Source organism: Pongo pygmaeus, chromosome 20 (genome assembly GCF_028885625.2).
Source record: "Pongo pygmaeus isolate AG05252 chromosome 20, NHGRI_mPonPyg2-v2.0_pri, whole genome shotgun sequence".
In the NCBI taxonomy this organism is placed as follows: Eukaryota; Metazoa; Chordata; class Mammalia; order Primates; family Hominidae; genus Pongo; species Pongo pygmaeus.
In genome coordinates, this window is record NC_072393.2 from 5,460,143 (window position 1) to 5,582,038 (window position 121,896).

The following is a 121,896-nucleotide window of genomic DNA, read 5'->3' on the forward strand; positions in this document are numbered from 1 at the left end:
ATGGGGAGAAGACAGGGGAGTGAGAGTCAGGGGCCTCGGTCAGTCTCCCAGCTGGAAACACTCCCTCCCTCTACTAGGATCAGTGAGCTATGATCGTACCACTGCACTCCAGCCTGGGTGACAGAATGAGACCCCCATCTCTAAAAAAAAAAAAAAATTTTAAATAAAAAAAAATTTAAAAGGCCAGGCATGGTAGCTCATGCCTGTAATCCCAACACTTTAGGAGGCTGAGGTGGGAGGATCACCTGAGGTCAGGAGTTTGAGACTAGCCTGGCTAACATGGTGACACTCCGTCTCTACTAAAAATACAAAATTAGCCAACTGTGGTGGCGCATGTCTGTAATCCCAGCTACTCGTGAGGCTGAGCTAGGAGAATTACTTGAATCTGGGAGGCGGAGGTTGCAGTGAGCCAAGATCATGCCACTGCACTCCAGCCTGGGCAGCAGAGCAAGACTCTGCCTCCAAAAAAAAAAAAAGCCGGGTACAGTGGCTCACACCTGAAGTCCCAGCACTTTGGGAGGCCAAGGCAGGCTGATCACCTAAGGTCAGCAGTTCGAGACCAGCCTGGCCAACATAGTGAAACCCGGTCTCTACTAAAAATACAAAAATTACCTAGGCGTGGTGGCGCGTGCCTGTAATCCCAGCTACTAGGGAGGCCGAGGCAGGAGAATCGCTTGAGCCTGGGAGGCAGAGGTTGAAGTGAGCCAAGATCACACCACTACACTCCAGCCTGGGAGACAGAGCAAGAACCTGTCTCAAAAAAGAAAAAGAAGAAGAAGAATGTTTTCCTCATTCACAGCCCCTCCACCTCCCCAGACTCGAAAGACCCCAGGAGTATCTCGCCATTATAGGATCCCACCCGAGCTGGGATATGCAGTGTTCAGATACCAAGCCCTAGAGAGGCTCCCAGGCGCGGGGGGGAGACAGAACCAGACACAAACCTCACAGCCCAAACAACCAGGCCCTGTGCAGGGGGATCTGGTGGCTGAGTACACGGGGCCCCCTACAGACAAAGAGTGTTTACACGTGGTAAATAAAGACACTCCCGGTGGGGGGAACAGCCGAGGCAAACACATGGAGGCAAAAAGCAAAAAAAAAAAAAAATCCCAAACTTCCTTTGGGAAGCCAAGACAGACAGATCACTTGAGGTCAGGAATTTAGACCAGCCTAGCCAATACGGTGAAACACTGTCTCTACTAAAAATACAAAAATTAGCCAGGCGTGGTGGCAGGCGCCTGTAATCCCAGCTACTCGGGAGGCTGAGGCAGGGGAATTGCTTGAACCCGGGAGGGAGAGGTAGCAGCGAGCCAAGATCATGCCACTGCACTCCAGCCTGGGTGGCACAGCAAGACTCTGTCTCAAAAATAAATAAATAAATAAAAGTATATAGAAACCCACTCTGGGCCAGGTGTGGTGGCTCACGCCTGTAATCCCAGCACTTTGGGAGGCTGAGGCAGGCGGATCTTGAGGTCAGGAGACTGAGACTATCCTGGCTAACATGGTGAAACCCCGTGTCTACTAAAAAATACAAAAAATTAGCCGGGCATGGTGGTGGGCGCCTGTAGTCCCAGCTACTCGGGAGGCTGAAGCAGGAGAATGACCTGAACCCGGGAGGCGGAGCTTGCAGTGAGCCGAGATCGCGCCACTGCACTCCAGCTTGGGTGACAGAGCAAGACTCCATCTCAAAAAAAAAAAAAAGAAAAGAAAAGAAAGAAACCCACTCTGGTGTCTACGGTGCATTCAGAATGACAAATCCCACAGCCAGAAAAGCTCTTGCAAAATAGGGGTGATTGATAATAGCTTGCACCCCCTGCCCAGAGCTATTATAAGGATAAAATGAGATAAGGAGAGTGTGTAAACCCCCAGCACATACTCAGTGCTTGCAGAGCAGCTTTTGCAACCATGGCACCAGACAAGCCTGTGCAGATCATTTTTTTTTAACAGTTACATATTCATTTCAATGTATATATTCCCCCAAATTTATATACAGCATCTACTCTACTCAAAAAAGATATATATCTGGGTTTTCGTGGCAGGATATAAAGGGTGCATTTTAGAAATAGATATATTTTGTCAGAAAACAATGGGGGGAGGAGTTGGTTTAGAGAAAAATGATGGTGGGAATGAAGGAAGCCTGGAGTCAGGAACCGCTCAGAGTAATAGATTTCTCAGCCTGTTCCTGGGCCCAGTAATTAATCCTGAGGGGCTAATTAAATTCCAGCTTCCTCTCTAGCCACTCAGCAACCTCCCTCCTGGCCTCCCTCTCCCCCAGGGAGGCCTGGCCCGGCCTGCCCCTGCCAGAGCCTCCCTCCTGCTGAGCTGCCAGGCCCCCAGTTCCCTGGGCTTAATCATCAGGAATTAAGGTTTAATCAGAAGGTTGCCTGAGAGGAAAGCCTCCCAGGTGTACAGCTGCACCGGGAATAGGGTGAGCTCAGTGAGGCGGGCTCAAGCAAACGTAGGGTCAGAGCCTGTCATTCACTTCACACTTAGATATTTTGTTCATCGTCTATGTTTTCATAATCATCGTGACTTCTTTTTTTTTTTTTGAGACAAAGTCTTACTCTGTCACCCAGGCTGCAGTGCAATGGCACTATCATGGCTCACTGCAGCCTCAACCTCCCTGCCTCAAGTGATCCTCCTGCCTCAGCCTCCTGAGTAGCTGGGACCACAGGTGTGCACCACTACACCTGGCTAATTTTTGTATTTTTCGTAGAGACGGGGGTCTTGCTATGTTTCCTAGGCTGGGCCTTGAACTCCTGAAACCAAGCAATCCTTCCAACTTGGCCTCCCCAAATGCTGGGATTACAGGCATGAGCCATCCTGCCCAGTCTCCTCATGACTTTTTTTTTTTTTTTTTGAGACGAGTCTTGCTCTGTTGCCCAGGCTGGAATGCAGTGGTGTGATCTCGACTCACTCAGCGTCTGCCTCCCAGGTTCAAGCAATTATTCTGGCCTCAGCCTTCTGAGTAGCTGGGATTACAGGCGCCCACCACCACACCTGGCTAATTTTTGTATTTTTAGTACAGACGGGGTTTAACCATGTTGACCAGGCTCGCCTCGAACTCCTGACCTCAAGTGATCAGTCTGCCTTAGCCTCCCAAAGTGCTGGCATTACATGCGTGAGCCACCATGCCCGGCCCCTCATGACTTTTTTCAATGTTGCATCAAACTACTGTTTAGCTTGATGACTGAGTTTAACGGCACCTCCTTAAATTTTGCACTGAGGTGGGTGCCTTGCTCTCTTTACCCTAATTCTGGTCCCAACTCCTCCACGCATGCACAAAGCCAGCAACTCCTAAGCATCCTGAGACCTGAAGCTCATTTCAGCTTCACCACTGTCTGAGAACAACCTGTTATTGGGCCCATTTTATGGATGAGAAACTGAGGCCCAGAAGGTCAAGTCATTGGCTTTGGGTTCCTTGGCTAAGGGGAGGCAGAGGCAGGATTTGAACCCAAGACGCCACTGAGATGGGGTTGCTGCCTGTCCTGAATCCAGAGACAATGCAACCCGCTTCAGAGCACCCTTTCTAAGTGTTTTTGTTTTTGTTTTTTTGTTTGTTAGTTAGTTTGTTTTGAGACCAGGCTGGAGTGCAATGGTGTGATCTTGGCTCACTGCAACGCAACCTCCGCCTCCCGGGTTCAAGCAATTCTCATGCTTCAGCCTCCCAAGTAGCTGGTACTACAGGCACACACCACCATGCCCAGCTGATTTTTGTTTTTTGTGTTTTTTTGAGACGGAGTCTCATTCTTATCACCCAGGCTGGAGTGCAGTGGTATGATCTTGGCTGACTGCAACCTCCACCTCCCGGGTTCGAGCTATTCTCCTGCCTCAGCCTCCCGAGTAGCTGGGACTACACTCTTGCACCACCACACCTGGCTAATTTTTATATTTTCAGCAGAGATGAAATTTCACCATGTTAGCCAGGCTGGTCTCGAACTCCTAGCCTTGGGTGATCCACCCGCCTCGGCCTCCCAAAGTGCTGGGATCACAGGCGTGAGCCACCGCCCCCAGCCGATAAACTCCCTTTCCCTCTAGAGAACCCCAACAAATACTTTAATATTAATCTATCAGGTATCCTTCCCCACTTTGTACCACGCTTATCTAGACTATGGGGGACACTACTAATCTATCAAGTATCCTTCCCCACTTCCTGCCACCCCCACCTGTATGTGGACTACAATAGAAAGAGAGACTTGAGGCTGAAGGAAGCCCAGCATAGGTATGAGGACTTGTTCTGGGGCTTTGACACATCCATAGGAGTTTTCTAGGTATGAGTAGGGTCTGCTGAAAGGGCTTTACTGTGTATGCAAAAGCCTAGAGAAGTGAAGGAGAGTGTGACCTGTTCAGGGACTAATAAGTTTGTCTCCTTGAAGCTGGAGAGGCCTTGAAGGCCAGAAAAGGAGCCTGAACGTCATCCTGTTCATCCTGTTCATCCTGTTCACAGTGACACGTTCACCCAGGCTCAGCTCCACTCCCCATCTTCCAGTTTCTCGGCTTCCTCCAACACCTGACCTGGCTCCCAGGTGCTAAGGTCAGAAGTGAATGCATCTGTGAATTAGTGAAGGAATGAGTGAGCAGAGGCAGCTTCTTCAAGGTTGCGTGGTGATACATCCTTCTGAACCCTGCCCCGCTGCCTCACGGTACAGGCTCCAGAGAGGACTCAGCCTGGGACCCTGCCCCCAAGGATCCCCAGGCTGGGACTGTGGGATGGAGCTGGACACAGACACCCAAGCTCTGTATTGTCAGGGGTGGTGCTGAGCGACCTTGGAGGGGAGGACATTGGAGCTGGGTGCAAAGCTTTTTTTTTTTTTTTTTTTTTGAGACAGGGTCTGGCTCTGTAACCCAGGCTGGAGTGCAGAGGTGCAATCTCAGCTCACTGCAACCTCCACCTCCTGGACCCAAGTGATCCTCTCTCCCAACCCAGGAGGCGAAGGTTTCAGTGAGCCAAGATCGCACCATTGCACTCCAACCTGGGCAACAAATATGGATGTGGCGGAATAGGCAAGCAGGTGGGTGGATGTGGCTGGCTGCGTGGAAAGAACAGGGGTAGTGGGGCCAGCCAAGGATCAATGAGGCACTGGTGAGAAGTTCTGGCTTCATCCCGAAGGCAATGGGAGCCATGGAGGGCTCTGGACAGAGGAGAGACATTGCCTGACCCAGGTGCTCACAGACACCCTCTGGGGGCTACAGCAGCAACAGATTGTGAAAGGAGGTGATTGCATTGGTCTGGGAAAGTGACGATCATGTACCTAAACCCGCGTTGTCCAACGTGGGAGTCACTGGCCACACGTAGCTATTGAGTACTTAAAATGTGACTACTGGACCAGGTGCGGTGGCTCACGCCTGTCATTCCAGCACTTTGGGAGGCCGAGGGGGGCGTGGATCACTTGAGGTCAGGAGTTCAAGACCAGCCTGACCAACATGGTGAAACTCCGTCTCTACTAAAAATACAAAAATTAGCCAGGTGTGGTGGCACATGCCTGTAATCCCAGCTACTTGGGAGGCTGAGGCAGGAGAATCACTTGAACCTGGGAGATGGAGGTTTCATTCAGTGAGCTGAGATTGCACCATTGCACTCCAGCCTGGGTGACAAGAACGAAACTCTGTCTCAGAACACACACACACACACACACACACACACACCCCAGAAAAAATAGCTCATTCACAATTTTTTCTATAGATTGCATGCTTAAATGATCATATTTTGGCTGTATTGAGTTAAATAAAACATATTACTAAAACTAATTTCACCTGTTTCTTTTTACTATTTTTTTCTTTTTTTATTTATTTTTTGAGACGGAGTTTCACTCATTGTTGTCCAAGCTGGAGTGCAATGGCGTGATCTCGGCTCACCGCAACCTCCACCTCCTGGGTTCAAGTGATTCTCCTGCCTCAGCCTCCCAAGCAGCTGGGATTACAGGCATGCACCACCACACCCAGCTAATTTTGTATTTTTAGTAGAGACCAGGCTGGTCTCAAACTCCCGACCTCAGGAGGTCCGCCCGCCTCAGCCTCCCAAATTGCTGGGATTAGAGGCGTGAGCCACCACACCCAGCCTTCTTTTTACTGTTTTTTTCTTGTGGCTACCAGGAAATCTTTAATTGCCCACGTTGATGGCATTTGCATTTCTAAGATGCTGCAGCCTTTGCACCGACCACCAGAGAGTGCTGTGCCCTTGTGGCAGGATCAAGCAATCCGGAATCTGAAGGAAAAGAAAGTAGTTCAAGCTGACAATCAGTCCTTTGTGGTTGTTGTCTTAGATCAGTTCTTACAACTGAGACACGTTTGCCATCTGGCATCTTTCAGCATCTAAGGGAGACAAATCTGCCTGGAGATAGGGAGTCTGCCGCTGATCCTCACACCATTTTATCCTGCTAGGTGGGGGACAGAATGAGGCCTGCAGTCAACTCACAGATTCTGCAGCTTTTTTTTTTTTTTTTTTTTTTTTTGAGACAGGATCTGGCTCTGTAACCCAGGCCGGAGTGCAGTGGTGCAATCTCGGCTTACTGTAACCTCCACCTCCTGGACCCAAGTGATCCTCCCACCCCAGCCTCCCGAGTAGCTGGGATCACAGGTGTGCAACACCATATCAGGCTAATTTTTGTATTTTTTATAGAGAAAGGGTTTCACTATGTTGCCCGGGCTGGTCTTGAACTCCTGAGCTCCAGTGAGACGCCTGCCTTGGCCTCCCAAATTACTGGGATTAAAGGCGTGAGCTACAGCATTTATTAGATACCTACTGTGTACTTTGCTTTCTTTGCTCTTGGTGATTCTCCAAAAAACTTATCTCAACATATAAGGATTTTTCTTTTCTTTTTTTTTCTTTTTTTTTTTTTTTGAGACAGAGTCTCGCTCTGTCACCCAGGCTGGAGTACAGTGGCGCGATCTCGGCTCACTGCAAGCTCCGCCTCCCGGGTTTATGCCATTCTCCTGCCTCAGCCTCCCGAGTAGCTGGGACTACCGGCACCTGCCACCATGCCCGGCTAATTTTTTGTATTTTTAGTAGAGATGGGTTTCACCGTGTTAGCCAGGATGGTCTCGATCTCCTGACCTCATGATCTGCCTGCCTCGGCCTCCCAAAGTGCTGGGATTACAGGCGTGAGCCACCGCGCCCGGCTCTTTTTTTTTTTTTACTTACCTTTTTCCAAATGAGAAAACCAAGGCTGAGAGGGGTCAGTGGTGCAATCTCGGCCCACAGCAACCTCTGCCTCCCGGGTTCAAGGGATTCTAGTTCCTCAGCCTCCCAAGTACCTGGGATCACAGGCATCTGCCATCACACCCAGTTAATTTTTGTATTTTTAGTAGAGACAGGGTTTCGCCACGTTGGCCAGGCTGGTCTTGAACTCCTGACCTCAGGTGATCCGCCCACCTTGGCCTCCCAAACTGCTGGGGTAGGATTTTCTTTTTTACTTCCCTTTTTCCAAATGAGAAAACCAAGGCTCAGAGAGGGAGAGCGTGTTGCCCCAAGTGGCCCAGCAGAGCCACAGCCTTGCACCCAGCAGCTCTGGCTCCAATGCATTCCAGACTTCTCCCATCAGCCAACTGCCTCCCATCCTCTAATAAACTCCTGAGAAGCGCTGAGCAGATGCAGTGGCGCCCACGCTCTTTATCTGCCCAGATCGGGCCGGCTCAGCGAAGCAGTCAATAATTAATTCTGAATTCTCCCCATTTATCACGGCGGCAGGAGCCAGAGTGCCTGGAATCCCAATCCCAAGCCTCCGTGCCCCTTGGTCACCTGGACCAAGGCACAGTGGTGGCAGGAACTAGGGTGGAGAGGTGGCCTCATTGAGCCTGGGAAAGGAGCAAGGGTGTTCCTGACTCCCCACCGCTCCCTGGCGCTGGGTTATTAAATGCTGTGTACTGCAGCAGTGACCAAACCAGACCTCTTCCCCATCTTCATGGTGCCCACAGGCTAGTGGGGAAAACATACATTGAATGAATAATAATATAAATAATTAATGCTACAAAGGAAAAGAACAAGATGTTGTGAGAATACAAAACAACAGGAACATAACTTGTTTTGGGGGCCTCCCCAAGGAAGTGACATTGAACCTGCAAATCACAGGGTGAAAGGTGAAAGGTGAAAGGTTGGGAGAGGGTATTTCATATACAGAAATAGCCCATGCAGCCTGGGTGCAGTGGCTCACAGCTATAATTCCAACACCTTGGGAGGCCAAGGTGGGAGGATCACCTGAGGTCAGGAGTTTGAGACCAGCCTGGCCAACATGGTAAAACTCCATCTCTACTAAAAATACAAAAATTAGCCGGGCATGGCGATGTGCGCCTGTAGTCCCAGCTACTCAGGAGGCTGAGGCAGGAGGATCGCTTGAACCCGGGAGGTGGAGGTTGCAGTGAGCTAAGATTGCGCCATTGCACTCCAGCATGGGCAACAGAGCTAGACTCCGTCTCAAAAGAAAAAAAAAGAAAGAAAAGAAAAGAAATAGCCCGTGAAAAAAAACCTTGTGGCTGGGGCCCAGCAAGGGGTTTAGTAGGTCTGAAGCTTAAAGCACAAGTGTGAGGTCAGTGCCAAGTCAGGAGACCTCAGGGCCAGGCCTGGAGCCCTCATAGTGAGACCAGCAGCCTTCAGTGGATAGCCAGGGGCCACCAAGGAAAGAGATGGGTAAGTTTCCATGATGCTCCAAGGGGTGGTAGTGAGGCTGCTTCTGCCCCAGGTGCGTCACCCTGCAAGGTCAGTGGTCGGCTCTGTGTTGTTGTTGTTTTTGGTTTGTTTGTTTTTGAGACGGAGTCTCGCTCTGTTGCCAGGCTGGAGTGTGGTGGCGTGATCTCGGCTCACTGCAACCTCCGCCTCTCGGGTTCAAGCAATTCTCTTGCCTCAGCCTCCCAAGTAGCTGGGACTACAGGCGCCTGCCACCACGCTCGGCTAATTTTTATATTTTTAGTAGAGACGGGGTTTAACCATGTTGGCCAGAATAGTCTCGATCTCTTGACTTCGTGATCTGCCCACCTCAGCCTCCCAAAGTGCTGAGATTACAGGCGTGAGCCACTGCGCCTGGCGGTGTTTTTTTTTTTTTCTTCTTATGACTATTTTCCTTTTTGAGGGTTCTTTCAAATCCATTTGGGCACCGGGATGAGTCAGGATTTGTCTGCCAGCAAACACCCAATGCCTGGCCATCCCAAACACTTCCCTCCTTGGGCAGGCAGGGAAACTGAGGCCCAGCGAGGGACAAAGAACACCCAAGGTCATTCAGAGGAAGGTTGTGTGTGGGAGAGGTTTCTGGGGAGTCTCAGGGGCCATGCGCTTGCCCTGCAGCTTCTGCGTCTTTTGTTGGGCCGTGAACTCTGTGGGGAGCTTGACTGGGTATCCTAGTCACCATGCTTTCCTCAGAGCCCTGCAAACTGGAGGTGCTTAATCAGTGATTGTGGAATGCATGATCCCAGCAGCTTCTGAAGACACCCCAGAGGTCATGCTTACGATATCGGAAGGAAAGGGGGCTCTTTTTTCTTTTCTTTTTTCTTTTTTTTTTTTGAGATGGAGTCTTGCTCTGTCACTCAGGCTGGAGTGCAGTGGCACAGTCTCGGCTCACTGCAAGCTCCGCCTCCCGGGTTCACGCCATTCTCCTGCCTTAGCCTCCCAAGTAGGTGGGACTACAGGTGTGCGCCACCACCACGCCTGGCTAGTTTTTTGTATTTTTAGTAGAGACGGGGTTTTGCCATGTTGCCCAGGTCCAGGCTGGTCTCGAACTCCTAGCCTCCAGCAATCCTCTAGCCTTGACCTCCCAAAGTGCTAGGATTACAGGCATGAGCCACTGTGCCCAGCCAACTGTTTTCATTATTTATTTTTTAAATTTTAATGTTATAGTTCTTAATTTTTTATTTTATTTTTATTTATTATTTATTTATTTATTTATTTATTTGAGACGGAGTCTTGCTCTGTCGCCCAGGCAGGCCCACGCCATTCTCCTGCCTCAGCCTCCTGAGTAGCTGGGACTACAGGCGCCCGCTACCACACCCAGCTAATTTTTTACTGTGTTAGCCAGGATGGTCTCAATCTCCTGACCTCGTGATCCGCCCACCTCAGCCTCCCAAAGGGAGCCACCGCGCCCAGCCTATTTTTTCTTTTTTTTTTTCTAGAGACAGAGTCTCGCTCTGTCACCCAGTCTGGAGTGCAGTGGTATGATTATAGCTCACCGTGGTCTCAAACTCCTGGGCTCAAGTGATCCTCCTGCCTCAGCCTCCCAAGTAGCAGGGACCACAGGGGCATGCCACCACACCCGGATAATTTTTAAATGCTTTTGTAAAGACTGGGTCTCGCCATGTTTCCCAGGCTGGTCTCGAACTCCTAGGTTCAAGCAATCCTCCTGCCTCTGTATCCCAAAGTGTTGGGATTATAGTCGTGAGCCACTGATCCTGGCCCAGGGAGAAAGGGGTCTTTTTCAATAGGAGATTTGGGAAAAAAATACAGAGACATGGAGAGAGACAGAGACTGAGATGTAGATGAACTGAGAAACCCAGAGAGAGAGACATTGAAGAGAGGGAGAGATAACGAGATACAAACAGAACCACAGACAGAAATAGAGCAACAGAGAGCAGATGAAAAAGAGGCCAGGCGCAGTGGCTGATGCCTGCAATCCCAGCACTTTGGGAGATCGAGATGGGTAGATCGCTTGAGCCCAGGAGTTCGAGAACAGCCTGGGCAACATGGCAAAACCCCATCTCTACAAAAATTTAAAAATTAGCTGGGTGTGGTGGCATGTGCCTATAATCCCAGCTACTCAAGAGCCTGAGGTGGGAGGATCGCTTGAGCTGGGGAGGTTGAGGCTGCAGTGATCTGTGATTGTGCCACTGCACTCCAGCCTGGACAACAGAACAAGACCCTGTCTCAACAAAAATAAAATAAGAGACTGAGACACAGAGACAGATGAAGGGAGAGGAGAGAGAAAGAAAGAAAGATGGCAAGGTCAGAACCAGCACTAACTTGTATGGGAGCTGTTGGATGAATTACAAAGAAGGGCCCCTTCCTGGGGTCCTCTCACCTCTGCAGCTGGGTCCTCTTGTGCAGTGAACAACCTGCCCCACTGTCTGTGGCAGCCAGAGCAGCATCTGTCTTCATGTCTCTCATTGAGTGAATGCTCAGAGTTAAGAGAATGCCAGAGCCCAGCCTGGAGTCGCACAGAAAGAGAACAGAGAGATACAGGCAGGGCAGGACGGAAGTGGCAACTCCAGGTCCTGGCAGTTTCTGGCTAAACCGCTGACATCTCCTCTGGGAACCGCCTGGACTCACTTGCCCCCTAGGAGAATGAATTCCCTTGGACCTTCTTGGAGCACAAACTAGGTGGGCGGCCAAGACGGGAGGTGGCCCCTCCCTGGAACGCCGCGGGCCTTAGCGAGACGGCAGCTGCCAAATCTCACCCGAAACTCCTCATAGCCCAGACTTGCTCAGGGTGGAGCCCAGAGTCTGAGAGGCCCTGGCGGGGAGCGGGCAGGATTCCCTGAGTTTCAGGGCCCAGAGATGGGAGGGGGCTGGCCTGGGGTCAACTGGAGTAACAGTGTCACCTGGAGTAACAGCATGTGCAAAGGCCTGGAGGGGAGTGAGAGGAAGGTAGAAGAGCTCAGCCCAAAACTGTAGATGGGGTAAAATGAAGCCCAAGAGAGCTCCAAGGTCAAGTTAGGAAGCTTAAACTCAATCTTGTTTTCAAACATGTAATCTTTTATTCAGTACACTCTCAAAACAGCATTTCTGTATCTAGTTCCAAGCTGGGTGATCCTGCGGCCCCAAAGGTAGTGATGACTCTGCTGGGAGGAGACACAGACCTCCCAGTTCAGTGGATCCTGAGTGGGTCAGAAGGTGAGACTGGAAGCAGCAGGGGCCTTGAGGGAAGCAGGCTCTTCTTGAAGGATAAGAAATGGCTGCATGAAGCGGGTATTGAAGCTAGGGCTTTGAAGGATGAATAGGAGCTTGCCAAACAAAGGTGGGACATGCAAACCAAGTGGAGGGACTGTGGCCCACACTCAGGGATACGTGGATGGAGTAGCAGGAGAAAGACAGACTGGGGGAGCAGGAAGAGTCAGTGTGAGCTTTCTCCAGATCCAAAATCAGCAGCCTGTCATTCAAGGCCAAGACATTCCACAATAGTTCCCCTTGGCTCTGTCAAGCCTATCGGGCCTGGATCTTCCTCAAAGCAGCTCTGACGACTCCAGCCACTGTCATCTCCCCTCCTTGTGTCACGAGGTGCATGGTGACATTCAGTGGGGGCTGCTTTCCTCGGTGTGGCTGTGGGACCTTAGGCCCATGCCTCAGTTTCCCAACCTGGAAAATGGGCTGCAGGAAGCCACTTTTGCAGCTTATGTTTATCTCAGGCCAGGGAGGCCTTGGACAAATGATGTGAAGGAAGAAGAGAAAAATGGAAGATAGGAAGGGAGAGGGAAGGAAGGGGGCGAAGGAAGGGAGAACAGATGGGATGGGAAGGGAAGAGGGAGGAAGGAAAAGGCTGTGCACCTCCCCACCCAGGTCATCACCAAGGGACAGGTCCAACATTATTATTTCAGAACATGCCAGCGCTGTCGAGGCTTAAGAAATGGGTGATTTGCATGCAATTTGCATGTGATTTGCATACTGTTTGTTAAATGTCAAAACGCCCTGAAAATGCTTTCTCCCACCTCCACCCCCAGTCGCGAAGCGGGAAACCCTTCCCCACTTCCTCCACCAGCTCCCGGCATGGGTTGGGGACGCCTCAGTTCAGAGGCTACTGGGGCACTACTCCAGAGGGTGGGGACATTGGGCAAGCGGAAAGCCATCTGTAAAATGGGCTGTTATCCCGGCCCCTGAGCAGTGAGGCTGTCAATCTCTTTTTTTTTTTTTTTGAGACGGAGTCTCGCTCTGTTGCCCAGGCTGGAGTGCAGTGGCGTGATCTCGGCTCACTGCAACCTCTGCCTCCTGGGTTCACGCCATTCTCCTGCCTCAGCTCCCAAGTAGCTGGGACTACAGGCGCCCACCACCAGGCCCGGCTATTTTTTTGTACTTTTAGTAGAGATGGGGTTTCACCGTGTTAGCCAGGATGGTCTCAATCTCCTGACCTCATAATCCACCCGCCTCGTCCTCCCAAAGTGCTGGGATTACAGGCGTGAGCCACCGCGCCCGGCTGGCTGTCAATCGAGTGAGACAGGGCTCCAAAAAGACGCGCACAAGTCCTGGCACGGAGTAAGGACCAAGGAATGAAACTGGGGAGATTATTAAATGCCCCATTTTCTTGCCAAACCCTGACGGAGGCAGGTCCCTGAATATGCACAGGGAAATGAGGACAGAGGGGACCCAGGCTCTAGATACAGGCATGCGGCCCAGCTGTTCACAGAGGCCCAAACCATGCATGAGCAGGGATCTGGGCTGCCTCCCCCTGCTCTGTGTCCCTGACAACCTCCTTGGGACTCAGTTTACCCTCTGCAGAACAGACAGCAGAAGACTCTGCTCTAGGAGGAGCTCCAGGGGGCACACAGTGGGTCTCTGGGGACAAAGTCCTGGGTTAGGCACCAAGGGGAGAGGTGGAGGGGGATAGGAAGACCCCTCTCCGGGCACACCCAGGGGCCAGCAAGACCCAAGTCATTCTGCAAAGCAGCTCCAGCAGGTCTGTCTGCCGGAGTGAAGTGGGGCTCCTCTCTTCCCCTCCTTCTCCCCCTCCTCTCGGCCAAGCGGGAGTTGGAGGGTAGATGCCCGAAGTTTGGCAGATGCTCTGAGGGGAGGTGAGCAGGCGCCCCCGGGCCAAGTGCCGTCCCCGAGCTAAGCAAACGCACAGTCTGGGCGCGGCTGTCCCCGTGGTGGTGATTTACTATCCACCTGTCCACGCTCTGAGTCCTGTGTCCAACAGTACTCTTAATTAAAACATTATTTCTTCCCAGGCTCCGGCACCTCCGCCCACGGTGCCTGGATGTTAACACGGCGCTCGAGGACATGCGTAGCCCCTGCACCCCCTCCCTAGAGACCCTCCCCGGGGGCTGCGCAACGGTGACGTGGCTGCAGGTCAGAGGTGCAACGGAGGCCGGGCACACTGCCCTGAGGGTCTCCACCCGGAATTCCCACAACGCACTCCCTGCAATGCCCTGCGATGACCTCGCGTGCCCAGGCCCAGTTCCCCACCCCCAGATCCTCGTCCTCTTGGCCAGAGTTCTTCAGACCCCCTCCCCCGCCGCCCCAAGACCCTATGCAGACAACGAGGCATCCGGATTTAAGGGGAAGGGGGAAACCGCCCAGGGGGTGGGCACAGGTGCCTCCTGGGGAGGTATTTGGGGGTGGAAATGGGGCGCAGTTGGAGGCCTGAGGAGCTGGGATGTCCGCATCTCCCCGCTTAGTCACTGGAGAGTTCAGACAGGACTGGCTGCACCCCCAGCCAGGGCTGTTCACTGCACAAAGGGCCTGTGGCGGCCCCAAAGAGGGCTAGGTGCTCTCTGGCTGGGAAGGAGGGAATCTGAGAAGACTTCCTGGAGGAGACTGCAATCCCAGGTGTATTGGAGCTGCAGAGAAGAGGTTGAAAAGTGCTCCAGGCATGGGGCACGGCTTGGGCAAAGGTGTGGCTGGGAAAATGTCCTGGGCAAGAGCTGAAGTGCCTCTGAGTGCCTCTCCTGCCGTCTCTGTGCTTCTCTTCTTGTGATGCCCTCTGGCTGCCCATGGGAGCTTTCCAAGGTGGCACAGTGCTTTCCACTGAAGACAGGGCACCCAGGGCCCCAAGAGGGGAGCAACAACCTCAAAGTCACACAGCAGAGCTGAAAGGCTCAAGGCTCCCTCCCGATAGGCTGGGCAGGAGCAAAAATGTCCTAGGTCCATGTCAGGGACTGGGGCTCCAGCAGGAGTGTCTGAAGTAGTGTGCATCAGCTGGTCAGGCCAGGGTTTCACGGTCCACCTGGGAGCCCAGACCCTGGAACAACAGGAGGGGAAGGGTAAACCTGTTTCAATCCAGGCCCAGGGAAGGGTGAAACACCAGTTCTCCAGCCATTTGTCCTTTCCTTTTACCTAACATCCCTGACACGGACAGTGACATCTGCAGTCATCCCCTCCTGTGGATGTCCCTTGTGTCCTTTAAGAGGAACAGGGATGGCCCCTGGTGAATTTGGCTGTTTTCTTTTCTTTTTCTTTCTTTTTTTTGAGACAGAGTCCTGCTCTGTCGCCAGGCTGGAGTGCAATGGCGTGATTTCGGCTCACTGTAACCTCTGACTCCTGGGTTCAAGCGATTCTCTTGGAACTTGGCTGTTTTCTGCCACCTGATGGCAGTCACAGGAATTGCAGGCAAAGAGTGCAGTAAAACCAAATCAAAGCTGAATCCTTCATTGTAAGGAGACAGCTAACAGAGCCCAGGGAGGAGAAGCAATTTTCCCAAGGTCACCCAGCAAGTCAGGGGCAACACGGCTCTGGTCCACGTGTTAGTCCAAAAAGAAATGAGACACCAAGGCCATGTCCCTACCCTAGTGGCCAGAAGCATAGGTGTATGGAGGGGGGTGATGGTCAATAATATCTGTCTCTTCTCCTCTCTGGGCCTCAGTTTCCCCATCTATGGTCTCCACAATCTCTAAGGTATTTTCTCTTTCTCAACTACTACAATTACTTACCTGGAGTGAGATCTAGGCTCCCGGGAGGCAGGACAAGTGCCTTCCAAAAGTGCCCTCTACCCCAGCCTATTCCTTCAGCCAGTACCCAGGTCCCCTCGGTCATGGCTCTGCCTCCTCCAACCCAGACTACCTGAAAGAAGGAGACAGAAAGACACAGGTTGCAGGAAAAACACAGCCCTTGCCTTGGCATTCGAGGCTTCCCTACTCTACCCAGTGTCTGGCTGGTGCCTCTTCCTGCCCCTGCCAGGGCTCAACTCTGACCCAGAAATTCCCTCCCCCTGCATCCAGGCACCGCTAGAGCTCCAGAAAAATATTCTCAGCAGCCCAATCCTTGCCTCCAGAGACAATACATCTCACTAATATTTATTGAGCACCTACTATGTGCCATGCACTGAACTGGGAATCCAGCAGTGAACAAGATGGACGGCAGTACCCTCACAGAGTTTACAGTCTACTGCAGGAGACAGGTGAAAAAAATAAGTAAAACGTAGAGAAGTCGGCTGCTGACAAGTGATGGGGAAAGAGAGAAAGCAGGGATGGCGTGAAATAAAATTTTATTATTTATTTATTTAGAGACGGAGTTTCACCCTGTCACCCAGGCTGGAGTGTAATGGCACGATCTCAGCTCACTGCAACCTCCGCCTCCCGGATTCAAGCGATTCTCTTGCCTCAGCCTCCCCAGTAGCTGGGATTACAGGCATGCGCCATCATGCCCGGCTAATTTTTGTATTTTTAGTAGAGACGGGGTTTCACCATGTTGGCCAGGCTGGTCTTGAACTCCTGGACTCAAGTGATCTGCTTGCCTCAGCCTCCCAAAGTGCTGGGATTGCGGGTGTGAGCCGCTGCGCCTCGCTGGAATGCAATTTTAAACAGGATGGTCAGGGAGGGCTGCAGGAAGAGAGGGAGTTGGGGACCTGAGGGAACAGCATTCCAGGCTGAAGGAACAGCCTGTCCAGAGGCTCTGAGGCAGCGAGGAGGCCTGTGTGGCTGCAGCAGAGTGAGCAAGGGGAAGAGAGGGAGGAGGAGCAAGCAGGGAGGGAATACAGCAGCTCGTCCAGGGTCTTGCAAGCCTCAGGAAGGACTTGGGCTTTGACCCTGAGGGAGGTGGGAGCCATGGAGGGTTGCTGGCAGAGGAGGGACAGGCCCCGACTCAGGGGCTCACAGGCGCCCTCTGGCACCTGCTACGGGGAGGACAGACTTGTAGGGGACAAGGACAGGGGCTGCGGACCTAGGTGGGGGTGACCGGGCTGGGCCAGGGGTTGAGAAGTAGGAGGATTATGGTTAGACTTTGAAGGCGGAGCTGATGGAATCAGCTGAAGGACAGATAGAGGGGCTTGGGGGGAAGAGAGGAATAGACTGATGCTAATGAAATCAGAATAATAACAACTGTTCCCACTAATGGAGCAGGGAGAAGGTTTAGTGATGAAGGGCGTGGCTTTAAAGCTGGGTTTAAACCCTGGCTCTGCCCCTTCCCAGCTTAATCTTACTCTGCCTCAGTTTCTCCACCTGTAAACCACCAATGATAATGGCACCCGGCCGGGCACAGTGGCTCACGCCTGTAATCCCAGCACTTTGGGAGGCTGAGGTGGGCAGATCACCTGAGGTCAGGAATTTGAGACCAGCCTGGCCAACATGGTGAAACCATCTCTACTAAAAATACAAAAAATTAGCCAGGCATGGTGGTGGGCGCCTGTAATCCCAGCTACTCAGGAGGCTGAGGCAGGAGAATCGCTTGAACCCACGAGGCAGAGGTTGCAGTGAGCTGAGATTGCACCATTTCTCTCCAGCTTGGGCAACAGAGCAAGACTCTGTCTGGAAAAAAAAAAAAAAAAATAGGCCGGGCGTGGTGGCTCACACCTGTAATCCCAGCACTTTGGGAGGCTGAGGAGGGCGGATCATGAGAGATGAGGAGGTCAGGAGATTGAGAGCATTCTGGCTAACACAGTGAAACCCCATCTCTACTAAAAATAAAAAATAAAAAAAAATTAGCCAGGCGTGCTGGCGGGCGCCTGTAATCCCAGCTACTCGGGAGGCTGAGGCAGGAGAATCGCTTGCACCCAGGAGGCAGAGGTTGCAGTGAGCCGAGATTGCACCACTGCATTCCAGCCTGGGCGACACAGCAAGACTCCCGTCTCAAAAATAATAAATAAATAAATAAATAAATAAATAAATAAAATCATCCTCACCAGGGGACAGCGGTAAGGCCACACGAAAAGCCCCTAGCATTTCAAAGGCTCTCAAAGCATGACCATGACTGAGTGCCTGCTAGCTCCCATGACGACCTGTCTCCCTGCAACGCTGCTGCCTCGAGGCAGAAAATGTTGTCACTACTGCATTTCACAGTGTAGAAACAGGAGGTGGCAAGAGAGGCTGGGGGAGGGAGAAGAGGGGGTCCTATCTACCTGGAAGTGACAGACGGCCTGGCAGGTTTGTCCCGAGCAGCCCACGCAGCTTCTCTCACCCTAGGGTACCATCTGCACCGACAGGTCCCAAGTGTTTTTCTCATTTCTCAGATGGGGAAGCTGAAGCCTCCCCAGCTGCTGTTGCACCATCCACTAGTAGCCCCTGCTCTGCCTCTAGAGGTCTGGGAGTGGTCTGGGGAGCTCAGAACCCATTCGATGCCCAGAGAGGGTGGGTTAGCTGCCTCGGGACACACAGCCAGTGAACAGCAAAGGCAGATAGGGGCCCCTGTCTGTTGGGGAAGACAAAGCTGAACTCCGCCATCAGCCCCAGCTGTGTGTGTGGTCAGGGATGGGCAAAGGGCAGGGCATTAGGACAGGGTTGGAGCCCAGAGGAGGTTGAGACTCTCTCTCTCTCTTTTTTTTTGTTTTGAGACGGGGTCTCACTCTGTTGTCCAGGCTGGAGTGCAGTGGCGCGATCTCAGCTCACTGCAACCTCCGCCTCCAGGTTCAAGCAATTCTCCTGCCTCAGCCTCCCAAGTAGCTGGGATTACAGGCGCATATCACTATGCCTGGCTAATTTTTTTATTTTTAGTGGAGACAGGGTTTCGCCATGTTGGCCAGGCTGGTCTCGAACTCTTGACCTCAGGTGATCCACCCACCTTGGCCTCCCAAAGTGCTGGGATTACAGGTGTGAACCATTGCGCCCAGCCAAAACTGTCTCCTCTGAAGGCTTCTGGTCTCTGCCTCCAGCATGGCTCACTGGAACCTCACCCTGGTCTCCTGTCTCCAGCCCTCCCCCCATCACAGTCTGTTCTCCCCGCTGCAGCCAGGGGTTGCCTGTGAGCACTGAGTCAGGTCCCGTCCCTCCTCTGCCCACAGCCCTCTATGGCTCCCACCTCCCTCGGAGTCAAGTCCCAAGTCCTCCCTGCAGTCCGCAAGGCCCTGCATGAACTGCCCTGGCCCCTCCCCGCCCTCCCTTCCTCCCTCTCTCCCCCCTTGCTCCAGCCACACGGGCCTCCTCGCTGTTCCTCCAATATGTCAGGTGCAGTCCTGCCTCAGGGACTTTGCACAGGCTGTTCCTACTGCCTGGAACACCCTTCCCTGACTCTCTGTTTAACCACCTCCTCCACATCATAGCCTGACATGTCACCTTTCCAGAGAGGTGTCCCCCAGTCACTGACCCCTCTCCACCTTCCCTGCGTCCCCCACAGAGCCAATTGCGAGCTGACATTCTCCCGTGCTATTATTTGACTCTAGGCTCTGTGAAGGCGAGATCCGGTCTCTCTGGGTCACTGCTGAATTTCAGTGTCCAGCATGGAGTCTGGCACACAGTAGGCACACAATAAATGCTGACTCTCTACTGCATAATTACAGTCTGGACGTCTGAGGGTCGTCCAGCCCCCAGACCTCATAGAAGGTACACTGCCGAGAACACCCTCTCCTAGCCCCAAGCTCTGAACCTCCATCCCTCATCATCCTCTCAGCCTCCCCCTCCCCACTAAGACCTTCCCTCAAGAGGGCCTGGGGAGGGGGCCTCTCCCGCCCCCACTGCAGCCCCAGGCTCCTGCAACAGGGTGGCATCTGAGGCTCCTGCCCTCAAAACATCAACCCAGGCTCGGTGACTCAAGCCTCTAGAGGGCTGATGAACGTGACCTCCATAAAATCCAGGATAATTTACATGGCCCCCGTCCTTCTCCTGTTCAACGCTTCCAAGGAGGTGGTCCCAGGCTCTGAGACGAGGCCCCGCCATCTTCACCACCTCTCGGCCATCCTCGACCCATTTCCCAGAGCTGCCCCAGGCCGGCAGTGAGCTGTTCCCGTGGCCCCAGCGCCTTTCTCTGCAGACCCCTCCTTGGGCCAGAAGACGCCCCCCGCTTGCGGGTTGTCTTGGCCAGGGGACCTCTTTGGGGACACAGATATCCAAGTGTGAGTGTGGGTAACGGCCATTAGAGTGGGACTGTGGGAAAGATAAGGGGGTAGGGAGGGACCAGAGAAGGAAGAGAGAGACAGAGCTTCAGAGACAGAGAGAAAAACAGCAGAGAAAATTGTAGAGACACCAGAGAGATAAAGAGAGACAGACAGACACACATGTTGAGACACACAGCGAGAAAAAGAGCAGAGACCAAAATAACAGAGACAGAGACACAGAGAGGGACATACACAGCGGGAAGAGACAGAAATGGACAGAGACACGCAGAGAAACAGAGAGACAAAAGAGACACACAGAGAGAAAAACAGCAGAGACACAAATGGAGAGAGACAGAGAAAGACAGACAGAAACGGAGAGACACACAGAAGAAAGAAAGCAGAGACCAAAATGGGCAGAGACACAGAGAGAGACAGAGACAGAGACACACAGAGAGATGCGCGCACACACACAGACAGAAATGGACAGGGACACAGAGACGGAGACACAGAGAGACACAGAGAGAAAAACAGCAGAGACAGAGAAAAATGGACCAAGAGACAGAGAGACAGGGAGAGAGAGACACACATACAGACACAGAGAAAAACAGAGACAAAAATGGACAGAGAGACAAAAGAGACAGACACAGAGAGTCACAAGGAGAAAAACAGCAGAGACAGAAATGGGCAGAGACACAAAGAGACAAAGGGGAGGAGAAACAGAGACACACACAGAGGAAAAAAGCAGAGACCAAAATGGGGAGAGAGACAGACACCAGAGAGGCAGACAGAAATGAGAGAGGGAGACAGAGATGAGGGAGAAACAGGGAGGAAAACAGCAGAGAGAGAAGTGGGCAGAGACACAGAGAGACAGAGAGAAGACAGACAGAGACAGAGACAATCACAGGCAACTAAATCATCAGGGAAAGAAAGAAACGGAGGCAGAGACGGAGAGAGACACACAGAGAGGAAAAAACAGAGACCAAAATGGGGAGAGAGACAGAGACAAAGACAAAAGAGAGAGAGATGAGGAGACAAAGATGAGAGACGCAGAGATAAAAGAGACAGAGACGAGAGACAGAAACAAAAGAGGGAGACAGAGATAAGAGATGGAGATAAGAGAGCCACAAAAGAGATGAGAGAGGCAAAGATGAAAGAGACAGAGATAAAAGAGACAGAGACAGAGACAAAAGAGAGAGATGAAAGAGACAAAGAGAGGCACAGAGATAAAAGAGTCAGAGACAAGAGGCAGAAAGAAGAGGGAGAGAGATGAGAGACAGAGACAAAAGAGAGAAGAAGAGAGACAGAGATGAGAGGCAGAGACGAGAGAGTGACAAAGATGAGAGTGACAGAGACAAAAGAGAGAGAGGGAGAAAAACAGCAGAGACAGAAACAGGCAGAGAAACAGGCACAGACAGAGAGCCCGAAAGCAAGACCTGACACCGGCAAGGCCGGGTCAGGAGAGAGGCCGGGCGGGCAGCGCGAGGTGGGAAAGCAGTGCCGGCCCAGGAGGCCGCCCTGGGCGCCCGCCTCCCCCGCCGCTCTCCAGGGGTCCCCGGCCGCCGCCCCCGTCCCACTCCACCCCGAGCCCCGCGGCCACCTGGGGTCGCTGACGAGCAGCAGCACCGAGCCGTCCTGCAGGCGCGCGTCGCGCACCGTCTGGTGGTCGTCCAGCCGCCGCGCGTTGTAATAGAAGGCGCGCTTCCAGGAGCTCACGCCCTGGCCCACCAGCTGGGCGCGCAGGTCGCTGAGCGTGTCCCGCGGCCGCACGGTCAGTGGTAGCAGCAGCGCCTCGTCCGCCAGGTGCACCTTGATGTGGTAGCGCTTCCAGCGCGACAGCCCCCGCCGCAGCCCCTCCATGGCGCCCGCCCGTCTCCGGCTCCAGCTCTGGCCCCGGGCCCCGAGCGCCCCGCGCGCCCCGCGCACCCGCCCGACTAGCCTGGCCGCCCGCCCCCGCCGCGCCCGCGCTCCGCCCGCCCGGACACGCCCGGCACGCAGTGGGCAGGCCCGGCCCGGCGGGGCGGGGCGGGTGCCACGGTCCCCTCAGGCGTCCGCTCCCCACTGCTGGCCCCAGAGTGCGCCCGGGGGTCTAGAGGCGGGGTGGCCACGCAGGACAGAGCCATCAGCGAGGTCGTCCCAGTCAAGGAAACGCGCGAATGTCCAGGTGGTTACATGGTGGAGGCTCCAGGCAGGGAGGCTGGGAGGCCACTTTATTTGATCTTTTTAAGGACAGAATCTCACTCGGTCGCCCAGGCTGGAGCGCAGTGGCGCAATCAATCATGGTTCGTTGCAGCCTTGACCTCCCGGGCTCAAGTGATCCTCCCGCCTCAGCCTTTCGAGTAGCTGGGACTACAGGCGCTGCCACCAAGCCCAGCTCACTTTTGTAGTTTTTGTAGAGACGGGGCCTGGCTGTGTTGCCCAGGCTGGTTTTGAACTCCTGACGTCAAGTGATTCTCCGCCTCGGCCTCCCAAAGCGATGGGATTATAACCCTCAGCCACCACGCTCAGCCTACATTTAAAAAAAAAGATTTACTTTTAGGCCAGGTGCGGTGGCTCATGCCTGGAATCCCAGCACTTTGGGAGACTGAGGCAGGCGGATCACCTGAGGTCAGGAGTTCAAGACCAACCTGGCCAACATGGTGAAACCCCGTCTCTACTATAAGTACAAAAATTAGCCAGGCGTGGTGGCACGTGCCTGTACTCCCAGCTACTCAGGAGGCTGAGGCAGAAGAATCGCTTGAACCCGGCAGGCAGAGGTTGCAGTGAGCCGAGACTGTGCCACTGCACTCCACAGAGTGAGACTTGTCTCAAAAAAAAAAAAAAAAAAAAAAAAAAGGCTGGGTGCGGTGGCTCACGCCTGTAATCCCAGCACTTTGGGAGGCCGAGGAGGGTGGATCACGAGGTCAGGAGATCGAGACCATCCTGGCTAACACAGTGAAACCCCGTCTCTACTAAAAATACAAAAAATTAGCCGGGCGTGGTGCCAGGCGCCTGTAGTCCCAGTTACTCAGGAGGCTGAGGCAGGAGAATGGCGTGAACCCGGGAGGCGAAGCTTGCAGTGTGCAGAGATCGCACCACTGCACTCTAGTCTGGGTGACAGAGCAAGAGTCCGTCTCAAAAAAAAAAAAAAAAAGAAAGAAAGAAAGAGGGAGAGAGAGAGAAAGAGAAGAGAAGAGAAGAGAAAAAAAAAAAGAGAGAGGCCGGGTGCAGGGGCTAACGCCTGTAATCCCAACACTTTGGGAGGCCAAGGTGGGTGGATCACCTGAGGTTGGGAGTTCGAGATCTGCCTGACCAACACAGAGAAACCCCGTCTCTACAAAAAATACAAAAAAATTAGCCAGGCGTGGTAGTGGGTGCCTGTAATCCCAACTACTCGGGAGGCTGAGGCAGGAGAATCGCTTGAACCCGGGAGGCGGAGGTTGTGGTGAGCCGAGATCAGCCATTGCACTCCAGCTTGGGCAACAAGAGGGAAATTCCGTCTCAAAAAAAAGAAAAGAAAGGAAAAGAAAAGAGCACCTGCTAAGTGACAGACAGTCTTCTAGGTACTTTTTTGGGGTGGGGGAAGCATCTCTTATTTTTCTCATGACACTATAACTTCCCATTTTACAAGTGAGAAAACTGAGGCATAGAGAAGATAAGAGATTTCCCAGAGGAAACAGAAAGAAAAGTGGCAGAGCTGGGATTCGAACCCAGGCCACCTAGCATTAGCAGTTTTGTTGTAATCCATTCATTACACAGACATCACTTTTTTTTTTTTTTTTTTTGAGACAGAGTTTCGCTCTCGTTGCCCAGGGTGGAGTACAATGGCGCGATCTCGGCTCACTGCAACCTCCGCCTCCCAGGTTCAAGCGATTCTCCTGCCTCAGCCTTCCCGAGTAGCTGGGATTACAGGCATGCGACACCAAGCCTGGCTAATTTTTTGTATTTTTAGTAGAGACAGGGTTTCTCCATGTTGGTCAGGCTGGTCTCGAACTCCTGACCTCAGGTGATCCACCCACCTCGGCCTCCCAAAGTGCTGGGATTACAGGTGGGAGCCACCGCGCCCGGCCTACAAACATCACTCTTATACAACCATGAGAGTTCAGATGGAGGTTTCTAGTTATTATTATTATTATTATTATTATTATTGAGATGGAGTCTCACTCTGTCACTCAGGCTGGAGTGCAGTGGCAATATCTCGGCTCACTGCAGCCTCCGCCTCCCGGGTTCAAGCGATTCTCCTGCCTCAGCCTCCTGAGTAGCTGGAATTACAGGTGTGTGCCACCACGCCAGGCTAATTTTTGTATTTTTAGTAGAGACAGGGTTTCCTCATGTTGGCCAGGCTGGTCTCGAACTCCTGACCTCAAGTGATCTGCCTGCCTCGGCCTCCCAAATTGCTGGGATTACAGGCGTGAGCCACCATGTCCAGTCTTTTTTTTTTTTTCTTCAGATGGAGATTTTAAAGATAACTCAAACCAAATTAAATTCCAGATGGCCCCGTCAACCCTTGCCCCCAGCGAAAGAAACTATACAACTATTAGGAGAAAACATAAGAGTTAAAAATAAAAATAATCTGGGCTGGGCGCGGTGGCTCACGCCTGTAATCCCAGCACTTTGGGAGGCCGAGGCGAGAGAACCAAGAGGTCAGGAGTTCGAGACCAGCCTGGCCAATATGGTGAAACCCTGTCTCTACTAAAAATACAAAAATTAGCCAGGTGTGGTGGTGCGTGCCTGTAATCCCAGCTACTCAGGAGGCTGAGGCGGGAGAATCACTTGAACCCGGGAGGTGGAGCTTGCAGTGAGCTGAGACCACACCATTGCACTCCAGCCTGTGTGACAGAGTGAGACTCAGTCTCAAAAAAATATAAAAATAAAAATAATCTTACTGTGTTAAAGCATATTAAACCCAGAAACCTTTAATTAAAAGATTAATAACTGACTACAAATATAAAATTTCTACACACATATGCACATTAAAAAAATACTAGATCAACAGGCAACATCAAGGAAGAAAGTTTTCCAAAACATGACAGACAAAAGACTGATTTTCTTAATATGTAAAGAGCATCTGGAAATCAATAAGGATTAATAAGCCAATTGAAAAAGGGGTGAGAGACTGGGCACAGTGGCTCACTCCTGTAATCTCAGCACTTTGGGAGGCCAAGGTGGGCGGATCACCTGAGGTCAGGAGATCGAGACCAGCCTGGCCAACATGGTGAAACCCTGTCTCTACTAAAAATACAAAAATTAGCCAGGTGTGGTGGTGGATGCCTGTAATTCCAGCTACTTGGGAGGCTGAGGCAGGAGAATGGCTTCAACCCAGGAGGTGGATGTTGCAGTGAGCCAAGATTGCACCACTGGGCGACAGAGTGAGAGACTGTTTTAAGAAAAACAAAACAGGCTGGGCGCGGTGGCTCACGCCTGTAATCCCAGCACTTTGGGAGGCCGAGGTGGGTGGATCCCCTGAGGTAGGGAGGTCGAGAGCAGCCTGACCAACATGGAGAAACCCTGTCTCTACTAAAAATTCAGAATTAGCTGGGTGTGGTGGTGCATGCCTGTAATCCCAGCTACTTGGGAGGCTGAGGCAGGAGAATCATTTGAACCCAGGAGGCAGCGGTTGCAGTGAGCCAGTATTGCGCCATTGCACTCTAGCCTGGGCAACAAGAGCGAAACTCTGTCTCAAAAAAAAAAAAAAAAAAGAAAGAAAAGAAAAAAGAAAAACAAAACAAATAAAAAATACTAGAAGATCAAGAGGCAACATCAAGGGGGAAAATCTTCCAAAACATGATAGACAAGAGACTGATATCCTTAATATGTAAAAAGCATCTAGAAATCAATATGGATTAACAAGCCAGTCAAAAAAAGGGTGAAAGACATGAATGGATTTTTGTTGTTGTTGTTTTGTTTTGTTTTTGAGCTCGGGCCTTGCTGTTTCCCACACTGGAATGCAATGGCGCAATCTTGGCTCACTGCAACTGTGTACCACCCCTCCCGGCTAATTTTTTGTATTTTTAGTAGAGACAGGGTTTCGCCATGTTGCCCAGGCTGGTCTCGAACTCCTGGGATTCAAGCAATCCTCCCGCCTCAGCCTCCCAAAGTGCTGGGATTACAAGCATAAGCCACCGCACATGAACGGTTTTCTGAAAAGGAAATACAAACGTCTTCTGGGCATAGGCAAGGGAGCTCATTCTCGCTCATGGTAACCTAAATACAAAATAAAACTACCATGAAATATCTTTTTCTTCTTTTCATCTGTCTGGCTGGTAAAGATGAAAAAGTCTGAGCATTCGCTGTGTTTTCACGGTTTTAGGAAAAGAGCAGCCTCATGCTGTTGGGGTTCAGAGTGTGAAATGGTGTAAGCTCTCTGACAATAGCTGTTTGAAAAAGGTATAAGCCAGCAGTGTCCTTTCTGGGAAGGTATCCGTGTGCACAAACAGAGATGATAACATAATACATGTGCCAAGAAATTTACATGTAACACAGCAAAGTAGGAGGCTGGCATGATCCCTGACCTCCTTGAACAAAGGAGGGAAACTGAGGCCTGGAGAGGAGTAGTGGCAGAATGAGAACCCAGGCTGGGCTGGTCACTCTCCGGGGAAGGTGGGCGGGCTGGCTTAACCTGAAGAACTAGGTCACCATGGCCCCAGCCACCTCCCTATTCAGGCTGAATTCCAGGCCTCACCCATCATAATTGCTGGTGTCCAAGAAGGTCAAAGGGAGGCTTGGAGACACTTGGCTTTAACACGGGGAGGCCACGCTGAGCCCTGGGAGTGCCAGGTGCCACTTCTAGTTAATTCTGACTTTCTCATTAAGCTGTTAGGAAAAGCCCAGTGGCTGCGGGCGACCGGCCCCTCTGCCTGGGTCTGTGGATTAGAGGGATCATGGTTTTTGCCTCGAGACACTGTATTATCTGTTGTGGGCAATTACGGAAGACCCAGGCAGACAGTGACAAGCTCAGAGAATCCCTGAGCTCTGGAGTCTGGGAGGCTCAGAATCGTGGGATCACTGAACATGTAGACACTTAGGATCTTAAAACAGCTGGTGTTCAGTCCTCCTGAACATTGTGGAATCTCAGAGCTCTCTAGTGGGTGGGTGGGGGCTCTGAGCGGTAATCAACCATACATCCCCTTTGGCTGTCTTAGGGGGAAAAAAATGCAGTAGTCAGTTTTTAAGAAAGTTCAGGAAGCAGGAGGAATAGGATTTTAAAAATGGGCCAGAGGCCGGGCACCGTGGCTCTTGCCTGTAATCCCAGCACTTTGGGAGGCCGAGGCAGGAGGATCACTTGAGGCCAGGATTTTAAGACCAGCCTAAGCCACATAGCAAGGCCCTGACTCTACAATTTTTTTTTTTTTTTTTTTTGAGACGGAGTCTCACTCTTTCACCTAGGCTAGAGTGTGTGGCACAAACTCAGCTCACTGCAACCTCCACCTCCCAGGTTCAAGCGATTGTCCTGCCTCCTGAGTAGCTGAGATTACAGGCATGCGCCACCACGCCAGGCTAATTTTTATATTTTTAGTAGATACGAGGTTTCACCATGTTAGCCAGGCTGGTCTCGAACTCCTGACCTTAAGTGATCCGCCTGCCTCAGTCTCCCAAAGTGCTGGGATTACAGGTATGAGCTGCCATGCCCGGCCAGAATTTTAAAATTAGCTGGGCGTGGTGGTGTGCACCCCTGTAGTCCCAGCTACTCAGGAGACTGAGGCAAGTGGATCACCTGAGACCAGGAGTTGGAGGCTGCAGTGAGCTATGATTGCACCACTGCACTCCAGCCTGGGCAACAGAGCAAGACACTCTCTCAAAAAAAAAAAGAAAGAAAGAAATCTCTTCTACATTAGAAGAGGCAAAGTATCTACAATTCCAGAATGTGGCAATGCTAAGGGCAGTGGATATGTTACAGATGGGGGCAAGTGGGCCTGGCACCCACCCTCCTTCCCTATTTGCCTACGGGATTGGTGGAATATGCAGGCCTCCCCACCCACACTTCCCCCTGCTGCCCAGCCTCTGATGGACAGGCATTCTGGCCTATGTTATTATTATTATTTATTTTTTTTTTTTTTTATTTTTTTGAGACAGAGTCTTGCTCTGTTGCCCAGGCTGGAGTGCAGTGGCACGATCTTGGCTCACTGCAAGCCCTGCCTCCCGGGTTCACACCATTCTCCTGCCTCAGCCTCCTGAGTAGCTGGGACTACAGGCGCCCGCCACCACGCCCAGCTAATTTTTTGTATTTTTAGTAGAGACGGGGTTTCACCATGTTGGCCAGGATGGTCTCGATCTCCTGACCTCGTGATCCGCTTGCCTCGGCCTCCCAAAGTGCTGGGATTACAGGTGTGAGCCACGGTGCCCAGCCGGCCTGTGTTATTCTTTTATTTTATCTTATTTTACTTTATGAGACAGGATCTTACTCTGTTGCCCAGGCTGGAGTACAGTGGCATGATCATGGCTCACTGCAGCCTCAGCCTCCCAGGTTCAAGCGATCCTCCCACCTCAGCCTCCTGAGTAGCTGGGACTACAGGCACACACCTGTAATCCCGATTGTGGTGGCGGGTGCCTGTAATCCCAGCTACTCTGGAGGCTAAGGCAGGAGAATCACTTGAACCCAGGAGGCGGAGGTTGCAGTGAGCCAAGATCTTGCCACTGCACTCCAGCCTGGGCGACAAGAGCAAAACTCCATCTAAAGGAAGGAAGGGAGGAAAGGAAGGAAAGAAGGAGGGAGGGAGGAAAGGAAGGAAGGAAGGAGGGAGGGAAGGAGGGAAGGAAGGAAGGAGGGAGGGAGGAAAGGAAGGAAGGAAGGAGGGAGGGAGGGAAGGAAGGAAGGAAGGAAGGAAGGGATTGATTGATTCACTTCCAGGATGTTTGTTGGGCAAATGAAGGTTTATGGTGGTCCCTGTTGGCAAGTTGTGTTTTTCTAGCCTCATTCTATTAGAAACAAAGGCTATCTGCCACCAACATGTTTAAACAAAGTAGCATTCCTCATATAAAAAGAGTTATTAGAAATCAATAAAAATAAAAGCAACATGTGCAAAGAACATGCATACACTTTGGACACACAAAAGACATAGGTGGGAAATTGTAAAAGACTCATAAAAAAGAATTTCACTGCCGGGCGCGGTGGCTCACGCCTGTAATCCCAGCACTTTGGGAGGCCGAGGCAGGCAGATCACCTGAGGTCGGGAGTTCGAGACCAGCCTGACCAATATGGAGAAACCCCATCTCTACTAAAAATACAAAATTAGCCGGGAACGGTGGCTCATGCCTGTAATCCCAGCTACTCAGGAGGCTGAGGCAGGAGAAGCGCTTGAACCCGGGAGGTGGAGGTTGCGGTGAGCCGAGATCGTGCCATTGCACTCCAGCCTGGGCAACAAGAGTGAACTCCATCTCAAAAAAAAAAAAAAAAAAGAATTTCACCACTCTAATATTTGACAAAAAGATCCAATAATAGTTTTTGTGAAGTTACAAGGCAGTGAGCACTTGCATACATTGCTGGGATAAGTTAGTGCCAAGTACCATCTTTCTGGAAGGCGAAATGGCAAAGTATATTGAAAGTCTTTGATGGAAAATAACCATAATGACTCACATTTGTTGAGTGACAACCTCATTTATTATCTTTTCCCCATCAGAACAGAAACTCCTCAACGGCTATTTTGTCTGTTCTGTTCACCGCTGAGTTCCCAATGGCTGAAACAACTCATGCCCCTGATTTTTATACCAAGCATGATCCCGTCTACTCAGTTTTCTGAAGTTTGAGAACTACTGAGCTAAGCTAAAACGAAAGTTTTTATGCAGACAGACATCCAAGCATCCAATCTATTTAGGCCTTTTTGACAACCCTCAAGTTCTTAGCAGTGAGTGAAGAATTCTCAGGGACTCCCCACTGACCCATAGGTTAATAGATGTGCTTGTAGTTATTAGAATTAAATGAGGTGATTTTTCTTTCTTTTTTTTTTTTCTTTGAGGGAAGGTCTGGCTCTGTGTCACCCAGGCTGGAGTAGAGCAGCGTGATCTCAGCTCACTGCAACCTCCGTCTCCTGGGCTCAAGTGATCCTCCCACCTCAGCCTCCCAAGTAGGTGGGACTATAGGTACACACCACCCTGCGTGGCTAATTATTGTATTATTATTATTATTATTATTATTATTTTGTAGAGACAGGGTTTTGCCATGTTGCCCAGACTGGTCTGGAACTCCTGGGCTCAAAACAAATCTGCCCACCTTCGCCTCTCAAAGTGCTGGGATTCCAGGCGTGAGCCACCACACCCAACCTGAGATAATTTATCACACTGAGTCTTTAGCATGCGCCAGGCAGTGTTCAAGGTTTTACAAACCTCAACTCTTAGGTGCTAATATCGGGCCCATTTTTTTTTTTAATAATTTATTTTGTTTTGTTTTGTTTTTTGAGACAGAGTCTCGCTCTGTCGCCCAGGCTGGAGTGCAGTGGCGCGATCTCGGCTCACTGCAAGCTCTGCCTCCCGGGTTCACGCCATTCTCCTGCCTCAGCCTCCCGAGTAGCTGGGACCACAGGCGCCCGCCACCACGCCCCGCTAATTTTTTTGTATTTTTAGTAGAGACGGGGTTTTACCATGTTAGCCAGGATGGTCTCAATCTCCTGACCTCGTGATCCGCCCGCCTCGGTCTCCCAAAGTGCTGGGATTACAGGCGTGAGCCACCGCGCCCGGCCGAATATCAGGCCCATTTTACAGATAAGGAAACTGAATGCATAGCATGAAGGCAGTACCTGAGCCAAGGCCTGGCACATAGTAGGTGCTTAGTTTGAGCAGTATCTAAACCTCGTTTGGTCAGACCCACAGACACACAGCTCCAAGAACAGTCGCTCCTGTCTCTCCAGGGGGCCCCAGGAAGCACTTCGTAAATGTTTCATTTCTTGAATTCTTTGGTGACTCTATACAGATCCACCAGGAAAGGTGAGCAGGGGCGGGAGAGGCAGCTTTCCAAGGGGCGTGGAGACATGAGGCACACATCAAGTCACTCGCCAGCCCCTATACACCAAAATGTACACAGCACGAGGAGAAGTCAGTCACACAGACACAGACACACACAGGGACACACGCCCCATGACAAACGCAGATGCACACAGACAGACACACAGCCTTAAGCCTCACACACGGAGATTCACCAGATTCACACCCCAAGACAGAAGCAGGCACGTCCACTCCTGAGACCAATACGAACTCACTCTAAGAGAAGCACAGACACACACACAACCAGGGCCTTCGCCTACCGGGGGCCGGGTTGAGAGGCTCTGGAGACCCTCGACCCTTGAGGAAGCCCCCATTCCAGCCTCCACCTGCGCCTCCAGGGCCTCCCACTAAGGTGGCATTGGGCCTGTCGGGGAAACGCAGGGCGGGCAGAGAGATGGGGGCTTCCGCAGCAGGAGGGGCCCAGCCGGGTCGGCTGCGTTGCAGAGCGTGGCTCTTGGGCGCCACCTAGTGGGCACATGGAATAGAGGGCCCGGCTGCCCCAAGGGCAGATCCACTTCTCCGCAGGTCCTGGGTTCATGTGTTTCTGCTTTTGTGTCTATTTGCGTCCCTGTGTGTGTGCGTCTGTTTCACTCTGTGTCTCAGTCTCTGTCTCTCTTCTCCCTGAATCTATCTTTTTCTGTGTCTCGGTGTCTTTCTCTCTCCATCCCTCTTTTTTCTCCCCTTCCCTCCCCCACGGCTTCCCCCACCTCGAGCCTGAGGCTTCCTCAATAAGCAAGCCAGGCATCTCCAGTGACCCGGCACACCCCACTTACAGCCGCATCTCTTGGGCCCTGTCCCTCGACGGCATCTTGGTCCCCATGAGTGTCCACCTGCTCAGCCAGGGGCTGAGTGGGTCGGGGTGTGATGTCCAACAGACTCTCACTCTGTCGCCCAGGCCGTAGTGCAGTGGCACAATCTCAGCTCACTGCAACCTCCACCTCCCAGGTTCAAGAGATTCTCCTGCCTCAGCCTCCCGAGTAGCTGGGATTACAGGCACCCGCCACTACGCCCTGCTAATTTTTGTATTTTTAGTAGAGACAAGGTTTTGCCATGTTGACCAGGCTGATCTCGAACTCCTGACCTCAGGTGATCCACCCACCTCAGCCTCCCAAAGTGCTGGGATTACAGACATGAGCCACCAAGCCTGGCTAATTATATTTATTTTTTTATACAGAGTCTTGCTCTGTCGCCCACACTGGAGTGCAGTGGTGTGATCTCAGCTCACTGTAACTTCCACCTCCCGGATTCAAGTGATTCTCCTGCCTCAGCCTCCCGAGTAGCTGAGATTACAGGCGTGTGCCACCACACCTGGCTAATTTTTGTATTTTTAGTAGAGATGGGGTTTCATCATCTTGACCAGGCTGGTCTCAAGTGATCTGCCTGCCTCGGCCTCCCAAAGTGCTGGGATTACAGGTGTGAGGCACCATGCCCAGCTGTGCCCACCAGTTCTGCCAGCCTGCTTGCTCCTATGTTCTGGTCTTTGGAGCAGGGATCCCAAAACTGGAGGCAGCTTGTGGCCCCCTGCTGTGTCTTTGTCCAAACAGAGCCAGGACCCTGAGTCCAGTGTGGCTCGCCCCTCCTTCCCCAGGGCTGGCTGGTGCTAGCTTCCTGGAGGTGAAAGTGCTCAAGGCATGGGGAGACCGGGGGCACGGGGACAGTGAGGATTTAGATCTCAAGCAAGAAAAGGCCTGAAGAGAGACATTTGAGTGTTACCCTCAAACCCTTCGAGGAGGGCTGGCTCTCTTCTTCTCAAGAAGAAGAAACCCTACAGGCTGGTGGTCCCATCCCTGATCAGCCACTGCGGCCCCAGGTCCCCATGCTCCTGCCTGCTCTGTTGCTCAAAGGTGCTAGGCCGGGTGCATGGCTCATGCCTGGAGTCCCAGCTACTCAGGAGGCTGGGGCATGAGGATTACTTCCAGGAGCTCAAGGTTACAGTGAGCTATGATCGCGCCCTTGTACTCCAGCCTGGGCGACAGAACAAGACCCCATCGCTCCGAAAAACAAAAAAAGGGTGGGAGGCATGTCCTTTCCTTCCTGGGGGCTTCTGCAAATCCTGTTTCTTCTTCTGGAAAGCCCTTCTGGGGCTCCTTCACTCCTCATGGCTTAGGTCTGCCCAGTCCCCTCCTCCAGGAAGCCAGTCTCATTCCACCCCCAGACAGCAGGAACCTGCAGGCTTGTCTCAGTCATGGCTGCATCCCTGCCATGGAGCCCTGCTCGCAGTAAGTACCCAAGAAGCATTTGCTAAGCTAAATGAGCAAGAAAACAAAGGACTCAGAGCCCAGCTCTTGAGACTGGATTTCATCTTGACTTGCTTGGCAGGGGGCCTTGGCCAAGTGGGTTTCCTTCCCGCTCTGTGCACTGTTTCCCCAGCAATGGGGACCTTTCTCGGACCACTTGTGAGATCCACCCTGCTGGGTTTCATTTCAACTGAGTCTGTAAATATTTGGTCTGCTGTGGCCGGCAGCATCCACGCAGGGAAAGCTTCAGTGCCTTTTACGAGCTCCCCGCGAGGCCTGATGTGCGTTTTCTGTGGCTGGGTACACGGGGCACCCCAGTAGTTTCACAGCTCGTTGGCACGAGGTGGCTATGATTGCAAGACTGGAAGAAGCCGAGAGACACCATCAGTGGCTTCCAGCACTTAACTCCACAGCGTGCAGCATTTGAGAGGCCAAAGCAGGGCCTCTTGTTTTAAAAACTGTAATGCAACATTATAGATTACAGCTGCAATGGAAACCGAGCCCAAACGATTCCCCTTCCCTTAGTCTGTGGGCCACACTTAATTTCTTAGAGGGCAGAGAGGAGGGATTTCTGTTGGGCAAGGAGTGGGAAGCCCTGGTTTAGACCTGTCTCTTGCTAAAAAAATTCAAAGAACCACAACCACTTGCTATGCACCTACTGTATGCCAGATATTGCATAAAGCACTTTTTTTTTTTTGAGATGGAGTCTCATTCTGTCTCCCAGGCTGGAGTGCAGTGGTGCAATCTTGACTCACTGCAACCTCCGCCTCCCAGGTTCAAGTGATTTCCTGCCTCAGCCTCCTTAGTAGCTGGGATTACAGGCATGCGCCACCATGCCCAGCTGCTTTTCATATTTTTAGTAGAGACAGGGTTTCACCATGTTGGCCAGGCTGATCTCGAACTCCTGACCTCAGGTGATCTGCCCGCCTCAGCCTCCCAAAGTGCGGGGACTACTGGCGTGAGCTACCGTGCCCGGCCAAAACCTGCTTTTTTTTTTTTTTTTTTTTTTTTTTTTGATGGAGTCTCGCTCTGTCACCCAGGCTGGAGTGCAGTGGCGCGACCTCAGCTCACTGCAACCTCCATCTCTGTGTTCAGGCGATTCTCCTGTCTCAGTCTCCTGAGTAGCTGGGACTACAGGTGCCTACCACCACGCCCGGCTAATTTTTGTGTTTTTAGTACAGATGGGGTTTTACCATGTTGGCCAGGCTGGTCTCAAACTGCTGAGCTCAGGTAATCCACCCGCCTCACCCTCCCAAAGTGCTGGGATTACAGGCATGAGCCACCACGCCCGGCCAAAACCTGTATTTTAAAAGGCTGTGCACTGGGGAGATGCAGATGCCTGCCCCAACGATGCTTATGTGGTGGAGAGTGCCGACAGTAAACAATGCTTTAGCGAGTGGTCAGAGCTACGAGGACAGGCAGGTGTGACAGGGACAAGGCAGAGGGTGATGAGGCGCTGCTGATCCAGTGGTCAGAGGAGACCTCTTGCAGGGGGCAGAATTTGAAGGGGCTGGGCATGTGTGGCTGGTCTCCTCAGTCACAGCCAGTGCCACACTGTTCTTTTTTGAGACAGCCTGTCGCCCAGGCTGGAGTGCAGTGGTGTGATCACAGCTCACTGCAGCCTCTGCCTCCTGAGCCCAAGTGATCCTCCCTCCTCAGCCTCGTGGGTAGCTGGGATTACAGGCGTACAGCAGCAGCCCAGCTAATTTTATTTTTTTGTACAGATGGGGTCTTGCTACATTACCCACACTGCTTTCAAACTCCTGGGCTCCAGTGATCCTCCCACCTCAGCCTCCCAAAGTGCTGGGATTACAGGCGTGAGCCACCGGGCCCTGGTTCAAAGACCGCCCAGGAAGCTCTCCCAGGAGGGCAGTGTCTCGGGTCCTCAGTACCTTATGCTCCACTGAACCCGGCAGCTGCTGTGTCAATATTTGCAGGTGGAGGCAAACACAGGGCGGCTGCATCTCACGAGGATTTGAGGAGTACGGAGAAGCAGCTCTTGGCGCTCCGGGGAGTAATTTAGGGGCAGTTTCTGGCCCAGTATTGTTGTCTCTGGAAGCACTGCAGGACGTGTAGAGTTATCCTTGGGGTCAACTCTAAAGGCCAAGTGCATGTGCAAAATTATGTAAACACTCACGTACGCAGCTTGCTCACTGGTGCCCCAAACACCTATCCCTTCACCACCGTGTGACCATGGCATGGGGCGCCCTGCCACCCGGGGAGGCTGAGGAGAAGGGACCCCGGGCTGCAGCCTCAGCTCCATGGCTCGCTACCTCTGGGCGGGTCTCAGCCTCCCTCGGGCTCAGAACCTTCTTCCGCGCTTGACTTTCCCAGGAATTGACTCCGGTTTCCCAAGAAGCTGCACCGGGGTATGTCTGGGTTTGGTGATGTTGTGTAGCATCCGTAGGTGTCCTTGTATAAATCGGTGGCTGGCCAGGGGGACCAGAGATGTCTAACTTGCTTGACTGGTAAGCACATCGGGTGCTTCCCAAAGTGGATTCTGTTGTACCCCAGGGTGACGGACAAGGATGCCCACGTCCTAATCCCTGGGACCTATGAACACATTGGTCTCCAAGACAAAGGGACCTTGCAGATGTGATTAAGGTGAAGGAATTCGTGGCTGGATGTGGTGGCTCATGCCTGTCATCCCAGCATTTTGGGAAGCCAAGGCAGGAGAATCACCCAAGGCCACGAGTTTGAGACCAGCTTGGCCAACATGGGGAAACCCCATCTCTACTAAAAATACAAAAATTAGCCAGGCATGGTGGCGGGTACCTGTAATCCCAGCTACTTGGGAAGCTGAGGCAGGAGAATCGCTTGAACCCAGGAAGCAGAGGTTGCAGTGAGCCAAGACTGCGCCATTGCACTCCAGCTTGGGCGACAGGGCGCGGCTTCATCTCAAAAAACAAAGACTGGGACTCAAGGAAGCCCTGCCCCTCAATCCGGCAAACCTGTTAAAAGGCATGGCATCCCCATTAAACGTCGACTTTATGGCTGTTGGGTTTTTTTGGACTCAAAAGGCCCTGTTCTAACTTTGCCTTTGAAATTATGTGACTAGGAGTCATGCATGCAATTTGAGACTGGCAATCATCGTGGAGGCTTGGGAGTTCCTTGGGAATGAGAAAATCTAACCTAGGAGCTGTTTTGAAATGTAATGAAATCTTTATGAATACAAAATTTAGCAATTGGTGAAGTTGACACATTTGGTAGCTGTGGAGACATTTCATAAGGTCTTAATTCTACTTTTTCTTTTTTTTTTTTTTTGAGATGGAGTTTCGCTCTATCACCTGGGACTAGAGTGAAGTGGCACGATCTCGGCTCACTGCAACCTCCACCCCCCAGGGTTCAAGAAAGTCTCCTGCCTCAGCCTCCCGAGTAGCTGGGATTACAGGCACCCGCCACCACGCCTGGCTAATATTTGTATTTTTAGTAGAGATGGGGGTTTCCCCATGTTGGCCAGGCTGATCTCGAACTCCTGACCACAGGTGACCTACCTGCCTCAGCCTCCAAAAGTGCTGGGATTCGAGGCATGAGCCACCGCACCAGGCCATAAGGTCTTAATTCTGATTCTGCTGTTTTCTTTCTGTATGGCTGGAGTTGGTCATTTCCTCACCGGGACCCCCTCCAGACCTCTGGCATTGCATTTCGCCAGGGCCCCTGTGAAACATGAGCACCCGAGACTCTATTCCTGTAGGACTCCCCAGGGCCTGCCAACATGTATTAAGCATTTACTGTATGCCAGGCTTTTTATGTGGATTAACTAATCTTTGTAAAGATCCCATATGGCAACTACAATGATTACTCCCTCCTTCCAGTTAAAGCAGCTAAAGCAGACAGTAATGATGACCTGCCTGTGGGCAGGCAGGTAGTGAGAAGGCCGGGTGCCAGGCAGTTGGCTCCTAAACTCGCTCTCAAGAAGCTCCCTGTTTCTGCCCCAGTGGCTCTCATTCCTGTGATGCCCCACAGCTCCCCCTCCCCTTTAAAAATGTCTTTAAAACGATGGGAAATGATACATAACAAAATTCACCACCAAATGGTATACCAAGGCCAGGCATGGTGGCTCATGCCTGTAGACCCGGCAACTTGGGAGGCCAAGGTGGGAGGATGGCTTGAGCTCCAGAGTTCGAGGCTGCAGTGAGCTATGATTGTGCCACTGCATTCCAGCCTGGGAGACACAGCGAGACCCTGTCTCGTAAAAAAAGGGGAATTGGAATCTTCATACAGTGCTAGTAGGAATGCATAATGGTACCACCACTGTGGAAAAGTCTGGCTATACTTCCAGAAGTAAAACACAGGGAGTTACAAGTCAGCATAGGACCCAGTAATCCCAGTCCCAGGTATATACACAGGAGAATGGAAAACAGGTGTTCAAACACATACACATCCATAAATGCTCACAGCAGCGTGATTCACACACAATTGCCCAAAGGGGGGAACCACCCACACGTCCATCAGCATCTCCTTTTCATAACACATATTTTGTTCCACCCACCTTTTCTCTCTTGAAATAAAAGTTGAGTTAATATAACGTACCTACACTCAATTATTAAAGAAACAGGCCAGGCGCAGTGGCTCACGCCTGTAATCCCAGCACTTTGGGAGGCCGAGGTGGGCGGATCATGGTGGAACCCCGTCTCTACTAAAAATACAAAAATTAGCCGGGCGTGGTGGCGGGCGCCTGTAGTCCCAGCTACTTGGGAGGCTGAGGCAGGAGAATCGTTTGAACCTGGGAAGCGGAGGCTGCAGTGAGCCCAGATCCTTGCCACTGCACTCCAGCCTGGGTGACAGAGTGAGACTGTGTCTCAAAAAAAAAAAAAAAAAAAGAAAGGGGAAACTAGGACACAAACACGCTTGCAGGAAGAAGGCCACATGATGAAGATGGAGGCCGAGACTGGGCAATGTTTTTACAAACCAAGGAATGCCCAGAGGTACTCGGCAGCTGTCAGAAGCCAGGAGGCTCAGGACGGAGCCTGGGAAGGACGCAGCCCTGCCCACACCCAGATCTCAGACTCCTGGTCTCCAGAACTGAGAGCCAATAAGCTTCCTTAGGCAGTCTATGGTGCTTTGTGACAGCCGTCCTGGTAACTTGAGTGTTTTGTTTCTGCGTGGAACAGAGCTGGTTCCAGGCCCGGCTCATTGGAAAGGGCAGGGCTCTTCTGCCCCCATAGGATGTCCAGTGGGACTGGTTCCCTTTCCAGCTCCCATGGGGCAGCCTGGCAGTGGTTGAGCCCCTGCTTCATAGTTCAGGAGGCCACACCCACCTCCAGGAATGGGTGCTCCGTGACGTCTGAGACACAGAGGTCTGAAAACAGGGCCTGCTCCCAATCCCAGGCTGCCTCCTCAACGCAGGCTAAGCCTGCCTTTTATTGCCCAACAGGGAAGCTCTCAACCCCGATTTCTAGACTCTGGCTTGTCAGGGAGACAGGCAAGCCGCGAAGACCCCGTGTGCAACACGGAGACGGCGTGGCGTCCAGTCCACCTGCCACTGGAAAATGACTCCAGAAGCTGCCACCGTGGGGGAGGCTCCGGAATGCGTTCACGGTGGCTCAGGCCCAGACAGGACGCCGAGGGCCAGGGCCAACCTGCCTTTCATGCTCCGGTGTCTGCGGCAAGCTGGGATGGATTTTAACATGGCTTTTTAAAAACCTAACTTCCCAGCGGGGGCGCGGGGAACTCCAGCAGAACCGGCAGTTGGAGGAGGGGCCTGCGGGTGGCTGTCCTAGAAACGGAGGGGAGGGAAAGAGGTCCCCAGCAGGTGGCCTTGCCAGTTAACTCTCACCACACCACACTGGGCTGGGCTGCCCCTCCCGCCGAGAGGGCACTAGGCCGACCCCATGCACCATCGTCTGCCCCAAGATGCCTGCAGCCCCCACCCCTGGCCAGCACCAGCTCCACTCGTGCACCAGCAGTTCTGAACAGGACAGCTGCGCCTCACAGTGGCCGGCCCCTGGCATGGAGGAATGCGCGCATGGGCCGGCAGCCTGCGGGCTACCCCGGCCAGCGAAGTGCCTCATCTGGCACAGTCTTTAAGGAAGAAAATGGGCATCACATTCAAATGCACTTTTGCAAACAAATGGACATTTCCAGAAGAACGGAGGGACCAGCTCTACCACCTGGGTCCATCACCGAGTCAGCGCCGTCCCACTCCTGCCCAGCTGCTGGCAGCAGACACTGAGCAGGACACACTTGGCAGCCAGGGGAGGGCGGGCCCACCACACACGGACCCTCCCCGACAGAGCCCACCACACACCAGCACGCGACACAGCCCCAGACTGAGGTGGCAGGGGGAGGGCTCCCCAGGGCCTGGCACACCCTCACCACTACCCACGCAGAGACAAGCTCGGGGTAAAGGGATTGGTCTGAGGGCCCCACAGTGCACAGCACCCCTTGAAGAATTCCTGTGTACCCCCTGAAGAATTCCTGTGCACCCCCTGAAGAATTCCTGACTCCCCAGCTTCAGTTTCATCCCATGATGGGGACCTGGACAGCCCACTTCCTGGGGTGGTTATGACAACTCAGCAGGATGATGCAGGCAAAAGACTTTGGCAGCGCCTGGCAGAGCCAACAGTCACCATGTGGTCACACCACTGCGCCCAGGGTTGGTCCCATCCCGAGCTCTACGGCCACCAGGACTCACGCACGTGCACACGCACGCAAGACTGCGAATGGTAAACTTTATTAATGGAAAATGGAATGCCTTGTTAACAGAAACCTTGATTTAAAAATGGCAGAACAAGAACACATTTATTTAAAAAAAAAAAAAAAAGTGAGTTCACATTGCATTGAGCTACAACATGGTGGCAAGATTTACTTTGCTTTTAAAAAGATCCCCCAAGTTCAAGGGAACCCTGGCTACCAGATTCAACAGTGCGTCTGCCCACCTGAAAACTCGCAGTGAGTGGGACTTAGTAGCGGCGGGTGAAGTGGGGGTACGGGGGGGGATGGGGGTGTGGGTGCTGGACTCTGCTGCCCCGGTCCTGGCTGGCCACTCCGCCACCTTCCAGTCCGCCACCTGGCACCACGTGGCCCTGGGAATGTCCACCTTGTGCAAAGCCGCCTCGTCTAGGAACAAAGTCAGACATTTTTTTTCCCCTTGAAGTGCTCAGCGTTTTCATCGTAACATGGGTTCAGTAACGGTCCTGCAGCCTTTAGAGTGCCTGGGTTTTTTTTCCAGGTGAGAAAAATCACCATCACACACTGTATTCCAGGTAACTTTAAAAGCGTTATTTGCATAAATTGCAAAGAGCTGCTTTTTGCTTTGTTTTCAAAACATCAAACATGCAAAAAAGGGAGAGGAAGTGAGGAGCAGGAGCGAACTACCATCCTCCACGGACAACACGCCTTACCCTGCCACTCCACCACGGCTTGCCATGTGCCCCGGCCCCGAGGGCCCAGATAGGCCCCTCTCGCCACCTAGAAGAGAAGAAGGGTCTGCAAACACTCCATCCCTGGGGAAGCCCCTGGACACATGTGGGGGCCACAGCCACCCTCGTCCCTGGAGCCAGCCCCGTACCTTGCCACCTGGCGTGCTCCCGGCTGGCCGCACCTGCGTCCATGGCTCCCTGCCAGGTGCGTGCCTGGTGCTCCTCCAGCCGCTGGTTGTGCTCTCCCCAGTCACGGCCACCCCTTTGCCAAAAGAAAAAGCAGACATGCAGCCACCTGATGAGCCTCCAGGGTTGTGTCAGCAGCAGGCGCACCCACCCTGACCTCAGCTGCATGGTGGGTCATACCACACAGCAAGGGCTGCATGTCAAGTGGGCAAATCATGGGAAGGGACATTTCCCCAAAGACAGATGTGCTAGTAAGCACGTGAGAAGGTGCTCAGCGCCACCCGGAAATGCCAATCCGAGCCACGCCGAGATGCTACCTCCCCCTGGCTGGGATGCTAGAATCACAGTAACACACACTGTGGAGGGTGCGAGGAAAGGGAAGAACCCTCGTCCACTGCTGGTGGAAATGTAAAATGGTGTGGCCACTGTGGAAAAGTTTGGTGGTTCTTCAAAGAGTTAAGCGCAGAATTACCATGACCCAGCAAACCCATTCCTACCTGCCAGAAATGAAAACATGGCCAAAGACATCTGTGCATGAATGTTCCTAGCGGCAGGATTCCTAACAGCCAAAGGGAGAAGGACCCCAACGCCCATGAACTGATGAGCAGATAACACTATGTAGTGTGTCTGGACCATGGAGTGTTCAGCCTTAACTAGGAAGGAAGCACTGGCCCAGGCAGCATGTGGAGATGAGCCCTGAATACACAAGGCTTAGGGAGAAGCCAGGCCCGCAGGCACACCGCGCAGGCCAAGAAATGACTCAAGACAGCAAATCCAGAGCCAGAAAGGGACCTGTGGCTACCAAGGGCAGGGGGAAGGGGTGCGGCTGCTAAAGGGGCAGGGTTTCTTTTGACGTGATGAAAATGCTTCAGAAAAGGCCGTGGGGATGGCTGCACAGATCCACGTACACGCAAACCTCCACTGACTGCACACATGAAACGGGAAGTGTGTGTTGTGTGAATTATACTTAAAAAAAGCTATTTGTTCAAAGTTTCAGACAGAAACTCTGGGAGATGAAAATCCGAGCCCAGTGTCCTGAGTCCCAAGTGGCCAAGCAGTCACAGTGGCTGTGCAGGAAAGCAGCCAGACCCATCTGCATGAGTGCCTGCCTGCTGTGGGTTGCCGGCTGCAGTGACAGTCAGGCCAAGTGAGCCAGCCCACAGGCCCGAGAGGGGCCACCAGAGCCCCCAGTGCGCACCGCCAGGCAAGTGCAATACCGCCCTGGAGGGAGTGGAAAGCTCCCATGTGGAACCTGCCCTCGGTGACCCAATGGCGCCCAGCCGCTTCTCACTGTGGATGAGTTTCCCGTTTACACTCCTGAGGTATTTACCATAAAACCCACCAAGTGACAAGACAGGAGTGCTAATGAAGTCTCACAGAAGAGAACACTTCACACCAACTGATCAGAGCACTGCCACCGTCTGTGCTGCCCAGAGATTCAGGAGAAGCTTCGGGTGTCCTGGGACACTCGGCACAGCTCCGAGTCAAAGTCCCTGGCAGAGGTGAAGTGCCTCTCAGCGTGGAGGGAGGGATGGAACGGGGGAGCACATGGGGCCAAAACCCACCCTGTGGCACTAGGGCAGGGGCCGAGGCAGCCCTGCGCCGGGGCTGGAGACAAGATAGGACACTCAGCTCACAGAGGAAAGCAGGGCGGCAGCCGCAAAGCGATCCTGACACCAGCCTCCTCACGGCCAGCCCAGGCAGCAACAGGACAAACAGGCAGGGGTGACTGCAGCTGGCCAAAGAAACCAGAGAGGCACCTAGAGTCCTCTCAGACAAGCTCTGCACCCCAACAATGCTGACGAGGCTCAGAACAGCACCCCCACTGCAGTGCTGGTGAAGGTGGCTTTGGACACCTGTGGAGGACCTGGCCCAGTGTCCTCAGCCTTGAGTCCTGGGTGGAGGGTCCTCATAAGTGATTCTAATAGGCAGGGCAGGGTTGAGAAGCCCCACCCCACACCAACCAGGGGTCAGAGAGAAAACCCAAGGAAGACACGTGTCAAGAGGCAACGTGGAGGCAGGGGCGAGGCTGCTCTACCACTGACGGGGCAGGACTAAGAGCTTCAGCGCTGTCTCTCCCAGTGTGTACGCAGCCCGTGATCGAGACATTCACAGCTGCAGGCGACCCCCAGCTCAAGAATGGGGATGGGTCATTCTGGGCGACCTGGACAGCTCCATCCCTGAGAGCCTGTTCTGTGCTTTCTTCTTGAGAACCTGGACTTTCTGAGTCAGGGGTTTCAAATGGCAGGACCCCTGGCAGCCCGTCCTAAAGCTGCCCTAGCTGAATCAAACCTTGGGGACATGCCCGGCCAGGCACCAACCTTTTCCCAGGTTAGGACAGATGCTCCCCACCCGGCTGGGGCTCACCCACTAACCTGGGGGGAGGGGGCAGCCCCCGGCCTTCACTCAGCCTCTTGTCGGAGCCGTAGCCCCCCCAGCCATCACGGGAGTCCCGGCCATGGCGCTCTGGGGGTCCGCCGTGGCCATGGCGGTCATCTCCATAGTGCTGTAAGGCAGGAGAGGAACAGGGTGACACTGACCACGTCACCCACATAGGCCCACCTTCCGGGAGGCCTGTCTACCGCAGGCCCCAGGGCGGCAGGTGGGGCGGAGCTGAGAGAGAACTGCAGGGTGCAGCCTCAGCCCTGCTGGGCCCTGCTTCACTGACCCTCTGCTCCCTGGCTCCCCTCCTCGCACCCCTACAGCTGCATCACTGCCCTACCTGAGCTGCCCCAGGAGCCAGCGGCACCCTGGCATTACTGCCCTCAACAGCTCTGCTCAAGGTCCACTAAGACGTCACCAAACCCTGTCTTCCCTGAGACGTTGGACGCTGTCTCCTTTCCGATAACAGGAAGGCCCCCGGGCGGGTCAGCCCCCCTGTGTTCTGGCAGGGCCACAATTCCGGCCTCCCTGGCCAACCAACTCTGCACAGAGGAGCCAGCAGCCAAGAAGCAGGCGGGTGCTGCCTACTGTTATAGGCCATTACTCTGCCGCCCACCTCCCACCTCTCCACCGGGCTGCTGCTTTCTTAGAACTCACACCCTGCCACCACGCACGGGGCACCCGCACGGCACCACAGAGACTCAGGGACCACTCTTGTGGTCTTCAGGCCCCCGTGCCCACCCAGCACAGACTTGAAACATGGGGAACCCCGGGCTCCCCCATCCCCCCAACCCTGGCACATGTGGGCTAAACGACAACCACCATTTGGGTTCTTGGGGGCACCTCACAGGCACCAAGACCCAAAGGCTCCCTGAGCAAGTGGACAATGAAGAGACACTTGAGGTTTCTACTGGATAAAACGAAGAACAAGCCCGACATATTTGAAAATGACAGAAACTTGAGCATTACAAAACAATAAAATATTTGCACTTCTTTTTTTTTTTTTTTTTTTTTTTTGAGACGGAGTCTTGCTTTTGTTGCCCAGGCTGGAGTGCAATGGTGTGACCTCGACTCACTGCAACCTCCGCCTCCCAGGTTCAAGCGATTCCCCTGCCTCAGCCTCCCAAGTAGCTGGGATTACAGGCACTCGCCACCATGTCCGGCTAATTTTTTGTATTTTTAGTAGAGACAGGGTTTCACCATGTTGGCCAGGCTGGTCTTGAACTCCTGACCTTGTGATCCACCCACCTCAGCTTCCCAAAGTGCTGGGATTACAGGCATGAGCCACCACGTCCGACTAAATATTTGTACTTCTAGTCGCTGGCCAGAACCCATACTTGCATACCCGCCACACGTGCTGACTTGGTTGCCACCTCTCTGGGATCAAGCGGCCGCCTGGCTAGAAATGGCCTGCTATGCCCGCACAGCAGTGCAGTGGCCCCAGGGCTTGGCATCGGGGCTCTACTCACCTGCCCATCCCGGTGGTCTCCCATCACTGGCCTCGAACCCTCCCGCCTGCAAAAGGAAAAGATCCTGTTCAAAGAGCGCCAGGCACGACTACCCATTTCTGCAGGTCAGGAAGTTTCATGACTGGGATACTTTTCCCATCCCATCACATAAAAACTATAACTGGCCTGGAAAAAAAGAAAAAAGCTAGCTCAAATCGAAAGGCTTTTCCCCGGGGGCAGAAACGAAGTCGGATCCTAAAGAGATGGGAATAAAAATCTCACTGAACTGAAATTCCTCGGGGAGCTCTCAGTTAGGGGAACAGGGACAAACAGAGGCCTCCAATGATCCCTCATCTTTGGTCTGACCCAATGCATGGGACTCATCAAAATTCACACCAACTCCACCCCAAACTCCAGCAGAATTAAGAGTGTGGCCTCTCAGCCTCCCTTTCCTGTTCTCCCTGCTCTGACATTCCGACTGAAGGAGCCAATGAATGGGGAAACGGGTCAGAGACGTGCAGCCGAGAGGAGCCCGAAGACAGGATTCTTACACAGGAAAACCAAGGGCTGCCTTTTTAATAAGCTAGATGTATTCCTCATTTTAAAAGGCTAAAAAACCCACCCAGACCCTCAAAATACAAAACAGGCCTCATGAGAAATTTTGCACGTCCTCCATCAATTCTCTGGTAGCTGTTGGGCACAACCAGGTTGTGCTGACAAACACTGCTGCCTCACAAGAGAGCTCGGTGTAGATGGCCCTGCACTCAGGCCCCTCCTGGCCCACCTATGAAAAGAGTCGGTGGATGGAACGAGCTCTGAGATGCCTTCCTATGAGGCAAGCTAGGGATTCCTAGCTCAAGTTCTGTGCAAGGCTCAACTCGCTCAAGTTCTGTGCAAGGCCAAAGTCATCCACTGTGGATCTCAGAAGCAAACGAGGCTTCAGAGCACACAGGAACCCCTGCACTGGGCTGAGAACGAGGTCAGCTGGATGCCCCGGTGCCCACAATGACTGTAGCTAAAGGAGGGGACGGGACTGCTGACCTGTCGATGGCGTGGTCCTGGTACTGGCCCCGGTCTCGATGATCGAAGTCGTGAAAGCGGTGGTCTGGCCGGGGAAAGTCCGCACGATATCGGTCCTCCATCGCCACACGCTTTCCTTCTGGCCAATAGGCATCATCTCGTCTGTTGGTTTTTATTTTAAAAGAATGCAAATTCCATTTATGAGAGAGGAGGAGGAAAAAAGGAGGAGGTGGAGGTGGGGAGGGGAGCTCTCTCCCCAGACCCAGTATCGCTTAAAATGTCCTGCAGGGCTAATCTCTAAACATTCGATTATCATTGCTTTGATTTGATAAATTAAAACCGCCATTAACAGCCGAGAGGCACACTTGTGTTCTCATCCAACAGTCCCGAAAGGAGCACTGCTGTGAGCTCATTGTCTCGTGAGGCTGTTAATACCTTGATCCCCCCTCATGAGCACAAATGCAACTGAAATGAAATATTTGATTCTTCTGGAATGGCATTCGAGTTGCCACACTTTTACTTTCTCTGCCTTCCACCGGAGCCTGAATCTCCCTCTGAGTTTCTTGCAAAAGCAAAGAGAATTAGATGGGGTGATAGCGAACTACACACAGCTCTGGATGGCATCCAATTATCTTCTTCCTGATTTTTACCAGAAAACTAGGCTCACGGAGAGAGGGGTGAAGGGTGACTGTCAATTAAGCCGCCCGGGGTAGCTAGAGACCAATAAACCTACTTTCTAAATCAGAGGCAATTTCCTTTTCCACAGCGCCTGCTCTGCCTCTCTGTCTACAAGGACACATGAGACCGGCAGAGACAGCGGTGGCCAACTTGGGCCTAATGGGCGTTCGGTTGTCTCGCAGGACAGAGAACAGCTATGCTCCACGGGTAAGTGGAGAGGAAAAGCATCACAAACCCTTCAGCAAGTGGCAGCCATCAAGTTTCCCAGAATAACTCAAGTTTGGGAAGATGCTACACAGCCTCCGTTGGGGACAGCGAACTAATAAACCTGCAGCAGCGCAGTGAGAGCTGCAGGGGGTCCCCAGGGCGCATGCTCCATATCAAATTTCATTCTCCCCACCGACAGGGACGGAAGGGAAGCCGCTGTTCTGCTGAAGGGTGAACACCGCTGCCACGCTGGCCTCCGTCCTGCCCACACTCTGGGCGGGACTCACCGGTCCAGGTCGTAGGGCCTCCGCCCGGGCCGCCGCTCCTGCTCGTAACGCAGCTGCTCCTGCTGGCGCCGCAGCTCCTCGCGCTCGCGGTGGATGCGCTCCTGTTCCTTCCTACGCTCACGCTCCACGCGCATGCGCTCGCGCTCCAGCCGCTCCCGCTCCATGCGCTCCCGCTCCAGCCGCTGGCGCTGGCACTCCAGCTGTAGGCGTTCCCGCTGCAGCCGGGCCTTCTCCTTACGCTCATGGAAGGCCTCGAGGCGTTGCTCCCGCTCCCGCTGCTCGCGCTCCCTGCGGGGACAAGCGACGCTGCCCTGAACTCCCTGCGTGAGCCCCCACGGAGAAAGCCCGGTGCCCAAAACTGGGTGTGTGTTGGAAGCAGAAAAAAAAAAATGGATCCAAAAGCTCACCGGGCTTCCCTAAAGCTGCGCGTGCAGGGGGTTACCTTACTTAACAAAGTTACCTTAAGAAAAGCAAAGGCAGCACAGCTGGCAACATTTCTAGGTTAGCTCAAGAACACTCTCCAAACGCTATGAGCACAGCTTTTGCTTTACTGAGCAATATTTGAGGAAAAGTGACAAGAGAACGCCGCGCATCCCGACATGAAAAGGCCGAATGTCAAGGCAGAGGGACAAGCCTCCTTCAAGACCACAGCCCAGAACGGAGCCGCGGCAAAATGACAACTGGACTCTGCTTGCAGTTTCTGACCTTATGTGAAAGGTTTCAACAGGGAAGACTGAGGCCTCAGCACCCAGGGACCATCCCATCCCATCAAAGCCACACACGGCTGGGCTTTCCGCACGGGCCAAGGTCCAACACCAGAGGAGGGGCGAAAATAGACTCTGAGCCAGCAGAAGGCTCAGCCTGTAATCTAGCACTTAGGCAGGCTGACGCAGGAGGATTGCTTGGGCCCAGGAGTTATCAGCCTGGCAACATAGCCAAACCCCATATACTGTAAAGGGCTTCGATGACTTCTTTTTAAGAGACAGGGTCTCACTCTGTCACCCAGTCTGCAGTGCACTGTTGTGATCACCGCTCACTGCAGCCTTGAGCTTCTGGGCTCTGGCGATCCTCCCACCTCAACCTCCTGAGTAGCTGGGACTACAAGTGGGCGCCACCATGCCCAGCTAATTTTTAAATATTTTGTAGAGGTGGGGGCTCGCTACATTGCCTAGGATGGTCTTGAACTCCTGGCTTCAGGTGATCCTCTGGCCCTGGCATCCCAAAGTGCTCGGATCACAGGTGTGAGCCACTGCACCTGGCCCTTTGATGACTTTCATGCCACCTGGCATGTCTGGCGGCTCATGTGTGAACAGGTGCTGGCCCCTGCCTCGAGGAACCAGGTGAAGCACGACACCCGCCAGCCCAGGCACTGGCTCTCGGGCACACAGACTGCGCACTCCAAGTACAGCTGGGAGAAGGACAGCCACCCTGAGAGGAAACCACCAGCCCATTGCCCCGCCCAGCTCCACTCACCGCCGCCTCTCCGTTTCTCGGATCTCCCGTTCCCGCTGCCTCTGGCGCTCTCTCTCCCTTTGTTCTTTGATTTTATCAAACGACAAGATGTCTCTCTTTTCTTTGCTTTCTGACTTGCGATCCTGACTCTTGGAGCTCTGTTTACCAAAACTGGTTTATTAATGTCAAGAAAATGATTGCAACAAACACACAATGGAGATTATGCACGTGTGCGTGAGACTAAGATTCTCTGGCCCCACATGGTGTAGATGGAAGGCTGTGGTCTCCAGACCAGAGGCCCAGGCATATGCTTCCCTCCAAGTTTGCGTTTTACTGCCTAATCCAGAATCCTGCTTTCAGATGTCAAGGGGCGTTCATGGAAGAGAAGAGGTTGGCCCACGCCTCAGAAAACCTACAGGCACAGTTCTTCTAGCATAGCACAGCCAAGGACTCACATAATCCAAAGCAAACCTAGGCCTCTCAGAGCCACAGGGCACATCCGCACAGGGCCACTGTGGCCATTAGTTCAGAGGGGGACAGCAGTCAGGCCAGCCGTTTGGACAGCTGGAGGGCAGACTGCATGTTTCACGTCTCAACTGCTGGCTCAGGACTCAGGCAGACAGCTCTAAATAGAATATGCCAGGCCAGGCGCAGTGGCTCACACCTGTAATCCCAGCATTTCAGGAGGCCAAGGTGGGCGGATCACAACGTCAGGAGTTCGAGACCAGCCTGACCAACGTGGTGAAACCCCATCTCAACTAAAAATACAAAAATTAGCTAGGCGTGGTGGCGCATGCCTATAATCCCAGCTACTCAGGAGGCTGAAGCAGAAGAATCGCTTGAACCTGGGAAGCAGAGGTGGCAGTGAGCCGAGATTGTGCCACTGTACTCCAGCCTGGGCGACAGAGTGGGACTCCATCTCAAATAAACAAAGAGAATATGCCAAAATGCTTTAATGCAAAACAGTGCTCCTAATAAGGTACAGAACACTAATAGCCAACTTCCATAATTTATTTTTTGTAGGTTTCTGGGTTTGAGACCCAGTCTTGTTCTGTTGTCCAGCCTGGAGTGCAGTGGCTCAGTCACAGCTCACTGCAGGATCAAGTGATCCTCCCACCTCAGCCTCCTGAGTAGCTGAGACCACAGGTGCACACCACCATGCCTGAGTAATTTTTGTATTTTTGTAGAGACAGGGTTTTGCCCTGTTGTCCAGGCTGGTCTCAAACTCCTGAGCTCAAGTGATGTGCTGCCTCATCCTCCCAAAGTGCTGGGATTACAGGTGTGAGCCACTGCACCCAGCCTATATTCACCATTTTCTATCTGTGGCATAAAGCTCAGAGCTGTAACAACTGACTCCCATTTCCAAGGTTCTCCAAGGTCTCACCCAAACAGCAGACCCTCCCAGGAAGCTTTTAAACAACACAGAACCTGAGGCCTCCCGCTGATCCACACAGAATCTCTGGGGCAGGGGCCTGGGAAATGATATTTTTAAAAAGCTACTCAGTTTATTTTCCTAATTAGCTCCCATAGGAGAGAAAGAGCGAGCAATGAAAAACAAACCAACCCAACAGAAAGACAGGCAAAGGTCAAGACGAGACATTACACCAATTATTAATAAAATGCAGGCTGGGGAGAAAGGGGCATACACACACACAGGAGAGACACACATCACCCAGCACTTTGATGGCAAGCTTTGCCTATGAGACGGGCAGATGTCTTACACACACTGCAGTAGAATAAGGAGGAGACAGATGCCCACATACCACCGCACAGTGGGCAGCACAGCAGGCAACAGTGCCAGCACGGGACTCCTGGGTTCTCAGGCCAGCTTAGCCACTTACTAGCAACCTGGCAGGTGCAACACACCCAGGAAATTTAAGTCCCCTCCACAACCTTTCTGAACAGCACTTTATTTCAAAATTTAAAAGTTAAAAAAGGCTGGGAGTAAGGGCTCACACCTGTAATCCAGCAAGTTTGGAAGGTCAAGGCGAGAGAATCACTTGAAGCCAGGCTAAGCAACAAAGTGAGACACCCCCACCCTTTTTTTTTTTTAATAGGTAAATATCATGCATAAAATAAAAAATATATGTAAAAGCTAAAATAAAAAAAAGCAAAAAGGAAAAAAGCCAAACTGTATGTGTCTGTATGTAGAGACCTCCAAGGCATATTACACAGAAAGTGCAAGCTCCAGCACATCCTCTGTCTGTGGTCCCACAGCACGCACAGGGGACGTGTGTGCAGAGGAAGCCGAGGAGCCCAACTGGACACACGGAGGCTTTAGTACGCCCGTGCTGCATCTCCCCAAGCTGACCAGATGTTCTAATCACACACGTGTCATCACTACTTATTTTCAACATCATAGTTACATGGGGGTAGGATTATGGGTCTTTTTCAATGTTCTACTCTACATTTCTCTGTATGTTATGATTTTCATGTGAAAAATGACATTAGGAACTGATACTTTATAAAATCCGAATGTTCATTTTAAAAACTAAGTCTTGGTTGGGCGCGGTGGCTCAAGCCTGTAATCCCAGCACTTTGGGAGGCTGAGGCGGGTGGATCACTTGAGGTCAGGAGTTCGAGACCAGCCTGGCCAACATGGCAAAATCCCGTCTCTACTAAAAGTAAAAAAATTAGCCTGGTGTGGTGGTGTGTGCCTGTTGCCTGTAATCCCAGCTACTCGAGAGGCTGAGGCAGGAGAGTCGCCTGAACCCAGGAGGCAGTGGTTGCAGTAAGCAGAGATCACGCCACTGCACTCCAGCCTGAGCGACACAGCAAGACTCCATCTCAAAAAAAAAAAAAAAAGTTAAGTCTTAACAACACAAAGTGGTCCTGGCTGAATATGGCGAACTCTGCATTCATTAAAAAAGTACTGTCACCTCATGAATATCTTAGCTAGAACCTGTGACTGGGAAGCAGAGGTTTTTATTGTTTCCCAGAGTGAAAAACGCAAATGAGACGCTATTTCGTCTAGTTGTGTGCACAACTTGAGAGGTGCAGCTCTTGATCTGATAACATGATCAGCACTCTGTCCTAGGTTGGTCTCTACCTTTTTGGTTAATTTAATAGAAGACTAGAAAACCAATGAAAGAAAGTAACCTGCTATTAAGTCAACCAAAGAGTAGGACCTGCCTTCCGGCTCAAAAAGCCTGGGTCTGGTCCATCCCACCCTATGGTGAGCTGCCATGTGAACCAATGCTCTGTCTGAAGGCGGCACATCCCGGTCAGGAGCCAGTAAGGGAAGCAAACATGGATGGGCACTGCTCTGCAGAAAGCACTGGGATTCATGTGTGTGTCTGTATCCACCATCTACACAATTGTAGTGCCTCCTACAAACTTCAGTTTTAAAGGCAAAACAGTGCTGTTTTCATAATGTGTATCACACGGGCCATGGGGCCATCATGAGAAACAGCTGGCCCTGAGATGGCAGAGGCAATACTCACTCTCTCTTTGGACCTGCTCGTGGTTTTCACGCTAATGACAGGCTCTCCTTTCGATTTATCCATCACGACTGTCCGCTCCATTCCTCTGCTTCCTTCAGGAAAAAAACACAGCAAACCATCAAAACCTGTGGACGCCCCAACTTCCCACAGTAAACAGCACTCTGATGGACCCCGGGCTTTGGACACACAAGGCGTGAGTCAAGTGACTGCCACTAGCCTTTGGAGCCTCTATTTCTCATCTGTTGTGAGCAACACGGTAACACGGGCACAGCAGCATGGGGGCACCCTCACAGGTCTTTACACAACTAGAGGGACCTGTTCCCAACCTACAGCTTAAACCTGCAGCATGCACACAAGCACAGCCATCCTGCAGAGCCCTCTGTGACCCTCCACTCTAAACCCACACAGCTCCGGAGCTGGTCTATGCTGTCACTCCTCCCTGACATTCTATGAAGCTCCGCAGTATCCAGCCCATGCTCGGAATCACACTGCAGCTCTGAGGGAGTGCCCTGCCAGATGGGTGGGCTTCCCTCCATTCATCTCCAGCAATAAAGGCTTCCAAACCAATTATCTCTCCTGACGACAGAACCACCAGGCTCTAACCACTGGAACGATTTATTTGGGGAGATTTATAATACTTGAGGAACATTTTAAAAACACGTTCCTCGTGAGACTCGGGGTAAATTAGTCCGAGAGCTGAAGATCCAGCTTGTAATGTGCTGTACCAAATTTCAATGCTCCAGATGGTTGGGTTGTGTCTCTGTTTTTCTCTTCCTTGATGGGGGAGGTGGAGTTGGCTTATTTTTTTGCCACAAAACACTCTGAGTCTCATACAGATTCAAAGGTGTAAAGCACAATGAACTTTTATAAAATGACAACAGAAGTGGCATCGTCCAAATAGAACCACTTCAACAGATGCTTGGAGGTTTCAGTTTTCTCTGTGTTTTTACTACCTCCAGCTTTAACATAATGTGGGAAAAACTTTACTGCACACCTGCAAAATAACATCAGGTTAGTTACAAGAAACTCGGACAACTCACTCTTGCAAATCCCACACTACAATCAGCCAAAGGCCCTGAAAAAGCCCGAACTCAGGCAGCTGAGTTCAGCAATACACATAAGCCCTGAGTCCCAAGCACTTCTGGATTCCCGATGTTGTATGGAAACTCCTTTAAGCCATTTCATCAACAGACTCTTGTTTCTTTAACAGTGACATATGAACAGCGAAACAGCCACGTCACCAGAGCTTGCTGTCCTCGCCTCCCCTCGGAACCCCACCTAGTCACCACCCGTGCCAGGCCTTCCCCTTCCACAGCTCTTAAAAGGCTCTCATCACCTGATTTGGTGACTCTAGACCGATTTGTAGGTCCGGGTTTCAGCTCATCCTGGTCTTTTTCTTCTTTCTTAATGTCTTCAGGCTTTTTTTCCTCCTTCTTCTCAATCTTCTCTTCCTTCTTAATTACGGTTCTATTTAAAGACATGGTTATCAAATTTGAGTTCACAAGACTCTGTAACAGGAACGGCTCACCCAGAGCCTCGACTCACACATACTCAGACATCCACAAAAAACAAATCACCCCGGCGGCAATTAGGTGGGAAAAATTATTTGAAAACCATAGTAATAACAATACTTCTCTTTAGATACAGGCTGTGTTCCCACTTCTATTATGTGCTAAATCGAGGGATATGCACAATGAAATTCCTGCGGATGCGTTTCCAAAATGTCAGGCTGGCACGCAAGACTGGTGTGCAGGTGGACATGAGAAACACGCCAACTACATGAGAACACTTCTAAAAAGTTTATTTTAATGTTTCATCATGTATGTGTGGAACACTGTTTATAAGCTTTATAGGCAAAAGCATTTCTTCCCAATACAGCCTCAACAGGATGGAGGCACAGTGGCAGGACACCAAGCCCCCACTGCACAGAGCGGCAGGCCATTTACCCGTGAGGCCAACACCCCTCGACCGGTAACTGCTGCATACTTTTAGGGAGTTAAAATGATGTGTTATGTGCCAGTGAATACGGGAAGGTATTAAGTGCCATTTCAACCAAAGGCAACTTTCTTCTAGGCAGTGAAATAAATCATCTTCGCCACTCAAACTCAGCTGTTGCATTCCCTAATGCCATTTGTCTCAGGCAATTAAACTGCACACTGACTCAACACCAACGACATGCCAGGGTCCAGGCAGGAAAGTCAGGCCTCTGCAAGGCCCTCCAGCAAGCACCTGTTGGCCTCTCCTCCAACTGACCCAGGCAGGGTTCCCGGCAGAGCTCCAGCCACGCCAGGGAAGCCTCTCTGATTGCCCCGTCTCCTCTGCCCTTCTCAACCTCCACATCATGGAGTTGTCTTTAAAAAAAAAAAAAAAAAAAAAAAAAACAACCATTTTGAGAAAAATGTTAAATACACACCATAGTAATTGATGGTACATCCCAGAACTGACTATTGTAAATCATCTCATCTCCCTCATCCCTGCGACAACCACCTGGGTGGCCTTATTGTCGATCACTGGGTCTGCCTGACCGCAGTAATCTACAGTGACGTTTTATAGAGTGTCTTAGGAGTCACATGAACGAGGCCATATTTCATACACTGCTCTACAGCTTACTTTTGTCACCTCATGGTATGCTTTAAAGAAGGGTTTTTAGGCTGGTCGCGGTGGCTCATGCCTGTTAATCCCAGCACTTTGGGAGACCAAGGTAGGCGGGTCAAAAGGTCAGGAGTTCGAGACCACCCTGGCCAACATTGTGAAACCCCGTCTCTACTAAAAATACAAAAAAATTTAGCCAGGCGTGGTGGCGCATGCCTGTAATCACAGCCACTCAGGAGGCCAAGGCAGGAGAACTGCTTGAACCCAGGAGGTGGAAGTTGCAGTCAGCCGAGATCGCGCCACTGCACTCCAGCCTGGCGACAGAGAGAGACTCCGTCTCTAAATAAATAAATAAATAAATAAATAAGAAGGACCTTTAGATCCTGAGACAGAACTTAGGGGGAATAAAAAGGGTCTGACTCCTTTCATCTGCTGCACAAAATTCTGTGTTTATTCATCTGCTTTCCTTCTAGTAGATAAATATATATGCTGGAAAAAAGACTGGAAGGATATCCAACAAAAAGCATCATCCCTAGGTGTTGGGATTACACCTGACATTTACATGTGCTTTCTGTATAACAACTGTATAAAAACCACCACTCATCCAAGATGGCAAAGGCGAGCCCCTCTTCTTCCCCTCTTTGGAAAGCTTCTGTATTTCACAAGGCCAACCACTAATCTAGAAATCCTTCAAATGGAAGGGAAGGCTAATGAAGGTGTTAATTTGAAGAAAAAAATAAGGTCAGGAGATCAAGACCATCCTGACTAACACAGTGAAACCCCGTCTCAACTAAAAAATACAAAAAAAATTAGCCAGGCGTGGTGGCAGGTGCCTATAGTCCCAGCTACTCGGGACGCTGAGGCAGGAGAATGGCGTGAACCCGGGAGGTGGAGCTTGCAGTGAGCCAAGATTGCGCCACTGCACTCCAGCCTGGGCAACAGAGCGAGACTCTGTCTCAAAAAAAAAAAAAAAAATCAAGTTCATCACCCAGTTAAGAGCCATGGGGCTCTGAGCAACCTTCATAGGTTGAATCCCAGCCTTGCCGTTTCCCAGCAAAACTCAGGCAGGGCGCGCTCCCCTCTCTAGGCCTGTATCCTCTCCTACATAGAGCAAGTGCCTCACACGGCTACTACAAGGACCGAGGAAACTGCTGCATTCCCAGTGCTGGCCACAGGACCACCCTATACTGTTAGCACCTTTCCCACAAATACAGAAAAACAATGACACACGCAAGATACCAAGAACACCGCAAACCTGCAACAACAGTTCCCCATCTTCCACCAATACAGACTTTTTTTTCTTAGCAATACTGATGGGATGTGTCTTTTTGAAGTTGCTGATTAAATTAGGGGGCTCACCCCCCTGCCCCCCCACCCCAAATTCATGAAGGCTCATCTGACACCCATTACTCAGGGGCCTACTGATTTCAGTCTGGGGCCAGGTGCAGTGACTCATGCCTATAATCCCAGTCTTTTTCGGGGCCAAGGGGGGAAAATTGCTTGAGGCCAGGGTGGAAACCAACCTGAGCAAAAGAGCAAGACCCTGTCTCTATCAAAAATTTAAAAATTACCTGGGCGTGGTGGCCCACACCTGTAGCCCCAGCTACTAGGGAGGCTGAGGTGGGAGACTCACTTGGGCTTGGGAGGTCGAGGCTGTAATGAGCCATGACTGCGTCACTGCACTCCAGCCTGGGTGGCCCGTCTCAAAAAGTAAAATGTTTTTTAAAAATAATAATTCCAATTAAAAATAATAATTCCGATTTGGCCATGATGTAAATTGGTAATTACATCTTCAAAAACCCAGTTCAACTACGTCCACAGACATGTTTACCCTCTAAACTGCGCTGACAACGTAAACTTAAGGCAGACGCTCAGCCTGAGACACTGCCATGATCAGATACACCACCGAAATCTACCTTCTCAAAAGAGAAGCCTACAATTGTGTTAAAAATATAAATAACCCACACCTCCCTTGAAAGATCTGTCCCTACCTCCATTTTGATTAAAGATATAAATCACCCCTTTATAAAAATAGAACCTCAGACCCATGGTTCCCAACTAGTACGCCAAGGTACCCCAGGGTGCCACCGTGAACTCACAGGGTGCCTTGGAATATTTTTAATTTTGAAGTAAACACAGCAATGCTTGCCATCTGTCAGATACAGCACCAACTACTCACTCAAGGTCATTCACTGCAACACTAGACCAGGCTACATTCCTTTGGATGATGCTTTATCTTTGAAAAACTGGGTTTATGACAGTTGCTGTGATTAGTAAGTGAGAACTGCATGAAAATCAACGTGAATGAGGAAATAATTCCAAGGTCTGAGAGGCTGTACAAGGGACCAGAATATGGAGAACGACATTTTGTGTATACTGTTTTTTCAAAAGGCTAATCAGTTATCAGGACACAAATACATGCTGAGGATCAACTGTATCCACTTTTTAAAGACATGGGCTACTTCGTTAAATAGCTTTACACAGAAAGCTGAAGATTGGCAGGGCGTGGTGGCTCACACCTGTAATCCTAGCACTTTGAGAGGCCAAGGCGGGCAGATCACGTGAGCTCAGGAGTTTGAGACCAGCCTTGGTAACATGGCAAAACCGCATCTCTACAAAAAGTAGCCTGGCTGGGTGGTGTATGCCTGCAGTAGTCCCAGTTACTTGGGAGGCTGAAGTGGGAGAATCACTTGAGCTCGGAAGGTGGAGGCTGCAGTGCCACTGCACTCCAGCCTAGGCGACAGAGTGAGTCCCTGTTTCCAAAAAATAAATAAAAGCTGAATACTGAAGTGGCAGCAGAACACAAAAATCAGCTGAGACTCCAGCAGGAAGCTGGCAAGGCTGCGTGGGTAGAGGTGAGGACAGATGCGTGTTTTTCAAGGCCCACGGTGGCTGCCCTTGCCCTCCTCCCAGGGATTCCAAGAGGAGGTTTGAAAATTCACTTTACTTTTCAATTTTGATCTCCACAGAATGATGTCTGTCGACACTCGATAATTTTTCCTTCTTCACTTCGCACTCTTTTCTGTCGGAAAGCTTTTTCCCAGCAGGCTCATTTTTGGCCTAAAATATAATAGACAGAAATGATGTGTGGCCCAGGGCTTCTCACTTGCAAACTCCATTTGCGAGCTACCATAGACAAGAACTGCCTCACCTTCTCCACGGAGATCATTCGTCCATGCAGCTCGGTTCTGTGGAGATGGCTGATGCACTTGGTCGCCTCGTCAGATGTCGACATGGTGACAAATCCATAGCATCGAGCCCCCGGGCTGCGGGCGTTCGTTACCACTTTGGCCCCGACAACCTTCATGAAAAAGGGCACTCTTACTCTCTCATACAAATGACCACACAACTTGCTAAAGTTATTACCTGGCAATCAGAATCATTTTCACTATTTGTCACCTCTCCGCATACTGGTAGTTTTCCATTTTAGTTACTGAATTGGTTCTAATTAATCCCGACCTATCCAAATACAATTGCTTTTTTTTTTTTTTGAGACAGTTTCGCTCTGTCACCCAGGCTGGAGTGCAGTGTCGTGATCTCGGCTCACCGCAACCTCCGCCTCCTGGGTTCAAGCAATTCTCCTGCCTCAGTCTCCCAAGTAGGTGGGATTACAGGCGCCCGCCACCACGCGTGGCTAATTTTTGTGTTTTTAGTAGAGATGGGGTTTCTCCATGTTGGCCAGGCTGGTCTCCAACTCCTGACCTCAAGTGATCCACCAAAGTCAGCCTCCCAAAGTGCTGGGATTACAGGCATGAGATACCGCACCCAGCCACTAAATACAATTGCTTTTAATACAAGATCAGTCATCACAAGGAAAACACACAAACATGCAAGGTTACAAAACCATTAAACTTCATTACTCACAACTAACAACCAGAAGTCCTACCCATCCACATTGTTTTCTCTATTTCCACTGTGCCCACAAACAGCTGTGGGGCTACTAAGAAATGCACCCATCCACTCCAGCTGGGCCTGAGGAGCTCTGACACAGACATGGACTGTCGGAAATGTCCCCATGGGGAAAGGACTTCCACTTCTGGCTGAGATGGGAGAACTAAGCATTGTCTTCCTGCCTGAAACAACTAACAAATGTGATGAAACGTAGGCAATAACGGTTTTCAGATCCTGGACATCAGGCTGCCCAAGACAGCGATCCCTGAAAGCTCCCTGACTGCCCCTGCTCACTGCCTGGAGTTCCCAGGCGATGGGGGATGGGTAAGACAGCACTGAGATTCTGAGACCAAGACAGAGAGAAATCACAGAACTGAGTATCAGAGAGGACACAGCCACACAGAGCCACGCAGAGCAAGCTGAAGAGACCCACAGAGGGTTCCTCCCGCCCAGTGCACGTGTGTGCAAGGAAACCAGAGGCTGGGACAGCACCACCCATAAGGAGCAGAGGGAACAACCAGGAACAGAGAGAACAACCACTGGAGGGGCACTCAGGGCCACAAATGGTTTGCTCTTCCCAATAGCCAGGGTGGAAAGGCTGGTAATTCACAGGCCATCAGACCCACTACTCAGAGGGCACTGCCCAGTGGTGAGACAAAATCAGCCCAAACTGAAGGCTACTCTGGCCCTGCCTTAGTGTGTGTCCAGTACCTCAGCTGTGTACCAGAAAAAAGCTCAAGGGTATTTGTAGAGATACAAGTACAACTAGCACCCAAAAAAATACAATTCACAACATCCAGTAAAAAATTACCAGGCACAGGCTGGGCACAGTGGCTCATGCCTGTAATCCCAGCACTTTGTGAGGCCAAGGCGGGTGGATCACTTGAGGCCAGGTGTTCAAAACCAGCCTGGGCAACACAGAGAAACCATATCTCTACCAAAAATTTTAAAAATTAGCTGGGTGTAGTGGTGCATGCCTGTGGTCTCAGCTACTCAGGAGGCTGAGGTGAGAGGATCGCTTGAGCCCGGGAGGTCGAGGCTGCAGTGAGCACCACTGTACTCCAGCCTGGGTGACACAGTGAGATCCTGTCTCTAAGGGAAAACAAAACAAAACAAAAAAACCAGAAGAAACTTAAAAGCAGCCACAGGAAAAGAGAGAGAAAAGACACAAATTGGGAACTGAAGAAACAAAGATTAAGTTAACCTAGAATTCTATATCCAGTGAAAATTTATTTCAAAATGAAGACAAAGTAAAGACTTCTTCTGACATGCAAAAGAAACAAGAACGCATCACCAGCAACCCTGCACTACAAGAAACATTCAATTCCTCCAGGAGGGAGGAAGATGATCTCTGATGGGAACTTGGATATACAACAAAAAGCAATGAAGAGCACCTGGTGAGGTGAACATGATTTTTTTCCTTTCATTTCTGGGTCTCTTTAAAATATAACTGTTTGGCTGGGCATGGTAGCTCACGCCTGTAATCTCAGCACTTTGGGAGGCCGAGGCGGGAGGATCACGAGGTCAGGAGATGAAGACCATCCTGGCTAACACAGTGAAACTCCATCTCTACTTAAAATCCAAAAAATTAGCCAGGCCTGGTGGCAGGCACCTGCAGTCCCAGCTACTTGGGAGGCTGAGGCAGGAGAATGGCCTGAACCCAGGAGGCAGAGCTTGCAGCGAGCCAAGATCGCGCCACTGCACTCCAGCCTAGGCGACAGAGCGAGACTCCGTGTCAAAAACAAAAAAACAAAAAAACAAAAAACAAAAAAACACAACTGTTCAAAGCAAAAAAGCCAAACCACAACAAGTCAAAGCCAGTAAAATATTGGGTGACTTCTTAAAGAGAAGTAAACTGCATGACAATAACATCACAAAGATCGACGGGAGGGGAAATGCAAGTATATTCCCGCAGAGTTCTTGCACTACACTGAAACCAGCAGAGCACCACTTGCAGACAGACTGTAAGGGAAGATGTGTACTGTAATCCTACAGTAAACCACAATGACACAGAGTTAGAGCAAATAAGCCATCAGTCATAAAAAGGACTCGACCCACAAGAAGGCAGATAAATGGGAAAAAGAGATCAATAAACAAACATGAACAGAAAACAGAGAGCAAGACAGTAGATTTAACGCCAAGCCCACCACCACTGGCACGCAGAGTAAACATTTCCGAGACACAGGAGTCCTGGTCTCTGCCCCATCTCTGACTCAGTGCGTCAACCTAAGCAAGGCATTCCCCGTCTCTGGACCTCATGGCCCCAACTGTGAAATGACAAGGTGGAACCCACAAGCTTGAGGTTCCCATCAGACTCTGACGTCCTTGGTTTTGACCACACAAATGGAGGAGTCAAGGCTCTGCCTGAATCTGTCCAGGGCCAAAGGGACAGAAGACTCTCCTGAGAGAAACACAGCTGCCCCGTCCCATATCAGAGCTGAAGCCAATGATGGGGTCATTCTACCTTCCCATCAAAGTAATCATCCCTACAAGTACATCTCTCCTGATGACAGACAAAACCCAAATGAGAGCAGGCACCATACTAAGCTTGTATGTCCCTATGCCTGAGCTGTGCCATCCGCCCTGGAGCCTCTGCATACTTCAGTCAAGTAGCTGAGTGGTGTCCTGCCCCTCTGGCCTTCCTACGTCCTTCTGTTTTTGTCCAGAGCTGAGCCCCACAGGTAAGGCCAACTCTATCACTCACGCCTCAGCTGAATGTCACTTCTTCAGCGAGGTCTGCTGAAGCTGCCTCCCGAATCTAAACACGGCCTCCCCAACACACTGATGGCATGCTCTAACATTCCTTAATATGCTCATCACAACACATCATATGTGTTTATTTCTTAAATGGTTTTTTTCCCGCCAGACTAAAAAATCTGTGATGACAGTGACCATGTATGTTTACCTCTGCTTAATCATCAGTGTCTGAGTGAAGTCAACAAAGTAACTGAATAAACAGGTTGTTCATGGCTATAAGAATTTCCTAAGCCCTTGCTGAACACAGACTGTTCAGAGAAAAATTGAACAGCATGCTTTCTCCGGGTCCTGTCTGCTTCTTAAGCAATGAAACATTAACCAACACCTGATCGGGTGACACAGACCTAGACAAAGGAAGGCTTCTGTACCCAGAAGGCTGTGTCAGACAGGCCCCACTCTGCCTGGAATCAGGGCACCGTCCAGACACTAAATGGTCCGAACCTTGTCCCGTGGAAGCCACTCCCCAGAGGCACCCAGGAGACCATGGCAGTGCCAACTGCTTACCAGAAGACTCTTGGCTAGGCACGGTGGCTCACGCCTGTAATCCCAGCACTTTGGGAGGCCAAGCAGGCAGATCACATAGGTCAGGAGTTGGAGACCAGTCTGGCCAACATGGCGAAACCCCATCTCTACCGAAAATACAAAAATTAGCCAGGCATGGTGGTGGGTGCCTGTAATCCCAGCTACTCGAGAAGCTGAGGCACGAAAATCACTTGAACCTGGGACGGAGGCGGAGGTTGCAGTGAGCCAAGATCACACCACTGCACTTCAGCCTGGGCAACAGAGCGAGAGACAGTCTCAAAAAAAAAAAAAAAAGAACAACAAACAAAAAAAGAAAACTCAATTAATTTCAAACAGTGGAATCATTTTAAATTGTCCTCCTCAACTTCCTTTGGAAAGCTGCTGAATTGTACTACTTTTCTCCAGCCCCCATGAGCAGCATCTTAGTGATTTATTTTTGAACCACAATCATCTTCTAGTTATCAGACTATATACTTAAAATGCTAATTGATATGACAGTCAATTATTCACTTCATTTTTTTTTTTTTTTTTTTAAACGACACAGTCTTGCTCTGTTACCCAGGCTGGTGTGCAGTGGCACAATCTTGGCTCACTGCAACCTCTGCCTCCTGGGTTCAAGTGATTCTCCCACCTCAGCTTCCCGAGTAGCTGGGACTACAGGCACACAACACCACGACTGGCTAATTTTTGTATTTTTAGTAGAGACAGGGTTTTGCCATGTTGGCCAGGCTGGTCTCCAACTCATGACTTTAGGTGATCTGCCCGCCTCGGCCTCCCAAATTATTCTTAAGGGAAAAGTCTCATCATGTAAGCTTTAAGTTTTGCACAGGACAAAAGACCACCAGTCTCTTTGAGAACAGTTAGAAAGAACCCCAAGAACATTGAGAGAGAAGCTGTTTATACAGCTGTTCATACAGCTGTTCTGAGCACTGCTGTGATATGACCAACCACCTGCCCTGCTCCGCACCCTAGTTACTGTGAGTCAGGAAACAAGGTGCACTGCACAAGACTGGGCGAGCTTTGCTGCTGTCGTTTGATTTTTTAGTAAACACAACATCTTGCTACGTTGCCCAGGCTGGTCTTGAACTCCTGGGCTCAAGCGATCCTCCTGCCTCAGCTTCCCAAACTGATGGGATTATAGACGTGAACCACCGCGCCCGGCAGAGCTTCCTTTTTAACTCTGAATCACAGTGGATGGTATGAGGCAAGGGAAGGCATACCTTCCCATACTTGCTGAAAAGGTTCTTGAGATCCGTAGCTCGTGTTGTGGAGGACAGCCCGCTGACCCAAAGGTTCCGACCAGAACTGCTGCCGACCCGACCTGGCACGAGAGGGAGATTCTTAGGCATCACCCCAAGGCCTAACAGGAAGCACAACCATTCTTAAGATCGCAGCCCTCTTTAAAAACCCTAACGACGCCCAATCCCAACTGCTGACTTAAGAATTTAATGCACACACACATGCCAACACACAGAAGGCTGAAAATCTGGACAGCAAAAACTGAGTTTCCTTACTCAAGGAATAATCATGCCCATGTCAGTTATGAACTGAAATGTCTTTTGATGATCAGATCTCATCCAAGACGGCAGTCTCTAAAATCCTTGAAACAGTCTTCAATGAGCAGAATTATTCCTTTCTTGTAATGTGCTTTTCACCATCCCATAGATGACAACCACAAGAGAAACATAAAATGCAGGTGCTTGCAAATTTCTAAAACTAGTCTCTCAAGAAACCATTAGGTGGTTGATTCCAGTAACCCATAACAAAACGAATTACTGAATCCAAAGTGTGTTTATCTCCAGGCCCCTCCTCCCAAAATAAGGGAACCATACATGGCTCCCTACCACGTTAAGTTAAATCATACCTTTTTCATCTTTAATGATTGGCTTTATATCTTTTTCTTCCTTAAAAGAGCTAGAGACAAAAGTTAATGTTACTCATACAGGAAAAAAACGAAAGAGAACAAAACTAAAAATATGATTATGTGCTAAAACTGAATACCTACCAGAAAATTAGTCTGAAATAAAATTTTAAGACACCTCTGCAAGCTTATATTGGAAAATCTGACCCCAAAAATACAATGTCAGACTTGTAAAAGTCAATTCGATTTAGCTGAAGATAACAATTAACAATTTAAGAACACAACCATGGTAGGTTGAGAAAAAGAAAAGGATTGAATCACCCATTAAAAATACACAAAGAGAAACGAAACATTCTTTAGAAGCACAACTACAATTTCGTCAGTCTGGCTGGCCAATTGCAGAAAAAAACAGCTTATGTGTGTCATTAAATGACCAATGAAAAGGAGATAGCGTCTGGTCTAAAACTGAGAAAAAACAAACCTCATTTTCTGATCAGCGCCCTCACTGGTTGAGGACTCTTTAGGAGCCGGAGGGACTTCATTACAAGCGTCAAAATCAAACTTCCTCCCGTCTTCTTTGCTATCTCTGGCTTCTGGGCTTGGGGCTTCCGTGGGTGCTTCCGCGAGCTCCTCGCTAGAGGCCTCCGCGAGCTCGGAGGCCGCACTACTCTGCTCAACTGCCGGCTCTAGCCCTACAGGCTCACAGTCCGTCCTCTCGCCATCGCCTGGCTGCTCCGCGGGCTCCCTTTTCACTACCGCTAACAGGCTGTCTGCCTTGCTCGACTGAGCGTGTGCTGTTGACTCGCTGGCCAAATCTAAATCACCCTCTTCCGGATGGGCGCTGTCAAATAGGTCCTCTTCCTCCGCAAGCTTTCTGTCTGGCCCCACGCTACTTGTGTCCTGTGCAAATGGCTGCTCCAGCTCGGAACTTTCTTCTTTTACTGGCTCAGATTTACAAGTTTCCCCCAAAATGTCGAGTATTTTCTCATTTTCTACGGATTTAACAGGAATAGAATGGCACAAGGTTTAATTACCAGGGAAATAAAGCAATCACAAATGTGGAACTGGCACGGTTGCCACACTAACACGAAGAGAACTGCTAGCTACACAGAGATTGGAAAACCCGCGGGTACACAAAGTTATACTGGTTACACTACCTGCGCTGCGACCGCCTCTAGGTAAGCCTCTACGCTACACGGAAGAGAAAAGGCCCCCACAGATTTAAACACCTACAACCACGCGGCTGCTTCTCAATAGTCTTCTTCCAGTTTTTGTTCAAGTCTGGGTCTTCTGACTGATTTTCCAATGTCCAAGGTGCTGAACCGAATGCAATCACCATTCAATGACAGCTCAACTTCCAAATTTCTTTGAATTTCTTTTAACAGAACAATCCAATATGAAAATCAGAATCTCTTCTGACGGTGGGAGATAAACGCAGTCCGGAAGGGGAATAATATGTTGAAAATTTTCACGAAGAAACTCTGTTTCCTCTTCTGGAATCCAGTCACTTCTCAGGTGGTAAGTGCCCTGACAACAGCTTTATCCTGCCTTAACTGCGTTAATCAAAACGACTGCAGCAAAATATCACAAGATCTGTTTCATGTGTAGAAACACATGGAGGAATCATGGGGACGGGGGGAATTAAATGCCACTCTACGTGGTTAGAGATGAAAAGAATCACTACATTGCACCAAATGTATTTGACCTCAAGAAGCCAGAATGGCTCTTCCACAGATCTGGTGATACGAGTGGGTTTCCAATCTCTGATCCTTGTATGATCTGGATTGTCCACCATTAGAGCAATTTACAAGATCATAACACAGCTTAAAATATAGACAGCTTTAAAATAATAGTGTGAAAACTTTCAAACCATAACTGTCGTGTTTCTCTTATCAGTACCTGGCTCCAAAAGGGATTCTTCAATGTCCTATTTAAAAAAGAAAAAGCAAATCCACAAGTCACTTTAAACATGGGGCAGATACATTTCACCAGCAAATATGGCTTTCAATCATCTGTGAATAAATGCCTGTTTCCACAAAACTTTCTTGTCTCCAAAAAATGTATTCCATCCTACAATAACTTGATGAAAACCAGCTCATTTTAACAGTTTCCCTGGTAACAGCAGGTCCCTAATGATAAGTCTGTCCCATTCTCCCGAGTTTGAGCCCTGCCCTGCCATGTCACCCACCCCATGACCAAGCTGACCTAGTGGCTGCTGCAGGTGGCAAAGACCCCCTTTGTCAGAGAAGAGGTCACAGTGGATTTAAGAAAAAAATACTTCTCCCAACATAAACTTATTTGTAACTGAAACCTGTCATAACAAAATGATCTCTCTACTCTGCTGAAAACCTTTTCCGACATCTGGCTCACTTAGGACAATAGGTCCAATCCTTCTGGTGGCCCAGACTCAGCGAGGCGGGCCCAGCTGCTCTGCAACACCTCTGGCTTCTATCCAACCCTGTGTGCTCCCCTCTCTCTTTTGCATCAGAGACACCACCCAAACTTTCTGCTCCAAATTCTTCTTTCCCTCTTCAACCTATCCGTCAGACCTCTGGGAAGAGTTCCAGGCACTTCTGAAGTCCAACCACCAGAACCGCTCCCTCATCACACTTCTTTCTCCCTTCTGGTTACATACTTGGTTTGATCCCACTGCCCCTGCTAGATGGCCAGCCCTGAGACTGTTTCTGTTCTGCTAACCTCTTAACCCCAGCATCCAGCACAGTATCCAGTCATTTCCATATACATATACACTGTTCTTTCATTATGGAAAATCAACCACTCGATTAACATTTCCAGCAATGCAGAACCAGATGGTAACTTACTGGAGTTACTTTGAAGTTCAACGATGAAGTTTCCAAAGTGTTCTTGAATCCTTCCCCATCCACCTGAAAAACAAAATGGAAGATGACTTCGTGGAGGCTAGAGCTGTGAAAACCAAGGCCGACACCTCGCTTAGGCAACTTGTGTGTCTATTTCCCTCACGGCACCTTTTGCGATCTACAAGTCTACTGTTGGGTCATTCAGTTCAGCGCCTGCCTCTCCGCCAGAACACACACCCCGTGGCTCTGCTCCACCAGCGCCTCTGGCAGCGGCCTGCAGGTGGGTATGCCCTGTCTGTACTGGGTGAATGAACGAATGAATTTCCCAGGCAGTTTCTAAGTACTGGTGACTACCACATACCCCTCCAACCACAGGATTTCCAAAGCAGAACTCAAAATGATAAACTGCACCCCTCCAATTTCACCTGGTAGCAATACTCTTAAGGTAACACTAACCGGGCACTTTGTCCTAGCCTACTTTATTCATTCATTCATTCATTCACTCATTCGAGACGGAGTTTCACTCCTTTTGCCCAGGCTGGAGTGCAATGGCGCCATCTCGGCTCATTGCAACCTCCGCCTCCTGGGTTCAAGCGATTCTCCTGCCTCAGCCTCCCGAGTAGCTAGGATTACAGGCATGCACCACCACACCCGGCTAATTTTGTATTTTTAGTAGAGACGGGGTTTCACCATGTCCAGGCTGGTCTTGAACTCCTGACCTCAGGTGATCCGCCCACCTCAGCCTCCCGGAGTATTGGGATTATAGGTGTGAGCCACCGCGCCTGGCCCTCCTAGCCTACTTTATTAAAAACAAACATCTAACTTGGTCATTTTCTCTTTACTACATGCCAAATAAAAGAAAAACTGTTAACACCAACTTTTACTAAATTTGAAGCTCTTTTTAAGTGAACTACAAAAAGAGCGCTCCCAAATATTTTCTTTTTTCTTTCTAGATTTGAACTCATGACCTGGGATGCCTCCATTAACTGAGAAGTACACACTCTGAAAACAATAAACACACAGCAGTATCAGACTGAGAAAGGCGGCTAACCAGTTGCTCAGTGCTGCCTTAGGTCAAAGGATGGTAAATTTGGAGGCAATGACTTTTGACCATAAGGTTTAAGGTTCAGTCCTACGGAGGCATTTCCACCCCCAAGCTGAAAGCTGCAATGCCTTAAGGAAACAAAACCACTTACTGGGCACGTGACATCAGTCAGATTACAATGAAGATCAGCTCGAAGACAGTGACAGCTTGTGGTATTTAAACAGCCCCACCAGAGAGCTCTACGCCGAAACACTAGAAGTGAAAAGCTGGGAAAGCCCTAACAGAGCAAAGTTCCTCCTTTACATACAAGGATGCTCACAGTCAGTCCCTTTGGGGAGCAGGGTTGGTAGTTGTCTTTACTGTACTTTACATCTTTTAATGTAACTGCCTAACCTTGCTTAAAACAACATTAACAGGCTAGGCATGGTGACTCACCACTATAATCCCAGCACTTTGGGAGGCCGAGGCAGGCAGATCACTTGGGGTCAGGAGTTTGAGACCAGCCCAGCCAACATGATGAAACCCTATCTCCACCAAAAATATAAAAAATTAGCCAGGTGGCTGGACACAGTGGCTCAAGCCTGTAATCCCAGCACTTTGGGAGGCCAAGGCGGGCAGATCACGAGGTCAGGAGATGGAGACCATCATGGCCAACATGGTGAAACCCCATCTCTACTAAAAATACAAAAAAATCAGCTGGGCGTGGTGGCGCATGCCTGTGGTCCCAGCTACTCAGGAGGCTGAGGCAGAATTGCTTGAATCAGGGAGGCGGAGGTTGCAGTGAGCCATAATCTTGCCACTGCACTCCAGCCTGGGTGACAGAGCGAGACTCTGTCTCAAAAACAAACAAACAAACAAAACACAACATTAAGAGGAATATCTACATGATGAGATTAGAAACCATTTTTGAGCTGGGCGTGGTGGACCACACCTATAATCCCAGCACTCTGGGAGGCTGAGTCAGGAGGATTGCTTGAGCTCAGGGGTTCAAGATCAACCTGGGTAACCTAGTGAGATCCCACCTCTAAAAAAAAAAAATTTTTTTTTAATTAGCTGGGCGTGGTGGTTCACTGTGTAGTCCCAGCTATGCAGGAGGATTGCTTGAACCTGGGAGGCTGAGGCTGCAGTGAATTATGATGACACCACTGCACTCCAGCCTGCACAACAGAGCAAGACCCTGTCTCTAAATAAACAAACCATCTTTGTTTCTTAAAACTGTATTTTAAAAGGAAAAAACTAAATGGACACTGTGGACTGTGCCAATAAGCCCAGCTAGTCAGGAGGATCACTGGAGCCCAAGAGTTCAAGACCGGCCTGGGTTAACAGTTGAGACCTCATCTCAGAAGAGAAAAATCTTTTATGTCAGAGCTTTCTATTTTATGACTTACCACATGCTTTGAAAGTGTCTCCCAGCCAATTATAAAAACACTCCCCAGTACTACAGAAAAACTATCTATTAGTAAATCCCTGACCTACACAGTGTTTAAATGGACATGGTTTAACACCAGGGTTTAGAAACCGAACTATGTGTTCATGGCAGTTTAGCTGTGTTCTCCCTCACATGAGCAGCATGCGAGCGCCAGGTGCCTCGGGGCTATGGGCACATCCTGCCGTGTCTCCAAGTTACCTACAGCATGCTCTGGGAGCTGAGCCGGGAGCTGTCTCAGCTGTGCAGCCACGTATTCTTTACTATCACAAAAGGAATCGAGAAGGCTGTCCGTGCCATCCTCCCCAAAATCTGGAGCAGTGCTATTCTCCACTTCAGTTTCGTCTAGCACACTCATGTCCATCATGCCCATATTCTGCAGGTTCTCCAGACTTGCTTCCATGTCCTCCTGTAAAGAGGAAGAAGAGTCGTTAATGACCACCTGGACCAGGACAGGGAGCTGCTGCTTGTCGTCTCTACCCTGACATCACTTACCTGCCCGTCTCTGGAATCGTCTTCCAGGCCGTTATCTTCTGTGCCTTCCTCCTCCATCTTCAGTCCTAATTACAGAATAATTGTTCAATCAGATAACACTCAAGTTCTACCTCATAATTAGTTTATGCAGAATAGATTTCAATCTTAGAACACATTACAAGATAAACTAAAAGTCTCCCCTCTCCTGTCACACATAATTTTGTCTCAATTTGTTTTCTTTTTTTTTTTTTTGAGATGGAGTCTCACTGCGTTGCCCAGGCTGGAGTGCAGCGGCACGATCTCGGCTCACTGCAACCTCCACCTCCTGGGTTCAAGCGATTCTCCTGCCTCAGCCTCCTCAGCAGCTGGGACTACCGGCGTGCATCACCACGCCCAGCTTATTTTTGTATTTTTAGTAGAGATGGGGTTTCACCATATTGGCCAGGCTGGCCTCGAACTCCTGACCTCGTGATCCACCAGCCTCGGTCTCCCAAAGTGCTGGGATTACAGGCGTGAGCCACGGTGCCCGACCTCAACTGGTGTTCTAAGTAAGCCATCAACAGGGAGATGAAAATCTAGGATTCCTGTTAGATTCAGAGTAGTCTGATTTTCCACAAAATATCTAAAAGTTTCCAAATATTTCAAAAACACTCCAAACCTAAGAAAAAAATCACAAAAAAAATGAGCAAAGGATAAAAACAGGCATTTTCAACAAACCAACAAAAAAATGCAATACCCATCTAGTAAGCAAAGAACTGCAACATAAAATAACATAATGAGTTAGTGATTTGCTGGCTCTCCCTATATTCCACCCATTTCAAGTAGGTCTTTGTCATTTTGCAGCTCAAGAACTTTTTTTTTTCCCCCAAGGCAAAAAGGCAAAGGCTGCCATAAAGTCGAGAATCATCCTGGGTTTTGTGACCACAAATTAACATTTGATAGAATTCTGCTAGGAATTGCAAAAGGAGGGTGGAGGAGATCAAAAGTGGAAACCTTGAGAATAAACTTGAGGCTCTATATGTATCAAAAACCTTACAAATGTGCATACCCTTTGTTCCAGGAATTTGAGTTTTAGCATATCTGACAAGGAGTTCAAAACATAGATATCTGTCCTATTATACCTGTTAAACACCCAAAAGGGAAACAAATTTCAGCACATTTTCATTCAGATATGGTTCACAACTGGGGGGGAATGGTTGGCAATGTCTGGAGACATTGTTAGTTGTCATCACTTGGGGGAATGCCATTAGCATCAGTAGCTAGTGATGCTGGTCACGACCCTACAATGCACAGGATACTCCCCAACCACAGAGAATTATTCAGCCCAAATTGTCAACAGTGCCAATGCTGAGAAACCCTGTGGGACACCATCCAATGTCTCACAATATTTAAAGAATGTATGCTTTTAAAGAATATTTAATGAAACAGAAAAAAATGCCCACAGTGTACGCACAGTGGTTCACGCCTGTAATCCCAGCATTTTGGGAGGCTAAGGCAGGTGGCTCGCTTGAGCCTAGGAATTAAGAGACAAGTTCGGGCAACAAAGTGAGACCCCATCTCCACCAAAAATACAAAAATTAGCCAGGTATGGTGTTATGTCATGTACTCCCAATTACAGGCGAGAATGAGGTGGGAGGATGCTCTGAGCCGAGAGCTTGAGGCTGCCACGATCATGCCACTGCCCTCCACTCTGGGCAACAGAGTAAGATCGAGTCTCTCTAACATACACACCCACAAAGAAAAATAAAACATAAAAAATATATATACTTTTCTTAAAAGCCAGTGTCTATTTGTATACATGCGAGTGTATATGCAAGGATATGTTTATAAAATCCAGGTGAATATGCCTAAAATAATCATCAACAAGACTTAAAATACTCAGGGCTAAGATGAGAATTTTATTTTCACATGCATACTTTTTACATTTTCCAAATTATCTAAAAGTATTACTTCCATAAATTGTTTAAAAAAGAAAATTAGGCTGAGAGCGGTGGCTCACACCTGTAATCCCAGCACTTTGGGAGGCGAGGCGGGCAGATCATGAGGTCAGGAGATCGAGACCATCCTGGCTAAAATGGTGAAATCCCATCTCTACCAAAAATAGAGAAACATAGCCAGGCGTGGTGGCAGGCGCCTGTAGTCTCAGCTACTCGGGAGGCTGAGGCAGGAGAATGGTGTGAACCCGGGAGGCGGAGCTTGCAGTGAGCCGAGATAGCACCACTGTACTCCAGCCTAAGCAACAGAGCAAGACTCCGTCTCAAAAAAAAGAAAGAAAATTAAACATAAAAAACCTGCAGGGTCTACACCTTAAGAGTCTCACTCACCACTGTTATCAATAATCGCTCAAGAAATGCAGTTTAATTGCATGTCTTGCAACGTGAGCTTTTTCCAGTCTATCATTTAAGATGCCTAACAACGCTAGCAGGTTTTATTATCTGCATTTGACACATGAGAATTTGGCTGAGCTCCAAAGCTGGCACTCTAAAACTCAGCTGTCCCACTTCCCATTATATCTAAACACAGCATATCCTTTTGAAATACGTTGTCTAAAAATGTTTGGTAATTGCACCCAATTTCTAGGCCCCTAAATAGTAGCCTGCAGTGCCCACATAGGCCGGAAACTGGAGAAATGCTGACCAAAAAGCATCACCGAAAAGCTAATGTGGCGCAGACAGGCAACGCCCCAATCCCCGACACCTGGCATTGGCCAGCGAAAAGCTGCCACTGTCGGGGACACAGATGTAAGAAAATCCTACTTTAATCCCACATGGCATCTAAAACTTAAATTTTTAATCCAAGTTTTATTTTTTCCAAACCCACCTACAATGTTGCCTAGGACTCCTAATTTTGGTGAAGACTCTTACTCTGATTTATAATGAGGACGCTTTTCCCTCAACAAGTTTGGCTACTTCAATTTTTGCAAGGAAGCAGTTACTGGTGAGTTCCCAGAATGAGTCCAACTTTGGACTCAACTGAACACTGCTGCATAGTGCTTGAAACGAAAATTAACTGGTGAATTCCTCCTGATCTAACAGTTGTATGTAATCACAGGCCCTAACTGCAACCACAAAGTCCTAAGGCTCTTGTGCTTTATCCATTAGCCACGTGCCCCGACACCTCTAGAGAACATCACCAGCTCAGGATGGAAGATGAGGCCTGCAGGGGCTAAGCACCACCTGAAGACCTGGGCTCTCTCTGGGCTTGGTTACTTCTCTGAAAAAGGAATGAGAAGGGATCAGAAGCCCTTCTAATCCTCACTAGAGCTGAGGCTACAAAAGTCCTTTTTATAGCAACAGAAGAACTTTATCATCCAAGCTTTCCTGACAAAACACTAATTCCAAGTAGTTTTGAATCCACCTAAGCTTTAATCTAGACATTCAGGCAGGTCTTCAAAGCACTCAGCTAAGTTTAGTTTTTCTAATGATGCAAAGATCATTAGAAATGATCCCTGGTAGGCCGGGCGCGGTGGCTCATGCCTGTAATCCCAGCACTTTGGGAGGCCCAGGCGGGTGGATCACCTGAGGTCAGGAGTTCGAGACCAGCCTGGCCAACATGGATGGTGAAACCACGTTTCTACTAAAAATATAAAAAAGTAGCCGGGCATGGCGGCGGGCACCTGTAATCGCAGCTACTCGGGAGGCTGAGGCAGAAGAATCGCTTGAACCTGGGAGGCGGAGGTTGCAGTGAGCAAAGACCACACCACTGCACTCCAGCCTGGGCAACAACAGTGAAACTCCATCGCAAAAAAAAAAAAAAAAAAAAAAAAAAAAAAAAAAAAATCCCCGTTAAATTCCTGCTAAAAGCCAAGGATATTTTGAGTGGCAAGTCTTGAACTTTACAGTTTTAAAATGAGCACCTACATACAAAACTTTTAAACTTTATTGTTAAGCAGTTTTCCCAACCATTAAAAAAAGAAAATTCACATCATGCATAAGTTAACACCTAAATAGAAGATAAACTATATTTCCGGCTGTAGATCAGTCTCTCACACTCTGAATCTGCTCAGGCTGGGCCTTCTAGGTGAAATACAGACAGTCACAAGAACAGTAAAAACACATCCATGTTTCAAAATTAAACTTTAACTTAAAGCTCTTATGCAACCTAACTAAAAAATTTAATCTTTCAAACCACATGCACTCGTTTTAAACAGTGAATGTGTTATGAAACACATTAAGAAGAAAAAGCTATTAAAAAACAAAATGAAATTGTTAAAAATGCTACAATTTCTTTCTACTTTCTAAGCAATGATCCTCCACTGCCTGAATTTAGCACTTTTCCAAGAAAACAGGCCCCCTGCACAGGAAACCTACATTATATTATCCTTATCACCATAAAACCTAACAATGAGAACAATACCAACTGGGGTAGTCAAAGCTTCAAAGTTTTATGGAATTCAATGCTTCCAAAAATAACTGGTATCAGCCATAAACAGGAATGAAGTATCGATACATGTTACAACACAGATGAACTTTAAGCATTATGCTAAGTGAAAGCTGATGCAAATGGCCATATGTTGTACAATTCCATCTACATGAAACGTCCACAATAGGCAAATCTATGCGGACAGAACGTGGATTAGTAGTTGCCAGGGGCTGGAGGGAGAAAAGTAAGGCGACTAACTTCTAATGAGGACCGGGTTTCCTTTTTGGGTGATGAAAATCCAGGAGACGGTGGTGGTGGTGGCAGAGCCTTGTGTATACACTAGGAAGCACTGAATTGTACACCTTAACCTGATGAATTTAACGGTCTGTGAATTAAATCTTCGCATTCAAAAACCGTAATAGTAAAAAATAGGCTGAGTGCAAATACCCCAACAATCTACTTTGGACCCTAGCAAAGCTGAGTTCTATTCGGTCTCGGGTTGGTGTCCTTTTCTTTGGGTTAAGACCTATTTTTTGAACCAGGAAGGAAGCCAAGTAGGTACATTTGGTTCCTCAGACCCGTAGAAGTAGCTTTAAGAGCTTGTCTTTCTCTAGTTGACTTTTAATCCCAATGGCAGAAGCTGAAACGTTTTTCATGTATTTTAATTGCACCTGGCACCTATATCTTTCCTCCTCCCTGTGCCCTTGACAGAGCTACTTGTTAGGTTGTGACGACCAAAGCTAACTCTTAGTGGGGGGACACCGAGGACCAGAGAAATTCTCCCAGCCTAGAGGGCGGGAAGAGCACTACACACCATTTCTCTACATTCTCTGAACACTCAAGCCCCAAGCAGCATATGTACAATACCTTTAACACATCTCTTGGCTGACTTCTTGCTGGTGGCTTCTAACTCGATGCCAATTTCATCAGGATCTTGCCCCTCTTCTTTAACCGCCTATTAGGCAGAGATGAGTTTTACAACATCATTAAGAGCTGCAGGGCACACACTGTTCCTTACAAGTAACAACCTCCCATGAAACAAAGGCAAACCCGTCCTTGCAAAGAGCAACTCCGGGTCAGCTATCTGGGCCGCAAGCCCAAAAGGCGGAGGAGGAACCCCGCACAACTTGGGTCTCTCTGGGTCCAAATGACAAAGGAGAGGGAGGCTGTGAGCAGGAGCTCCAGAATTGGGGTCAAGGACCAGTTCCAAAATGGCAACTCAACTCGACACTGCCCAACCTTCGACTTTAAAGTTATATGATGGGACAAATTAGAACAGAGAGGCTGCACTTGGCCGGCCTCGGCGAAGGGCTGGCCACCGCTGGTGAGGAGGAACAGCAGCCAGCCTGGGGAGATTCAACAGGTCCCTCAGTGCCTGCCACCTGCCGGGTCCAGGACTGGGCACCCACAAGCTCCCTCCCTATGCTCAAGTTGTTTGTTCCAGTTGCGGAGACAGACAATTCCCAACCCCTTAATATTTTGCATTTAGCCCCTGCTTTCAGCGAGACGCGACACAAACGCAGCACCGGTGAGCTGGCAAGGAGGTGGGGCAGCGCATTAGGGAGGGCGCTCAGGAAGGTGATGTCTCAGGCAGACCCAAAATGACAACAAGGGGCCGGCCACGAGAAGATCTGGGGGACCCGGGTGGACAGCTTCATAAAGGCCAACGCCCTGGGGCAAGAACAAGCACCGCCCCCTTTCCTGTAAATGCTCTGGAGTCCACCAGACACCCATTCTCCGGAGGAGGAAACTGAGGCACAGAGAGAAAGGCACCTGCCCAAGGTCACAGAGCCAAGGCTCGATCGGGAGCCCCAGGAGGGGTCCTGGGGCCACATGGTAGCCGAGAAGACCGGACGCTGAGCGCGCTTGAGGAGAAAAGGTGGAAGGAAGATAGAAAGGGAGGCACAGAGAGTGGCAGTGACGGGCCAAGGTCACACAGCCGGCCCCCTGGGTGCCCGACACCTCGAGCCGGGGTCGGCCAAGACGCGTGGCGAACCCAGGGCGCCCCGGGTCCGGGAACCACGGTGACAGGTGCTGGCGGGGGCGTGCCCGGGCCTCCTGCGCCACCCCCGAGCCCCGCGCCGCCTCACCTTCTTGAGCCGCTCCATCAGGACGCTCTTGTTGCCGCCCGTGTCCAGGTTCCGCTTCTTCAGCTCCGCCCGCAGATCGATGACCCGCAGCTCGCTGAGCCGCCTCGTCCCAGTCTCCGCAACGCCCGGGCCGAGAGAAGCCGTGCCAAGGCCCGAGTCGCCCGACCCGGGCAGAGTCTCCGCCATCGTCGCGTTCCCGTCTTCGCCACCGACTCAGTCGCACACCGCCGGCAGCTGTAGCGGCTCTGAACACAAAATGGCGCCGCCTAAGAGGAAAACGCACTCGTTTCCCCCCGCCCCGCTTTGCGGCCGCGCACGCGCACCGCCCCACCAGCGTACTTAGCAGCAAGGACGCTCGCGCGTCGACCAACCGCCCGTTCCCCGGCACAACGCGCAGGCGCTGACTCTGCAGCTCGCATGCGTCCCGGCAGTTCCCGGCGGGAGGCTGACGAGATGCAACGCGTCTGCGCACATCCCCGCGTTGTTCTCACTGCGCATGTGCAGTTGCAACCGGGATAGTAGACCCTGCGCTTGGTGCGCCTGCGCAGAAGCAAGGCGCGCCGGGGCGACTGGAGCGGTTCCCTCGCAGGCGGCGCCATTTTGTGCTAGGAGCCTGATAAAACCGGCCCGGTTCTGTGGAAAGTGGGCGGCGGAGCCAGGGTCCCTGGAATGGCGGAGACTCTGTCAGGCCTGGGCGATTCTGGAGCGGCGGGCGCGGCGGCTCTGAGCTCCGCCTCGTCAGAGACCGGGACGCGGCGCCTCAGCGACCTGCGAGTGATCGATCTGCGGGCGGAGCTGAGGAAACGGAATGTGGACTCGAGCGGCAACAAGAGCGTTTTGATGGAGCGGCTGAAGAAGGTGCATTTGGGGCCCCGAGGGCGGGGACTGGGTGAGTCTGGGGTCCTCTTGGCCGCGACGGTGGCTCGCGGGCCCTGGCGTCCGCCCCCGGCCCCGTTCGCGGCCTCCCCGGACCTGGCGCTCTCGCGTCTCCCGGCTCCTCCGAGGCCCCGGCGAGAGTTCCTTGGCCGGCTGGGCCTCGGTTCAAATCCTAACGCCGCATTGGGGCCAGGAGAACCAGAAAAACGGCACGCGTGCAGGAGAAACGGTGACGGGTGACATCGTCCACTGAGAGGAGGGTTCTCCCCTCGTCTCGTCCCCGCCTCCGTACCTGGAGGCGAGACCCTGAAACCCTCACTTCGTAGGCGAGGGGAAGGGACTCGGCCAAGGTCACACGGCCGAGGACGGGCAGCGTCGGGATTTGAACCCAGGCCCTGGGATTCCTGAGCCGGCTGCTTGGTTTCCCCAGGGAAGATGCCTTGTGACCCACAGGGGACCGACCAGCCTGAATCGGGGCTGATTTACAAAGGAAACACCCGTAGGACATACTCAAAGGGAAAAGTAGAAAAAAAACGACCACAACCCAGTTTTCACGGTTTGCCGGTACTCGCCCGGTGAAGTAACATGGCAGGAAGGAAAAGTGGTGTTGACGGTAGCGATCCGAAATGTGAAATGAGGGGAGACCCGGGGTGGACTTTAAAACCGGCCTCAGAACTGCCTGGGAGGCGGGCAGAGCCTGGGCTCCCCCGGCTCGGTCAGTGTCTCTGGACTCGGGGACCGTGCCAGCTCTCAGTGGCCGGATCTTGGCCATAGGAGACCTTGAACCCTTTCTGAGTCCTCTTTTTTTTTTTTTTTTTTCCCTCCTGTAAGAAGAAAAAAAGCAATAGGACTTTGGTTTGGGGATTAAATAAGGTTGCGTGGAGCAGGCTTGGCGTGCTGCCTGGCGCATGTAAACACTCGGTGTGTGGTTGCCATCACGATTCGCTTTTCGTCTCTATGTCACCGCGAGTCCTCATTCGCAGATCGGGGGCTCTAACGCCTACCTTGGGGGATTCAAAGGGATCCCTAGGAAAAGCAGAGAGGCAAGTAAAGGTTAGCCACCTGCGGTTTCCTTATTCCTGTCGGTTTCTTTCTCTGCCTTTCTTCCACCTGGCTACTCCGGGACCGCTCCCCTGTAGTTGCTCTGCCTGGCCACCCACCCCCCCAGCCCCTGCAGGCAGTGGGGCTGGTGACACATCCCACCATCCTGGCTCCGGAACTACGGAGATCACAGGACTTTATTATTAATTAGTGATGAGAAGAAGTAGGGATTATTTTTTTTTCCTGATGAGAAACCCTGGGCTCAACGGTGGATAGTTGTCTCGGCCAGAGTCACATAGGCCTTTTAAAAGCTCCAGCTTGTGTTTCTTTTCACTATGGATTCTCTCTTTATTCAGATAAGGCAGGAAGTCCATTGATCTACATATTTACCCAGACAAAATGCAGAGAGTGGAGATTGGCGGCTGGTCAGGTGTGGTGCCCCGCCACCAGGGCCTCCCATCAGCTAAGCCAAATTAAGAGGCTTTATCCTTTTTTTCTCCCTGGACGGTCCATAGGCCTGAAAAGCTGCTGTGATCTTCCTGTCAAGCTGGTGACTGAGGCTTCCCATCACTCACTGTCATCTCTGAGAGCACAGATTTGTTCCTTCTTCCTTCTCCTTTTTATTTGCTTCAAGATCTGGTCCCAAAACAAGAATACCACCAGCCCGTATCCCTGTCTGCTACTCACCCAAGCCAGTCTGGAGTTCCTGATCTCATTCTCTTCCCGTTTCTGTCATCCTGTTGGTGTCCCTTTCTTGGTTTATTTTTCCAGGAAGGGCAAAAGAGCAAAAAGGGGAAACAGGACACCTGCCTAGGGCATTGCTTCTCTTCTGGTGGTGTTTCAGAATTGCCTGTCCCTGGGAAAAGGGTGAGGGACTTGGTGATTGTACTTTTCCTTGATCCCAGGAAAGAACTTCAGTCCCTTTTTTGGCTTCTGAGAGGAGAGATTTTTGTTGCTGATGGTAAAGATGAGGTGTGGAACCCCCAGGCCCTATCTCAATTCAGACTTACCCACCTGGGAAACTTTGAGGCTTCCAAACCTCTGCAAATAAAACACAGTATGTGAAATGATGTAAACAAAACTTGTGCTCATGGGACAGGAGAGTAAAGACTGGAAAAGTTATCAGTAAAACTTAACCTGAAGCTAAGTTTCTAGGGATGTCATCGTGATTGACGTGTTCGGTACTGATGGCTTAGTTGATGCCAGGCACTGTGCTGCGGATGGGCATAGTTGAAGTGAATGACAGAGTCCTGGGGTGGGAGGCTGGGCGTGCCAAGAAATTCTTATAATTCAATATCTGATGAGGCACAATCATGTAGTGGTTGAGAATGAGGTATTGGAGTCGGTCGTGAATGTACGTGATGGGGATCGGATGAGGTCATGCATGTGATGGGTCTGGTGCGTAACACACAGTAGGATCCCAGCCAGCGAGCATTAGTATTCTGTCCACACAGTACTGAGTACAGGCACGGCGTAGAGGGAGTCCCTGGAGGGTTAAAGAGTATTTTGTGAGTAAAGTCAGAGGAAATGGAGAGTGTGCCTTTCCCTTTTTGAGTTCTTCTGGGCTTAGGAAGAAGATGAACCAGATAAGCCTACTGTTTGTTGAGTGCTTCCTTTTCATGGCTAGTAGAGTCCTCACAACAGCCTTCCAGGGTAAGTACTATATTATTATTAGCCGCATGTTCCGGAGGAAGAAGCAAAAACTGAGCACCTAAGTAAACCCGCCTGGGACCACCCAGCTAAGAACTGGTGGCGTCAGTCGGTCTCCAGTGTAGACAAGATAACAGATGAGTGGATGGGCCACAGGCCTTGGGTGGTGAGGGCGGCAGCAGCTTTTTGATCTTAAAAATACAGTTTCCTTGTCACCTGAAGGCTCTCTGAAAGCAGTGTGTGTGCTGGCTTTTTGGATCAACTTTACTTTTCCCTTCTTTTTAGGCAATTGAAGATGAAGGTGGTAATCCTGACGAAATTGAAATTACCTCCGAGGGAAACAAGAAAACATCAAAGAGGTCTAGCAAAGGTATGGAGGATTTCATAAGCAAGTTTCGTGTTAAGTGCTTTCTTCAAAACGAATACATTGCTAATGTGCCTCGTTTACTTGTCTGTGTGTTGGACTTGTGAACCACTCTGAACTGGGAGCCTTCAGTGAGGCTTTGCATTTTCTTTCAAGATCTCTCTACTGTGTTTTGTTTTCTTGGTATCTGGGAATTCCAACGAAGGATGGAAGGAGTATTTGTCCTTTATTCATTTTCCTCTGTAGATTGTCAGCGGTCCTTAAATAAGGAGTCTTTCGGGAGTCAGTCACAGTGGCGTGTGCCTGTAATCCCAGGCGACTCGGGGCTGTGGTAGGAGGATCACATGAGCCTGGGAGTTCAAGACCAGCCTGGGCAACATAGCAAAACCCAGCTCTACAAAAAAACTTTTAAAGGCCAGGTGTGGTGGCATGCATCTGTGGTCCCAGCTGCTTGGGAGGCTGAACCGGGAGGATTACTTGACCCCAGGAGGTTGAGATCAGCTTGGGCAACATAGGGAGACCCCCATCTCCACCAAAAAGAAATTAGCCAGGCATGGTGGCATGCACCTGTGGTCCCAGCTACTTGGGAGTTTCAGGAGGGGGATCACTTGAGCCCAGGAGCTCAAGCCTGCTATGGCCTAACGATTGCACCACTGCACTCCAGCCTGGGTGACAGAGCAAGACCCAGTCTCTCTTTAAAAAAAAAAAAAAAAAAAAAAAAAAAAAAGGGCGGGGGGAGGCAGGGCACAGTGTCTCACACCTGTAATCCCAACACTTTGGGAACCCAAGGCAGGAGAATAGTCTCAATCTAGGAGTTTGAGACCAGCCTGGGCTGCCTCTATCCACCGCCAAAAAAAAAGTACCTAGGCATCGAGGCATGCCTGTTTTCCTAGCTACTTGGGAGGCTAAGGCGGGAGGATCATTTGAACCCAGGAGTTCAAGGTTGCATTGAGCTATCATGGCACCACTGAACTCCAACATGGAGTCCAAAAAGTATTTAGGACTGCCTGAGCCTTCTATTGCTTGGACTTGGAGAAAATAACATCCCTTTTAAACAGCACTTGGCCAAAACAGAATTGTCATTTTAACATTTCTTTTAAAAACTGCTTATACAGTAAAAGTCACATTCCACATGACTTGACTCTCACCATCTTACCGAAATCTCTCTTGCCCATCCCCCACACCCTGTGCTTTAGTCACGCCCCAAACACATGATTTACTCTCCTGGTTCTCTGTGACTTCGCTCCGCCCACCCTTCCCCATCTGTCTGCCTTAGAGACCTAGTTCCTCAAAAGACAACTGATCCATCCCACCAATAGCAGCTCGTCTCCTTGGGTCCTCTGTCGTCCCGTGGCATAGTTCCTTATACCTTGGTTTAATATTTATGTCATCTTGCCTTCTGTCAAGACCAGATTGATGAGGACTAGGGCTGTGTTTTGTTTATCTTTCTTTCCCCTTCAATGGTTTAACTTGGTAATACTCAACTATTGGCTTCAGAAAGAATCAGCTGAGGCAGGGCGCTGTGGCTCACAACTGTAATCCCAGCATTTTGGAAGGTTGAGGCGGACTGATCACCTGAGATCAGGAGTTCGAGACCAGCCTGGCCAACATGATGAAACCCCGTCTCTACTAAAAATATAAAAATTAGCTGGGCATGGTAGTGGGCTCCTGTAATCCCAGCTACTCGGGAGGCTGAGGCAGGAGAACTGCTTGAACCTGGGAGATGGAGGTTGCAGTGAGCCCAGATCGTACCACTGCACTCCAGCCTGGGCAACAGCAAGACTCCATCCCTCCAAAAAAAAGAATCAGCTGAAGCTGGGCTTGTAGACCGAATGTTCTCTTGGTTCATGTAGAGTTTTCCCTATCTGAAATGCTTTGGACCAGAAGGGTTTCGTTTTTTGGATTTTGTGCGGTATTTTCATACGCATAATGAGATAATCTTGGGATTGGGGCCCAAACCTAAACAAGAAATTTGTTTCTTATACACCTGAAGATAATTTAATACCATATTTTTTATAATTTTGTGCATGAAACAAAACTTTCACTAATATTTTGACTGTAACCCACCACACATCAGGTGTGGAATTTTCTACTTGTTGCAATATGTCAGTGCTCAGAAGATGTCAGAGTTTCCGATAGGGTTGCCCAACCTGTCATTGAAGGCCTGGTTCTCAGGGCCCAAAACTAAATGAGATAATAACTAATACTTGGTGGTGAAGTATTGGGTTTAAATATCTGAGAGTCAGGCCACAGTGTTTGGGGTAAGTGCTGGGAGAACAGCAGAATGAAGTCACTTCTGTGGCTCATGATACATTGTGTGTTTTTGCCTTTACTCAAGTAAACTTCTGCCAAGGCAAAGAGTCCTGGAAAATCAATGGAGAAAAATAATAAAAGCAAAAAACAGAGCCTGTGGATCTCCTTTTTTGTTTTCCTTTTTCTTCTGATAAAAGCAAATACTTGTACTACAGGCTTTTGTTGCCGTTTTTGTTTTGTTTTTGAGATGAGTTCTCTGTCACTCAGATGGGGGGTAGTAGCGCAGTCATAGTTCACTGCAGCCTTGAACCCCTGGCCTCAAGCAGTACTTTCACCTTAGCCCCCCCAAAGCGTTTAGATTTCAGGTGTGAGCCACTGCGCCCGGCAGGTTTTAAAATACGTGCATGGGAGTAAAAAGCAGAAGTTGTTCACAGTCGGGACAGCCCACTACTAAAAGTTAGGCATACTTTTGCAGACTGTGTGTGTATGTACAATGTTTAAAAGTAAACTTAGGCCTGGGTTACAGAGCAAGACCCTGTGTCTAGAAAAACAAAAAGTTAAATAAAAGTCAATGAGCTGGGCATGGTGGCACACACCTGTAGTCCCACCTACTAGGGAGGCCAAGGTAGGAGGATTGCTTAAGCCCAAGAGGTCAAGGCTGCGGTGAGCCATGAGTGTGTTTCTACACTCCAGCTTGGGCACAGAGTGAGGGGGGAAAAAGGTAAATATGTAGGTATGTGCACACACCTGTATGCATATATTTTTTTCATTAAAAAAACCTGTGATCTTGCTATACAAAATCTCATTGTTTTTTAACCGGCTGATAATCTTCTGTATGAATAAATATACCGCAATTTAGCCCATCAGTCTTTTTATTACTAGACGTCTGGAGATTTTTGTTTCCAATTATCACTCGGTACTTCCAATGTTCAGTGTTTGCACGAACCAGAGATAAATACCTTTGTGTGGTCAAAGTAATATAATTTTTGATAACTTAGTGAAAGGAGAATTTTAGACTCCAAGGATATGGCCTTTTATTTTCACATAGCTAGTTTACAAATAGCTGTCCTGGCCAAGTTCAGTGGCTCACGCCTGTAATCCTAGCACTTTGGGAGGCTGAGGTGGGCAGATCAAAAGATCAGCCTGGCCAACATGGCGAAACCCCACGTCTACTAAAAATACAGAAATTTTGCAGGTGTGGTGGCGGGTGCCTGTAATCCCAGCTACTCAGGTGGCTGAGGCAAGAAGATAGCTTGAACCTGGGAGGCTGAGGTTGCATTGAGCCAAGATAGTGCCAGTGTGCTCCAGCCTTGGCGACAGAGTGAGGCTGTCTCAAAAACAAAAACAAAAAGGTGTCCCAACAGGTTGTACCCTACCAACAATGGGTGAGAGTGCCTATTTCACTAAACTCAACATCAAACTTACCTTGTTTGCCTGTTACCTTGTTGCCTGTTATATAGAAGAAAAGTATTTCATTGTATTTATCTGCATTTTTCTGCAGGTGAGATTTTCATTTGCATTTCTTCACAGATTATACTCTTCTGATAATTGGACATTTGTGTTGTCTGAATGGCCTTTTCATGCCCTTTGCCGATTTCTGTGCTGAGTTGTTTGTCTTATTGAGTTATAAGGACTCATATAAAATGTTTCTATTGTTTTAATTTGTCATTTGATTCAACTTGTGATATTTTGATCACTAGGCTTCTAGATTTTATGTTATGCTTTAAAAGGACTTCTTTGCTTTTAAATTATAAAAAATATGACTGTAAGGCCAGGTGCGGTGGCACACGCCCGTAATCCCATGATGCAGGTGGATCACCTGAGGTCAGGAGTTCAATGCCAGCCTGGCCAACATGGTGAAACCCCGTCTCTACTAAAAATACAAAAATTAGCTGGGTGTCGTAGCGGGCGCCCGTAATCCTAGCTACTTGGGAGGCTGAGGCAGGAAAATCTCTTGAACCCAGGAAGCAGAGGTTGCAGTGAGCCGAGATCACGCCACTGCACTCCAGCCTGGGCGACGAGTGAAGCTTCGTCTCAAAAAAAATAAAAAAAATAAAAAAACTGTATATATAACTCTATGTTATATATAGAAAGAATAATATTTATGGTTTTATTTTTACATTTTACATTTGAAGGTTTAATTAATTTAGAATGTGTTTTGCATGTGGTGCGAGGTAGGTAGGGATCAAAATATGAAACATTTAGCCTGGGTGTGGTGGCTCACACCTGTAATCCCAGCACTTTGGGAGGCTGAGGCGGGCAGATCACCTGAGATCAGGAGTTCGAGACCAGCCTGGCCAACATGGTGAAACCCCGTCTACTAAAAATATAAAAATTAGCTGGGCATGGTGGCGGATGCCTGTAATCCCAGCTACTCGGGAGACTGAGGCAGGAGAATCACTTGAGTCTGGGAGGCGGAGGTTGCAGTGAGCTGAGATCATGCCGCTGCACTCCAGCCTGGGCAACAGTGCAAGACTGTGTCTCAAAAAAAAAAAAGAAACATTTGTCATCAGAAAGATCACTTCTGCCCCTCCCAGTGCGTCTCCCCTCCCAGCCCCTGCAAAAATAAAAGTCGCTGTTGTGATTACTTTCACCAGATATTAGTTTTACCCATTCTAGAACTTCATGTAAAATGGAGCCATGCAATACTAGCTCTTTTGTGTCTCATTTGTTGTTTTGTTTTGCTTCTTGTAATCAGTTTTATTCTAGGAATTTACAGTACATTTTGATATCTGATAGGGCAGGTCTATAAATTTTCTTGAATTATTTTCAACTACTTTATCAGTGGGTTTTATCAAGATTTTAACCGAAAATAGAGGGACTGCTGTAATGTGTGAATTCAAAATGCTTTAAAATTCCAGAAAGCATATGTCAAGTAATCTCAATACTCCTCCTATTGCTTGGACTTGGAGAAAATAACATCCCTTTTAAACAGCACTTGGCCAAAACAGAATTGTCACTTTAACATTTCTTTTAAAAACTGCTTATACAGCAAAAGTCACATTCCACATGACATGACTCTCACCATCTTAGCAGACTCTCGAAATAATTATCAGGGGCTGTGCGAGATGGCTCTCGTCTGTGAGCCCAACAGTTTGGGACACCGAGGCGGAAGGATCACTTGAGCCCAGGAGTTGGAGAGCAGCCTGGGTGACATAGTGAGACCCCATCTCTCCAAAAAATTAGAAAAATTAGTCAGGTATGATGGCATGCATCTGTAGTCCCAGCTACTCAGGTGACTGAGGTGGGAGGATCGCGTGAGTCCGGGAATTTGAGCTTGCAGTGAACCATGATTGGGCTGTGATTGCTCTCCAACCTGGTAACAGGGCAAGACTCTGTCTTGAAAAAATAATTACCAGGAAACTAAATTTATTTGTAGTGTCATCACAAAGTACAAATTAATAGGTTGTTTTATGGTGTTTGAGAATGTTTTTGTAACTGGAGATGCAAAGTTGGCCTGTTTGCTTGGTTAAGTATTACCCAATCCTGTGCTGCTGGCTTGTTTTGTTTAGTTTTTGTTCATTTTGGCAATTTCATACTTAAGTTTATGCAAGGAATTCCCATATACCCTTTACCCAGAGTCCCTAAATATTGCCATCTGACTACATTTGCCTTGTCCTTTTCTCTCCTTGTACGTATATTTTTACTACGCCGCTTGGTAAGTTGCAAGGCGCATATGCCCCTTTGCCCTACATACTGCGGTAAAGTAAGGATATTACCTAACTGTAGATGTCCAGATCAGGAAGTTAACATTGATACAATACTGCCATCTCGTCTTAGTCCTCATTTAGATGCAGTAGTTTGTTCCGATAATATTCTCTATAACTCAGACAAAAAATGTCCAGAGTCACGCATTGCATCAGGTTGTCATGTTTCCTTAGTTTTCTTTAATCTTGAACACTTACACTTATTTTGTAGTTTGTTTTTCTATTTGAATTGGTTTGGGTTCTCCCTGCCCCATAATAAGGATCAAGTTAGAAATACACCAGACATGTTGTATTCCTGTTTTTTGTTTTGTTTTGGTTTGAAACCGGGTCTTGCCCCGTTGCCCAGGCCAGAGCGCAGTGGTGCAATCGTAGGTCACTGCAACCCTGAGTTTCTGTGCTCAAGCGATCCTCCCACCTTGGCCTCCCAAAGAGTTGGGATTACAGACATGAGCCACCACGCCCAGCCTATATTGTCAACAGAGTATACTATCCAGAGGCACATGGTGTCAGTTTGAGCCATTACTGGCCATGTTAGCTGACTTCAAATGCTATTGGCCAGGTTTCTCCACTGGAAAGTTACTGTTTTCCTTTTCACAGTTACATTTGTGGGGAAGATACTCTGAGACTTTGTAAATATCCTGCTCATCCTCCATTAGTTTCAGCAACCACCAGTTCCTGTCTGTTCATTTATTCTGGTGGTTGCCAAATGGTGATTTTTTAATTTTGTTATTGTTTGTTTATTACTTGGTTTACTGACATAAGGAATAGCTTGCCCTTCGCCCTCATTTATCTGTGTGAACTTAGATTATTTTATTCCATAGGTTGAAAGCCTTTATGCTTATTTACTACAACGTGCAAAACGTTCCATTGGGAACCCTGTCAGACAGGCTCCCCTGTCATTTCCACATGTTCATGCCATTCTTTGGACACTTTTTTACCTTCTGGAATGGCAGGGTACTTGAGTCTCATCTTATGCTTTTCCTACCCTTTCCCCGGAGTCAGCCATTTCTTCCAGGTGCCCTGGGCCTTTTTGAGGAGAACTATTAGAAACCAGGGTCTGGAGCCAGGCGCGGTGGCTCACGCCTGTAATCCCAGCACTTTGGGAGGCCGAGGCAGGCGGATCATGAGGTCAGGAGATCAAGACCATCCTAGCTAACACGGTGAAACCCCGTCTCTACTAAAAATACAAAAAATTAGGCAGGCGTGGTGGCGGGCGCCTGTAGTCCCAGCTACTCAGGAGGCTGAGGCAGGAGAATGGCGTGAACCCGGGAGGTGGAGCTTGCAGTGAGCCAAGATTGCGCCACTGTACTCCAGCCTGGGCGACAGAGCGAGACTCCATCTCAAAAAAAAAAAAAAAAAAGAAACCAGGGTCTTGGAACTTAGATGTACTTTTGTTACTAGGATGTCAACTCCTGGGCCAGTACTTGGTTTGTGAGATCTGCTGGGCTGATTGTACCTCAGGAAATTAAGTACTGTTAAAGCAATCCGAAGCAAGCCAAAAACAGCTTAAGAAAGGTGACAAAGCCCTCATGAACAGTTTGGCAAACTTGCTAGCTGGTTAAAATTGTTAATCACTTCTCCAGGATTTTTTAGGTGACAGTTATATCATTAGTGAATCAAAGAATTAAGCATGTTGCCAGATTGACATTGAAATGTACATAACATTCTTAAATAGTAAATACAATTAACAGGAAATTTTCAAGTCCTGCAGAATCACTAATTGGAGAAAAATTTCCTAGATGTGATGACTTTTTATTAGAGAAAATTTTCCTAGATATGATGACTTTTTATCAGAAAATTGTCAATTTTCTCCAGAGTAACCTAAAAGGAAATTTTATAATGTGTTCCATAATAGTCTAAAAAGAAAATGTACAAGAATAACTAAAATTCTGGGGGCGGAAATACAGGGATTTCCTCTAATTTTGATGATAGGATATTGCACACAACAGAACGTTTGAGGGTTTGTTCATTTGATGGTGGGGGAAAGCTCTAATCTTATCCCTTCTTGTGTAAAATAGAAATTCCAGCTAGTTTAGTACTTTTTATAATATAGTAATAAGAAAGACCTGAAGTAAGAATAAAACTGAGAAACAACAAAGAAAGAGAAATTTGGCTACATAAAAGTTTTAAGCCTCTGTTAAGAAAGGTACCCATAAGGTATGCAACAGTCTGGGAGAAAATATTATAGCACAGAATAAGGAAGAAACTAATATCCAGAAAGCATTGAATGTTCTGACAAATCAGTAAGGAAAACAGGCAACCCAGTCAACAAGGAGCAGAGACTATGAACAGGCAATTCACAGATAAATGAAAAAGCAGATGTGGCCTAGAGACCAAAAGATTCCCTTGCTGGTAGTTGCAGAATAGCAAATTTTGAAATGACATAAGATTTTTGCCTATCAGACTGGTAAAAATTTACATAGTTGCGCAAGGTGCGGTGACTCACACCTGTAATCCCAGCACTTTGGGAGGCTGAGGTGGGTGGGTCACTTGAGATAAAGAGTTTGAGACCAGCCTGGCTAACATGGAGAAACCTCATCTCTGCAAAAAAATACAAAATTAGCCGGGCGTGGTGGCATGTACCAGTAATCCCAGCTACTCAGGAGGCTGAGGCAGGAGAATCGCTTGAACCCAGGAGGCGGAGGTTCCGTTGAGCCGAGATCACGCCATTGCACTCCAGCCTGGCTAAAAAGAGCGAAACTCCATCTCAGAAAAAAAATTTTTTTTACTCAGTTCCTGTTCTCCCACATTGGCAAGGGTATTGGGGAAGGTGTAGGTGTTGGAGACAATAAATTGCTACAGCCTTTTTGAGAAGGCAGCTAACGTGGAGAACTGCCGTAGCATGGAGTCAAAGATGGAGGTGGATCAATATGTAGTACATAAAAATGTCCAAGGCCTGTTAGTAGTTTCTGTAACTTGTGTCATTGCTCACTAACAATAAGATTTCATCTCATCACAAGCTTATTTCCATATGTATCATATAATGTATGTAGACGCAAGACGATGTCCTGAAGCACCACCAAGCTGGGAACGTTGGTAACCTCTTAAGAGGACAGTAGGGAAAAGGGAAGGTATTATAGCTTTATACTTCCTATACTTAGGAGGATGAATCTTCTGTTACTGCAGTAAAGTTTAATGGGCATATTTGCATAATTAGGGAAGTGTGTTTGTGTAATCAAATCAGAAAGTAATGAACCACCCACATGCAGCCCTGGGTACTATGGGAGCATCCCAGCAGAAGTCCAGGGCAGCAGAGTCAGCGGTGAGATTGGACAGTCTCTGAGGCAGAAGCTTAACAGAAGGGAAGAGATGGAATCCCAGGCAGGGAGCTACGAGCAGGCGATAGAGGCGACGACGGTCATGCCCATAGCTGAGACCACAAACTAGGGTGAAGAGCTGAGGTAGAAGGATTCGAGGGGCACATTGGCCTTGATACTAAAGACAAATCAATGGCTCTTCAGTTTTTGCCAGAGGGTTATACTTTTCCCATTTGCATTCATTTTTGGTTTTTTTAGACGTTGTTTTTCTTCTCTGGAGAATACTGTCTTTCCTCAAGTAGTGATGATTAATAAACATTCCGGTCAGGGATGTGCTTTATACGTTGAAGATTAAACATTTTGAAGATTGCATGTTCTCGACATTTCCAGTCACTTTTTACCTCGGGGGAGCTTTCCCCTGAGAAGGATTTGGCTGCAGTGTACCTGTACATCTGCTTGGGAGAAAAGTGGTCATAGAAGTGGAAAACCCTGATTCTGTTTGATGAAAATCTAGTACCCCTCCTGAGGAAGAGAGAACACTGTATGTAGGGCAGCAAGTTTCTGATAAGTTAGTAGATTTTTCCTATTATCTGGAATACGATTGGACAGAAACCAACGTATGTATCATAGAATTGTAGCAACTTTATCAAATATAATCATTCTGTGGCAGTGCTCTGGTATCTCTTCCCAGCATGTTTACAGAGACCACTGTGTTGAGTTCCAGCTGTTTTTTAGACCTCGAGGTATGTTTTGCCAAAGAAATAATGGTATAAAATGGGGATGGATTTCCCAGCCAGCTGACCAAAACATCATGTATTGAATTCTGTTATCAGTTTGATAGTCCCCTATCTTTGTAAATAAGGTAATTCTAAAAATATGAATGAAATTAGAATATTTAAACCTCAATTACAGTACAAATAATTAGGTTTGGAATTTTTGTCTTTGGTTTTTTTTTTTTCTCTCCCCCCAGGATGTTACATATTTATCCAGTTACAAGAATAGTTTCTAGTATAGACAAATTAATGTTTTTTCTTTTTTCTTTGAGACAGGATCTGACTCTGTCACCCAGGCTGAGTGCAGTGGCACAATCTCGGCTCACCGCAACCTCCGCCTCCTGGGTTCAAGTGATTTTCCTGTCTCAGCCTCCCACGTAGGTGGGATTACAGGTGCCTGACACCACACCTGGCTAATTTTTATGTTTTTAGTAGAGACACGGTCTCATCGTGTTGACCAGGCTGGTCTCAAACTCCTGACCTCAAGTGATCCACCCACTTCGGCCTCCCAAAGTGCTGGGATTATAGGTGTGAGCCACGGTGTCAGACCTTGTTTCCTTAATACTGCTTGAAACAACACTTAGCCTTAAAAAAATTGATTTTCGGCCGGGTGTGGTGGCTCACGCCTGTAATCCTAGCACTTCAGGAGGCCAAGGCGGGTGGATCACGAGGTCAGGAGATCGAGACCATCCTGGCTAACACGGTGAAACCCCATCTCTACTAAAAACACAAAAAATAAGCCAGGCGTGATGGCGGGCGCCTGTAGTCCCAGCTACTCGGGAGGCTGAGGCAGAAGAATGGTGTGAACCCGGGAGGCGGAGCTTGCAGTGAGCCAAGATCATGCCACTGCACTCCAGCCTGGGCTACAGAGCCAGACTCCATCTCAAAAAAAAAAAAAAAAATTGATTTTCAGGCTGGATGTGGTGACTCGTGCCTGTAATCCCAGCACTTTGAGAGGCCCAAGCAGGAGACTCACTTGAGAGCCTAGGAGTTCAAGACCAGCCTGGGCAACATAGTGAGACCCCACTGCTACACAAAATACAAAAATTAGCTGAGCATGGTGGCATGTGCCTGTAGTCCCAGCTACTCGGGAGACTGAGGTGGGAGGATCCCTTGAGGATCCCTTGATGCTGGGAGGCAGAGGCTGCAGTGAGCCAAGACATGCCACTGCACTCCAGCCTTGGTGACGGGGTCAGACCCTGTCTCCAAAAAAAAGAGACTGTTCTTCACATTGGGAAAGAGGCCTGGTAGGAAGTAGTTTTCCCAAAGTTGTGTGTTTGATCAGCTTTTCTCCCATGTTCTTCAAAAAGCTGAGCACCTCATTCTATAAGGAACGCTAGGAAGCTGTGCTGACAGTAGCTCTAAAACACGAAACGATGCTACGTTATGCCTTGCCTTTGAGATGTGGTCTTCCAGAGTCTATTTCATGGATTTCACGCATGTGATTTTATGCTTCACATGGAAGACAGTCAAAGAGTTTAATTTGAGCACGCCTATTCTTGACACCAGAAATTTCATTTTTGCCATGCCTAATGACTTCCATTTTTGCTTCAGTTCTGTTATTTCTGTTATCATCGTTTACATTTTTCTATTCTCTACTCATTTTATCATTTGTATGAAAAAGCAAATGACTATATAAATACTGCTGTTTGGATGAAGGTGCCAGCATGCCTGCCCCTGTGAACTGTTGCAAATGTTATAAATCATCAATTAGTAAGAAAAATTGGGAGGTTGCGCAAGGGGAGTTGGGGAAATGACTTCCCTGTTCTTAGCATTGTTGGCTGACAGGAGAAATATGAACCTAAGAAGGTATGCAGCCTCTTGATGTTTTTCACATTTTTTAAAATTACTAAACTCTTTTTATTTTATTTGAGATGGAGTCTGTCTCTGTCACCCACAACAGAGTGCAGTGGCACAATCTCATCTCACTGCAACCTCTGCCTCCTGGGTTCAAGCGATTCTCCTGCCTCAACCTCCCCCCTACCCCCGAGTAGCTGGGATTACAGGCACCTGCCACCATGTCCTTCTAATTTTTGTATTTTTAGTAGAGATGGGGTTTCAGAAACATGTTGGCCAGGCTGGTCTCAAACTCCTAACCTCAGGTGACCCGCCCACCTTGACCTCCCAAAGTGCTGAGATTACAGGTGTGAGCCACCACACCCAGCCTAAAATTACTAAACTCTTGAAGAAAAACCTGGGGTTAAGCCATACCTTCCAATCGTTTTTTAGTTTCTTTTTTTTTATAGTTAATCTTAGTCTTTTCTTTTTCTTTTCTTTTTTTTTTTTTTTAAAGACAGTCTGTCTTGCTCTGTCACAAGTGCAGTAGCGTGTTCTCGCCTCATTGCAATCTCCACTTCTCAGGTTCAAGTGATTCTCCTGCCTCAACCTCCCAAGCTGGGATTACAGGCGCCTGCCACCACGCCTGGCTAATTTTTTTGTATTTTTAGTAGAGACGCGGTTTTGCCATGTTGGCCAGGCTGTTCTCAAACTCTTCTCTTGACCTCAGATGATCCAACCGCCTTGGCCTCCCAAAGTGGTGGGATTATAGGCATGAGCCACCACACCCAGCAAGTATTTTCTATTTAGAAAAACATGGTAATGCCACATATCTAAAACTGGAACAAGAATAACAGATCAGTGGAAGAGAATGGAAACAAGTAATCCCAGACATAAATACAAATATAATATTGAGGAAGCCAACATTTCAAATTGGTCGGGGGCAAGTACTATTTAGTCAGTGGTGCTGGGAAATCAGTTTCCAAATGGGACAACTATTGGGAAAATAGTCTCACTTAACATGAAACTGAGAGAATAAATGTTTAAAACTTCAAAAGAACTGAATACAGGTGTATATTATTTAGCCTTCAGTATGGAGGAGGACATCCAAACATGAAGGTATAAACCACTTATATTTTAAAAACAATTAATAGCTTGGCCACATAAGAGTGAAATGGGCCGGGGAGCGGTGGCTCATGCCTGTAATCCCAGTACTTTGGGAGGCTGAGGCGGGTAGATCACCTGAGGTCAGGAGTTTGAGACCAGCGTGGCCAACATGGTGAAACCCCTTCTCTACTAAAAATACAAAAATTAACTGGGTGTAGTGGCAGGCGCCTGTAATCCCAGCTACTCAGGCGGCTGAGGCAGGAGACTCACTTGAACCCAGGAGGCAGAGGTTGCAGTGAGCTGAGATCAGGCCACTGCACTCCAGCCTGGGTGACAGAGCAAGACTCCGTCCCAAAAAAAAAAAAAAAAAAAGTGAAGTGTACTCAAAACCTGTAAACAAAATTAAAGAACTGGGAAAATATGTTTTGTACATATGATATATAAACTTCAAATGATGGGGGATAGAGCTGAAGTGTTTGTTTGTTTGTTTTGTTTTGTTTTGAGATGGAGTTTTGCTCTTGTTGCCCAGGCTGGAGTGCAACGACACGATCTCGGCTCACCGCAATCTCCGCCCCCTGGGTTCAAGCGATTCTCCTGCCTCAGCCTCCCAAGTAGCTGGGATTACAGTCATGCACCACCACACCTGGCTAATTTTTTTTTTTTAAGTAGAGACAGAGTTTCTCCATGTCGGTCAGGCTAGTCCCGAAATCCTGACCTCAGGTGATCCACCTGCCTCGGCCTCCCAAGTGCTGGGATGACAGGCGTGAGCCACCGCGCCCGGCCAGAGCCGAAGTTTTTAAATAGTGGGGTGTAAATCAGAAATTTTTAGAAAAGTACAGGTGATCAACAACAAAAAGCAAATGACTCAAAGCAATTTGAGTAGTCAGGAGATAAATTCGTGTTAAAACAGTATTCCTTTTCTTACCTAGCATATTGGCAAAGATAAAGAAAAATAGCAGATTTTTAACAGAGATTCAAGAAAGATTGGCCTTTTTTTTTTTTTTCCTGGAGACGGAGTCTCGCTCTGTTGCCAGACTGGAGTGCAGTGGCGTGATCTTGGCTTACCGTAACTTCTGCCTCCCGGGTTCAAGCGATTCTCCTGCCTCAGCCTCCCGAGTGGCTGGGACTACAAGCGCACGAGATTGGCACTTTTTAATTCGCTGTTGATGGAAATGTATAAGTTAAAAAAAAAAAACCTTCCTCTGCAATTTTTGTTTTGTTTTGTTTTGTTTTGTTTTCGAGACAGAGTCTTGCTCTATCACCCAGGCTGGAGTGCAGCAGCACGATCTCAGCTCACTGCAACCTAAACCTCCAGAGTTCAAGCGATTCTCCTGCCTCTGCCTCCTGAGTAGCTGAGATTACTGGCAACCGCCACCACAACCAGCTAGTTTTTTGTATTTTTAATTGAGACAGGGTTTCGTCAGGTTGGCCAGGCTGGTGTCAAACTCCTGACCTCAAGTGATCCACCTGTCTCGGCGTCCCAATGTGCTGGACTTAACAGGCATAAGCCACCGTGCCCAGCCCCTTTGGAGTATCTTGATAGTATGTGGGTTTTTTGTTTTTCTTTTTTTTTTTTTTTTTTAAACCGAGTTTCGCTCTTGTGGCCCAGGCTGGAGTGCAGTGGCGCAGTCTCGGCTCAGTGCAACCTCCGCCTCCTGGGTTCAAGTGATTGTCCTGTATTTTTAGTAGAGACGGGGTTTCACCATGTTTTCCAGGCTGGTCTCAAACTCCTGACCTCAGGTGATCTGCCCGCCTCGGCCTCCCAAAGTGCTGGGATTACAGGCGTGAGCCATCGCACCCGGCCCTTCTTTTTTCTTTTTAAGCATTAAAAATGTGCATACTCGGGCATGCGCAGTTTCAGTGGGAAAACGTTCCTTAACTAAAAGGCAGCACATTTGCAACAAATACTTTTTCCCTCAAACAAGGACACTTGGGATAGGAAGAAGGGCAGAGCTGAGGACAGGTCTGATCCTGTTCAATTTTACTAAGAACCTGTTTCCTGCACTTCTACTTGCACAGCTCAGACAAGAACAGAACCTCTTCTGCTTGGGGGTGGGGCAGGGCTGTCTTGTCCGGAATGGCCTCATTCCTGGATTAGGAAGTGTCCCTAAGTAGTGAGGTGTCTCAGATGTTTATAAAGTGACCACCTGTGTAGTGCTCAGGGCATTGTTGCTTCTGTAAAGTGCGTATCATTTGATCTCATGCTGTAAATGATTCTGTCTTCAGGGCGCAAACCAGAAGAAGAGGGTGTGGAAGATAACGGGCTGGAGGAAAACTCTGGGGATGGACAGGTATGTGCAGCCTTGCAAGTGAGTAGCGTGGTGGATGGACCAGTGGCGGTCACATGATGGTTTGGTCTGGTTGTGTCACAGGAGGATGTTGAGACCAGTTTGGAGAACTTGCAGGACATCGACATCATGGATATCAGTGTGTTGGATGAAGCAGAAATTGATAATGGAAGCGTTGCAGATTGTGTCGAAGACGATGATGCTGATAACCTTCAGGAGTCCCTGTCGGATAGTAGAGAGCTAGTCGAGGGGGAAATGAAAGAGCTTCCGGAGCAGCTTCAGGAACATGCTGTAGGTAACCGGCAATGTCTCTAGAATGTGCCCTGAATGTATCAGTTCCACAATTAAAATAGGTGATCAGTTTCATATTGGGAAGTAAGTTGTTCTGTAATGCCAGTTCAGTAGAATAAGGGTCAGTTGGTTCAGATGATTCTGAACCAGTTTGTTTTGTTGAAAGGTGATGTCTTATAACATTCACACGTACCTGCCATCCATTTGCGACATACAGTATGAGACATTTTGAGGACAACCATTCAGACCCTTCCTGTTGCAGGACTTGATCTGTGGTGTTATGGCCTAGGTACCTTGAAAGCATTGAACTAGGAAGAGGTTAGAAGTTGGTGTTTTCCTGTTAGGAAGCAATTGTTGAACTGGGTGCCTTGATGCACTCCTGTAATCCGGTAACTCAGAAAGCTGAGGTGGAAGGAGCAGCCCAGGAGTTCAAGGCTGTACTAAGCTATGATTGTGCAGTTGAACTCCAGCCTGGGTGGCAGAGTCTGACAGAACCCTATCTCTTGTTTAAAAAAAAAAAAAAAACAGCCAATTGATACCTATCTTAAGAGTTAACCTCAAGTATTAACCTGGATGTTGTTTTTAAACCTAAACTTTTTTCCTGTTAGAAACATATCAAATGGATAGTAAGATTATAGTGGGTAGTATTTCCTAAATACTACCTACCAGGCATTGGCATTATGCCCTTTCTTTCTTTCTTTCTTTCTTTTTTTTGAGACAGAGTTTTGCTGTTGTTGCCCAGGCTGGAGTACAGTGGCATGATCTCAGCTCACTGCAACCTCTGCCCCCTGGGTTCAAGTGATTCTCCTCCCTTGGCCTCCCGAGTGAGTAGCTGGGATTATAGGCGCCCACCACCAAGCCCGACTAATTTTCTTGTATCTTTTTTTTTTTTTTTTTGGAGACAGAGTCTGGCTCTGTCCCCCAGGCTGGAGTGCAGTGCCACCATCTCGGCTCACTGCGAGCCCCGCCTCCCGGGTTCATGCCATTCTCCTACCTCCGCCTCCTGAGTAGCTGGGACTACAGGCGTCCGCCACCACGCCCAGCTAATTTTTTTGTATTTTTAGTAGAGACGGGGTTTCACCATGTTGGCCAGGATGGTCTCGAACTCCTGACCTCGTGATCTGCCCACCTCGGCCTCCCAAAGTGCTAGGATTACAGGCTTCAGCCACCGCGCCCGGCCTCTTGTATCTTTAGTAGAGATGGTTTTCACCATGTTGGCCAGGCTGGTTTTGAACTCTTGACCTCAGGTGATCCGCCTGCCTCAGACTCCCAAAGTGCTGAGATTACAGGTGTGAACCACCGCACCCAGCATGTGCCCTTTAATTCTTTTAATAGCAGCATGAGGTGCTGTCGTCCCCATTTTCAGTTGAGGAAATTGGGAAGGCAAGAACTAAAAAATATCTCCAGATGACACACAGCTCATAACAGAATAAGAACTAAGATCAGGCTAATTCCAGAGGCCATGTACTTAACTTATATATGACGTTGTCTTGGTGCCATTAATTTGATATTAATTTCATTTACCTGGTGATTAATGTTTGTCAGACAGAAAAAGTGATGCATATGAGAAGCTGTGGGGCATCTCTGTGGGGCCCTTTCTGTATTGGCTCGTGGGGGGGCCCTGTTCTTGTCCTGGTCCTCAGGTCTTCCGCAGTGAGCGCTTCTCAAGCAGTCTTGGTGGACAGAAACCTTATTGTATGCCAGTCAATCCGCTTCTGCATTTCTTCAGAATACTTTTGCATTTCCTCTTGGAACTGATTCCAAGTATCCTTAGAGGTAGCAGATTGTCATATTTGAATGGAGGATTTGAGTCTGAGAAGTGGCTGAGAGTTATTCTGATACAAATGGGTTGTGCAATTTTTGGTGAGTCCCATTCATCAGCTTCTAAACAGGAGTAGCAGAAACACTTGCACAGCAGCAGGAGTTACTTACCCTTCCTGAATGGCTGCATCTTCTTAAGGCTGTTTTTTTTTCCCTCCTAAGTAGAAAATAATACATTCTGTAACAAAAGCTGGAAACATCCTAAATGCCTGGAAGCAGTATAGTTTTAAGAGTTGAGGCCAGGTGCGGTGGCTTGGCTGGGCACAGTGGCTCACACCTGTAATCCCATTTACTTAGGAGGCTGAGGCAGGAGAATCACTTGAACCAGGGAGGCGGAGGTTGCAGTGAGCCAGGATTGTGCCACTGCACTCCAGCCTGGGCAGCAGAGTGAGACTCTCAAAAAAAAAAAAAAAAAAAAAAAAAAAAGAGTTCAGAGGTAGATTCTGGAGATGGATCAATTTCTGTGTGTCCCTGGACAAACTCCTTAACCTCTGCTCCTCACTTGCAAGAGGTTTTCGGAAGATTCAATGGATGGATGTTTATTATACACTTAAAGCAGAAGTCGTCAAGTTGGCTGTCACCTGGATTTTTTTTGTTTTGTTTTGGGGTTTTTTTGTTTTTGCTTTGTTTTGCTTTTTTTCAAGACAGGGTCTCATTGTGTAAATGAAGTTTTCTGAGAACACAGCCACACCTATTGATACTGTTGTCTATGGCTGCTTTTGTGCTTTAGTGTCAGAGAGGAGTCCTGACTCATCTGTTCTGCAATTCCTGAAGAATTTACTATGCAGCTCCAACAAAGTGTTTCCCTAGCCTAGTTCAATGCCTAGCATCTAGAAAGCACCGTAGAGTTATTATGAAATGTACCACCACGAATACAGTTCTTACTGTTGTGTAACCATCAAAATGAACTAAGCACATCTGTGTGAACTCAAACAATCTCCAAAAGAGAAGTGACACTTGGGGAGGGTTCAGAATGATGTGCTGCCCCTCATGCAGGTGTCGAAGGGGAGATGGTCTTTGGTGCTGAAACACGTGTGTAGCATATGCGATGACAGCTGCATGGCAGGAAGAAAGGAGTAGTGGAGAGTGGTTTTCAGTGAATGGGCTTTTGTACCTTTTGAATCTTTTGATCATGTGTGTGTCTTTCCTAGTGAAATATTATGATAAAAATACATGCTGGTTATAAAATATCTGAAAACGTCTCCCCCTAAGTATATCTCAAACTTCAGGGCTTTAGAGCAGACAGCCAAAATTGGTTTCAGTCACAAATAATCTGAACCCCCTTTCTTTGTTTGGAGAATCCTTTGCCTTATTGGGCAGAGCCTACTTCTTAGAATAAAAGCTATTCTTCCCCTGCAAGTAGGGCATAGGATATTGCCAGTCTCGAGCTCCTGTCCCCACCCTCATGCTGGGAGATGCTGTTCCGTTGAGGGAGGTACCTACCCCAGGGGCAGCAGGTCCCACATCATCAGCATCCAGGCTGGGTGAGCAGCGGTGGCTGAAGGCTCCACTTCAGCAGGACTCTAGCCATTGCTCCTGGAAGAACAGCCCTCACTCTGTGCTCAGATCCACTTAGAGTCTGTGCACTCATTTTCATCTCTTTTCTGCTTGACTTAGACTTTTTTTCTTTGGTTTGCATCTTAAAACCTACATAGATACCATATTAGTAGATTTCCTAGTCTGTGTGCAGGTGGACATTTACATACAACTTTTTTTCAGTTTAGCTGCAATTATACTATAATAGTGTTTTGATTTCTGCCCTGGGTTTAAAATTCTGTTGTGAATTATTTTCATAGCTGTTCACTTTTCATTGTACAGATGTACCATTATGTTACATTATTATTGGTGTGATGAACTGTATTTTCTCCATTTATTTTACAGATAGAGGACAAAGAAACTATAAACAATTTAGATACTTCATCATCTGACTTCACTATATTACAGGTAAACTGTTGTATGTCTCAGTACTTTTAGAATGAAAGGTCAGACCACAATTTCTGGAAACCATTTCAGACACCATACGCCAGTCCCAGCGAATAATCACCACAAGGGTTGTTTCCTTTGTCAGGATCGTTAGTGGGTGTTTGCTTTCTGCTTTCCTCCAAATATAATGTACGCATTGCCAGGGACTTAACTCTAGGCTTCAACGAGTGGCCTCCAAGCGCTGTGGCTTACCAGCAGTCATTAGAGACATGTTTTGTGGCATTCTTAATTTCATTGCTTGTTGGGGGAAGGCAGCCTGTCTCATCTACTCTGGGTGGCATCCCCTGCAGAAAGATGATTTGATGAGACAGCAAGAGGGCATGACTGCCTGGGAAAGACGAATAGGGCCCAGATGGGGATTGAGGGTTGACAGAGCCCTGTTGGGGAAGGTGGGGTCTCAGGGGTTCTGGTCTTGTCTTTGGGAAGTTTTTTTTGTTTTGTTTTTGTTTTTGTTTTTTCTGAAATCGCCCAGATTTCGTTTAATGACTGTGTCATCCTACCTGTTTCATTGGCATCTCTGTAAATATTAAATCTTAGATGAGAACAGATGAGTTGAGAATTTCCAGGTATGATTTTTATATTTGTGGGTCTTGAGTTTCCTTTTTTTTTTCCAGCCTACATAGATATAAATTGTTAGAACACACTTAACTAGGTAGCTGTCTAATTCTTAGGAGAACTTTTTGTGGAGAAATGAAGATAGAGCCAGCTTTTGCCCGGCCTTTTTCTTCCCCCCGTCTTCTTTTTAAATGTCATCTATGCTATTGTAATTAGAAATCACCTTTCGGAAAAGATCTCCATTTGCTTCTGCCAAGCAAGGGCAAGGGAGATACTGGAAAGCCAGAGCTCCAGCCTTGAGGAGGGCACAAATCTCAAGAAAACGTGGTGAAACCCAGTTCGCTTTTAGAGCTGCCGTCTCTCCACCTGCGAATTGACACAGCCATTCCCGACTCAGAAAGGAGAGGAGGAGCCAGATCTTGTCACTTTCCCCTGGGTCTTTCTTGGTCACAGTCGGCCATGTTAAAATGGGAAACCTATAGTCTCTCCTAAACAAATAGGAATGTATTTGCTTCTCTTTAGAGAAAATGAGGAAGAATTATTCTGCCAACATTGATGATTGGTTTCAGTCATATGGTCTGAATTCCCAGCATGGGGTAGGGTACGTGGGGAAAAAACTGATTAAAAATAAGTGAAACCATGAGGAAAGTGTACAGTTTCATAGAGCATCCTGGAATGGCAGGGCAGTTCCCAGGGGAAGTTATAATTCAGTCACACCTGCTTATTGGGTATATGTGAATCCCCTGTGATGTGTCAGGTGAGGCATTAACTACCAGCATTACATAGATAGAAGGAAGGGTGGTCCCCATGCTCGTGGGGCCTGGCCTGATGGTTAACAGTGCAGACTCACACTCTCACACGGCGTTTGCTCAGAGCCTGTCTCTGCTTCCCACCTGCTGTGTGTCCTTGGGCAAGTTACTCAGTCTGTCTGGTCACAGTCTGTTACTCTGTAAAAAGAAGGGTGCTACCATTAGGACCGACCTCCTGCGACTGATGACGAGTCTGTGTGTATGTAAGGTGCTTACATTTGTGCCTGGAACCTAGTCAGTGCCCATCAGTTGACTGGAATTCCAGAGGAGTGAACCTTGTGTGCACAGGAAACATAAAAAGGCTGGGGGATCACATCATGTGGGAAAAGCTCCTTTGCTTAGTGGGGCACAGCTGGAGTTGGGTTAGAGGGAAATAGGGAAAGCCTTCCTGAAAGGAGATGCCACTGAGCTGGATACTGAGGGATGTGGATGACTTGGCTGGACGGGGCAGGGGAGGGCTGGGCCTGTCAGGGAGGGAGATGGCATAGGGATCCATTGGCTGAAGGCTGAAGGCCACAGAGGGACATGAGCTTACGGTGGACACGATGCAGAGAGATGGGATGGAGATAATACAACCAGATGCCACAATAGGCAAGGATGGCACCAGCCTGAGTGGACAGGGCTTCCTGGGAAGAGTCTGAATGACTTCTAGAACTGGCCTGGTGGGGACATTGATTGGAAAAGGAGATGAAGGAGGGAGGGTATTTACAAAGGTATTCATGCTGGCACCACCATGCCAAGTAAGAGCAGGAGTCATACCACCTGGGCCCATATTCCCTCAGTCTTTTGAATATCAGAAAGTTATCGTAGCTTCATTGAGTGAAAAAGTGACTGTTAATGTGCCATGCATTCCTCTAGATGCTAACAGTAGAAAAATGAAAACACTACTCTCCTTGAATTTGAGAGTTCAATCTAGAGGGTCAGGCATCCTTATGATGAGTGCCTCACCATGAAGTGAGACCAGTTCCAGGCCCCTGTTGGGGGAACTGAATGGAGGGTGGGCTGAGTGAAGTGGATGCCACTCTTAATGGAGCCATTCCTAGAACAAGCAGGTTCTCCACCTCTTGCGTTTGTGAGTTTCCCGCCCTGGATTTTTAAAATTCCCTCTTTAGTTATTCTGGGTTTTCATTTGAATAAACTATAGGTGTCATTCACCTGGCACAGTCTTATTTACGTTTTTTCTTGCAGGAAATTGAAGAGCCATCCCTGGAGCCAGGTACTGTTAAATGAAAAACTTACCAGCGGGGGTTTGGAACCATTCTAGTTTTCCACCTTCTCTAATTTGAATTCTTTGATTTTTAAAAGTTACCTTACTATAGTATACATTGTTCTAAAGGTTTACAATCCAAAACCTACCAGGATCATAGAGATTGGAAACCCAGCCATATCACCAGATCTGTGAAAGTGGCTCACTTCTCATTTTACAAAATGTATTGGTGAGATGAAAGTATCTCATGCTTTTTTGAATATCAACAGCATTGAATCATACATAGAGAAAGAGTTCTAGATGCCTCTCTTGAGAGCTAATACCTCTGCACCCACAAAACAGATCTTGTGATATTGGGCAGTAGCTTAATTTTGTGGTTTTTAATTGAGGCAGCTCAGGTAGTGGTAGGGAGATACATTTTAAAACATAAATTTGAGACATAACTGGATTCCAGAAGAGGAAAGAGTGTCTTCATGAGAATTCCAAACACTGTTCACTTTCTGGACTGCAAATATCTCAGAGCACGGATGGAAGAGATTCTGGTTTTCATGTTGGACTGTTCTGTTAAAAGAAATTCAAAGAAATTTGGAAATTGAGCTGTTCAGTGAATGGTGATACGTTCAGTTAAGCAACTTGGACTTTGGAAGCTAAATTTGGAAGAGTCATATCTAAACGACGACAGAATGAAGACTGTCAAGAATCAGCCAGAAGGTTTTGGGGGTTAAATCTCTGGGATGCTTTTCTCTTCCGTGTAGCGTAGAGGCTTACCTAGAGGCGGTCGCAGCGCAGGTAGTGTAACCAGTATAACTTTGTGTACCCGCGGGTTTTCCAATCTCTGTGTAGCTAGCAGTTCTCTTCGTGTTAGTGTGGCAACCGTGCCAGTTCCACATTTGTGATTGCTTTATTTCCCTGGTAATTAAACCTTGTGCCATTCTATTCCTGTTAAATCCGTAGAAAATGAGAAAATACTCGACATTTTGGGGGAAACTTGTAAATCTGAGCCAGTAAAAGAAGAAAGTTCCGAGCTGGAGCAGCCATTTGCACAGGACACAAGTAGCGTGGGGCCAGACAGAAAGCTTGCGGAGGAAGAGGACCTATTTGACAGCGCCCATCCGGAAGAGGGTGATTTAGATTTGGCCAGCGAGTCAACAGCACACGCTCAGTCGAGCAAGGCAGACAGCCTGTTAGCGGTAGTGAAAAGGGAGCCCGCGGAGCAGCCAGGCGATGGCGAGAGGACGGACTGTGAGCCTGTAGGGCTAGAGCCGGCAGTTGAGCAGAGTAGTGCGGCCTCCGAGCTCGCGGAGGCCTCTAGCGAGGAGCTCGCGGAAGCACCCACGGAAGCCCCAAGCCCAGAAGCCAGAGATAGCAAAGAAGACGGGAGGAAGTTTGATTTTGACGCTTGTAATGAAGTCCCTCCGGCTCCTAAAGAGTCCTCAACCAGTGAGGGCGCTGATCAGAAAATGAGGTTTGTTTTTTCTCAGTTTTAGACCAGACGCTATCTCCTTTTCATTGGTCATTTAATGACACACATAAGCTGTTTTTTTCTGCAATTGGCCAGCCAGACTGACGAAATTGTAGTTGTGCTTCTAAAGAATGTTTCGTTTCTCTTTGTGTATTTTACACTGATTACATAATCTTTTTTCTTTTCTCAACCTACCATGGTTGTGTTCTTTAATTCTTCCTAATTACCTTTAGCCCAGCAGAATTAATTAACTCCTGTGGGTCTGAAATCTTATGGTTAGGTCAGATTTTCAATACAAGTTTGTCGGGGTATCATTTTTTCAGAACTAAATTTCGGGTAGGTATGCAACCTCAGCACGAATTTTATGGTTTTGAGTTTGTTTCCTCCATGCTGCTTCCTTGTGGAGTGACATTGTCTTTTGTCTCTAGTTCTCCCGAAGATGACTCGGATACAAAAAGGCTTTCCAAAGAGGAAAAGGGTAGGTCACCTCGGCGACACCAGTCCGTCCCTTGGAGCATGTATGGCCTGGGCAGTGGCGGGTATTTGATTCTGGTTCATCGCGTGCTATGCTCCTTACACAGGAGACTCCTGAGACTTTTGTGCAGTCTTTCTCCTTCTCTGCTGTTACCTCTACAGGTTCTGGGTTGTAGGAAGCATACCAGGTCCTAAGGGTTAACAGGCTGATTTGGTGCAGATCCTTGTGTTGGGAGCACATTCATCCTGTAACGCTTCATTAAATGCATTAACTGAGAAATAATTTTACCTTACCAAATTCCTTCTTTAATCAGTGTTCTAAAGGAGTAAAAACATAGGATAGATACAGAGCTATAGGTGGAAAGAGAAACGGTGCATTGTTGACACCAGGGTTGGCTGTTTTGCTACATGGTCGCTGCACACTGCACTTCCTCCAGTAATTAAGCGATCGCTAACTTTTTTTGAGATGGAGTCTTGTTCTGTTGCCCAGGCTGGAGTGCAGTGGCGTGATCTCAGCTCACTGCAACCTCCGACTCCTGGGTTCAAGAGATTCTCCCGCCTCAGCCTCCCGAGTAGCTGGAATTATAGGCGCCCGCCACCACACCTGGCTGATTTTTTGTATTTTTAGTAGACACGGGGCTTCACCATGTTGGCCAGGCTGGTCTCGAACTCTTGACCTCGTGATTCGCCCACCTCAGCCTCCCAAAGTGCTGGGATTACAGGCATGAGCCACCACACCCGGCCCGCGATTGCTAACTTTCTTAGGAAACCTCACATTGTCCCAATAGGCCCACTCAGTATTGTGATGGGCCCTGTGGTAGTGCTGCTGGGCCTGGTGTTGCACTGGGGGGTCTTGGTGAGGACAGTGGTCAGGCCCACAGCCCCATTTGGCTTTTAGTGCTGCCACTGCCTCAGGAAAAGTGGGAACCATGTCTGGTTTGGAAAGGTTGTCTGTAAGACTTGAGATCTTGTGGGTATTTGGGTTTTTACTAGAATTTTCTTTTGAAATAGGTCGCAGCAGTTGTGGTAGAAATTTCTGGGTTAGTGGACTCTCTTCTACAACCAGAGCTACAGATTTGAAGAATCTTTTCAGCAAATATGGGAAGGTAAGTGCCAGAGCTTTTCTGGAGAAGATACTTTGAAACCAGCATTGTGTGACCTTTACATGCAGATCTTCTCCCCTCAGTGAGTTCTTTGAGAGATACCAGGAGCTTACACTTGCTAATGGCTGGGGAAGGTCTGCCCCTCCACAGGTAGAGGTGAGAGTGGTGTGGAAGCTTCCAGAGCCCACATCACCGCTGTATTTCCCCCCCTTCTCTGCAAGCTTGCCCCCTTCCCTGGGATGGCTCGTGGATCCATTTCTGTGTCCTCAGGACGTCGCACTCAGGCTGGGCTGCCAGGGTTGGCTGGTGGGGGTGCTGGTCAGCATGTCTGGGAGGCAGCAGTGTTCTTAGAACAGCGTTCGTGATGCTGGAACTCAGAACTCAGAACAGGGACCCTGGAGTCTGATGATAGGGGTCCTCACCACGGGTGTCTTGCGTCCATTGAACCTCACCTCAGCAGCTGGGGGCTCTCAAAGTTGCTGCCTCAGTTCACCACTGGGGGCAGTTCTAGCCGCCTCTTGTCTGCAGCACCTGCCTTTCCTGAGCCCGTGAAGGTGGGGCTGATGGCACCAGCCCCCTACCTGCAGTTCCCAGCGCAACTGCCTGGCCCTCCTCCCTGTGCTTTCTCACTCCCCTCCTCCCTGGTGTTTCCCAGACTCGCCTCCCAAACAGCCTCCTGCATCCAGGGCTCCTCGTCTCTCTCAGAGTCAGTTTCGGGGACCGCCAAAGGAAGGAGTCCAATCCTTTGTGTTACACAGTGAGGGTTCAACACATTGCAATATAGAAAACCAAGTGTTTTCCCTGATACTGACTTCGAAGAACTTAAAAGAGGGTAAAACAGGCTGGGCGTGGTGGCTCATGCCTGTAATTCTAGCACTTTGGGAGGCCGAGGTGGGTGGCTCACGAGGTCAGGAGTTTGAGACCAGCTTGGCCAGTATGGTGAAACCTGTCTCTGCTAAAAGTACAAAAATTAGCCGGGCGTGGTGGCGCATGCCTGTAATCCCAGCTACTTGGGACGCTGAGGCAGAATAACAACTTGAACCCAGGAGGTGGAGGTTGCAGTGACCCAAGACCGTGCCACTGCACTCCAGCCTGGGACAGAGCAAGACTCCATCTCAAAAAAAGGAAAAAAAAAAAAAAAAGGATAAAACTAATTCTGTCATTATTACGGACATAACTAACGGCTTCTTGGGCCTCAGTGATAAAAGGTGTGTGGCTGGCAACACCTGTGCCAAGTCTCCCCTACTAGAACCCCTTTCCTGACTCCCCCAGCGGGTGGGTGTGCTCAGTAGGGAAGTGTTGCCCTGGAGACTGTAGTGTCTTGAGTGCAGCAGGCCTGATTTGGGTTAATTAGAGGACCGGGCCTTTCTGGGAATGTCCTCTGGGACTAGAATTCCATGTGGCATGATGAGCGTGATTACCAGCCTCGGCCACTGGCTGCTGCGGGGCTTTTCCTGAGCCGTGGTGTCTTCTGCCGTCAAAGGGCGACCCTTACTGCATCCTGCTGGAGTTGAGAGAACCAAGTAGACTGGAAAGAACTTGTCTACAGTAACTGAAACACGTCACTGAGTTTTGTTACAGTCGATAGGGCAGATCTGAGTTCCAGAGCGCAGCTTACAGACCTTTCCTTGCATCAGTCTGTGCCGTTTTTGGTTTTGTTTTTTTTTGTTTTTGTTTTTGTTTTTTGCCCACATCACTTCGTAATTTACCACCTACGTAGCATGACTGTATATTTGGAATCATTTCTTCACAAGTTTTAGACCATATTAAAGGAACACTGGCAGAACCTTGTTTGATTTCCCTTTTGTCTGTTCCCCTACACTGCCCTCCTGGCCCCCTTGAGGAACTAGATGAGCGATTAGAACTGGCCAGAGGTCCTTGGAGGAACAACAGTGAAACAGAAGCATTAGTAGCATTGTCCTCCCCAGTCTAACATTTGTCAGACCCCTGATGAGCAGACTTCCCTGTGGGGTGTTCATATCCCCATGCCCCGCTCAGTGGGCTTCATGTCTGAGTCATATTTGCTTGCTTTCCTTTGAGGTGGTGGGCGCCAAGGTTGTGACAAATGCCCGGAGTCCTGGAGCTCGCTGTTACGGTTTTGTCACGATGTCCACAGCAGAAGAGGCCACAAAATGCATTAACCACCTGCACAAGACGGAGCTCCACGGAAAGATGATCTCTGTGGAGAAAGTGAGTGGCCGTTTTCTTCCCAGGATATAGTCCACGTTAGGAAATGAGGTAATACTCGCACTTGATTCTCTTTTTCAGGCCAAAAATGAACCTGTGGGAAAGAAAACCTCTGACAAAAGAGACAGTGACGGGAAAAAGGAGAAGTCGAGCAACAGTGACAGGTACCCCTCCTCCCTGGCTAAACTAAAGGGGCAGGGCGTTTTTTGTTGTTGTTGTTTTGTTTTTGAGGGAGTCTCGCTCTGTCGCCCAGACTGAAGTGCAGTGGTGTGATCTCAAGCGCTTCTCCTGCCTCAGCCTCCTGAGTATCTGGGAGTAAGGTGTGCACCACCACACCCGGCTAATTTTTGTATTTTCAGTGGAGATGGGGTTTCACCATATTGGCCAGGCTGGTCTTGAACTCCTGACCTTGTGATCCGCCTGCCTTGGCCTCCCAAAGTGCTGGGATTACAGGCGTAAGCCACCGTGCCTGGCCGGGGCAGGGTGTTTTAAACAGAATCTCACTCTGTTGCCCAGGCTGGTGTGCAGTGGCAAGATCTCTGCTCATTGAACCTCCACCTCCCTGGCTCAACCAATTCTCGTGCCTCAGCCTCCCGATTTGCTGGGATTATAGCCATGCCCATTTGTGGTTTTAGTAGAGATGGGGTTTCGCCATGTTGGCCAGGCTGGTCTTGAATTCCTGGTCTCATGTGATCTGCCCGCCTCATCCCCGCAAAGTGGTGGGAATACAGGCATGAGCCACCATGCCCAGCCAACACGTCTGTTTTTTATAGATCTGCAAACCTTAAGAGGGATGATAAATGTGACAGAAAAGACGATGCTAAGAAGGGTGACGACGGAAGTGGAGAAAAGAGTAAGGACCAAGATGATCAGAAACCTGGCCCCTCAGAGCGATCTCGAGCCACAAAGTCAGGTGGGCAGCTGATGAGCCCAGGAGATTCTGTCTTGTTTCTGTGCCTGGTGGGGTTTGTTAGTTTGCTGTCATTAGCTGGCAACGGAAACTGGATTCATGTTGCAGAGGGTTTTTCTCATCTGGGTATTCATGGTTTTCCACTTACACTTTCCCCGTCTTTTCTGTAGGAAGTCGAGGGACTGAACGGACTGTAGTAATGGATAAATCCAAAGGGGTGCCTGTGATTAGTGTAAAAACATCCGGGTCCAAAGAGAGAGTGAGTATTAATTTTCTAACGAGGGTATTTTGCTTTTCTTTTCAGTTTGTATTTCTGTGTGCGTCTTAGGGAATTACTAAGCTTCATTTGAAAAAAGCTTTTGTCTGCTGTTTCGAAAATGTAGAAATCTCAAACTTTTTTTTTTGAGACAGGTTCTCACTCTGTTGCCCAGACTAGAGTGCAGTGGTGCGATCTTGGTTCACTCCAACCTCCGCCTCCCAGGCTTAAGCGATTCTCCTGCCTTAGCCTCCCGAGTAGCTGGGATTACAGGCGCACGCCATTATCTTTTTAGTAGAAAGAAGGTTCACCATGTTGGCCAGGCTGGCCTCGAACTCCTCACCTCAGGTGATCCGCCCGCCTCGGCCTCCCAAAAGTGCTGGGATTACAGGCATGAGCCACTGCGCCTGGCCTCAAATTATTTTAAGAAATGCAGAAAGCTTTCCTTTATCCTTACTTTTGCTCTGATAACTGTTAACTTATTTTCTAAAGCTAACTTTAAAATTTACATATGGGAGTGTTGGCTTTTCCCTGAGTTGGTGTGTGGCGGTCCGCGTTCCCTGTCTACCCTGAAAGTGTCAGCACCTCCCCATGATGTATTCCTACACCCAGCAGTGTGGAGCATGCCATGGTGACCTGGTCCGTCTTGCCAGCCTCCCTCTAGCCTGCTCTCCACCTTGACCCCTTCCTGTACTCTTGTCTTCTTGCTGGGCTGCAGTGTGAACTGGGCATGGTGGCTCATGCCTGTAATACCAGCAGTTTGGTAGGCTGAGCTGGGAGGATACTTGAGCCCAGGAGTTGGAGACCACTTTGGGCAACATAGTAAGACCCCATCTTCACAAGAAATTTAAAAATTAGGCAGGCTCGATGGTATGCATCTGTGGTCCCAGCTACTCAGAAGGCTGAGGTGGGAGAATGCCACTTAAACCTGGGAGGTCAAGGCTGCAGTGAGCCACGTTCATTGCACTGCACTCTAGCCTGGGAGAGGAGCAAGACCCCATCTCAAAAAAAAAAAAAAAACACCCATTATTTGCATGGTCTGTGCACACTGAGCCACCCTTACTGGTTAACTGTCAACTGGGGACACTCTGAGAGCCAACTTTCCAGTTGCCAGCCAAGGACCAATGTTGCCAGCAGCCCCTCCTTAAGGAAGCAGAGGGACCTTGGACCTGCCTGGTCAACCCTGAGCTGCACGGAGGAGGAACCATTTCACTTGGTGAATGGAGCGGATTGCTTAGGAGCTTTCAGTCTCTGTGTGCCAGTATTATAATATGTCATAGACTTTTACCCTTGTTCTATAAAACACCTTTGCAAAATGGAAAAAGGAAAGTGTGGGTTCTAGGGATAAGATGAGTAGGTCTCTTAAAAATGTCGTCGGCACAAATAAGGTACTTGTCAAGTGTACCAGAAGTGCTTCATTTGGGAACTCATTGTGTGTTTAATTATGAAGGAAAAAGGAAAATTAAGAAATTTATTTTTGAAGCAAAAGACATAAAAAAGTGGTGTTTTGATCTTATATGAAGTTTTTGGGGGCAATACTCATTTCCATTTTTTTCTCTATTAAATGTACTGTTAGATCATATTTTAGCATTAAATGTTGATGAAATTCTGTGTCTTTCAATTATGATAAGCAAGATGTAAGGCTTGTTTGGATTAAACAGCTCATTATCTGTTTTTCACTGAAAGTTATTCATCACGTAGGACCTCCACATCTGATGGTTAGGCATGGATATATATACCTGATTCTTCCTGTTCCCCTATCACACCTACTTTAACTTTTTTCATTTTTTTATTTTATTACTTATTTTTTATTTTTTATTATTATTTTTTAGACAGTCTCACTCTGTGGCCCAGGCTGGAATACAGTGGCACAATCTCAGCTCACTGCAGCCTCCACCTCCCGGGGGTTTTTAAGTGATTCTCCTGTCTCACCCTCTTGAGTAGCTGGGATTACAGGCACCTGCCTCTATGCCCGGCTAATTTTTGTACTTCTAGTAGAGACAGGATTTCACCATGTTGGTCAGGCTGGTCTCAAACTCCTGACTTGAAGTGATCCACCTGCCCCGCCCGGCCTCCCAAAGTGGTAGGATTATAGGCGTGAGCCACTGCGCCAGCAATTTTTTTTTTTTTTTTTTTTTTAAGTCAGAGTATTGCTCTGTCGCCCAGACTGGAGTGTAGTGGCGTGTCCTCAGTTCACTGCAACCTCCGCCTCCCAGGTTCAAGGGATCCTCCCACCTCAGCCTCCAGAGTAGCTGAGATTACAAGCATGCGCCACCATGCCCAGCTAATTTTTATTTCTTATTTATTTATTTATTTTTTGAGACAGAGTCTCACTCAGTCACTCAGGCTGGAGTCAAGTGGCACGATCTCGGCTCACTACAAGCTCCGCCTCCCGGGTTCACGCCATTCTCCTGCTTCAGCCTCCCAAGTAGCTGGGACTACAGGCTCCCACCAGTACACCTGGCTAATTTTTTTGTATTTTTAGTAGAGACGGGGTTTCACCGTGTTAGCCAGGATGGTCTCAATCTCCTGACCTCGTGATCTGCCCGTTGCAGCCTCCCAAAGTGTTGGGATTACAGGCGTGAGCCATGGCGCCCGGCAATTTTTATATTTTTAGTAGAGTCAAGGTTTCACCATGTTAGCCAGGCTGGTCTCAAATTCTCAATCTCAAGTGATCCACCCGCCTTGAACTTTGAAAGTGCTTGGATTACAGGCATAAGCCTCCGTGCCCGGCCTCTGCTTTAACTTTTTAATGTTCTTTGGTGAACTAGGCTTCCAAAAGCCAGGATCGCAAATCAGCCAGCAGAGAGAAGCGGTCTGTTGTGTCCTTTGATAAGGTCAAGGAGCCTCGGAAGTCGAGAGACTCAGAGTCTCATAGGTGAGTAGGGATCCAGGAACGGTTTGGTGTTTTTCCTAGAATGGTGGTCATGACTGTTCTGGAAGGACGTTTGCAGAGTTCCCTGGGGTGGGATAGAGCTGTGAACCTTTTTGCTCCTTCAGCTTTCAGTTCATAGACTTGTTATGTTTTAACTTTCATCCTACAGCTCTTTTCTTTTCTTTTCTTTTTGGAGACAGTCTTGCTGTGTCGCGCCTAGGCTGGAGAGTGCAGTGGTGTGACCTCGGCTCACTGCAACCTCCGCCTCCAAGCAATTCTCCAGCCTCAGCCTCCTGAGTAGCTGGGACTATAGGCGTGCGCCACCACACCTGGCTAATTTTTGTATTTTTAGTAGAGACGGGGTTTCACCATGTTGGCTAGGCTGGTCTGAAACTCCTGACCTCAGGTGATCCACCTGCCTTAGCCTCCGAAAGTGCCGGGATTACAGACATGAGCCACTGCGCCCGGCCTACCTACAGCTCTTTTCAAATAAGTCTCTTCCCAAAGATTGTAGAAGGTAACAAAGGCAGGGAGGTGGAATGCCTTCCAGCGTCAGTAGTGCTCGTCAACAAAAAAATACCAAATTTGCTCCAGAAGGTGTGAAAGCGTGAAAAGAGACAGTGAGGTAGACCCAGCGAGGGCACTGAGAGGGCTTCCTTTTTTTTGAGATGGAGTCTGTGTCACCCAGGGTGGAGTGCAGTGGCATGATCTCAGCTCACCGCAGCCTCCACCTCCCCTGTTCAAGCAGTTCTCCTGCCTCAGCCTCCCGAGTAGCTGGGACTACAGGCGCAAGCCACCACACCCGGCTCATTTTTGTATTTTTAGTAGAGATGGGGTTTGGCCATGTTGCCCAGGCTGGTTTCGAACTCCTGACCTCAAGTGATCTGCCTGCCTCAGCCTCCCAAAGTGCAGGGATGACAGGCGTGAGCCACTGCTCCAGGACCAACAGGGCCTCATTCTTAAATAAGTCAAGAAAGAACTAAACACAAACGTTATTGGCGAATTACAGCTAATTTATCTTTTCTATGAAGAAATACTTTGCTAACTTTAGTTTTAAAAGTAAGGACCCCCTGGGCGCAGTGTCTCACATCTCAGCACTTTGGGAGGCGGAGGCTGGCGGATCACCTGAGGTCAGGAGTTCGAGACCAGCCTGACGAACATAGTGAAACGCAGTCTCTACTAAAAATACAAAATAAGCTGGGCGTGTAGGCCAGGCGCGGTGGCTCAAGCCTGTAATCCCAGCACTTTGGGAGGCCGACCAAGGCGGGCGGATCACGAGGTCAGGAGATCGAGACCATCCTGGCTAACACAGTGAAACCCCGTCTCTACTAAAAATACAAAAAATTAACTGGGTGTGGTGGCGGGCGCCTGTAGTCCTAGCTACTCAGGAGGCTGAGGCAGGAGAATGGCGTGAACCCGGGAGGCGGAGCTTGCAGTGAACCAAGATCGCGCCACTGCACTCCAGCCTGGGCGACAGAGCAAGACTCCGTCTCAAAAAAAAAAGGGAGGGGCGGGGGGCCGGGCACGGTGGTGAGCCTGTAATCCCAGCACTTTGGGAGGCCGAGGTGGGCAGATCACAAGGTCAGGAGTTCAAGACCAGCCTGGCCAACGTGGTGAAACCCCATCTCTACCAAAAATACAAAAATTAGCTGGGTATGGTGGTGCGTGCCTGTAATGCCAGCTACTTGGGAGGCTGAGGCAGGAGAACCACTTGAACCCAGGAGACGGAGGTTGCAGTGAGCCGAGATTGCACCACTGCACTCCAACCTGGGCGACAGAGCAAGACTCCGTCTCGGAAAAAAAAAAAAAAAAAATTAGCTGAGCGTGGTAGTGCATGTCTGTAATCCCATATACTTGGGAGGCTGAGGCGGGAGAATCGTTTGAACCCGGGAGGTGGAGGTTGCAGTGAGCCAAGATCCCACCATTGCACTCCAGCCTGGGTCTGGGCAACAAGAGCAAAACGCCGTCTCAAATAAAAAATAAGGACGATTAGTTTAAAAGGAGGGGGGGAGGGCACTGCTCTGCCTATAAAGTAATCACCCTTTTATTCCCGTTTTGTTTGTTTGTTTTTGTTTTTGTTTTTGTTTTGAGACGGAGTCTTGCTCTGTCTCCCAGGTTGGAGTGCAATGGCACGATCTCGGCTCACTGCAAGCTCCGCCTACCGGGTTCACGCCATTCTCCTGCCTGAGCTTCCCTAGTAGCTTGGGACTACAGGCACCTGCCACCACGCCCGGCTAATTTTTTGTATTTTTAGTAGAGACGGGGTTTCACCGTGTTAGCCAGAATGGTCTCGATCTCCTGACCTTGTGATCCACCCTCCTCAGCCTCCCAAAGTGCTGGGATTACAGGCGTGAGCCACTGCGCCCGGCCTATTCCTTTAAAAAGAAAAAAAAAAAAAAAAGTCTCCCATAGTCCTGTGAATGCAGGCATTGGCAGGTGGCATTTCTGCTGGGGGAGTAATGAACACGGGCAGCCTGGGGGGCCCCCACAGGAGCCTGCCGTGCTAAACACTAGAGTGTTCCAGACCCTAGGCCCCTCTCCATATCTGGCCTAGAGGAACCTATGAACAAGGAAGTGTGGGCTTGGGTGTCCCGTCAGGTTGTGAGCATTTGGACACAACTGAAAAGTTCCCATAAACCACAGCCCTTTCATACTAGGGGCTCCTCCGGGAAGTGCTGAGATCCACAGAGGCAGGCGTGGGAGGATCCAAGACATGTTGGGTGAACTAAGGAAGTTGTAGTCATTTGGGTCCAGAACACTATGAGGCAAGATTATACATTTCTGCTGGGACAGAAACACACAGTTGTCCCAGAGACGACTGGCCTCAGTACCCTTGTGGATACCAAAATTTGCAGAGGATCAAGTTTCTGATATAAAACCGTGTGGTATTTCTGCATATAACCCATGTACATTCTCCTGTACACTTTAAATCACTTCTAGATAACTTCTAATACAATGAAAATGCTGTGTCAGTAGTTGGTATACTGCACTGAGGTGCTTTTTTTTTAAGTAGCTCCCTGCACACACCTTTTTTTTTTTTTTTTTTTTTTTTTGAGACAGTGTCTCACTCTTTCACCCAGGCTGGAGTTAAGTGGTGCAATCATAGTTCACTACAGCCTCTACCTCCTGGTTTCAAGTGATTGATCCTCCCACCTCTGCCTCCCAAGTACTACCACACCTGGCTAATATTATTTTTTCTGGAGACGGGGTCTCACTATATTGCCCAGGCTGTATATCTATAACTGTGTAGGTAAAGGATCAAAAGAAGAAAATCTGAGCCTGGGCACAGTGGCTCATGCCTGTAATCCCATCACTTTGGGAGGTGGAGGCTGGCGGATTGTTTTGAGCTCAGGAGTTCGAGAACAGCCTGGGCAACCATCTCTACCAGAAAAAAAAAAAAAAGTCTGGCTCCTGTCTGTTCTGTTCTATATGAAAAGACTGGAGTAATGCACTAAAATGTCATCTATGTCATCTGTATCCAAAAGATACAGCTGCTAATGTCCTCACACTTGGGGGGCCTGCTAGCCTGCTAGCCCCACCTCACAGACTCATTTCATCCTGTGGTCTAGTGAGTGAAGGTTCCAATTCACACTCACTCGCTATGAAGCATATACTCTGTGGCTTTTTTTTTTTTTTTTCCTGTTGCCGGGCTGGAGTGCAGTGGCTCACTGCAACCTCTGCGTCACGGGCCCCAGTGATTTTCCTGCCTCAGCCTCCTGAGTAGCTGGGACTACAGGTGCATGCGTGCCAGCACGCCCAGCTAATTTTTGTATTTTTAGTAGAGACAGAGTTTCACCATGTTGGCCAGGCTGGTCTCGATCTCTTGACCTCATGATCCACCCACCTCAGCCTCCCAAAGTGCTGGCATTACAGGTGTGAACCACCGCGCCCAGCCTGTTGCTTATTTTTGACTGGCTGTTTCCTGAAATCACTTACTTGTCAAGCTCCAGGAAATGTTGGAGAAAGGAGGCCTAGTTCTGATCACACACACACAGCCTGGGCCTCACTCCTGAGATCTTCATGGGCTCCTCCCATGGGCCCGAGAGCCTTCTCCCCGCTGGAGTGTACGGTTCTGCAGACCACGTAGTGGACGCACAGCCCTGGAGTCTGTGCGACCCAGCGTCTTACTTAAAGTCAGCCCTGGGACCTGGCTGGGGGTGTCTAAGTCCCCTTCTACAGCGCTACTGTTGTGCAGCAGGGTGCGTGAACGCAGTGAACGCGAACAACGCATGCAGGCGCAGTGGGAGCGCGAGGAGCGTGAGCGGCTGGAGATTGCCCGAGAGAGGCTGGCCTTCCAGCGCCAGCGGCTGGAGCGGGAGCGCATGGAGAGGGAGCGGCTGGAGCGCGAACGCATGCACGTGGAGCACGAGCGCAGGCGCGAGCAGGAGCGCATCCATCGTGAGCGCGAGGAGCTGCGGCGCCAGCAGGAACTGCGCTACGAGCAGGAGCGGCGGCCCGCGGTACGGCGACCCTACGACCTGGACCGGTAAGCAGATCCACGCTGCCCTTAGCACATGGCGTTCAGAATCGTGTTAGGGACCTCACAGTCGAGCTAGCTCGAGATTTTTTTTTCTTTTTTTTTTTTTTTTTTGAGATGGAGTCTTGCTCTGTCGCCGAGGCTGGAGTGCAGTGGCCCAGTCTTGGCTCCCTGCAAGCTCTGCCTTCCGGGTTCGCGCCATTCTCCCGCCTCAGCCTCCCGAGTAGCTGGGACTAGAGGCATTCGCCACCACTCCCGGCTAATTTTTTTGTATTTTCAGTACAGACGGGGTTTCACTGTGTTAGCCGGGATGGTCTCAATCTCCTGACTTCGTGATCCGCCTGCCTCGGCCTCCCAAAGTGCTGGAAAGTGCTGGGATTACAGGTGTGAGCCACCGCTACCGGCCAGCTTGAGATCTTTCATTCAAAGGAAGCATAGGCCGGGTCCGCTAGTTCACGCTTGTAATCCTAACATTTTGGGAGACCAAGGTGGGCGGATTGCCTTAGCTCAGGAGTTGAAGATCAGCCTGGCCGACATGGCAGAACCCCGTCTGTACTAAAATACAAAAAATTAGTCGTGGTTACAGGCGCCTGTAATCCCAGCTACTCGGGAGATTGAGGCGGGAAAATCGCTTGTACCCAGGAGGCAGAGGTTGCAGTGAGCCAAGATCGTGCCACTGCACTCCAGCCTGGGCAATAGAGTGAGAATCTGTCTCAAAAAAAAAAAAAAAATTAGAGACAGGAGGCTGGATAAAATAGTGCTGGTTAACTAATCAGGTTCAAGGGTGGCACAGACCTCCTGAGGAGGGAAGCTCAGGCATGTAGAGCATCACAAGTGCCTAATTGCACCTCCTTTAAGGCCCTTTCCTTTTTTTTTTTTTTTTTTTTTTTTTTTTTTTGAGATATAGTCTCGCTCTGTTACCCAGGCTGGAGTGCAGTGGCGCAATCGCTGCTCACTGCAACCTCCACCTCCTGGGTTCAAGCGATTCTCCTGCCTCAGCCTCCCTAGTAGTTGGGATTACAGGCACCCACCACCACACCCGGCTAATTTTTGTTTTTTTAGTAGAGATGGGGTTTTGCCGTGTTGGTCAGGCTGATCTCGAACTCCTGACCTCAGGTGATCCACCCACCTCAGACTCCCAAAATGCTGGGATTATAGGCGTAAGCCACCGCTCCCGGCCTTGTCCTGGCTTTTTAAATCACATTGTAATTTGTTTTTGCTTATTCTAGAAATAAAAGAAAGAATTTTAAAAATATATTTTTTTTGAGATGGAGTTTTGCTTTTGTTGCCCAGGCTGGAGTGCAATGGTGTGATCTCAGCTCACTGCAACTTCCGCCTCCTGGGTTCAAGCAATTCTCCTGCTTCAGCCTCCCAAGTAGCTAGGATTATAGGCATGTGCTACCACACCCAGCTAATTTTTTGCATTTTTAGTAGATACCGGGTTTCACCATGTTGGCCAGGCTGTCAAACTCCTGGCCTCAGGTGATCCACCCACCTTGGCCTCCCAAAGTGCTGGGATTACAGGCATGAGCCACTGCACCCGGCAGTAAGATTAATTTTAATTTCTCAAACATACTGAAGAGGAGGTATGAACACAAAATGCTGAGCATGGCTGCTATGAGGAGTCAGGTGCGTAATTCCAGCAGTGATTGTGTCAGGCTTTACACGTGTACTGCAACCTGGCAAAAATTGCTGTTTGTTGTTTCTTTCTATTGCATGGGTTGAAGAGGAGCCCAGGTCATATACAATGCAACTTCTATAAAGGGCCTTGTAAACTGTTCTAGGATCTATTATGCCTTGGTACGAAATCCTTCTGATGATAGTTCATTATGGTCATCTGTGTATTGCAGCAGTACATGGCTGGTGCTGCTGGCAGGGCAAGAGGTCAGCCTTGGGGCGAGAGAGATTTCAGGTGCACTTGACAGAGACCCTAGGGGTGGAGGCTCACGTGGCCTTCCTGAGCGGAGGTGGCTGTGTAGGGCTCCAGAAGCCATCTGCAGGCAGCCCATAGGACTGACTGCTTAACTAATGGCTCCCTCTTTGGAAAACCGAGGCCGCTTTGCATCAGGGGAGGTGGGTGCGTGGGACAAAACAAAACAGCTGTGCAGTCACTGGGGTTAAATCAGATCTTGCCTCCTATAGCAGAGAACACTCTTGGTGAAAGTCATCCTGGTTCTGTGAAGTGCAGGGGCCAGCTCCCACAAAGGTGATAGATACATTTGGGGTGGGGGATCCCTCTATCTCTGTCTCATGTCCCCTCACAGGCGAGATGATGCCTATTGGCCGGAAGCCAAGCGGGCCGCCCTGGATGAGCGCTACCATTCCGACTTTAACCGCCAGGACCGCTTCCATGACTTTGACCACAGGGACCGTGGCCGCTACCCCGACCACTCGGTGGACAGGTCAGTTGGGCCCCTGCTGGGCATGCGGGTTTCCTTTTTCCTGGCTCATTCTGACTGAGAACAAGGACTCCTGGGCTCTCTGAACCCACTCCGTTCATCAGGTGTATGCTGAGTCAGACCTGCAGGTCTCCTGCCTTCAGTTAGGGAAATTATGCTTTTCACTGGGGGCCTGATGGTCCTCTCTTTGTGAACAAGCCTCTTCTTCCCCTTACGGTTTGATTTAAATTCCTTTTCAGGAGAGAAGGTTCAAGGTCAATGATGGGAGAACGAGAAGGACAGGTAAGTCTGAAGCTACAGTGGTAGGCACAGAATTTCCCGTAGAATGGGTTCTTTTCCCTTCAGCGTGCCTTCTTCCTGCCCTTTCCTTGAGCAAGAGGCAAAATGAGGAAAGAGAAAAGTATAGCACTAGAAAAGTCTAGGTTTGTGGGATGGAAATTTGGGATTATTTGGGGTTAGTCTTGGCTGTCAGTCCGAACAGTTACTCTGAAGCTGTTTTTAGCCTTGACCCCGGGGTTGTGTGTGCCACACTCACCACACACGTGCAACAGTGCCAGGGAACCTTAGGGTGTGACCTGGCTCTGCTGGGAAGTGTCTAGTGAGCCGCACAGCTGACTCAGACAGGTGCATCTGGGGAGGCTGTGGTTGCTGTGTCTGTCCTCGAGTGCCTGCCCTCTTTGGAAAGTAAGGACATCCTTCATCACCCCAGGGCCCCGCTTAGCCTTGGAAAACAACTAGGTCTGTGGTCTGTGCTCATTGTCTTCGGGGGGCTAGCACGTTAGAACACTAAGCTCCATTTTCTCCTTCCATCTTACATTGAGACTGAGACTTCCCAGGAGAGCCTTAGACCTCTAGTGGCTTTCCCTATAAACTTGGGGGCAGCACGTTGCTGTGTGGAAGATGCCTCCTCTCTGGGGACTCCACTCATGAGCCCTTCCTCCTCCTGCCAGCATTTTCTGGACTCCACCATAAGCTTCCCGCTTCTGTCCCCCTTGGTTCCTTAATGTGGCTGAGCATAGCCAAGTACTTGGCTCTGTCTCGGGCTCCTCAGGAATTCCATCAGCCTCGTGGGGTTCCTTTTTCCCTGCTCCTGGAGGCAAATTATATGCAGCAAAACGTAGAACTAGTCTTGTGGATTTTCTTTGGTGGAGGAGCATACACCAATGGTTCCATGTACAGGCTCCAGAATCAGACCTGGAGTCACACCTTGGTGTCACCTCTTCCTGCTGAGCCTGTCTCCCCAAGAGTGAAATGAGGGTAATATTCCTCCTATAAAGGGTGGGGTGGTGGGGGGTTTACATGAGGTGGGAGCGTCTGTACAAACGTGTTTATCATTGCCAGCTACTTTTTTTTTTTTTTTTTTTAATAGAGACGGGATCTCACTATGTTGCCCAGGCCAGTTTTGAACTCCTGAGCTCAAGTGATCCTCCTACCTCGGCCTCCCAAAGTGCTAGGATTACAGACGTGAGCCAGCACACCTGGCCACCAGCTACTTTCCTGCGGGTGTCAGATATGCTCTCCTAACAGTGGAAGGTGGTTTGATCCTTTCTCCTCACATACACAGTCATAAATGAGTCATCAGAGTTACCCCAAAGGGAAATGGTGACACCTCCCTGTAGAGAAAACTAGCACAGAATTTATGGGCCTCACTGAACAGTTAGGTGGGTTGGTTGGACAGAAAAATGTTGGTTCAATTTTCAAATACTAAGGAGAGCTTATTTCAGGAGTCCCTTTTCTTACTTCGTTGAGGGGAGGCATCAGAGCACATGCTGAGAGAATAGGCCAGAGAAGCAGGCAGTGGTAACATGGGACACCTTGCACGTGGTGGAGCATGCTGCCATCTTTGCCTTCACCCTGGCAGAGCTCTCCATTGAACGGGGAGGTGAACTTGGACATGGACAACGACCAGCCTGCGTCAAGGGGGTTTCCTTACCAGGACTCCTTTCTAGTTTCCTTTTACCTACAGTGTGGTCATGGGGCAAAAACCCCAGAGGCCACATATGTATTGGTGGAAAGAGAAAGAACAGGACTGTGGAGCCAAAGCTACCTCACTAGCTTTTGTGAAAGTCAGGCTGGAAAGTGCTTCCAGCCACAGAAATAGGCTGTGGGTGTAAATATTAACCTTGGCCATCAAATCAGGAGGCATAGAGTGTGACTTGCTCTCTCTTGGTCTTCTCTGAAATAGCAGGGTCAAGAACTTCTGGTCTGTGTTAGCCACGTGGTTTACAAAAACAATGACACGGAAGAGGGAAAGGTGGGACTGGTCAAGCGGACGGCCAGCCGTTTATCTCTCAGTGTCCTGTGTCTTATATCTTGAGCAGAGCAAGGTGCAAGGCCCTGGACTGGGCACCCAGCAGAAACTTCCGAGAAACTTGACTGTGAGGAAGGATGCTTGCCTAGCAATTGGTCGGATGAAGGGCTCCGTTTGATACTTCCTTCACTGTGGAAGGAAGAAATTTGTAAAAATTATTTCCAGAATATGCACACATTAAAGGTTTATAAACCTGACCTTTCCTTAGTAGAGGACAGTAAGAATACTATTGGCTCTGGGCACTAACCATTTGAGCTGTGGGACCCAGGGAATCTCTCTCGTAAGCATCATCTTTAGTGGGTGACTCCTGGTGGCCCTCCCAGCTCTGGTGGTGCTGTGGGGACCTGCCTTGGAGATGCCTTGGTACTAGTACCTTTTGTGTACCAGGCCATGAGCCTAGGGCACAGGGCCTCTGGGCTGCAGATTTCAGGGAGGCAGCTGTGTTGTGTGAACCAATACAGCCTGCCAGCACTTCTGTCCCGAGTGACTGTCGTTGTCGTCGTTAGCATGTTGCCTGAAAAGCCTTGGGGTCTGGGGGCTGACACTGAAGCTTTTTTTTCCCTTCTGGCTCTGTGATGTCCAGCATTACCCAGAACGGCATGGAGGACCAGAGCGCCACGGCCGGGACTCCCGCGATGGCTGGGGGGGCTATGGCTCTGACAAGAGGATGAGTGAGGGCCGGGGGCTGCCTCCTCCCCCCAGGTTTGTGTCCCACACCCCACAGTACCTGTCCCCCACCCCCCCACAAGGGGGCCCCTAAGTCGCTGGGATGTGGGTACAGGGTGGGAAACACAGAGGGATTCACCCTCCAGAAGCCACCACATTTATTAGCACAAGAGCCAGAGATGGGGGCAATCCAGATCAGAGATGTCTCTTTTTCAAGGGGCAGACGTGACTGGGGGGACCATGGCCGAAGAGAGGATGACCGGGCATGGCAGGGCACGGCTGACGGGGGCATGATGGACAGGGATCACAAGAGGTGGCAAGGTGAGGAGCAGCTCTGGGCTGGGACCAGGATGTGCTGGGGAGTGGTGGAAAGATGGAGGCCGCGCCTTCTCTCGCTCCTCGGGGGAGCACAGGAGGTGCTCTGCCCTCAGTGCTGGAATGAGGAATGAAGAGCACTCCAGACACCGCCTGCTCTCTGGTGGTCTGGCCCAGGAGTTGGACAGTGGGCGTTCCCGAGTCCTCTCTGCTGGGAGGAAGCTGGATGTCTATGGTCCCTGTGCCCAAGTGTCCTCCTGGGACCTGCTAGTTCCGGGTACCTGGGGGCCTCACCAAAGGGAGTGGAGTGGGCTAAATGTGCTGTGGGTTCCACGCCATGTGCGCAGGTTCCCTGTGTGAAAGCACGTCTGTCTTCCAGGTGGCGAAAGAAGCATGTCCGGTCACTCTGGGCCTGGCCACATGATGAACCGAGGAGGAATGTCAGGGTAAGGCATGCTGGGGGCGGCGCCACTTCCCTCTGCTTTGCATATTGGCCTACCTTGCAGGAGGCTTAACAACCAAGTCCTTCCAGCTAACGCCCCCTCCCCCAAGGGTGACGTGAGGCCAGGCATGGGGTACTGTGGAGGCTGCTGCCACTCAGGAGGGGAGGGCATCAGGAAGGGGCCCTGCCTGCAGGCAACACCCAGGGAAGCTATGCAGGCTGGGATGGGCCGGGGAGCAGGAGGACTTCGCAGTCAAACCAATGTGAATTTGTTCCTAGGCGCGGCAGCTTTGCCCCAGGCGGGGCCTCCCGGGGCCACCCCATCCCACACGGTGGCATGCAGGGCGGGTTTGGAGGCCAGAGCCGGGGGAGCAGGCCCAGCGACGCCCGTTTCACTCGCCGCTACTGAGTACTTGGAATCCTGTGTCCTGTTACGTGGCAACAAGGCTATGTTCTGTTAGGAGTTACCTTAAACTGTGTAAAAATATTTTTTTTTAATCTGCTGCCATATTGTAGCTCAATACAATGTGAATTTGTTTTTCGTTTTGGGGTTTTTTTTTTTTTTGTAATAAATGTGTTTCCGTTCACATACCCTTTATTTAAAGTGTCATTTCTTTATTTCCACCTCTTTAAATGAAACGAAATTAGACTGTCTTTTAGTTGTATTGATACACACTGATTGTTTCTTTTTTAAATTATTATTATTATTTTTGAGATGGAGTCTCGCTCCGCCACCCAGGCCTGGAGGGCAGTGGCGCGATCTTGGCTCACTGCAACCTCCACCTCCAGGGTTCAAGTGATTCTCCTGCCTCAGCCTCCCGAGTAGCTGGGACTACACACGCCTGCCACCATACCCGGCTAATTTTTATATTTTTAGTAGAGACGGGGTTTCGCCATATTGGTCAG

The 121,896-nt window shown here is 49.4% G+C and overlaps 3 protein-coding genes across 7 annotated transcripts; 1 reads left to right on the forward strand and 2 right to left on the reverse strand.

Moving 5' to 3' along the window:
* Positions 1–11,655: 11,655 nt before the first annotated feature.
* On the reverse strand, positions 11,656–21,784 carry TINCR (TINCR ubiquitin domain containing). Of its 2 annotated transcripts, XM_054466064.2 has the most exons (3): positions 21,460–21,784; positions 15,553–15,682; positions 11,656–14,864 (listed from the first exon to the last, which is right to left on the reverse strand). In XM_054466064.2, the coding sequence occupies exons 1-2, from the start codon at positions 21,717–21,719 to the stop codon at positions 15,679–15,681; spliced, it is 264 nt and encodes an 87-aa protein (XP_054322039.1). In that variant the 5' UTR covers positions 21,720–21,784; the 3' UTR covers positions 11,656–14,864; positions 15,553–15,678. The 2 variants fall into 2 exon arrangements, with proteins under 2 accessions (XP_054322039.1, XP_054322037.1); XM_054466062.2 differs by lacking the exons at positions 11,656–14,864; positions 15,553–15,682 and adding an exon at positions 16,090–16,404.
* Positions 21,785–39,709: 17,925 nt separating this feature from the next.
* Positions 39,710–75,752, reverse strand: SAFB2 (scaffold attachment factor B2). Its single transcript, XM_054463222.2, has 21 exons — positions 75,356–75,752; positions 74,133–74,220; positions 68,925–68,989; positions 68,635–68,838; positions 65,962–66,024; positions 65,039–65,066; positions 63,621–64,131; positions 63,143–63,192; positions 62,499–62,599; positions 57,260–57,409; positions 57,056–57,168; positions 52,853–52,983; positions 51,517–51,608; positions 48,095–48,231; positions 46,622–46,909; positions 45,471–45,611; positions 44,451–44,496; positions 42,975–43,105; positions 40,563–40,675; positions 40,396–40,462; positions 39,710–40,111 (listed from the first exon to the last, which is right to left on the reverse strand). The coding sequence occupies exons 1-21, from the start codon at positions 75,539–75,541 to the stop codon at positions 39,955–39,957; spliced, it is 2,862 nt and encodes a 953-aa protein (XP_054319197.1). The 5' UTR covers positions 75,542–75,752; the 3' UTR covers positions 39,710–39,954.
* Positions 75,753–75,775: 23 nt separating this feature from the next.
* SAFB (scaffold attachment factor B) lies at positions 75,776–121,588 on the forward strand. 4 transcript variants are annotated; one of them, XM_054463226.2, is made up of 21 exons: positions 75,776–76,213; positions 79,208–79,292; positions 94,386–94,450; positions 94,532–94,738; positions 98,441–98,503; positions 101,095–101,122; positions 102,068–102,578; positions 103,004–103,053; positions 104,061–104,155; positions 106,193–106,342; positions 106,421–106,503; positions 107,113–107,252; positions 107,420–107,508; positions 110,277–110,383; positions 114,579–114,866; positions 117,122–117,259; positions 117,496–117,538; positions 120,151–120,269; positions 120,457–120,554; positions 120,928–120,994; positions 121,270–121,588. In XM_054463226.2, the coding sequence occupies exons 1-21, from the start codon at positions 76,025–76,027 to the stop codon at positions 121,397–121,399; spliced, it is 2,745 nt and encodes a 914-aa protein (XP_054319201.1). In that variant the 5' UTR covers positions 75,776–76,024; the 3' UTR covers positions 121,400–121,588. The 4 variants fall into 4 exon arrangements, with proteins under 4 accessions (XP_054319201.1, XP_054319198.1, XP_054319200.1 ...); XM_054463223.2 differs by having other exon boundaries at positions 75,790–76,213; positions 114,576–114,866; positions 120,451–120,554; XM_054463225.2 differs by having other exon boundaries at positions 75,790–76,213; positions 114,576–114,866.
* The last annotated feature ends 308 nt before the right edge of the window (positions 121,589–121,896 follow it).

What these genes read in the sequence shown, in the direction of transcription:
- TINCR (XM_054466062.2), bottom strand. Translation starts at nt 21,719, where the DNA reads ATGGAGGGGCTGCGGCGGGGGCTGTCGCGCTGGAAGCGCTACCACATC. An exon ending in CTGCTCGTCAGCGACCCCAG is followed by an intron (nt 16,405 to 21,459) that starts GTGGCCGCGGGG and finishes ATTGCATTCCAG; the next exon opens with CGAGGCGCAGCGGCTCACAC.
- SAFB2 (XM_054463222.2), bottom strand. Translation starts at nt 75,541, where the DNA reads ATGGCGGAGACTCTGCCCGGGTCGGGCGACTCGGGCCTTGGCACGGCT. An exon ending in TGAACTTCAAAGTAACTCCA is followed by an intron (nt 65,067 to 65,961) that starts GTAAGTTACCAT and finishes TTTTTTAAATAG; the next exon opens with GACATTGAAGAATCCCTTTT. An exon ending in CGAGAAACGGAGAGGCGGCG is followed by an intron (nt 46,910 to 48,094) that starts GTGAGTGGAGCT and finishes TTGTCCCCGCAG; the next exon opens with GGAGCGCGAGCAGCGGGAGC.
- SAFB (XM_054463223.2), top strand. Translation starts at nt 76,025, where the DNA reads ATGGCGGAGACTCTGTCAGGCCTGGGCGATTCTGGAGCGGCGGGCGCG. An exon ending in AGAGCCATCCCTGGAGCCAG is followed by an intron (nt 101,123 to 102,067) that starts GTACTGTTAAAT and finishes TTAAATCCGTAG; the next exon opens with AAAATGAGAAAATACTCGAC. An exon ending in TGGGAGAACGAGAAGGACAG is followed by an intron (nt 117,539 to 120,150) that starts GTAAGTCTGAAG and finishes TGTGATGTCCAG; the next exon opens with CATTACCCAGAACGGCATGG.